We start from the raw sequence: 104,272 nt of genomic DNA, 5'->3' as shown, positions 1-104,272 counted from the left end.
AGGCCTCTCTCCCCTCACAGAGCTGATCCTTAAGTGGAGAGACCATTGCGGCCTCTAGCTCCCAAGTGCTGGCACAAGACAAGCAAATATTTTACGTGTGTGTGTGTGTGTGTATGTGTGTGTGTTCTGAGGGGCAGCAAAAGTGATGCTCAGGGACTGAGTTGTCTTTGCCAGCAATTTACTTAGTACAAGTTCGCTGTGGGAATTATAATAATTTCATAAACCAATAGCATACAGGATAATCTCTCCCAATAAGACAAATGCAGAAATAACATACTACAAACAAATAACAAATTAATCACACTGTTATTCCAGGCAAGGAGAGGTGAAGGACTATAGTCCAAATTTAATATTAGGTGTACTTTTTTACACCATAGGGGTAGACCAACCAATGAACTGATTTCTAGTTGTCAGCGCAAAAGTTAAAAGTCATCTGTTGCTAGAGCACGTTGCTAGGGAACCAAGAAGCCAGTGTTGGTAGGCGGGCTGATCTCCTTCGCTGGGCGGGCGGTTTATCACCACTGTCTGTCTACGTATAAGAAGTGCCTGGCCAGGACTGGAGCGAATGTCCCAAAGGTCTTCGGAGAGTTTTTAGGTTAGCAAGAGCAGCCTCGCCCAAGATGAAACTCTCAAATAGTTCCCCCAAACTGTCAGCATTTGTAGCGTAAATGTCCCCTTGCCATAGTTGTTTCTACCCTCTCATGGATAGAGAGCAGGCTGCTGGCTGCTTATCAATAACAACAGGCACAGAATGACGACATCCTGGCATGACTCACTTCATACGTATATCAAAGCAACATTTTTTTCCTCATTGTCATAAACAAGTGAATTAAAACAACTCCACTTAACTCATGAACAAGTAGATTTGAAATCCTATTAAACCTATACACAACTGTGTGTGTGTATCTTTTTCCTTTTGTTAGAAAGGGACTAGCATAATTCATAGCAAGTGATTCCAGTGGCATCTTTGGGTAAATGAATTGTGGCTATTTCCCCCCTTGTTTGTATTTTAAATTTTCTTTGTAACGAACAAACACTATTAATAAAAACAAGAAATAAAAGTTGTTTTAAAATTCCCTTAAGAAAAAGGCCAACAATCATAAAGAAAAATGAGCTAGAGATAAGAACAGATTGTTCTCAGAAAAAAAGAAAATGAAAATAGTTCTTAAACATAGAAAAAGATAACCAACTTTGCTTGTAATGATAGAAATGCAAATTAAAATTACACTGAGTTCCCATTCCTTACCTATCAGATTGGCAAATATTCATCTTCAACAACACGTCCTCTTGGGAAGACTGTGGGGAAACCAGCACTCTCATGCATTGCTGATGGGAGTGCAAAATAGTTCAGACTGCGTAGAGGGGATTTGGCAATAGCTAGCAAAATCACATGTGCATTTACCCTTTGACCCAGAAATCCACTTCTAAGAATAGATCCTATAGTTACACTGGTACTCGTTATAAATCTATTGTAATAGCAAAAGACTGGAAATAGGGCAAAAGTCCATTGGCAAGAACTGGGTGAATAAGCCACACAATGAAAGATTCTGAGGCCGCAAAAGGAATGAGAAGAGCACAACCTACTACTGTGGAGAGATGGCGGGGGTGGGTTGTTCCGAGAATAAAGCAAGGTGGGTGTCCAGAACAGGCAACTCTGTTAGAGGCAGAAAGTACATCAGTGGTTACCCAGGGCTGTGAGGAGAAGGCTGTGTATGGGGTTTCTTTTTTTGGTGTGATGAAAATTTAGTGGTGATTACACAACTCTAAACAATACTAAAAACCATGGAACTATACACTTAAATGAATGAATTGTATGGTATGTGACTTATATCTCAACAAAGCTGTTACCAAAAAAAGGCAAGGTAAGAACAAAATATGTATAGTATGCTACTATAGAAAAGGGAGAAAAAATATACATATTATATTATATTGTATTATATATGTATATGAAGGTCTCACAATTAAGTTTGAAAACTTACTGCAACAACGTTGCTAATCGTTTTTGATATCAAAGGGATTATACATTATGAATTTGTACCAACTGGACAAACAATTACCCAAGTTTACTATTTGGAAGTGCTGAAAAGGCTGCGCGAAACAGTTAGACGACCTGAACTTGTCACCAACAATTCATGACTCTTGCATCACGACAATGCACCAGCTCACACAACACTGTCTGTGAGGGAGTTTTTAGCCAGTAAACAAATAACTGTATTGGAACACTCTCCCTACTCACCTGATCTGGCCCCCAATGACTTCTTTCTTTACCCAAAGATAAAGGAAATATTGAAAGAAAGACAGTTTGATGACATTCAGGACTTCAAGGTAATATGACGATAGCTCTGATGGCCATTCCAGAAAAAGAGTTCCAAAATTGCTTTGAAGAATGGACTAGGTGCTGGCGTCAGTGCATAATTTCCCAAGGGGAGTACTTCGAAGGTGACCATAGTGATATTCAGCAATGACGCATGTAGCACTTTTTCTAGGATGAGTTCGCAAACTTAATTGTTAGACCTCATATGATATTGAATTAAATGATATTAGGGTAAGCAACAACAAAAGAGGTTAGTATGTCAGTCAGGATTCAGTCAGGGACAGAATTGCTTGAGGTGGTGGGATGGAAGCTTTACTGTAATAATTCGCTTGGCACAATTGTGTAAGGAGCTGGGGAAGACAGTGACCAGAGGGCAGTTAGAGAAGCAGAGTAGTCACTGGTCAGTCAATCTGAGAAACCAAGTGTGTGCAGCTGCCCAAGTGGAACCACAGGGGGAACTGCAGGAGGTCTAGGGGAAGCTGTTTCATCTGTGCCGACAATGCCTCTGGGTTGGCCATGAGCTCTTTGGCAGTCTGGGGCCGCTGTTGGTCAGCTGGATCACCAGTTGGGAATAAAAGCTGGACATGGAGCGAAGTAGAGTGAGAACAAGGTGGAAGCTGCTGTCTATGACAACTGACCATGACAACCTACAGAGACTTGACTTTGAAACTTGTAAATATTTTACATAATTATAAAATAAAATTAACATTAAAAAATATCTAAAAAGCAAAATGAAACAAATAAACCTATGCATGTTGAGTTGGAGAGAAACTATTCCAAGTGACTTTAGAACAGTAATGTGGCTATATGCCCCTAATGGGATATATCCAAATGACAAGACAAACTTAAAAATACTTAAACAGTTTTCAGGAATCATGTTGTTGGTTGTTACGTTGAAATTATTACTCCAACACTGTCGAGAGTATATTATAGGGTAAAATGAATGAGGAATTATGTTGGAGTCACTGAGAAGTGAAATTTCCAATGTGGGAGAAAAAAGATACAAATGTAATTTTGATAACATTACATAAAACCCTGTTGTTTTGAATTTCAGTTGATACTCGATCATGAGTTTGAACTCATGATGCATTTTATCAGAAAACAAACAAATGAAAAAACATGTCCTAGCTCTATCCACTGAAATGTCCTAGAAATAAGACCAACACAGTAGCGAGAACCAGATGGAAGAGATACATAGGGCAAGTTACGGGGAAATGGTGCATAGTTTCCATGCCTTCTCTGGAGTGCTGCTCTCTCCTTGAATCGCCATATGTTCACTAACCAGGAAGCTCTCCAAACCCCATCCTCCCTTTTTGTACAAAGAGAGGTAAGACATTATGTACTTTCTGATGGAAATACACACATCACTTTTATGAAAGGAGCTTCTCCAAAACTCTGTCTAAGCCTTTTGATCAATCTACTGATTTATAGGAAACACAGGAGGCAGAAGAACGTGTTAAATGACACTAGGGGAAAGTCATCGGCAAACTCTAGACTGTGGGAATCTCTACAAGATAAATGACCCAGTATATCAATAAATAAATTGTGTGTGTGTGTGTGTGTGTGTGAGTGTGTGTGTGTGTGTGTGTGTGTGAGAGAGAGAGAGAGAGAGAGAGAGAGAGAGAGAGAGAGAGAGAGAGAGAGAGAGAGAGAGAGAGACACTGCTTGGAGGGAGAAGAGAGGCAGAGGAGACTTGGGTGGACAGGTGGGGGATCCAGACTAGTGTTTCTTTTGAGTATGATATGACAGGGCGATGGGCTCTGAGTGGGAACAGATGGATCCAGTGTTGTCTGTCACAGAATTATACATGTGACTGTGCTTTGGAGGAAAAGCTGGCTGTGAGCGGGACAATGAGGGTAGGGGTGGCACCCTTAACACTGGGAAGCTGACATTTAGGCTGATCGTGAAACGTGACAAGGAGCCAGCATGGAAAAAGAGTGGGGAAGAGCTGTTCCAAGCAAAAGGAAATAGCAAGTGCAAAGGCCCTGAGGCAGGACAGAGGAAATTTCATTCTGCTGGAGGAACTTTTACAGGTTTAATTTTATTGTTTTTTCCCTCTCTGAGGATAAAAAAGGACAATTTTATTTTTTTAAATTTATTTTTAAATTTTATTTTTGTATATTAGTTTCAGGTGTATAAAACAACATAATGATTAGACATTTACACCATACAAAGTGACAACCTGCTCAATCTACTACCCCTTTGACATCAAATATAGCTGTTAAAATACCATTGACTATATTCCCTATGCTGTACTTTACATCCCGTGACTATATACAGCAGGTGCCAAAAAATGTATACACATTTTAAGAAAGGAAAAACGGTATTAAAATTGTAATACTCAATATATACCGATAACAAAAGATGAATACAAATCATATGTATACATTTTTTTGGCACCTCGATATAATTTAATTATAGTTGAAATTCAATATTATTCTACTTGAGCTTCAGGTGTACAGCGCAGTGGTCAGGCATCTACACAATCTATGAAGTGATCCCCTCAATAAGTCCAGTACCCATCTGACACCCTACATGATCTTTACAACACTATTGATTATATCCCCCATACTGTATTTCACATCCTCGTGACTATTTTGTGACTACCAATTTGTTAAAAAAGGATGTTTTAAATGATACACATTGCTAAGTTACAAAGTTAATAGGCTAAAATGATACGTAGAGCTCATAAAGGACAATAATTGGCATTTTTCCACTATCAAACTAAGTTTGTCACTTTCATATTTCATCATTATTTCTAATCAGTGCTAAGGTCAATCACTTCCTTATATCACCTGCACTCACACAGGTCCTGAAGCCACCCGCTGTCTCCCACCCCGAACCCCAGCACTGTGCTCTTAGGCCCTCTGTCCATCCCGGTCAACCCTGGTGGTCTCTGAATTACACGTCCTTCTTGTCCTTCAATCACACAGTCCCTGATGCCAAAAGGATGGAGGCAGAAAGTATGTGAGGCTGGATACTGTCTGCTTTAAGAATGACGTGGAGACGACGTGTGTGTCTGTGTGTGTGTGTAAGGTGAGGGCTGGAGATGCAGGGTGAAAAGGGCTCTAAATCCCGGCAGGGACAGGAAAATGGCAGAGCCAGGGCTTGACAACCCCAGATATCTTCTTCTAAATATCCCCAAAGCTCTTGGGGCCTTGTCCAAAGTGACCCACTGGATTTTGCATCTATACTTTTACTCACAAAACCATAGTTTTAATAAAGTGCAACTTTTCCACCCCCTTCCAGGCATCATGTAAAACTGAGGTTCTGCCTGTGGTTTCCTGTGTCCCTTATCCACTACCGTGTACCCCAGAGTATGGTTACCCCATTTTGAGATGCTCAGAACGAGGGCATCTCAGAAGGAGGAACAGGCAGAATACACTGCAGACATGGGCTTCTCTGAGGACTGAATGCCAGCAGAGACCCCTAGATTCCCAGTGAGTGGTCATAGGAACTCTGAGGGGAAGGTGCCCGTTTCTGTGAGTGACAAGGTCCATCATGGACTGTGTCCTGACACTGGCATGTGCCCATCCCCCTGCAAGGGATGCACAGAAGCAGGCATCACAGCCTTGCTCAATGAAAGCATCTGTGTAGCTTAGGACTCAAGGACACTGGCTTTGGGGACACATGCTGTGTTTGAACCAGCCACTGTGGTCCCTCAGATCTTGTGACTCACTATCTGTGCATCACTATCCGTTTTCTTCCTGTACAAGAGGTTGATAACAGCATTTACTTCACAGGGCGGGTAAGAAGAGTACATGAGATAATGCTGAGATAGGACTGACACCGTCGCTGGCACACAGCTGGTGCTCAGTAAATGAAGACAACACAAGGAGGGCCGGCCCGGTGTCTCAGGTGGTTAGTGCTCCATGCTCCTAACTCCGAAGGCTGCTGGTTCGATTCCCACATGGGCCAGTGGGCTCTCAACCACAAGGTTGCTGGTTGGACTCCCACAAGGGATGGTGGGCTGAGCCCTCTGCAACTAGCAAAGGCAACTGGACCTGGAGCTGAACTGCACCCTCCACAAGTAAGACTGAAAGGACAACAACTTGAAGCAGAACAGCACCCTCCACAACTACGATTGAAAGGACAACAACTTGACTTGGAAAAAAAGTCCTGGAAGTACACACTGTTCCCCCAATAAAGTGCTGTTCTCCTTCCCCAATAAAATCTTTTTTTTTTTTAAAGACAACACAAGGAGATTATATATGCTTGTGGAAAATAGTGAATAAAAACCTGAAAAAAAATGGATTGGGATGATGTGCCGTGGACAACTTAGAGCAGTGCGTCTCATACTTGAATGTGCACATCACCAGAGATCGTGTTGAAATGCAGGTTCTGATTCAACAAGTCTGGGCTGGGGCCTGGGATTCCGCCTTTCTGAAAGAATAATAAAGAAGCATGAAATCAACTAGGTAGATTGCAAAACACAAGTCACCGATCTATTTGTTAAAAACAAAAACAAACCTCCTCTAATTTCTCAAGATATGAAGTAAGAACCAAGAAAAGCCAGGAGGGCCATCTTGTGGAGAAACCTGTCACCAGCACTGGGGAGCCCTCAACTCCTCTTGAGTGACCTGGAGAAAGATCGCTGTGTTGCATCCAACCGTGGACTATCAGGGCGGACCAATCACAAACCCTCCCTCCAATCCATTGGTTTTACAGATAAGGAGAAAGGAATGGAGCTGGATTTTAGGATCACAATGCGCTGTGTATCCTTTCCCCCATTACTGCCAGACTGTTTGCCACAATGGCTGCTCCGGGCTACTCCCACCAGCAGTGACCTGGCGGTGACAGCTCCTCATTCCCCACCAACATGCGGCATTATCCAGCTTTCTAATTTCCGCCAGTCTAATTGGTGTAAGTGAGATCTGATTGTCATTTTAACATGCATTTTTCTGATCATGAATAAATCTGACCATCTCTTCATATGCTTGTGGGCTTGCTGGGGATTCTGTTTCTTAAAGTCTGCCCAAGTCCTTGGTGTCTGAGTTTCGGCGCCTGGGGACAGGCTCCTGAGCCCCGAGGATGGGGCCTGCCGTTGGCCTTGCACACACCTATGGGCGCCAGAGGCTGGGACAGCTCCCGGGTTGCGGGGAGAGGGAGACACACCCAGGGAGATTTGTGGAGCCCAGAGGGGCCTCAGCCTACCGGACTGGGACCCGGAGGAGAGATCTGCAGCCTGGTTCTGCATGGGCGGGGGGTGAGGGGAGGCCGCAGAACTGCGTGGGCATCATACCCAAGGGGCGAGGCGGAGTCAAGGGGTCCGGAGGAGCCGCTGCCGCACACACTTCAACGCTCCTCCGCCCCAGCTCCGCGCCGGGTCCTCTCCGCTCCCCAGGCCCCGCCAGGGAGGACGCGCGCTGGCGGGCTGGCCTCCGAGCACTGCGCCCGCAGGGGCTGCGGAGCCGCGGCATGGAGGAGCAGCTACCTTGGGAGACCGATGGCCGTGAGTCTGCAGGGCCCCGGTGGGGTGGGGTGGGGGGGTCCGGTGCGGGCAGAGGCCCAGAGCATACCCCGCACCCTTGGGGCCCAAAGCTACTATTGGCTAAGTCCACGTGGCCACCTTCGTCTCGGGCTTCTTTGTGGCGCCGAAAGAAACGCGCACCGGGCCGAGGGGACATTGGCCGCGCGCTTGGGACTCGGGGGCGCCAGCCGCTGGGAGAGCAGTGAGCTGCCGCGGTGGAGACATTAGCTAGAAATAAGATGATAACGCGGTCCTTTATCGAGTACTTACTTTGTGTGTCAGGCTGAGCCAAGACAGACTCTATTATTCCCAACGGCCCTATGGGTAGGACCTATTGCTACCTCCATTTTTGCAGAACAGAAAGCTGAAGCACAGGGTGGTTAATTAAGTTACCCAAGGTCACACAGCCATTAAGTGGTAGAAATGCTGAAGGCCCCAGCTCCTTCAGCATGTTGGGGCTGGAGGGAGAGTGGAGACCATATCAGATGGGGAAACTGAAAGCCAGAGGAGAGAGTTATGGTGTGCTGCAGATGGGAATGAGAGCCCCTCAGAGCCTTGCTCAGGGAGTGTGCCTGGTGCCAGGGCCTCCCAGCCAGGCAGCGGCATCCATGTGGACATCAGCTGACCTTCGGGGGCTTTGGCTGGGAGAGGGGAGAGAAGGATGGCGTGGGGAGGGTGCAAACTATGTTAAAGGGTACAGGGTTCTGCCTGCAGCAGAGAATCACTGTGATCAGGCCCTTAAGGAACTGTGCAGCAAGGAGCATTGGGGTGTGTGGGAGGGAATTCTGGGCAGAGGACCCAGCCTGGGCAAAGGCTCAGAGGCCAGAGTACAGGATATAATATTTGATGTGGCCAGAAAGAGGATGCATGGGTTGAGGTGGATGGAAGAGATGAGACTGGACTTGATTTCATTGGCACTATGCAGGGTGGGGTCTGCTTGCACCCATTAGGACTCTTAGCTGTTTGCCAACACAAAGGAGACCACTCCCCATAGGTGTCTGCTAAGAGAAAGGGAGTCAGAGCTGGAAGGGATCTTTTCAGGTCACTTTATTCACCCTCCCCCAATTCCACAACTGAAGAAACCGACAACCCAAGGGGGGACATGGCTAGCCCAGGATCCTGCTGCTAGAAAGTGGCAGAGTGGGTACTAGAACCCCAGCTTCTCTAAGCTCACACCTGAAGTGCCAGCTTTTTCCCCAAACCTGGATCCTGGTGGTTTTTAGCTAAGAGGTTAAGGAAAGAAAAGCTTGGGACACAGTGCTTCTTGGAGATGTTTGAGATCTGAGAGGGGCTTTTCCAGAAGAGCTCTTTCCTCACCTACAGGACAGGCAGACCCTTTTGGAGGTGGGGAAGGATGGAGCTATCACGGAGGACCACACTTGGAAGGTGGTGTTTCACTGGCTCAGAAGGCACTGAATGAAGGAGGCCCCAGCACTTCCCGGTATTTGGCCACTAGGAATTATTCTCTGATTCTTTGTCTTGGAGGAATAATAGTGATGACGATGATGGCTTATTTGCCAGACAATATGCTAGAAGCTTTTCATATATATAATCTTTACAATAACCCTGCAGGGCAGCCGACATCCCCTTTTGGCAGATGAGGAAACTGAAGCACAGGATAATTAAGTAACTAATTCATATAGCCAGGAAGTGGCTCATCCAGAGCTGATTGCCCTGGGGCAGCAGCTCTGAGGTCCACAGGTTGTCTCTGTGAAGCCCCAGAAAGCCCAAGACCCTCTCCCACATCTGGAAAACTATGTGGAATTTATCAGGAAAAACAAACTGATGGCAGGCCTATCACCTCAGTGAATCCTAGCCTTCCCTGCCCAGATGCTGGCCACCTGTCCCTGGATACACAGAGGGACTGGGGCTGGACATTCACACTGGACCAAACACACAGGATGTGGGTTTGGCAGCAATAAAACCACAAGATTACCTGCTCTGTAATGACTGTGCAAAGGGCCAGGAAATATTTGTCCCTTATGTTAGTGTGTCTAAGACTTTCTGGAGGACAGGCATCCATTAGTCTGAGGATGGTTAGTGTCACTCATGGAAGAAGAGTTTTGTGGGTTCCGCCCTGTGCCCAGCCATGGGCCTGCTGTGAGCTGTTTGGATGAATTGAGAAAGGTCAGGTGTGGCAATGACCCTCAAGGGACTTGAGCTCCAGGCAAGGAAACCAGACATCCTTACAAGCCAAGAGCTGTCAGGATGATGACAGCATGAGGGTCACCAGGCCTTAGTCCTCTGGATTTGGCCACTAACCCTCTGAGCCCACCGCTGCCCATGGCAGGAAGCTGGCAGGTGAGCTTTGACATTCTCATTAGTCTTGAGACTGTCTGAGATAAAGTGCAGTGATGAGGGCGAGAGCAGTACAGACAAATCACAGAGAAGGCAAGTCAGAGTGGGCCCCATAACTGGGAGAGGAGAAAAGAAGTGATGGAGGGATGAGGACAAAAAAGCTGAGTGAAGGGCCGGCCCGGTGGCTCAGGCGGTTAGAGCTCCGTGCTCCTAACTCTGAAGGCTGCCAGTACAATTCCCACATGGGCCAGTGGGCTGTCAACTACAAGAGTTGCCAGTTCAATTCCTCGAGTCCCGCAAGGGATGGTGGGCTCCGCCCCCTGCAACTAAGATTGAACATGGAACCTTGAGATGAGCTGCCGCTGAGCTCCCGGATGGCTCAGTTGGTTGGAGCGTGTCCTCTCAACCACAAGGTTGCCGGTTCAACTCCCACAAGGGATGGTGGGCTGCGCCCCCTGCAACTAGCAACGGCAACTGGACCTGGAGCTGAGCTGCGCCCTCCACAACTAAGACTGAAAGGACAACAACTTGAAGCTGAATGGCACCCTCCACAACTAAGATTGAAAGGACAACAACTTGACTTGGAAAAAAGTCCTGGAAGTACACACTGTTCCCCACACTGTTCCCCAATAAAGTCCTGTTCCCCTTCTCCAAAAAAAAAAAAAAAGCTGAGTGAATGCAGTAGGTGACTCAGTAGATCCTGGCTGCTTTCTACACAGCACTGTGAAAAAGGTAGTTATCAACTCCAGTGGGAATGAATTGCATTCCCTTTCTAAGCGCAGACATGGGGAGCAGACACGAAACCTGGAGGCTGGGGCATCTCAGAGAGGTGAGGGGTACACTCCTGGCTCTGTAGGTCTTGCCCATGTTCTTCCATCTTCGGGTTTTGCCGAGTCCTGGCTGTGTGGATGTGTGGTGAGTTAGAAAGAAAAGCAGCCTGTCTGGGGAAGTTCCCACATTGAGAGGGAGGAGAGGCTTCCCCCCCCACCTGCCATTCCTCTGAAAGAACCCCACCCGGGAAACGTTCTGGGCCGTTCACTGCTCCTTGTTATGCAGTGTGGGGGACCCTTCCTTCATTCCGCATCCTCCTTCTCCCCACAGTGCTTCCTCTGGAGAGGCAGCTCCATGAGGCCACGCACCGGAACAACATCAGGAGCATGAAGGAGCTGATTGGGAGGAGAGTCAACGTCAGAGCCAGAAACCACGTGTGTACACGGGCTCCTCCACACAGGCCGAGATAGGGGCAGCACGGTGGGGACAGCTCCACCCAGGAGGGACAGTTCATGGAGCCTGCATTTACATGTGTTAACCTGCAGGAGGCTCAGTTTGTCCACACTGTCCCAAGGTCTCTGAGGCCTTGCCCAAGGTCAGGGGCAGGATTCTGAGCCAGGCTTGGGCAATTCCAAAGCTCACACGCTTGACCCCTGTGACTCATCTGAAAGGCATATCCAGGAAACAAAGGTTAGAGTCAGGAGGGCAGCGGGGTGAAGGTCAGGAGTAGAGGCTGGCAGACAGGTAGATAGGTGCAGACACCTGAAAAGACAAACATGGAGTGGTGCCTGTGGTCAGAAGTCCAGGGGTTTCAGACCAAGCAAGACCAGACCAAGAGAGGCTGAGCATACATGAGGCAGAAATTTAGTTCAGTTTTCTGAGGTCCAGCTGTGCCCACTGAATGTGTACAGCTGCTGTGGGTCTCCACCTGCCCTCAGGGGCTCAAAGTCCAGGCAGGGGGCCAGACCAAGCCCCACCGATCAGGTCTCAGGGAAGGAGGTGGGTGGGGTGGTCCACATCCCTGCTGGGGAAGGGGAGAGAGGGAAAGTCCATTCCTTTTGTTGTGGGACACTAAGGATAGGCTACTTAGGATGGCCTCTCCCCACCTGAGGGCTCTAGCTGTCAGGAGCATCTTAGAGGCAATGCCAGCCTGGGTGCCAGGTCAGCACAAGCTGAAAAGTTTGGATGTAGAATTCCTGACTGCAGCAGAGGCTGCTCTGTCTGGGGGACATGACAGGGGTATGACCCGGGTCTTCCAAGCTTTCCTAGGTCTCAGTAATAGTAACAGAAATTCTGGGGTGTGTCTGGTGTATTTCAGTTTTCACAACACTCATCTCCCTATTTCCTGGTGGGCCTCACTTTGGTATTAGTTATAGTTTGAGGCAGGTACAGAGGGGGCAGCAAGTCTCCTTAGCTCACGTGGCATCTTATTGGTGACGGAAGCCTCGATCTCAGTCCTGGACAAGCACGAGCGAGGAAGCATGGACGTGAGGATGACAGCATGCTAATGTCACACTCATTCATTCATTCATTTATCGATTCATTCAATCAATAAATATTAAGGGCTAGGTGCTAGGGACAGAGCAGATCCCATGGCAGTCATGATTCCTGCCTTCTTGGAGCCAATAGTATGGTAAGGGAGGACTGACATTACACAGAGTACATACATCACAAACAATTCATTCCCCTTGTGACAGATTGGAGGGGACCCACCCCACCTGAAGGGGTCAGGGAAGGCTTCATGAGGAAGCGGCTTTTTTGCAGGAGCCAGTGAAGAAGGGCAGTGCTCCAGGTAGAAGCTACACATGGGCAGAAGCCTTGAGGAAGGAACAGCAGTTAGTCCCCAGAGAGACCATATAGAAAATCAGTTTCCTTCCGTTGTCCCCTCACAAGCAGAAGACTACGGAGGGACCCTCGCTTCCCCCAGGCCTGCTTAGCTGTGCCAAGGGCCAGAGACCATGGTGAACTGCCAGGGGGGTCTGAGAAAGAGGTGTGGTGTCAGGACCCGTCAGCCCTTTTCTGAGGGAAGGAGGGGACAGAACCCAGGCCCTCAGGGGACCTCAAGGACTTGGAGAATAATCATTGGCCACAGGTGGCTGCCCAGCAGAGGGAGCAGCAGGAACAGACTTAGAGGGGGGAAGCTGGCATTTCTGAGAGGCAGTGGTGAGCAGGGCCAGGCCGTGCAGGGCCTCCTGGGCCCCAGGGTTAGGCGTTCGTCCCAAGAGCAGTGAGGGGCTGTGAAGAGTTTTAAGTGGGGGACAGATGGATATAGCCCTTGTGTTTTACTACGTTTGTTTCAGCTGCTGCCATATGAAGGAAGAGGAGGGGGCCAGAGTGGGGTTGGGGCCCCAGCTAGCAGGCACCAGAGCCAGCAAAGTCCGTTCCATTCTGCAGACCAGCTTCCCGGCCAGGTGGTGGGCCAGGCAGCCAGCCGGTACCTCACAGCATTTCTCTCACTCCTGGCAGGTGGGCAGGGTGGCCCTGCACTGGGCCGCAGGTGCAGGGCACGAGCAGGCTGTGCGGCTGCTCCTGGAGCACGGGGCTGCTGTGGACGATGAGGATGTGGTACGAGACCCCTATGAAGGCACGGCTATGTGTGCATGTCTGTCTGTCTGTCTGTCTCAGGGTGGGGGAGGGGCATTGGAGCTCACTGTGGGTCTCCGAGCCAGCTGTCATTGCTGAGGTTGCCACAGATGCACAGGGGCAGGGTGGGCAGGATGTCAAGGTTTTTAGGGGCCAGTGACAACACGCTGATCCCATTTTTCCCTTGCGCAGTCATAAACATCTTTCCATTTTCAAGGGCCCTTCAGTTCTCAGAGAGCCTTTCCAGCTCCTCGTGATACCATGTGAACAAGGAGAAATATGGGCTGCAGAGCAGATTGGGTGGATTAATAAAGGCCTTAATAGTAAAGTCATCAGAGGTGCTACGCCACAGGGCTCTGTCCTGGCTGACCCTGGAACCAAGATCGTGCATGAAGACTCACAGTCTTAGATTGGCAGGCAGCACACTGCTGAGATAGAGCACTGAAGAATAACAGCATCTACAAAATTAGCTGTATGTGTTTGAGAAAGGAGCTGAATCTGACGATGATATTTGACAGGGATACATTTAAGAGTCTAAATTTAAATTTTAAAAAATTGTAAACTTCCTGGTAAAGATTTAGCTTCCGTGGAAATACTTTTCTTTGTCCTGGCTTCTCTCTGCTCCCACGCCCCACCACTAGGCGTCGATTACAAGGCCGGGCAGCAACACCTAGCTCCCCACGCCTCCCTGCATCTGCTTAGGCTCATTTAATGACTCTGGAACGAGACTGGGATCGTAAGTCTGAGCTTCCCAATAAAACAATGCAACCCCTTTCGTCAGCCCCTTGCCCACAAAGACCACCACTATCACCAATGTGCTCTGAGATTCCTTCCTTGAGGGACTGACTGAGAAAAGTAGGCGAGAGTGCCTTTATAAACCTGTTTCCTTTGCAAATAGCAATGAATATATTTTGAAAAATAAGAAGGCTGGTGGGCATGCCTACTTAGTAACAGGAGGGTGATGGAGACCCTGGAGAAGGGAAATCCTCTTGTTGGGGGAAGATCTCTAGCAATATGTCACAGGGCTCTGTCCTGGACAGTTTCTGGAACTAGGACTGTGCAGTGTCTCTGGGGTTCCCACGGGCAGGAGGCTGTGGCTTCCATGACTCTCCTCCCCCAGCCCTGAGCCAGGACCCTTTCAATTCCCAAGCTCCTGTGGGCTTCTCCTCCCTTTCCTCTGCCCTGTATTTATTCATTCCTTTCCTCATCCAGACAGCCTACAGTTACTGATATTCTACCCAGGGCTGAGCTCTGAGTCACGGCTGGGTCTCCTGGCCTCCTTAGCTCTAGCTCAGACCAACTCCAATTCCCATTTGAGGAGCTGTAGCGGGTGCAGTATCTTCCCTAAGATTTCAGGAGGAAATTCTTGTGGTCACTGTTGGCTATTACTTTTAGCTTCTGCTTGATTTTTGCCACCCTCTTACATTTTTGCAAATAACCCTTTGTCTTCGCCCTGGCATCACCCCTAAGGTGGATCTCAGTCCTTTTCTCTGATTTCCATAGAGACCCCATATACCAGGCTTTGGGTGTGGCACAGGCTATCCAAAATAAGAGATGGAGGGCATTTACATCACGCATGAAAACAATGTAAAAATCCTGAAATTCTATCTTTGACATGCCTGTTCTTTAAAGTCCCTTGGCACTTTCCTTGTGTTGGACACTGCTTCTGTCCCCACTTCCCCTCAAAGCTGTTCTTGTCCCCCCCACCCTGCCTCCAAATTGTACCTGTTTCTTTTCTTTTTTTCATAAAGATTTTTTTTTTAATTTTATTTGGGAATATTGGGGAACAGTGTGTTTCTCCAGGGCCCATCAGCTCTAAGTCGTTGTCCTTCAATCTAGCCGTGGAGGACGCAGCTCAGCTCCAAGTCCAGTCGCCATTTTCAATCTTTAGTTCCAGGGGGCGCAGCCCACCATCTCATGCAGGAATTGAACCGGCAACCTTGTTGTTGAGCGCCCGTGCTCCAACCCACTGAGCCACCCGGCCGCCCCCAATGTGTGCCTGTTTCTAAAGCAGAACTGTGAAAACTCTCTGGATGCTCAGGTGCCTGCTGATCAGTCAGTTCCCTCCGGGTTTCCCCTTTCACCCCAACCACTTGTCAAAGCTTTTACCTAAACATAGTCCCTAAGAGGAATTCTGGTGCCAACTAGTAAGACTCCTTTGCCTGTCACCCCTCACAAAGGCTCCTTGTGGAGCCAGTGGGGAGGCAGCTGTGACCAGGATATTCCATGCCGGTGCTGGGATGGGGCGCCTCCCCTCTGCCAGAGGTGCAGACTGTGAAATTGAGCCTGCTTGAAGACTAAGAGCTAGCCCTGTCCCAGGGCAGGGTCCCTGTCCTCTGGCCTCTGCCCTAGGCCCTAGGGAGCTTGGAGCATGCTGGGGTGGGGGCAGAATAGCGGGACCCTGACCCCTTAGCTCTTGAGACAGGCTCTGTATTTTTGCTCCCAGCAGAACTGGAGAGCATTTGCCCACTACAGGCCTGCTCCTTATGCTGGTCGGGAGATTGTTTGGCCCTTCAGAATGAGGCTACACTGTGTATGACAGGCCTTTGGCCTTGCTGGGGGACCTAGAGCCACACAGACCCTGTTTCTGTGGGAAAATATGTTCTGGTCATCAATACCTACAGACACACTTTGAGGGTGCCCCAAACTGAGGGAGGACAGAACAGCCTCTAGGCCAAAGATGGTGATGGTCCCCCAGACCTGGCCTGATACCACCACCAGCCACGGAGACAAGGAAAACCATCGCCAGGGGTGGGGTGGGTGGCCAGCTGTTGATGTATCTTGGGAGGTGAGTTTGGAGGCCTGGGGGTGCTCTTTACAGAGAAGGGGCAATGCTGGGGAGATGGGGACGACGGCTGCCCTCAGACGCAGAACTCCACGAGAGCTGAAGTCAGGGAAGGGGCTCTGGGGACCCTGGAGTACTTCGCAGATGTTGAGGAAGAGCATCCTGCGAACAGGTGCTGGGCCATCCTCAGAAAAAGGCCCAGACGTATTCTCAGTTGCTCCCAAGGGCCCGTGGGGTGGAAAGTACAGGGATGCAGGTCTAGGTGCAGCGTAGGGAGGGGCTTGCACGTGGTGAGCAGGGTTTGACCGTGTAGTGGATGTCTCGTGTGGTGGCGAGGCACCGTCCCTGCACGTGTGCAGACTTCAGCCATCAGCCTGGACAATGTTCTGCCAGACATTCTCAAACAGTTGATTCTCAAACGCCAGTCCAGGAGGTCTTCACCATTCACAGCAAATCAGAAAAGAAGAACAATGTAGTGTGTTTTTCGTGAAGCTGAATTTGGAAAGAGTATATTTTGAGACTGGCTCCTTCCAATTTTTTTGTGTTAAAATGGTCCCTCTTTATGAAATGAAGATGAGAGTAGATGGCAGCTGCTTTATTTTTAAGTTTTATTTGGTACCCCACTGCCCTGCCCCAAAGCTTACAATAGTATATCAGCCTCTGTTTAAAAAAATTTCCTGGACTTTAAATTCCTAAAGCTTGGAGCTCCCTCACCTGGGTGGCATTTATGGTCCCTTATGATTGTATGATTTTACAATTCAGACATGGGCCCAAATGGCACAGCCACACCTCTTCACATTCTCCTCACCTCCTCACCTGTGTCCTTTCCCCTAGTTTGGGATGAACGCGCTTCTCCTGTCTGCCTGGTTCGGCCACTTGCGGATTCTTCAGCTCCTGGTTAACTCTGGAGCCAAGATCCACTGTGAGAACAAGGTAAGACCTCGCTGGCAGCCCCTTCCCTCCCTTCCCCTACCCCGCCCCCCCCCACCCCCGCTCCCCGCCTCCAGCTGTACAGGTCTGCCCCCATCACTGCCCACTCATGTCCCCACATGCCTCTACCTGCCCCAGCTTGCCCTCCTAGAACCCTCTCGAAACCCCGGCTGAGCTCAGCTCAGTGAAGCTGGGATCCTTGCAGCTCCCCTTGGCTGGGAAAAGGGCCTGGGGTGCCTCTTCCATCAACACTGAACACCTCTTTCTTCTCATCCCTCCACCCTTTTCCACTCTGGATGTAGGACAGTCCCCAGTCCTCTGACCAGCCTCCTTATTTACATAAGGATCAAAATAACACCTTCATAGGGTGGTTAGGAAGATTAAATGAGAGAGAGGTGGGGCCTCCTCCCCTCTTCCGATGGGCCCTGCCTCCCCTGTGCTCTGGGTGGGGGATAGGAGGAAAGCACCTTTCACCAAACTCTGAGACCTTAGTTAAGTTACTTTACCACCCTGAGCCTCAGTTTTCCCCTTTGGAAATGGGGATGCTAGTAGGAGAAGTAAGTGCAGTGCTGTGTGTAAGGGCCCTGACACAGCACGTGGCACATTAGGGAGCCTGGCAGTCCCTCGCTGCTCACTGGTGTGTGCTGTGGTTTGAGTGAGGAGGGCCCAGCCCATCAGAGTGCTTGGCATTCCTGCACAGTGGCCCTTAAGAAAATGCATACATTTCTGGGCCAAACGCTGTCAGCCAGGGGTTATCAAGCTGGGTCCTTAGAATTCAGGGATCCAGGGACTTAGATGGGAAAGAACGGACATATTTTTCACTAATCTCTGCTTGAAAATTGAGCATTTCTTTCAATGGTGACTGAATGCAGGGGTGGAAGTGGCATGGCCTCTAAGTCACAGACTACGTCCACTCCAGCCCATCACAGGGCCAGCCTAGATTCAGGGCGTGGAGAATATTGGATTCTCCTCTTGAAAGCAGCACAGGACTGCCCCTTAGGGTGCTGCCAAGGGTGGGAGAAACAGTTGCGGCCAACTTTGCAAACCATCTACCCTGTCTTCTCTCAATCTTGTGCACAGCCCTCCCCAAAGGTACTCATCTCGGGAGGCTGTGGGCTGGTCCCCGCACCATTACCTCTGTCTGGTTCCCATTACTGTCCCACAGTGCACTGAGTCGTTTTGTCTCTTCCAATCGTGTGATGATTTCTCAGTCTTTCCTTGTTTTTCACGACTTTTACATTTTTGAAGAGTACTGGTCACGTGTTTTATAGAATGTCTTTCAATTTGGATTTGTCTGATGTTTTTCTCTGGATTAGATTGGGGTTATAGAAATTTGGGAAGACCACAGAGGTCACGTGCTCTCCCATCACCTCCTATCAGGGGGCGTATGACACCAACATGATTTGTCGCTGTTGATGTTACTTTGATCCAATTCTGACACCAATTCCTACATATGTGTTTTTTCCACACCACCAAGCAGCTAACTCAGTTCTCCAATGGACACTGACTGGGTGTCCCACAAATTTAACTAAATTCTGACACTATGTACCTGGAGGTAGTGTCAGATTCCACAGGTTAAGGGCTCAGCCCTACAAGACTGCCCACTTCAGATGCCAATCCCAAGTGCAGGTTGTTATCTGGGCTTCTGACCAACTGGCTATAAATCAGAGGTTCCATGACCCCCTCCCCATGTTCAATTAATTTGCTAGAGCAGCTCTCAGAACTCAGGCAACCCATTTACTTACTAGATTACTGGTTTGTTACAAAGGATATTAAAGGGATATGAATCATCACTAGCCAGATGAAGAGATACATAGGGTCAGGTTCCAAACAAAGGAGCTTCTGTTCTTGTGGAGTTTGGGCCCAGCACATGGATGCATTTTGGTTCACCAACCTGGAAGCGCTCCAAACCTGCTTCTTTTGGGTTTTGGTGGAGGCTTCATTACCTAGACACAATTGACACAATCCTTGGCCATTGGCACTTGATTCAGCTTCCACCCCTCTCCTCTCCCAGGATGCTAGAGGGTGGGACTGAAAGATCCAGCCTCCTAATTGAGGGTGGTTCCCCAGACAACCAGCCCCCACCTTAGGTTTCCTAGGGGCTTTCCCAGTTACCTCATTAACATAACAAAAGATATTTATGGCTTTCACAGTTTAAGAAATTGAAATTCCAAAAGGTTTTAGGAGCTCTGTTCCAGGAAAGGGGACAAAGACTAAATACACATAGTATTTTTATTATAAATCACAATATCACACTTGATTACTTGGTTAAAGAGTGTTGGCGAGGTTTCCCCACTGTAATGTTAGCATGTTCCCCTTTTCATACTTCATCGTTAGAAACGGTTTGTGGTTTTAATTTGCATTTTAATAATAACTAATGATGTCAGATATCTTTTCCTGCGCTTATTTGTCTACTGTAAATCTTCTTTGATGTCCACATTATTTTTTAATTGGGTTGTGTTGATGCAAGAAACGTCCAGACCGACGGAGAATTTTAATGAATTTATTTGAGCCAAACTGATGACAATTGCTTGGAAGCAAAATCTCAACAGATGAAGATGCTCAACAGAGAATGGCAGTTTTGCAGTTTATTAGTTTATTTTATACATTAGAATCAAAGGAGAAGACGTAAGGAGGGTTACATACAGTCCATTGGGGATAGATTCAGGGGGTGGGAGAAAGCAAAGCAGGGAAATCTCTGGGATTGGGTAAAAAAGTAAAATGGAGAGACATATACTTCTTTTACGTTGATGAGTACATGATAGTTAATTAACATTTTATAGCACATAAAGATAGTATTGGGGGAACAAGATAGCAATGAGGGGTTCTGTGGTCTCATGCTCTGGTGTGGTGCGTTGTGCCCCAGGGATCCTGAAAAAGGGATTCCTCTAACATTCCAAGGGTATGTTATCTTAGATGCAAAAAGACAATAGACTGGCTTACTTGAGGTAAAGGTTGACTTTTGTCAAGAAAGCTACAGGCCCAGGATATGACTTCCCGCTCTGACTCGCTTTTAATTAGGAATTTTTATGCTCAGATCATCCTATGTGGCTAATTTTGGCGTGTCTCCCAGAGCTTGTCAGGTTTAGTATGCAGCCCCTTTTTCGTCCACAGTCGTTTAATTTCTTCTTGATGAGTTTTAGAGTTCTTCATAAATTTCTGATGCATTTAAAAATAAATTATAGACCACAGTGTACTTCCCTCTAAATTCTTCAGCATGCATATCACTAACTAGGGTTCAATTTCTTTACATACAATGAAGTACATGAATCTTAAATTTATGATGTCTGAGATTTGACAAATGCTACTTCTGTGTAATTCAAACCACTGTCAAGATGTAAAACATTGTTCTATTGATTTTTATGATCACTAATGGCTGCAATATATTCGAAAAGCAGTGCTCCAAACAATCTAGCTGTAATGTACAGCCAGAATGGAGGCTTTGGGCTGTATACATTGGATTTGCAAACCTCCCTCACCTAAATGTTGCTTCTGGGGCCACAAGACCTCCTTCGTCACCCTTTGGGAGACAACCAGTGTGGGAGAAGGGCCTCCATTGGCAGACTGCAAGGACCACCCTGGGCTTGTTTCCAGGATGGCCTGACCTTACTGCACTGCGCAGCCCAGAAAGGCCACGTGCTGATTCTGGCGTTCATAATGGAAGACCTGGAGGATGTGGCCTTGGACCGTGCTGACAAGGTAAGTGTGGCGTCAAGGCTGTTTTTCCTTTCTTTTGGGCCTGGAGCTCCTGGGACCACTCCTGCCCATTCCTTGAGTGCATCCTTTGAGCTTTGAGTAGTGCAGACTGGACCCCGCCTCAGGGAGCTTCTGGTCTAGAAGGGGCACTAGGATACAAATGAACGAGACAGAATGTGGCTAGTTCCCTCGAGAGGCTCTGAAAAGGACTAGACAGGTTAGAGAAGGGTGTCACTGCTTTCTGCTTCCTGGAAGAGGTGGCGTTTGGTGAATGGACTGGATTTGTCGGTAAGATTGGAAAGTAGGGGTGCATTCCAGATGGAGGAGAGAGCATCACTAGAGCTTTAGAGGTAGAAAAGGTCCATGGTGTATGTGTTCAGATGGATCAGACTCTTGGGAGTAAGGGCCAGAGGGATTGTTGGGGTCCCTCATGGCGATCTCGACTCTCAGCCTCAGGACTCTGTCCCTTATTCAGTAGGCACTAGGGAGCCCAGGAGGATTTCAATGGGGGAGAGCACCTCCCAAGTAGGGTCTTGTTGGGAAGTTGGGTCTGGACTTTCCAGACAGGGTGTGTGGGGTGAGGGGCGAAGAGAGTGTCTGGGGCAGGAGAGGCCACTGCAAGCCCCGCGTGGTTGGGGAAACAGAAGCCAGATGGGCAGGGCACAGAAGGTTCACTCTCTCCTCCCCTGTCAGCTGGGAAGGACGGCATTTCTCCGGGCAGCTGAGCATGGGCAGCTGGATGCTCTGGACTTCCTCGTGGGCTCGGGCTGTGACCACAGTGTCAAAGACAAGGTACTGTGATCGTGGGTCCCAGGGGAGGGCCAGGCTCCGGGCTCCTGACTGGGACGGGCACTGGCAGCTCACCTGTGCCTACTTCTGACTCCAACATGCTGGAGGGGCAGGCAGCCGAAGGACCGGAGTGTGGCTGATGTTCATGACGCAGGCAGTTTTGAGCACACACTATGAGTCAGTCCTGTGCTACAATGAGAAGCACAGTGATGCCCAAGACGTAGTTTCTTACCCAAGGAACTCAATGCCACCATCCTAGTAAACAATTATGATCGATGTGGGGAGTCAGGATGGCAAATCCGATTGGTTGGCCGTGCTGCCTGGAGTGGGTTTGAGCGGATTGTGAATTCCATTGGGGACCTCTGTTGTTGGGGCACAGGGTGGGAAGAGTTAGGGGGATGGTAGCCACACCCCTGTGGTTGTTGCTTTCTTTGTGATTTCGTAATCTACTATGGTTATAGCAAAAGTAGGGTAAGTGTGCTGAGGAGGAAGCACTTCGTTCAGGGTGGATTTCACCAATCTGAAAAGGGGTGAGGGGTGGGCACTGGAAGGGACTTCCCTGCACATGACTGACCACCCTGTAAGGGACCATTGCGAATCATTAGGCACGTATGTTGCAGCAAATTCTAAACAATGTGCTTCCAACAAAGGGACGAACTCCATTTTTAATCTTCTGCTTAAAATAGAAGTCCAGAATAGAAGGAGTCCTGTTTCTAAGCTAGGGGCAGGGAGCTCACAGACAAATGCACGGCAGGATATTAGAACTGGAGGGCATTTTCATCAAGGGCCAGTTCAACCTTCTCACTTTACAGATGTGGAAAGTGAGAACCGGAGAGGGGGATACTGGGATACTTTAGCCAAGGTCACAGAGAAAGCCAAAGGTCAATGGAACCAGCATCCTAATGTCTAGCCCTGAGCACCCCCCCCCTCCCCATCACCAGGCTGCCTCCTGGGGCGCTGAGCCTGTGGGTCTGCTATGAATCCGTCTGTCCATACTCATCCTTTAGGGATGAAAAGACTGAGTTGGATCCTGAGAATCAGATCAGGCTGATTTCCTTCATTTTGGAAACGTGGCTACCTGTGGAAATGGCCTTGCTCTGTGCCAGGAACTGAGAGTAAAGGGCAGCCTTTGCCAGGACACATCTACTCAGGAGGCAAAACATGATTGTACTCAGGGCCCCAGGAGAGCTAGAGTACCAAAAGCAGAAAACAAGAAAAGTCCAGCTTTGATTAACTTCCCCAGAATCTTGCAAACAGAAATTCTACAACGAAGTGGTTAAAATTGTATGCCCCTGTTCAGTTTTGTATTTTCAGATGAGGAGTATTTTCATTTTGAATTTCATCTGGGGAAGGGGCACAGTAAGCTTTTCAAGGCTTTGGGCCACTTCAGGTCTGACTCCTGTTTGGACCCCATGGCCTGCATAGGGGGAGAGACCTGTCAGAACCGATGAGAACACACGTCGTGCCATAGGTGCTGTAATGTTAAGAAGGCTTTGAGAGCCCAGAGAAAGTGATTCATTCCACTGGGAACATTGAGGAGAGGCTGACAGGGCCTCACAGAGGTGGAGAGCCTGGGCATCCCCATAGGTGGAGGGCAGAAGGCACTGGGCACAAGGCCAAGCCCTCCTACAGCCAGGCTGTCCTGTCTCTGAGCCCCCTGTCCTGTCCAGCCCTGTTTGGGGGCCTGTGCTATCTGAAGCTTCAAAGGGCAGGATGTGGGTATTTATAACCCAGAAAGAAGAAGAAAGCCCTGCCCTATCTTCACAGCCCTGCTAGCTGGGGCACTTGTCAGGCCCCCCTCCATTCACCCGCTTCCTTTGAGTCTCTGAACACAGAGACTTCACACTGTGACCACATTCCTGTAGCCTGATCCTTGCTTGCTGCAGTGAGCAGACTAGGCCCTAGGCCACTGTGTGTACATCTAAGAGGGTGGGAGAGGAGCGGAACAAAGCTGTTGAGGGGAGTTTTAAAACTTAACTTTTATTTATTGATATAATCATTATAAAGGAAATTTAAATGTTTCATCTTTGATCCCATAAGATAGTTATAGCTGTTTTATGTATGTGTGGATCTATCATGGAGGACGGTATGTTTTTAACTCTCTTAAGTACTGCTTTGGCAGATGTTCACATCCTCATCGGGCCCTTTAAAGATCTGTGCTTAAATGTGAATGTCCTGATTCCTTCCTCAGGAAGGTACTGCGAAAAGCCAGGGTGGGGAAAGAGCTTGAGCTGGGAGGTCCCCATGCCTGGTTCAGCTAAATGTGTCCCAGGGGTCTTCTGGGTGTGATGCATGGCCAAAGCTGGATCTTCTCTTCTTGATACTTCTGCAGGTTCCTCAGGGGTGCCTGCCCTGGTCCTGCATCTGTGGCTCTTCCTTAGGGACATACCTTTTCTCTAGCTGGCCCCTTCCAGCAGTCCTCCCCTTTGCTAAAGGGGCCCTTTACCCTTCAGGTGTTTTCTGCAGGAAGATCCCTTTAAGGACCACCCTTCAGCAAGGGCCATTTCTAATACAAAGAACATTGTGCCTTGTGCCCCGCCCCATGGAGCCACCTCTACTGCCACCTTTGGACTTCTCAAGTGTGAGGCAACTACCAGTCCTCTGGCTCTCGAGGTCCAGAAGACACACGTCAAGCTCTCCATCACATTATTTACTTATTGAACAAATATCAATTGAGTGTTAGCCATGTGCCCCAGGCCTTATTCTAGGCCCTTGGGGAAACTTCAGAGAACAAAATAGACTGACATCGCTGCCCTATAGTGTTTATGTTCTAACAATAGAGTCAGACAATAGACAATAAACACAGTATACAAGTAAATTATAAAGTGTGTTAGGCTAGTAGCATTATGGGGAAAAGGAAAAGTCGAGCAGGGTAAGGGGCATCAGGAGGTCAGGGGTGAGAGGTCCAGTTTTAATTATGTCAGGGCCAGCCACACTACTCAGTGGGAAGCCAACATCTTGAGCAAAGACAAGGAGGCAAGTGATGGTGCTGGATGGCTGCCTGAGCACAGCCTGGGCACGGGAAGAGTCCCTGGAGCAGGGGCCTTGAGCAGAGCCAAGGGATGCTGATGTGGGGTCCCCAGGAAGGGACCAGCTTTAACAGGAGCATAGAAAGTAGGGACTTTGTTTGTTTGTTTGTTTAAGTAATGTGTCTGCCTTGAAGTACAAGGAAAGAGAGTCCAGGACTTGGCCCTGGAAAATGTCCCCAGTTGTAGTTTTTGGCACAGTTCTCAGGGGGCAGGGTGGCAATGGCCCAACATGCAGGGCTGCCGCTTGCAAGGGCCACCTGGCTGTGTTACAGTGACTCGTGGACTTGCTCTGTGACCCTCAAGATGTCACTCCCCCTCTCTGGACCTCAGTTTCCATGTCTATAAAATAAGGGGCAGCTCCAGTCCGACCCCCCGTGTCTGGGAGGGTCTGTGATTCTACTAGCCCCATCTGCCTGCAGGAGGGGAACACAGCCCTTCATCTGGCAGCTGGCCGGGGCCACCTGGCTGTGTTACAGCGACTCATGGACATCAGGCTGGACTTAGAGGAGCGGAATGTGGTAAGTTACTGCCTGGAGGATACAGAGATGCATGACATTCCCTCCCTGCCTTCAGGAAACCCTCAGCCTGTTACATAGCCTAGTTTTCCGTGGTAGAGGCCCTGAAACCAGGAGCTGAGGACATGTTCTTGTACTAACAGCCACCAGGAAAACCTAAGCAGCAGCACAAAACTCCAAACTTAATGGGGCACTAGGCATGAGGGATTACCAAGAAGTCATACATAAGGGAGCGGCCAGATGGCCCAGTTGGTTAGAGCGCGAGCTCTGAACAACAGGGTTGCTGGTTCGATTCCCACACAGGCCAGCGAGCTGCGCCCTCCACAATTAGATTGAAGACAACGAGCTGCCGCTGAGCTGATGGAGGGGAGGCCAAATGGCTCAGTTGGTTAGAGCGTGAGCCCTCAACAACAAGGTTGCCTGATGCCGGTTCAATTCCCGCATGGGATGGTGCGTTGCGCCCCCTGCAACTAAAGATTGAGAACGGCAACTCGACTTGGAGCTGAGCTGTGCCCTCCACAACTAGATTGAAGTATAATGACTTGTAGCTGATGGGCCCTGGAGAAACACAATGTTCCCCAATATTCCCCAATAAAATTTATTAAAAAAAACGAAGTCATATATAAGGTGTGTGCTCAAAGAAGGTAGATGTCTCGGTGGCCAGAATGGTCAGGGATGGCTTCCTCAAGAAGGAGGGAAGGGACAGAGAACAGGGAGGGGTGAGGTGGCCTGAGGGCAAGGAGAATGTGAGCAGAGGTGTGGAGGAGGGGGTGAATGTACCACATGCTCCTCAAAGTGAGAAAACCTGGTGCGGGGCTCAGGCACCACAAGCAACCAGGCCGTCTCCTGCAGGGCAGCGGAGAGCTCAGAGAGCCCGGGTCCTCGCATGGGGCATCCTCTCGCCTCAGGTTCTGGCCCCAGCCTCCTCCATCCTCATACCTCTTCCGTGTGTTTCAGGAAGGTCTGACCGCCCTGCACGCGGCTGCTGAAGGGATCCACCCCAACTGTGTGCAGCTCCTCCTGGGGGCTGGGAGCAACGTGAATGCCCTCACCCAGGTAGCCAGGCCTCCCCACAACTGACGTCTGTCTGCCCTTGGCTACTGAGCTATAACCATGTCAACAGTAGCCGCCACAATGATGCCTGAACATTGTGTGAGCAGAGGCTATAGGGCAGTAGACTCAGGTTCTGGTCTTCGCGTCTCTATTGCTGAGCTGTGTGATCTGGGCAAGTTACTTAACCTCTCTGAGCCTCGTTTCTCAACTGTAAAATGGGGGTGAGATTTACTTACTTTTTTATATTACTGTGAGGATTAAATACCTAGCACAGTGCCTGGGACTTAATAAGAGCTCAATACCTGTTCGTGTCTTCTTATTGTTGAGCACTTCATAATTCACAAAATGCTATCATATCTGTTATTTCAGAAAAGTGTCCCCCATTTTACAGATGAGGAAACTGAAGCTTAGAGAGGTTCAATGACTTCCCCAGGTCACAAGCTAGTAAGAAGAAAAGCTGAGTCTGAAAAACGTATTCTCCTGACTCCAGAGCTCATGGAAGATTTGCCCCGCCCAGTGTGGGCTGGTTGCCCAGTATGAGGCCCACCTGTGCAGGGGACACACCATCCCTCGGAGCTGTGGCCTGGGTGTGACTCTGGGACAGCCCTCTTCTCTCCCTCATTATATTCCCACCAAATTCCTTAAATTGGCTGTTAGAAATTTTCCTGTGACCTACAAAGGAGGGTTGTGGTCTTTCTTTAAGTAGGGAGTTGGTACTTTTGTTTTGCTTTTTGTTTTTAGATCAATGCCAAAATAATCTTTCTTGGCTGGTTGAATGGTTACAGGGTCTGGAATTCTCTATTTGTTCTAAATTTCAATAGTAAGGCAAAAATAATATTGTTAATAATAAAATATAAATAGCAAAAATAGTTTTAAAACTGGAATTAAAATGGTGTGCCAAAATATATTTATTTGGCACAAAAGAAAAAAGTCAAGAAGAAAGAGTAGAACAAAAAAGATAGGAGATATACAGAAAATAAATAGCAAAATGGTAAATGTAAATTTAATAATAATATCAGTGTTAAACTCTCCTAAGTGTGAATAATGCTTTATAAGCCACAAAACACTTAATTTACAGAACTCTCTTAGCAGGTATAGGAGCTACTAGCCTAGGGGCATGGGGGTGGGAAGGGACACCAAGGCCCAGAGAAGGAAAGTAGCTGCCTCTGCAAACTGTGTCCTTCCAGTGTTGCTCTCTGGTCAGCAAGGTCCTTTCTCTATGTCCAGTGCAGTACTCAGCACTGGGAGGGCTTCTAACCGTAACAGCATCGGAGTTTATAGACTGGGGAGGGCGTGTCCAGCTGGTGGTCATGTGTGGGGCTGGGGCTGCCCACTGCACTGGGTCTTGTGCTCCAGTCTTGGCTTGAGGTTTCTGGCAGAGGCAACATTCCATTCTGCCACTCCCACCCCTCACGGTGTGGTGCAGCAGGGTCTCCGAGGAGGGGGCAAACCCAAAGTGAATGCATTTCTCATTGAGCGGTGGCCTGGTTCCCACCCACTCTGTGTACCCACTCAGACAGGACTTTGGGAAGGTGACCAACTTGTCCCAGGTTGCTCCATGATGTCCTAGTTTTAAAATGGAAAGTCCTGCATCCCAGGGAACCCTCAGTCCCGGGCCATCTGGGACAGTTGGTCACCTAGAGGGGCCTGCCTGGCAGAGTGGGAAGGTTTCTTATGTGAGATCCTTGTTGGGCCAGGGGTGGGTTCTAACTGAAGGAGAGCACTTAGAAGGCCCATCTGGGAGGAAGCCCCCACTCTGGCCCCTCCAGGTCCTGCTGGGACACCCTGAGACTGGTTCCAGCTGGGCGGTGTGTGCCGGGTAGGTTTGCTCTGTACTGGCAAATCTTATTTGTCCCCTTCTTTGAAAAGCATCTCCTCAGCGTCTATACTCTGTGTCTTTACCAGCTAAGGAATCACGCAGGCTCTGGCCTATGTTTTGGAGTTTGTGATGGGGGGTGAGGAAGAGCTGAGACCATAATGAGCTCCTGTTAATTCTCACCAGGCCTGGGCAAGTCATTGCTTTCTCCAGCCTCCAGTTTAATGGGGATAATAGTCCTGGGGGTTGGGGACTGGTACTTTTGTGTTGTGAGACAAAAATGGAATAACGAACCCAAATGTGCTTTGTAAACCCACGGTGAGGGAGCCTTAGGAATTGCTGTGATTCCTGTTTTTCCTCTAGAAGGAGCAGAGCTGCCTCCACTATGCAGCCCTTGGTGGCTCTGAGGACATGGCCCGGGCCCTCATCCATGCAGGAGGCTGCACCAACGTGGCTGATCATGTAAGTGGGGGCCTGAACTGAAGGGGGTCCCCACTGCAAAGTCTCCCATGACCTCATCGATTGGGGTTGGGGGCCAGGACCAGGGAAGCTGGCAGCACACAGCAGAGTCAAATACGGTTCGAAAGGGGCAGGATTAGAATCCGAGCTTGCATTTCCTCCCAAGTGAATTATCTGTTCGTGTTCTCCACTCATGTATCCATTGGGTCTTAGTAATTATCTCTTTACTACAGATCGAGGTTGTTCACTCTTTTCCTCTTATGTTGTGGTACACACAATATACCATAGGTGACAGTATAACCTTGTAGTTAAGACGTAGATGTTGGCGTTAGACAACCTGGGTTTGAGGCCTGGCTCTGCCACTCACAAACTGAATGACTCTGGGCAAGCAGCTTTGACCTCCCTGGGCCTCTGTCTCCTTATCAACAGGTACTATCATTATTCCCATTACATAAATGAGGAGCTGTCTGTTTAAATTAGAAAGAGGTCATTTCATATAGCTGAAATAAGTACTCTAGTTAAAATTATTGTAAAGACAGAGTAACACAATTCATTGGAATATAGAGGAAAAAAAAGGCACTGTAACCCCAACACCCTAGTAAAGTAATACTTTTCTTTATTGCCTCTCAGTGTCGCCTCATATGTACAGAAGCACCTCCAGCTGGAATGAATCCAGACTAAGACAGAATTCTAGAAAGGGGGATGCTTATTTGTTTTACCCCAAGACACCAGAATTTTGACTCCTGTCCAGTGGAGTCTACCCCTCCTGAGTAACCAGTGTTGCTGCATAGTTTTGCTAGTAGCCATTTTTAGGGGCTGACCATGCCAGATGTGGTCCGGTGTCCACATCACCTTTTACTTAACAGTTCTTCAACTGTTGGATATTTAAGTTGGCTCTGATTTTGCCACTATAAATAATGACTTCATGAACATATTTGTGGTATATAACTTTTTATTTCTTTTGCATTATGTGTGAATTCTCCAAACAGGATTTTTAGGTTAGGTAGTAAAAACATTTTTATGATTTTTCATGTAAGTTGTTAAATTGCTTTCCAGAAAGGTCACACCACATAGCACCCAGTCAGTTATGAGTGACTTTTTACCAATATTAGATATTACTTTAATCAATTTTATAGTTAAATGATTCTTTATTATTGTTTTACTTTGAGTCTCTTAAATTACTATTGACCCTGAACTTTTTCCTTTAATTCATTTTTCTAATTTAAGTTCTGCTGTGAGTTATCTCTTCAGGTCCTTTGTCTAAATTGGTGGGTTTCTTGTTTGTCTTTTTAAACAATTTTTAAGAGGTCATTACTCTTAGACCATCGCATATGTTGTTTGCTCTCACAATTTTTTGACATTCTGAAGATGTAAATTTTTATGTAATCAAAGGTATTCTTGACACAATTTTTAAATTTTAATTTAGTAAAAATTTTGAAAATTCTAGTTGTGATTTAATTTTTGATATTTCTCTTTAATCCTCCTAGAATATACTTTTGCATATTGTGTGATACATTATTCAATAGATCCCCCCAATTTTTGTATATCTATCTCAACTGCATTTATTAAATAATTCTAACATAAATAAAAAAATGCCTTAATGCTTTTTCATTCCTTCATCAATATTTACATTTCGATATATGATAGACTCTGTTTCTGGGTGAATGATTCTCTTTCAATAAGTTGTGTGTCTAATTCTGAGCCACCATACTATTTTATTGTTGCCTTATAATTTATTTTAAAGTCATAAAAAACTAGTCTCCCTTAATTACTCTTCTCTGTTAGTATAATCTTTTATCCTTTTAGATTCTCACCTGTTTATTTTCCAGTTGAAATTTAAAGTAATTTTGTCGATTAAAAAAAATCAATTTCAGATTTAGATTAATCCCTGTACTCACTGTACTACTGTAAACTAATTGGAGATAATTAACATGTTTTCAGTAATTAGTCTTCCCACATAGAAGACAGTATCTACATGTTCAAATAATTTAAATTCTGCCAACAAAGTTAAACTTTAAAATTGATTAAAAGGGAGTTTAGAAAACAGAATAAAACCATCCATATTCCTACTCCCACAGATATTCTTTTTTATTTACTGTATACCAATCTTTTAAAAATTACCTACCTTAGTACAGTTAGAATTATAATATGCATATCATATTGTGCCCAGATAATCACGAGCATTTCTGTGTTGCTGCATAGCTATTGATGATGACATTTAGTCTGATTATGGAGCTGTCATAATTTATTAACCTCTTTAACTATGGTATGGCATCAAGTTTCCTTGCCAATACACGCAACACATCTTAATTCATGCATGAACTTTTCTTTTGGAAAGATTCCTAGAAATGGGAATTTGAGGTCTAATATTGTGAACATCTTTCTAAGTCTTGATATATAAACCAAATCACTTCCTAAAAGTCTCATGCCGATATGCAGAGCCACTGCAGTGCACGGGCCACCTGTTTCTCACTCCTCTAACCAACATTGTATATTAGATTTTAAGTTCTCTCCCAATTAAAAAAAAAAGTCCATAATTTACATTAGGGTTCATTCACTGTTAGTGTTGTACATTTTATGGGTTTTAATAAATACAAAGGGTGACAAAAAATGTATACACATTTTAAGAAAGGAAAAAGCTATTAAAATTATAATACTCAATATATACCGATATCAAAAGATGAATACAAGTCACGTGTGACTTTGTAATTACAAGAGATGCTCAAAGTGGTTACCATCAGCGCCCAGACACTTCTGATTATGGCGAGCTACTGCTGAAGCAACGTTGACTGAAGTGTCCACTTGGGTACATTTTTTTGGTACCCCCAGTATGTAATGACATGTATCCACCATTATAGTATCATACAGAATATTTTCACTGCCCTAAAAATCCTGTTCTTTGACTATTCGTCTCTATCCATCCCCCACCAACCTCTGGCAATCACGATCTTTTTACTGTCTCCATAGTATTGCCTTTTCCAGAATGTCATACAGTTGGAATTATATAGTATGTAGCCTTTTTGAGATTGACTTCTTTTACTTAATAATATGCATTTACGGTTCCTCCATGTCTTTTCATGGCTTGACAGCTCATTTCTTTTTAGCGCTGAGTAATATTCCATTGTTTGGATGGACCACAGTTTATCCATTCATTTACTGAAGGACATCCTGGTTGCTTCCAAGTTTCGGCAATTATGAATAAAGCTGCTATAAACATCCATGTGTGGATTTTTGTGTGACATCAGTTTTCAACTCCTTTGGGTAAATACCAAGGAACATGATTGCTGGCTCACATGGTAATAGTATGTTTAGTTTTGTAAGAAACTGCCAAACTGTCTTCCTAAAGTGACTACCATTATATATTCCCAGCAGCAATGAATGAGAGGTCCTGTGGCGACACATCCTCACAAGCATTTGGTGCTGCCAGTGTCCTGGCTTTTAGCCATTCTAGTAGGTGTGTACATCACTGTGTTTTTATGGAGCACTTTTTTACTTTCTGTCACTACAAGATGCTCCAGATTTATACTATATATTTCCTGCCTCTGTGCTAGAATCAGCCATTTCTTCAAGAAGCACTGGTACCTTTTATTGGAGAATGTACCTACTGCTTTTTTCGCATAACTATATCTTTGAGCTCTTTCCATATAAGTATATGTACTTAAAAACATCCTCATTCTTTTAGCTGTCTAGTAGTCCATTACATGGATAGACCATAATTTATTGAATTGTCTCCTATATAAATGTAGGTTCTAATCTTTTGCTATTACAAAGAACACTGCAACAAAAATCTCTACTTATATCATTCCATATATGTGGAAGTATATCTGTAGAATAAATGTTTAGAAGTAGATTTGTTGGGTCAAAGGGAACATGCATTTGTACTTCTTATATATATTTCCAAATTGCTGTCTGTATGGACTATATCAATATACAAGTTTGGACAATTAAGTTCACGAACTTGTTGCCCTGATGTTGCTAAACCTTTCTGATATCAGAGGGATTATTCATTATGAATTTGTACCAACTGGACAGTTAACCAAGTTTACTATTTGGAAGTGCTGAAAAGGCTGCGTGAAAAAGTTAGACGACCTGAACTTTTCACCAACAGTTCATGGCTCTTGCATCATGACAATGCACCAGCTCACACGGCACTTGTCTGTGAGGGAGTTTATAGCCAGTAAACAAATAACTGAATTGGAACACCCTCCCTACTCACCTGATCTGGCCCCTATGACTTCTTTCTTTACCCAAAGATAAAGGAAGACATTTTGATGACATTCAGGACATCAAGGGTAATACGATGACAGCTCTGATGGCCATTCCAGAAAAAGAGTTCCAAAATTGCTCTGAAGGGTGGACTAGGTGCTGGTGTCAGTGCATAGCTTCCCAAAGGGAGTACTTCGAAGGTGACAGTAGTGATATTCAGCAATGAGGTCTGGAGCACTTTTTCTAGGATGAGTTCGTGAACTTAATTGTCAACCCGTATAGTCACTCCACGAGTATAAGATGCTGCCTATTTTCCCACAGCTTTGTCAAACATTTGGCCAAACTTTTGGATGTGTGCCAATCTGATGAGGGAAGAATTTTATCTCCATGTAATATGAATTTGCATTCCTCTTAAGGGTCTTCTCTATGCCCTTTTCTATCAAATGTCTGTTCATGTAGCCTTTGACCATTTTTCTCAAAAATACTGATTTTGTAATTATTTGTTGGAATCTGTTGAAGAACATCTGGATTGTTTCCAGATTGGGGTGACTATGAATAAAGCAGCTATGAACATTCATGGACAGGTTTTTGTATGAACATAAATTTTCATTTCTCTGGGATAAATGCCAAGAATGAAGTTGTTAGGTCCTATGGTAATTGCATATTTAGTTTTATAAAGAACTTCAAAACTGTTTTTCCAGAGTGGCTGCACCATTTTACATTCCCACCAGCAACATATGAGTAATCCAGTTTCTACATATTATTGTCAATATTTGGTGCTGTCGCTACTTTTCATTTTAATCATTCTGATAGGTGTGGAGTGTTACCTCATTGTGGTTTTAACTTGCACTTCCCTTGTGGGTAATGATGTTGAATATCTTTTCATGTGCTTATTTGCCATCTGTATATGCTCTTCGGTGAAATGTCTAGTCATGTCTTTTGCTCATTTTCTAAATTTTTATTTGTACTGTAGAGTTTTGAGAGGAGTTCTTTATATATTCTAGAACTAGCCTTTGTAAGATATGTGACTTGCAAATATTTTTTCTTGGTCTGTAGCTTGTCTTTACATGCTCTTTTTTTTTTTTAAAGACACCAAAGATTTTTTTTTTAATCTTTTTTTTTGTTTTACAGGACTTTTTTTATTGGGGAACAGTGTGTACTTCCAAGACTTTTTTCCAAGTCAAGTTGTTGTCCTTTCAATCTTAGTTGTGGAGGGTGCCGTTTAGTTTCAAGTTGTCCTTTCAGTCTTAGTTGTGGAGAGTGCAGCTCAGCTCCAGGTCCAGTTGCTGTGCTAGTTGCAGGGGGCGCAGCCCACCATCCCTTGCGGGACTCGAGAAATTGAACTGGCAACCTTGTGGTTGAGAGCCCACTGGCCCATTTGGGAATCGAACGGCAGCCTTCGGAGTTAGGAGCACGGACGGAGCTCCAACCGCCTGAGCCACCAGGCCGGCCCCTACATGCTCTTAACAGGATCTTTTGTAGAGCAAAACATTTTTAATTTGATGAGGTCCAATTTGTCAATATTTTTCTGCTATGGATCATAATTTTGGTGTCAAATTTAAGAACTCTGCCTAGTCCTCGATCCTGAAGTTTTCCTCCTATGTTTTTTCTAAAAGTTTTATAGTTTTATTTTAAGTCAGTGATCCATTTTGAGTTAATTTTGTATAAGGTGTGAGGTTTCAGTTGAGCCTCTCTCTCTCTCTCTCTCTCTCTCTCTGCCTTTCTGCTTGTGGAAGATCAATTGCTCTGACACCATTTATTGAAAAGGCTATCGAACATTTCTCCATTGAGTTGCTTTTACACTTTTGTCAAAAGTTAGTTGGACATAATTGCTTGGGTCTTTCCACCCGCCCCCCCTTTTAGCATACTATTCACACGGTTTTGCAGCATTTCATAAACTTTTTATTTTAGAATATATTTAGTTTCACATAAAAGTTGCAAAGGTAGTGCAGAGAGTTCTCATATCATACACCCACACCCAGTTCCCCATTAGTGTAGTCCATTTTACGTTAATATGGTATATTTGTTATAATCGATGACCAATGTCAATACATTATTACTAAAATCCATACTTTATTCAGATTCTTTAGTTTCTACCTAACGTTCTTTTTCTGTTCCAGATGAAGAGTAGTGGAGAAGGGAAATGACTTGCCCAAAGTCACATAGTGAGTTGCTGGCATAGCAAAGTCTCAAACTTGGGTCTTCAGGTTCCCACCTAAGGCTCAGTTTTGTACTGCAGGGATTCAGGCTTTGGGGCTGTAAATGCCTCAAGCCACCCTCCAAACCCAAAAGCACAATGTATACCCCTCCCTAGTCCCATCTCCTAGCACCCACCTGCAGCTGGGCAGCCCTGGGAGGGACCAATCAGTTGATCCGTGTCTCTCCCCTCAGCAGGGTGCCTCTCCAATTCACCTGGCTGTGAAACACAACTTCCCTGCCCTGGTCCAGCTCCTCATCGATGCCAACAGTGACCTGGATGCCATCGACAATGTAAGTGGCTGCAGGAACCACACGGGCCCCATGGAGCCTCTGAGCACCCTTCCCGTCTGGCGGGGCCTGGCTCCCATCTACTAGCACCGCCCAGAGCTGAGGAATTGCTGTTTTAGCTTGTAAAAAGCTCTTTGAATATGTGTTGAAGGTAACATCATTTTATTAACTCTTCCCCTATTTTGAACATGTTGGTTGTTTCCAAGTTTTTGCCATGATATACATATAACACTGCAGTAAACATCTTCTTACATTTAACCTTTTCCTTTCTTTTTTTTTTTTTTTTTTTTTTTTTGCCTTAGGAAAAAATTCCCAGGGCAGAGGGGACTGGGCAGTCTTGTGTAATAACAAGAGGCCTCCAAGTCCTGAAGGTGTGACCTGTTGGGAGCTTTTTAAAATCCTCCTCCCTACAACCCACCTCCCAACCATATAGTCCTCAGTGCTGGTACTCACAACCACTAGCGGTAGAAAGCAATTTGGCAGGATATATCCTATATCATTAAAATGCTCAGTATTTGTATGTCTGAGAATTGAGCTTCAAGAAATATATTAAGAGCTCATGTACAAAGATATTAATTGCAGTACTGTTTATCAGTCTTCAATTTGAAAATGATCCAAAAATTTAATAACAGTGAAGTGGTTAGGTACAGACAGACTATTGTGGAGCTATTAAAAATGGTGTTGATCAGCGTTTATACTATATGGAAAGTATTACGTTAGGTAGAAAAATAGATGCACAATGTATATACAGGATGATCTCAAATACGTAAAGCCATAAAACTAACACTCTGCATTAAAGAAAAGACTATAGAAGAGATATACTAGGATCATTACTGAGGTTGACTTAGGTGGGCTAGCAAGTGGTCGTGTTGCTTTGTTCTCTCCGCTTCTTTGTTCTCTGCTGAGTATTATGTTCATGATTAAACCCAGTTTATCTTCCCTTATAACTTCTTAGAGAAACTTTATTAAAGCCCAGCTGGGAATGTACCCACCTTGGTCCTGTCTTGACGCTGAGCCTGAGGCCACCCCTCCATGCTTTTCTGCTACCCTGTCCCCTTGGCTTCTTCTGCAGAGGCAGCAGACACCGCTCCACCTTGCTGCAGAGCACGCCTGGCAGGACATAGCAGAGATGCTCCTGGTCGTGGGGGTTAACTTAAAGCTGAGAGATAAGGTACCTCTGCTCACAAGCAGCCTTCCTTTCAAGCTCCCTCTTTTCCAGAGACCCTGATGCAAATGCCTCCTGCTCTCAGGGTGTCAAAGCCTCCCATCCCTTACATATCAGCTCAAAGGCAGCCTCCTCCAGGAAGCCTTCCTGCCCCTCCTCCACCTTCCCTGTCTCCTCGGAGGGCCCTCAGCACTTGGCATGCCTGTCATGCAGGGACTCTAGTCCCGCTCCCCGTACAAGAATGCAGGTTATGGTGAGGCCAAAAAGGAACACCAACGGAGCCATGGATAGGGGGTTCATACCACTATACTCTCGCTGGCGGCTGGGTTGGAGACACAGGAACCAGGAGCCACATGATCCACAACCTGCCGTCTGCTTCTCTGCCAACCAACCCACCAACTAGCCACGGCAATTATATTAGTGGCTAATGGCTAACCGGTAATGGCTGATGGGCAACGAGTCACAGCTGATGGCCATCTTCTACCCGAGCCAGCACCTTTCCACGTGAGGCCGAGAGCCTGGAAACTGCTCTCCTGGCTCTGTCCCCACAATGCCCCCTCTCCTCGTCTAGGCCTGTGATATGGTTGTCTTCTGTTTTATGGCCCTCATCAGACTCTAAGCACCTTGAGGTACCCGGTGGGCAAGGGGCGGGGGAGTGAAGAGAGGAGCAGCCATCACCATGCGACAACCCCTCCCTGTAGGATAGGGCTGAGGGAAGGCTCCCAGCCCATCATACCTCGGAGGCAGCTAACCTCCTCAGGTGGCTGGACGTCCAGGATGAGTGAAGACTTGACAGGAGGCTGAGGAGGTCTCAGGCTCATGAGGGAAAGGGTGTTCGTACACGTGGCCCAGTAAGGCCAGCCCTTGGGATGTTGTGAGAAGGGTTGGGGGCACGACCAGGCCCTGAAGCTCGGCCTGGAAAGGCTCCCCTGCTTTGAGCTGGGCCCCAGGGCAGCAAACTCGGAGAGGAGCTTCCCATCTCCCCACAGGTCCTTGGGGGTGATGGAGGCGAGCACTGTACAGGACGCTGGGAGCCAAGGGCTGGGAGCCCGAGGGAAGGCGGGCGAACGCTTCACAATCAGCCCAAGCCTCATCTCTGGGCCTTGCTTACATCTGAGAAATGGAGCTGGTAACAAGTTATGCAGGCTGCGATTCATAAACTCTTAAAGGCTTTCTAAGTTCTAAGGAAACACAGGAGGTGGTGGCTGGCATTATTATTATTACCATATTCGTTCTGTGATTTTTCCATCTCTCTCGTCATGCCCAGAAAGCCTTTCTGTTCTCCAGTGTAGACTGCTGGAAACTGCTTTCTTTGGGCAGCAGGGTTTGTAGTCAGTGCCAGAGGCCACCCTACACCCCTCCTGTAGACAGTCTAGCTGCCCTTTTCGCTTCTTACTTGCAGCAAGGAAAAACCGCCCTGGCAGTGGCCGCCCGCAGCAACCACACCAGCCTGGTGGACATGATCATAAAAGCGGATCGTTTCTACAGATGGGAGAAGGTACTGAGACCCTGTGCTTGGTCTTTCCACGTTGGAAAGGGAGCGGCTTTGGCTTCAGGTGGAGCTGGCTTTGACCAATTCAGGTGCCCCTCAGTTTCCAAGGGGGTGATAATCTCTGCCTTACCTACCAACAGAGTTGTTTGTAAGGGTCTGCGGGGGGAGGGGCACCCAAACCACAGTGAAACGAGGCTGACAGAGGTCCATGCCAGTGTGGAGAGACTACTGGACATTACTGCCACTTTTGGTTGATGGATGAATGCATGCATGCATGGACAAAGAGATGGCCAGTTGGTTCCAGCTCACTGCCATCTCCAGGTGATTGGAACTGCTGCTTGGGGTGTTGTGTTCAGGGAACTTTCTGAGCCCAGAAGGAAAGTGTGTTGGGATTGATTAGTGATGTCTTCTGTGGAATTGGGAAAGAGTGGCTTATGGAAGGCTAAGCATTTACTATGCTTGTTGTCAGCAATGGGGGGTGGGGAATTTTTTTGGTGTCTGAGGGTTTTTGTTTGTTTGTTTGTTTGTTTTCTAAGTAGGGCGCAGCTCACCATAGAACCAGCAACCTTGGTGTTATTAGCACCACGCTCTAACCAACTGAGCTAACTGGCCACCCCAAGGGTTGTTTTTATACACAGAAAATAATTTTTACATTTACTTCAGTTTTAAAAATTAATACTCAATATACTACAAATTTAAAAGCTAACTTTCCTTAAACTTTTAAATTCATTTTATAAATCTTATTATTCTATTTATATAACCGCATTTCCCCAAAAATGAGACCTAGCTGGACAATCAGCTCTAATGTGTCTTTTGGAGCAAAAATTTATATAAGACCCGGTCTTATAGTAAAATAAGACCGGGTCTTATATAATATAATATAATATAATATAATATAATATAATATAATATAATATAATATAATATAATATAATATAATACAATACAATACAATGTAATATAATGTAATATAATGTAGTGTAATGTAATGTAATGTAATATAATATAATACAGGATCTTATATTAATTTTTGCTCCAAAAGATGCATTAAAACTGATTGTCCGGCTATGTCTTGTTTTCGGGGAAACACGGAACCTAGTAAATTTTAACAGTCACTTTCAAGAAGCCTTTGGATTAGTGTTTGGTCCCAATGTTTAAACTTAATTAAACTACAATAAACATTTTAAACTGAATGAATAAATTTAATATGCTAGATTTTCATTTTAAGCATTTCAAATGCTTCCTAAATCTTAAATTCTCCTAGCAAATCCAATAAATTAAATCAACAAATAAAGCGAATTTCAAACATCTTAGACATTCTAATATTGTTTACAAACTTAGCAAACTTCTCTTACACCTCTCAAGTAAAAAAAATCACTATTCCAAAATCAGTTGATGGATAACAAATTTCAGTAGGAATCATAAGATGTTCTCTTTCACTGACAGGTTAGATCCTCACAAACATTACAGCCCTTTTGCAACAGATGACTCCTAAATGTAACCCCAAGATATGAATATCAAGCATTTGATGAAATGATTCATCTCTGAGATTAATTTTAAACCACCTCACTCTTTAAAAGTTCTGAACAGTAAGGCAGAGGTGCAGTTAGAATCACAAATTCCCCCTCCTTACCCTCAGGCCAATTCAATCGGAATCTCTGGCCTGGGGACCAAGCGTCAGTAGTTCTTAAAGCTCCCAGATGATCGCAATGTACAGACGCAGCTGAGAACAGTGCTCTAAGGAACTGGTTTTTAACACTCCAGGTGACAGCCAAGCTCCCAGTTCATCACCTCACAGGTGACTGGCCACTGTTGACCAGGATGGAACTTGCAGACATCAGGGTGATTTTTCTCACCATGAGCTTTTAACAACTGTAACTCTGCCTTTACTCCTTTATTTAGGCTTTTGTGGGTTTCATTTATGCTATTACATAATTCTTTTGTAACCTCTCATTTTATCCCCTGCGTTGCATAGAAAGAATTCTGTAACCCCACCCATAACCAGTTGGAATTCAGCAAGTCCAGTGCCTGGTTCTTGGTTTGCTTGGTGTCAGCCACAACTGCTGAGTCATTCTGCTGAAAGCTGTAATATAGAAACACAGAAAAAAGAGAGGAATTGGGAAGCCTCCCTGGAAGAGGTGTCATTTGGGTGGTCTTTTGACTGTGGCAATGGAGTTGAGGGGCAGGGAGGCAAAGCAAGGAATTCTGGATGGAGGAACAGTGTGAGTAGCTCGGGTTCCTGAGGTTAAGACAAAGAATAGAGGCAGACACCAGAGCAGTGGACAGTAAGCCCCAGGTCCCAGTCCAGCATCACAAGGGAGAGCCTGGCAGGGATTTCCCTGAGACGGCTGCTGCACTTTTGGGATCTGCCCCACAGGACCACCTCACCTGCAGGGACCCTAGTGACCCATCTGCGAAAAACTTGACCTTTAAGCAGGACCATCAGCAGGAAACACAGCAGCTGCGCTCTGTGCTGTGGCGACTGGCTTCCAAATACCTACGGCCCCACGAGTGGAAGAAGCTTGCATATTGCTGGGAGTTCACTGAGGCCCACATCCAGGCCATCGAGCAACAGTGGACAGGTACCACCTGGGCTTGGCACCCTAGAGCAACCAGCGGGCGGAGGGGTTGGCGCCCTTGAGGTGTGTTCAGTTTTCTGTGCTTCTGGTGGAAAAGCCTGTGGCACCCACAGCCCAGCCACATGAAGCCACATGTCATTTCCAGCACACCGAGTGCTTTTTCATTCCTCCCGGCCTTTGCACAGGCTGTGTGCCCTCTGCCTTTCCCTCCCGATTGACCTATAAACTTCACGTTCTTCATGAATCAGCTGGAGCTGATATGCATCATTCATACATGAAACTAAAGGCACTCCCAGTAAAAAGCAAGGAGCTGCTGTCGCCACTATTATTTAACATCTGTTTGGAAAATTTGGCTCTGGTACTAGGGCATGAAACAGAAACAGAAATAAGGAGTACAAATATTGGAAAGGAAGAGAGAGATTATCAGATGCTATAATTATATACACAGGAAGTCCAGAAGAATCAATTGAAAAACTCTTAGAATAAAATAATGCAATGAAATGGCTAAATATATGATAAAATGCACAAACACCATGGTATTTGTATTATTCGTTAACCTATAAAAGAAGATTTGGGTACGTGGAATGACATTTTGTATTCCCAGCTAGAAAAAAAGTGTCATGTAGATATTGATTTTTCCCAAAGTAGATTAAAACTTTGGTCCAATTTTAAATGAGTATAAGAGGTTTCTAAAACTTGACTAAGGATTTCTACAGTTCACCTGAAAGAATAAACGGGGTATATATAAATGAATATGCTGAGAAAAAAAGTAAAGAGAGTCTAACCCAACCAGACTCAACCATTTATAAAGTTAAAATAATTGACATAGAGAGATACCTGACACAAAAATATGCAGACCAATTAGTGGAATAGAACAGGGAGTACAAAAGTGAACTCTATTACAGATGAGAACTTCCGTAGATGGTAAAGGAGCTCCAGTAAATTATGGGGCTGGAGGCAAGGGCTAGTGAATAAATGGGTCAAACGGAACTGCCCCACGAAAGGCAGCACCATGAGGAAGCACCTGCTGAGGGCCAGAAAGTCAGAGGACACAGTGAAAGACTGGCGTGGACCTGTTGGCTGTGCCTGAGTGTGTGCGTGTGTGCGTGTGTCTTCAGCTGGGAGAGTGGACCTAGTCACAGAATTTAATACCAGGTCAACTCTACTACCTGCCCTGAAGAGAGCAGGCACTTATTTTCCAAACATGCTTGTATGTTGAAATCACTTGAGAAGCTTCAACACCACTCAGTGCCCAGGCTGCACCCAGACCCAAGTATGTTGGAATCTCGGGGGGTCAGGGGAACCCAGGTATCAGTGTAACCTAAAACTTTCGAGGTGTTCCCAATGAGCACTTAGCGTTGAGAACCCCTGATGCAGGGAAAGAACATGGCCAGCTCTGTCTGACTGAGCCAGCTCATCTGTAGAATGGGCCAGCATGCAAGGCACAGACCACTGTGAGCAGCTAGGGATGAAACATACAGTCGAGGGCATCGTGGTATCACAACAATGAGTGCCAATTATTGCTCTCTTAGGAGTGACACCAACAGCATGCATGGTGGGTGCTCAGGAGAAAGCCTGGGGCTGGGGAGGTTCAAGAGTCCCCAACACAAAATCCCGGCCCCCACCTCATCTGAGGCCGCTCCTCCCCTCCCCTCTCGATTTCTGGGCTGAGCTCCGCGGGAGCATGGGAGAAGGTCCTGGTGTTCAACAGGCGGCACAGGGCGGCATAGGCATGCTCAAGCCTGGCGCATGCTAAGTGGGCTCCTTCTCCCTCTCTGTTTCTCCTTCATGGTCCTCAGGCACCAAGAGCTACCAGGAGCATGGCCACCGGATGCTGCTCATCTGGCTGCACGGTGTGGTCACGAAGGGTGAGAACCCCAGCAAAGCGCTCTTCGAGGGCCTCGTAGCCATTGGCAGGAGGGACCTGGCTGGTAAGAGTGTCCCCTGCCCAGCTCCAGCTCAGGGCAGCCCGGGGCCCCAGGGTCAGAGCTCCATGGCCCCACTGGAATGTGGTAGGGCCTTCCAAGGGCTGCTCAAACTACAAGGTCAAGAGCTGACTGTGAACCTTGCAGATCCCTTGTCCTAGCTCTGCTTCCTTCTGGAACTCAGGTGGAGCCTGGGGCAAATCACTGTGCCTCCTGGCGCTGGGTTCTCCATTTGCGCAATGAGGACATGGCCCAAATGATTCCGACGAACTCACAGTCCTAAAACCACTGACACTACAGTCTCTTCCCCTCCAGCCCTCTGTACTTTGATTTTTTTTTCTTTCCAGTTTGGAATGAGGCTGGAACAGACTGCAGAGGTCTTTTCACAAACATTAAGACATGTGGGCCAGAACTGGCTTAATAGGAGTTGAACCAGTCAGATCTGGTCAAATAAAATTTCCGAGGCCACACCAGTCTTTGAATCCTAGCTATTAAATGGGTTTAATAAATGGGTTTTCTAAATAAATTAAAAAAAAAGTGTTACTCCCAAAATCCTGGTTTGGAATTCAGGGAACCATCAGGCAAGTGGGATAAAAGGTTCTAGTACTAATCCCTCATTAAAAACAAGGTCAGCCCATGATGACAAAGCCTTAATGTCCATTAAAACACATAATGTCCACTGGCGTGGTGCTTTCTGAAATGCCACAGGATGTGGCATCCGGCAGTCTCCAATGGTAATGAAGTCTATGTTGGTGCCATGGCAACAAGGAAGAACATTGATAGCATCTTCTTGAGGGCAAACAGGAAAGCTCGTGGCACAGCTACAGGCAAGGTAGGGAGAGTCATTTCAGAGTAAAGGAATTGGGTGTGACTTTTTAATTTTTCCAAAATATTCTTAAATATTATTGTTGCTGCTTCTTTTAGCACAAATTCTGGCAGCCAATTAAAACCTAAAACCAGCCCTGTGACACAAAGCTTAGGCAACATGAGGCAATAGGAATCTTGTCTTTTGCAGAAAGCATCAGGAAGAAAGCAAATGCCGACCTGAGTGCCCCCAGGAGGTGCACAGCCATGTAACCGGAGGCGCTGGACCTTCAGGAGCGTGGGACCTTAGAGCGCGGGCACCAAACAAAAGATGACCACCATTAAGGGCTTTAAAAAAAAAAATCACTGTTAACAGACCTCCAGCTGCTTCTACTGAAACACATAGTCATGCAGGCCTAGAAAGGCAAATGCAGGAGCCTGTCTCAGGTTTTATAGGGAATCCCTTCCCACAGATGTGGTCCTTCACATCTCTCAGCTCACTTTCATCTCCGTCATCTCAGAGCCTCACCACAGTTCTCTGAGGTACAAGGGGCATCTTTTCAGAGAGGACATGGGCTCAGGGTGGATAAGAAGCTAATTAAGTGGTGAGATCAGGTGCCAAAGCCAGCATCCGTCTCCCCTACCTGGTGAAGGGCTCCATCCATCACTTACAAAATGGACCGTCCTTAACTCAGTCACTGGCTTTTAGGAATGCTACTTACACCACAGCTGTGACTGCTCCCAGGTTGATTTGTACACTTGGACAGTTCCAGGAGGCACACACTCTGATTTTTCCCTCCTGTTTTATCGTTGTTTGAAGTTTTAAAACTTTTTATTTTGAAATCATTTCAGACTGACAAAAAAGTTGCAGAAATAATACAAAGAATTTCCAAACAGTTCTCACAATACAGCTTCCCCAAAGATTCACATCTTACATAACCATAGTATACTTTCCAACACCAGGAAATGAACATTGATACAATACTATTAGCTTATCTTTAGATCTTATTCAATTTTTAAAATTTCAGCCATTCATGTCCTTTTTCCAGACAAGAATTCAGCCCAGGATCACACCTTGCATTTAGTTGTCATTCTTCTCCTTTTTAATAGCACCATACAAAGGCTTGGCACTAGCCCCCAGAACTTTCTGGGACGGTGGGGCTGATCTGGATCTGTGCTACAAATGTGTTTGCCACTAGCCACCTGTAGCTCCTGAATACCTGAAACGTGGCTAGTGGGACCAAGAAACTGAGTTTTACATTTTATTTAATTTTAATGATTGGAAATTTAAACAGGCACCTGTGGCAAGTGGCAACCGCATTGGACAGCACAGCTGATCGGGAGTTTTGCCTTTAATTCAGGTGCCAGGCAAGCACAGAGCACTGCATGGTTCAGCCAAACCAGTAGGAGAGTGTGGTTCCAGAGAAATGTGACTCTGCAAGTTTCACAGTATCACAGCGTGTAGAGAATTATCTGTGCAAGAAGCCTAGAAGTTCTGTCTGAAAGCTGTTTCTGTCTAATTTGAGCTCTCTTGCATGTGGCACAGTTGGCTGTGGCCCGTTGAGGAGCCCACATCTTAGAAAATCTCCCACAAAGTTACCCATTGGGCGTGAGCCCTGGGAAGGAGATAGAATAAAAATCATTTGAGCTGAAAGAGGATTCAGCGATCACACCTGGATGATGGCAGTTCAAATGGTACAATCCTCCGAAAGGCAATTTCACGGTATCTACCAAAATTACAAATACATTTTTACCCACTGAGCCAACACTCCCCCATCTAGGAATTTATCCTACAGATCAACCTGTAAACATTATACCAACGCTAATGCAAGTCAATACAGGGAAACTGTGCCGTGGAGAGGAGTATATAGGAACTCTGTGCTATATGTTGTATTTTTAAACTAAAAAAAAAAAAAGTCTTAATAAAAAGAACCCTAAAATTTATGAAAAGAAAGAAAAAGAGGCTTTGAAACCAGCCCATTTTATCGTCAGGTGGTCTGGGAGGTGGGCCTTGCCGGGGGTCTCACAGGCTTTGGATTCAGACGCCAGCACAGCACGCAGCCTCCATACCGCGTGGCGCCCTCCCTCTGCATGTGCTGTGTGGAGGTGGAAAACGCCTCTTCCATTTGTGAAAGTTTTTTTTTTTTTCCACACAGGACTTAGATCATTCCTCTGGATGAATTTTGCACAATGAATTTTGTATGTTTTTTCAAGACAAAGCAAGTTCTTAAAATAAAATTGAAATGTTGAAATAGCTGTCAAATTCAATACCCGTTTCTTTCGTTTGGGAGATTTATGGCAATCTTTCAAATCAGACAAGCTGTTGTGGATTGGTTCTGTGGAACCACAATCGCTCAACTCACCACCAGCAATCCATATTTACTGAGTGTCTTCCGTGCCAGGCAGTCTGCTGGGAGCCGCGACGCAGAGCTGAGTAGCCCACAGTTCCTGCCCTCTGGAAGCTTGAGGCCTTGGGGGTGGGGGGTCGGGGGAGCGTGGGGAGGGGGCTCGGATACCAATAACGGAATATAACGCAGTTGGTGCTATAACTGGTGTACGCAGAGAACGATGGGATTTATTCTTCCTTGGAGAAGGTAAGGGGTAAGAAGGTGAGAAACTCAAAGACTGAGTAGGCAAAGCACATTCCAGGCAAAAAGCACAGTCTGCAATGTCACGGGGGTGGGGGGGTGGGGGGGGAGGTGTATGTTTGGGGAATGGTGTGGCTGGAACACAGGAAGCACGGAGGGAGGAGGGAGGAACTGGAGGGGCAGGGGGCTGTGAGGAGCCTGGTGTGCAGAAGGCCTGGCCATTTCGCCCTCTGTGAGACTATTCCAGCAGGTACGATTATACCAGCTCCAGAGCTCCCCACCCAGTCGGCCGGTGCTTGGTTGGGCCTGGATCACAGCTCAACTTCTCCCTCTGCCCAGTCCATCTTCCTTACACAACTGTTCTTCCTTTGATCCTTACTAAACATCCTGCACCCGAAGTTTCATCTCAGCATCTGCTTCAGCCTGAGACATGGGGGTGGAGAGATGGGGGTGGGGTCTAAGATGGCTGAATCTAGCTGGGGAATCTGAGTAACAATGACACTGGGAACTGAGATGATGGGGTTTGGGAGAGAAGGGGCAGGTTTGGGCAGGGGGGGACATGGTTGTGGCTTTTGCCAGTAGAGTCTGAGGTGCCTTTAGAAGACTGGCCTAATAGGTCTGAATAGACAGTCAAGGCCAGCACTCAAAATCATCAGGGCTGGAAATGGCAGTAATCAGGGTATAGAGCCTGGGAGCAGTTAAAGCTGTCAGGGGGCATGGCTCACACTGGGAGAATTTGAAAAGAAAGTCGAGGGCAGTCCCCCGCAGTTCATTACTATACCAGGTGAGGTGGGGGCTGCTGACCATGTGTGGCATGGACCTGCCCAAAGGAGGCCCCTGCTTGCTGGGAAGTCAAAACACACACAGTGAAACTATGGCAGCCTCCAAGAAGCCTCAATGCTAATAGTTAAAAACAGCAAGCCCTGCCTTCACGGTTTACCAAGTGCTTCCGTAACTCAGGACACTTGTCAAGTCACAGGAAGAGAAGACACTGTGGCCCTCATGGAAAGATCCCTGGCCTTAGGGACAGTCCGACCCAATTTGGCATTCCAGCGCCTCTCCTTACTGAGTGATGCCAAGCAAGTCTCTGGACCTCTCCCAGTCTCCGTGACTTGACCTGTAAAGTTTAAATCAGGGTTGTGGTGGGGATGAAATCTGTAAAGTACAGCCAACTCAATATACTGAAAACTTAAAAGGGAATAATGCTGATTTTATCTAAATTGTACCTAAGAAAAACCAAATAGTTGGGGAGGGAGTGTATGTGTATTAATCAGCAAACTCCAGGTAATAGATGCAGAATGATAAAAATTAGAGTACTGTCACTGTTCTGTAACCTGATGACGTGATGCTTCTCTGCAATGATCAGCCGTGGCAGAGAAACTTTCAGGGGACTTTTCCAATGACTAGATCGGACCAAAAATACCTGAACCCACTGAGCAGTCTCAACAACTTAGAGACAAACAGACGCTATGTGCCTCGTAAGGTGTCCCAATGGGAAGCACACACCTCCGCCTATGAAGCATTTCTGCCAGAAAGATCAAGATCAAACCTAATCAAGCCTCTAGATATACCTGCCAGTTTATGGGAAATATCAGGGACAGAGAAACAAAGAACACCACAAGGCCGCAATCAGCCAAATCCAGACTGGTGAAATCTGTTGGGCAAATGAGCCTGTTTCGACAAATGGCAAGAAAAAAAAAAAAAAAGGGAGGAGGAACTTATACTTTAAGAGATTTAAGAGACATTTCAATCAAATGCAAAGTATGAACTTTGTATGAAAACTGATTAGAACAAGTCAATTGTAAAAAGACATTTATGAAATAGTTAAGAATGGGAACATTAATTGGATATTAGATGATATGAAGGAATTTTTGGTGAATTTTTAAGTGTGATTATGAAGTTATGGGTATTTTCTCTCTTGAAAGTCCATATTGAAATATTTACAGATGAAATGATACAGTATCAGAAATTGCTATAAAGTAATCCAGTGATGGAAGTATGTGTCGAAGAAGTGAATGTAGGGTGAGAGATAACACAAGACTATAATTTTTGAAGTTGGGTGATGGGAACATAGTTTTCTCTATGTGTATTTAAAATTTTGCACTGAGGGGGCAAAAAAAAAAGGTATTAAAAGTACCTGGCACACAGAAGCAGCTCAATAAAAGATAACTGCTATTGTTTTACAATGATCAAACTGAGTTTTAGAGAGATTAAGTCATTTATCTAAAGTCATACCAAATTGGCACAAAACCATGGTCTGCTTCTCAGAAAGTCCTATCTGTGCAGCGCAGTCAGACAGCTACAGTAACCACAAAAGCCATTCACTGAAACTGAATTTTTATTCCAAATGACTGTAATGAAACAGAAAGACTGTACTGAAACTAGAAAGACAACAGCTAAAATTGAAAACAATTTGTTTATCTGGAAATTAGAAGTAGTTGATTTACAGGAGAACAAACTGTAGGAAGACCGTCTTGGCACTGGTAATGGTTATAATCAAGAAAGCATAAAAATAACCAATGTCCTTCTGATACACAATCTGGGTATGCAGCATTTACAGCAAGTAACATAAAAAGAAAGAAAGGAAGAAAGGAAAGAAAAAAAAAAAAAGGGAAAAAAACCCCCCCACAAAATCCCAAACCTTAAAAATGAACATTCACATAAGAACATAGTGAGGAAGACTTTTGGTAGCAAAATGTTCACAATTCGTAAAATGGAGTCTTCAAAAGTACCTCTTCAAATTCAAAAGCTAAAAAAACGGACAGGGAGCAGTTACACTGGCTGAGAAGAGCTGCCGCCTGTCATGAAGATGACAGTTCTATTCCAAACACAGTGATAACCGGTGAGCCTGACGAACCGAACCGAGAAACCAACGGGCGGGCACTGACGTCACTGACGGTACAGGGATCACTCATCATTGCCAGCCAAAGCCCTGGCTACTGCTCCTCCTGACTGATGCCAAGGTTGCCTTTCTGTACCTCGAGCTCCTCGGCACTGACCATAGATGGGTCTATGGCCGCGTATTTGGTTCCGTGGAATTGCAGCAAATGTATCTGTAGAAATGCAGATCATTATTTTAAACGTCACCATAGTATATGTTTTGTGCTTCTAAAATTACAGGGTTAAATATACTAATTAGAGAAAAGCTGGAAAACACAGAAAAGTCCAACGTGTGTTTTTTAAAAACCTTCATTTAGGATCTTTGCTCTTCGTTTAATATGTAACCAGTCTCTCCAAGTTCCTACCAACTCTTCATAAACATCTTACGTGGCAGCATGCTGCTGCGCGAGTCAGTGTTCACCCTCGCCCCTTACTGCCAGTCAGGTGCTTTCGGTCCTCTGCAGTTCTGCCGAGCACCACGATGAACATCTCTGGGCATCAAGGTTTTCTCCTTTCTTTTCTTTCTTTTCTTTCCTTCCCTTCCCTTCTCTTTTTAAACTTTTATTTATTTAAGTGCGTCTTTCCAGGGCCCATCAGCTCCAAGTCCAGTAGTTGTTTCAATCTAGTTGTGGAAGGCGCAGCTCACAGTGGCCTATGCGGGGATCGAACCGGCAACCTTGTTGTTAAGAGCACCACACTCTAACCAACTGAGCCAACCAGCTGCTTAACATCAAGGTTTCTGTATTTAGGATCCTCTCCTTAGGATCCACTGCCACAAGTGGATGACAGGATCAAAGCAAGTGACCTTTTTTAAGGCTGCTGACACTTCCTGCCAAATTGCCAAAGCAATCATTTCTCAAACTATTCTAATATCCATTTAGGTAGAGGATGAAGAGATGGTGTGTGTGTGCACGTGTGTGTGTTTGCTTTGCTTTTACTTTTATTAGCATTTATTTGATGCTGAATTTACTCCCTGGTCATAAGTTTTTGTTCCTTCAGTTTTTTCTGTGGTATCTTTTTCTTCTGTGCAGCCTCCTCTTCTTAGGAACAATCTGCTTTTCCCTTAGGATCCTCTCAGGGTGGCAGGGAGAGTTCGTGTGTGGGTTAACCCGCTCATGAGCTCTGTAAGTTCTGCGCTGCATCTTGGGAGCTTTGTTCCCCTGACTGTGCTCAGTGACCAGAGAGTCTACATGGAAACCCTTAAGTTCAGCATCACTCTCTGCATTTTTAAGCAGGTGCAGCAAAAATTCCACGCTGTTTGGACCAGCAACCCCGCGTCCAGCTCCACTGTTTGGCCTGGGCACATCTACCAACTCTACCTTTGTAATGACGGAGTGGCACACATTGCTTCTGCAAAGTGACATCCTTCAGATACTTGGTGGCTTTTTGGATATGCATACCCTTGATGGTCTAGGCAATTTCACCAGTGTTCTTAAAGTGAACACAAAGATTTGAACCTCTCGATTTGCATGATTTTATGGAGTTCTCTAGGTGAAGAGAATAGTGAACCATTTTCAGAGGTCACCTTAGGCCGCTTATGAGAAGAGCTGGTTGTTTTTTTAATGTATTAAAAATACTCGTAGATCAAGAAGTCTCTTCATGGGACTCTGATTCACCCCACTGAGGTTTGGTGTCCTGCTCTGACTGAATTCACTGTGTACCCAGGAGGCAAAGTCACATCATACCAAATGGCTACTTCAGTGTGTAGAGATAAGCCTATTTTTCTTGGAAAAGGGATGGTAGGCAGAGAGTTACCCAGGTGTCTCTAATATACCTGCTTAAATTCTCCTATAAATTATTAATGTAAACCACCTTTAGTAAGTCAATGCCTCATTCCTACGGAGAATTCTATAGTTCTCTTACTCTCTTACTCCACCATCCCAAAAAAAAAAAAAAAAGCTCTGTATTTCAAACCATACACTTTGGGTTCAAAGTGCTCTGGGTTCCACGCTGGGACTTACCTGTACGTAAAGATTCACTTCTGCGCTTCTGCACAGGTATGGGAAATTGCCTCCTGTTTTAAGGTGAGCCCTCCGGGCATTGGGATACAGTTTGTACATTTCTTCTTTAGCTTCAGTTGAAAGTGCACTCTGGTCAAATACCTTTAAAAAAAAAAAAAAGATAAGGCTGAAACCTACTAGTGTTTTAATATGTGCTTTTCACATTATGGAAAGTGCCACCCCAAGCATTTCTTTCTCATAAAGAAGTACCACTGAACCCCTGTGCAGCCTGGGCCACCTATTCCTGCTGATCCCTGGTGACTCTAACTCCAATGTAAGATGTGAGCTACACATTTTACTGCCAAATGTCTCTTGTTATCTTTGGGGGAAAATTCTGCCATGCATTTCCTTTTTCCTCAAACCTAGGTAACTAAATTAACAGAATATTAATAGTGAACAATCATTATTAAAAATGACAATTAATTCCGAAAAGATCATGAAACTCCAAAAGAACTTTCTAATTTTATTATTAATTAAATACAGCTACATAAATACTATATGCTCAGTAAACAAAAATCCCAAAAATTTAAAGAGTATGAGAAAAAGTCCAGATACTTTCCTAGTGGAGCCACTGATAGCAGTTTGGGGCATATGATTCTAGACCTTTTTCAATGCCCATAAAAACTTACGTTTATACACATACACAAACACGTTTTTCAAAAAAGTAATATAAAAAGCAGCAAAAAAAAAAAAAAAAGCTCGTCCAACTCGCTAAAGCTTATAGACAGTTTTCCGTGATCACGTATCCAAGTAGTGGGCAGTTTTGAAAGATGAGCAAACAGATCAAATGCACTGTGGAGCAAACGTTTCACTGAGAGTCCTGAAAAGCTTGTTCTGTGTCATGGTAAATGTCAGAATGTAGGGATTATATTGCAGAATGATAAGAAGTTATTGTTTACAGGCTTATAATAGATAATTTCCCGACAAAAATTAATTTTTTAAAATACCACATTATTTGAATTTAGGAATGAATCCATTTATAAGGCAAAATAGTTACCTGATTCTTTTAAAAATAAGCCAAAACCACAATGAAATACCACCTCACATCCATTAGGATGGCCATTACCAAAAACCAGAAAATAACAAGTGCTTGTGAGGATATGGAACAACTGGAGCCCTTGTGCACTGTTGGTGGGAATGTAAAATGGTGCACCTACCTGGGACATGGTATCATGGTTCCTCAAAAAGTTAAACACAGAATTACCACATGACCCAGCAACTCCACTTCTAGGTATGTACCCAAAAAAATTGAAAGTGGGGACTCAAACAGATACTTGTACACCAATGCTCACTGCAGCATCATTCACAATAGCCAGAAGGTGGAAACAACCCAAATGTCTATTAACAGATGGATAAATATAATGTGGTATATCCATACAATGGAATATTATTCAGCCTTAAAAAGGAAGGGCATTCTAATACACGCTACATCATGGTTATCAGGGGCTGGGAGGGGGTGGGATGGAGAGTTATTATTTGATGGGTATGGAGTTTTAGTTTGGGATGATGAAAAGTTCTGGAAATGGATAAGGGTTGTACAACATTGTAAATGTACTTAATGCCAATGAACTGTACATTTAAAAATGGTTAAAACAATAAATTTTGTTATTTATATTTTATCACAACTGAAAAATATAAGAAGCAAACTTTTGTACTAGTTAGACTTTATGGAATTCTTGATTCCCTGCCCTTTTGAGGCACCTTCTCTTTCCTGCCCAGATGTGTAATAGCTAAAGTACAATATCAGTTGATAACAATAGCAAAAATACACCAAAATGGGTAAGAACTACCATGTTTGTTTAAATTTATCCTGATATCAATGGTGTTCTTCCTATCAGGAAAAATATAAGATAAACAATAAACAGATTGTTTTGGAATTTAAAAAGGTGGGGGATTAAAAAAAAAAATCTAAGGCAGCATTTGAAGAACACTGAAAAATTGTAAAATAATTCTGAGGAGGCTCTTGACACATACATTTAGAAAGGTAAAGCATCTATTTTACTTAAAAGGAAGCTTACATCCATAATGGTTACAGGGATATCCCGAATTTTATGAGGTTCCACATAAGAATTTTGACAATTCAGGGTAAGTCTTGAAGCCAGTTCACTCTGACACAAACTTTCTAGCTGCAGAAAGAAACACAGGTAAAGTTTTTGAATTAATTTTGTTTTTCACATTTCCATTAAATCCACAGGTAATATTTGTGCTTATAAAGATGGAATCGTGTGGTGGGGCCAGAAAGGTCACCAATGAGGAAACACAATGTATCTGAGAGACTATGAACTGGGCCTCTTGGGTGGTAGCATTTTTCTATTCTGGAAACCTGGCCTTCCATAGCCTTCAACCTGAACTGCCACTTCCACCAGGTGCCTGTGGGTGGCAAGCCAATTCCTGCTGCTCAAAGATGACAGATACATTTTTAAGAGACCTTAGAGCTAGATGTGTCCTGAGAAAAATCATCTAGCTCAATAGTTCCAAAATGCGCACCTATAGACCTGCTACATCAGATTGACCTGGGGGAAGTGGAGGAGGAAGAGTGGGAAAAAAAACACAGCGATCCTAGATCTGCATGCCCAGGAATTCCAGTACAATGGTCAGGTGTGAGGCCTTGGAACCTGCATTTCTGAAAATTCCCCCAAGTGAATCTGATGGATTACCAGCAATAATATCTGTTTAGATGCATTAAAGTTAATATGGAAGACTGCTAAACGAGCGCCTCTATTACCCACTCAACGAGACAGAGGTATCTTCAGGAACCAAGCAGACAAGGAAATTGAAAGCACGTGTCCCCACCCAGCGCTCCCATCCTTACCCTGTCCACCATGAAGTCAATGGCGTCGGCCATCACAGAGTCCACTGGGCCAGAGGAAAAGTTGCCAAGAACTATTTTTTTGAGCATAAATGATGGCATCAGCCAAAAGCTGTAAAACAAAGACCTGATAATTTAAACTTCCAAGACTATACGTGAATGGCAAATATTCATTCCACCCTGAAGTGTTATATTAGGTAGGTACTTGGATCTGGAGATAAAAAGACCTAGGCCCTTCTTTCAAAGAGCTCAGCATCTTGTTTTTATACACACTTTCCCGAGCTCCCAAAGAGTTATGGTTTAATACAATACAACTTCTATTTGAGATTTGAAATAATCATAAGCAATATTCAAAAGACATTCTGTTGATTCCAAGATTTTTTTTTCTAATTGGCCTTATATCCAAAGGCTATACTATTTCCTTTAGAAAACTGAAAACTTAAGATATGAACCTTCAGTTTTATGTCACCTTTGGATTGACTGATATTTCAAAATAGCAAAATGAAAGAGTTATCGTTTTTTCCCAGTTTGCTACTATTATATTCAACTGGGCTAATTCAAGGTAATTCAATCTTTATGTATTTCTATGTGACTTTTGGTTCATATTTATTCCACAAATGTTTATAATTTATAACATTTATAATTTATAATAAATTTATAATTACAAATGTTGAGAGTTATTATATAGGGTAAACACTAAGTTTTCTAAGACTAATCTGAAAATGACTTATCAAAGGTGGAGACCATCTTCTGATGTCTATTCTCAGTGAAACAGCCTTGTTGGAAGTTGAGCTTCCCTTACAAGGACAGTCAGCCATCTTTCCGTTACCTTTCTAAGTTCTCCACTCAACTCTTACAGCTTTCTTATCTTCTAATGGCCTGATGCTGACGTATGCTCTGTGAGGGGGGCACTCTGTTGGCTATGCTCACCCCTGCAGCCTCCGTGTATGACACACAGTATGCTCTCGGACATTTGATAAAAAGTAGCTGATATACAAGAGCACAAAGTGTGTGGAGTCTTGGCTTCTGACGATCATAACATTAAAAATAATCAATGAGTTTTAACTCATCATCTGGACATGAAGCATTTGTACCTATTGCATACAAGAAATTGCTGTGTGAATGCTGAGTGAACTCCTGAGATGATACTGGAAAAAGTTTTAAAAAAATGAGTACAATCTTAAATAGATGTGAAAATCATGAAAACGTTTACCTACAACATTATGTGAAAATCAACCTGATTAGACAGGTATGTTTAGTCACTGGGTTTTTTTTTTTTTTTTAAGGGTAGAGCCTAGCCTTGCTAGCAATGAAAGAAACGCACATTTAAGTCAGCTTAAAGGTACCATTAGATACCTATCAGACTAATTAAAATGACAAAATCAATGAAAGGATAGCAGGTATCCCACTGGTTGCTCCACAAAACACTCCACCATTTCTGTCTTTCTGAAAAGTAGACTAACATTAAGTGTCATGACGTGCAGAAAATCTGCTGACAGACTAAATGCTCTAGTCCCTCCATTTTGGGGAATATATCTCATGGAAATAACCCAGAAAGAGAAGGAAAAAAAGTAATTTGTACAAAGATTTACAACAGAACATGATGAGAAACTGAGAGAAGCCAAATGCCTAAAGAAACTGTGTTAGTCAACAGAACTGTTTACACAAAATAATAAGTGGAACAAGCAGAACACAAGATTAGTTGCATATGCATGGAAGAAAAACTGTAAGAGCATATGAGTGTACGTTAAACAAATGTAAACAATAATTTAGAGTTGAATTCAGAGTTCAATCAATTATTTTCTTTTGCAAATGTGACTGTTTCTAATTTTAAAAGGCAGGGTGGTTTCAGAAGACAGAAGTAGATATGACCCTTCTTTCCTGGTACACCAAAACAAAAACAAAAATACCAAAAGCCAACATTTTCGAAATTCCACTGAACAAAAATAGTAAGAATTTAAGCCAAACGTTTACGTTCTTACCTGTTTGCAGTCCAAGTTTGATTAAAGATAGAGGTGTCACTGAAGGAATTGCACAGGATGAGGGAATGGACTCTGGGAGACTTGTGAGTATATTCAGCAAATTTCTGGGCCAAAAAACCTCCCAAAGAAGCTCCAAAAAGATGAACCTAATTGTAAACAAACACAAGGAGGATCCTAAAACAATGATCAATCCTGAACATAAATATAAAAAAAAATGTTTCAACAGTCACCAACCACAGAATAGGATGCCACTACTAGTCAATAGACTAAAATACCTACAGTAGTTAGAAATTAGGAAGTATTGTATTTAAATAGAATTTATACATCCCATCAAGAAAATAATACAACTGTGCACACAAATTATACAAGTTAAAAAACATTGTTCACAGATTACATTAGAAAACAAAACCACTTAGCAGTTTATGTTTGAGAAAACTATGATTCAGTAATTCCACTCCATACCCAAGAGAACTGAAAACATATGTCCACACCAAAACTTGTACATGAAAACTTGGTCATTGCAGTGCTATTCATAATGGCCTAACATTTTGGAAACAACCCAAATGTGTACCAACTGATGAATAGATAAACAAAATATGCTGTAGCCAGACAATGAGATGTTATTTGACAATAAAAAGGAATGAAGTACTGATACATGCTACAACACGGATGGACCTCGAACACTTTATGCTAAAGTAAAGAAGCCAGTCAGAAAGACCACATATTGTATGATTCCATTTATATAAAATATCCAGAATAGGCACATCCATAGAGGCAGAAAGTACAGCAGGTTGCCAGGGCTAGGGAGATGGGGAGGGAGGGGGAAGAGTGACTGCTGAATATGAGTGTCTTTTTGGAGTGAAAAAAATTGACTGTGGTGGTAGCTGCACATATCTGTAAATATATTAAAAACTATTGAATTATATACTTTAAAAGAATATATTGCATGATATGTGAATTATAGCTCAAAAGAGCTGTTATTAAAACATAAAAGACAACAGGCTTTACAATATAAATGTTGCATTAAAATCATGTGTAAGTAATTAGTTTCAGGGTACTCACTTTATCCAACTGTAAATGGTCTAAAAGTTTTCTGAATCCATCACAGAATTCAAGATGGTCCCAATAAACTGGATATTGCAACTGAAATAATAAAATTTAAAATTTATTTTAAAAGATCTAAAGATGAAATGTAACTCATATCGAGGTATGATCAAACAATATGGTCAACGTTTAAATTAAAAAAATTTATTACAGAAAAAGACACATTGCCGTTAATTCCCCTCAAACAACTCCCCCTCGCTTTGAACACACTTATTCCATTGTTCTTGCCACTTTCTGAAGCAGTTCTAGAAGTCCTCTTTCATGTCTTTAGTGGCGCTGTTGTGGCTGCCTCAATGTCTTGAATCATTTTGACTTTGGGGAGGAGCCGGAAGTCTCACAGTGCCAGATCTGGTGAATAAGGTGGATGTGGATATACCATAACGTTTTTATTTGACAGAAATTGCTGTACCAGAAGTGATGTGTGACATGGAGCCTTTCTGTTGTGATCACAAATTATGGTGAATGCTGCTGCCGAATGCCATCCAACGGAAAGGCAGGGATCTTCAATATGGAAAGCAGTTGCACTGAACCTTAGTAACAGTGTGTGACAAGTTTCAACTTGTTTGGTTCAGTCAGTCGGGCTACAGTTGAGAGAGGTGTGTTTTAAAATGTGTGGTAAATCAACCTCCATCATGACAATACTCCATGATTCAGGACATTGAGGCAGCCACAACAGCACAACTAAAGACACTCACAAAAGAGGACTTCCAGAACTGCTTCAGAAAGTGGCATGAACGATGGGATAAGTGTGTTCAGAGTGAGGGGAAGTATTCTGAGGGGGATTAATGGCAATGTGTCTTTTACTGTAATAAATTTGTTTTTTACTTAAACATTCACTGCATTGTTTGATCACACCTTTATATGTGAAAAATTTAGCACTCTCATAATAGCATTTCTCATTTGCTCAAGCTTTGCTCCTTATTTAAAATACATGAAAATAAGCTCTCCTCTTCTCCTAAACTTCAAAATTCACATTTTACTTAACAGGCAAATTTTAAGAATAAAAAGTAAGCACATTCTAGTGATATCATGTGAATAACAATTTCAATTCACATCAACTTCCTTTCCAAATTGCCGAGAAACTCTGAGGTTTGGGGTGCATAGAGCAGAACTCCCCCAAATAAAGAAATACAGTTTTCCCTTAAATCCAATTTGAATTATGGCCCAGGAGAACTAGAAATAAAATCTGTTCTAAAGAGAATTCCCTCTTTTTGGTAGCATTTCTTTAAGGGAGTATTCAATAAAATTGCTTTTTTTTCAATTGACTTAGTCAGTCTGATTTCTTGAACTTTTATTTGTGACCAAAAAAGTGTGGTGCTTGACCCTACGTAGCCTGTCTATTTATGCTGATGATGAGGAAGAAAAAGAAATACAAATCACTAAGTCCTTTCTAGAGAGCTCAGACTTGTCATCTAAGAATTCCTTTCCCTTTATTTACATGTAAAACCCATTTGACAGGCTTGTTTTAATACTTAAGATTCATTTTGTCATTGACAAATCATTAGAATAAATGCTGCCATGTAAATTATGGAATAATTTCAGACTTGATGTAATATGTGACTTTTACTATTAGGTTAGTGCAAAAGTAATTGCAGTTTAAAAGGTTAAAAATGATTGTAAAAACCGCAATTATTTTTGTACCAACGTAATATTAAAATCCCATTTATGGACAAGATTCTCTTATTTTGAGACAGGATGGAGAACAGACTCTCCCTAGCAGAAAATTTGAGAATCTGAGTCCAATGATAGCCTAAAAGAAGGGAAATGATATTTTTTCCAGGTCCAGTTGCCGTTGCTAGCTGCAGGGGGCGCAGCCCATCATCCCTTGCGGGAGTCAACCGGCAACCTTGTGGTTGAGAGGATGCACTCCAAGCAACTGAGCCATCCGGGAGCTCAGCGGCAGCTCAGCTCAAGGTGCTGTGTTCAATCTTAGTTGCAGGGGGCGCTGCCCACCATCCCTTGCGGGACTCGAGGAACTGAACTGGCAGCCTTGTGGTTGAGAGCCCACTGGCCCATGTGGGAATCGAACCGGCAGCCTTAGGAGTTAGGAGCACCTGGAGCTCCAACCGCCTGAGTCACCAGGCGGCACCGGAAATGATATTTTTATAAAACCTTTAATTAAAAAATATCTGTGCTCTGGACAGGTGATAAAATTGTATACAACTTACCACACACACACACACACACACACACACACAACTAAGTACAAGTAAAACTGGGAAATCTAAATTAGAACGGTGGATTATATTATATTAATATCAAAATCCTGGATTGTGATGTTGTACTATAGTTTTGCAAAATGTTACCATTGTGAGAAACTGGGCAAAGTGTAAAAGGAATATCTCTCTGTATTATTTCTTAGAACTGCATGTGAATTGTAGATTCACATTTTAAATGAAAATTTTCATTTAAATTTAAATGTAAAAAGAATTCATGCATTTTAATTGCTTGATACTAACAAATATCTAATCAGTTTCAAAACCTCATGGGGTTGGGCATTGTGATCAAATCTTAAGGACAAAGTGATTTTGAAGATACTGTTGTCTTTTTCTTGATTCCTTATCTAGCTAATGAAATAGGGAAAGCCCACATCAAGAAGCTTGAGGGCAAGAAGAAACATCCAGCCAGAAGGCAAGGCGAGCGGGACCAGCCAGTTTGGAGTGATAAACAGTCAGCTTCCGACAGCGCTCTACAGGACGACAGCCCCCTGGTGGCGGCTCGTCTCCCCTCCCTGGCTAACCAACAGTGACCACCAGGAAAGGTGCTGTCATGTGTTAGGCTGCAGAGGGCTGGGATCAGGGCAGTTACCGCCCTGTTCTCATGGAATGCTGTCCACAAAGAGGGATTACTGAAAACCCAGAACGAGAGAGGATTATGTTGCAGAGACTCAAACATGAACCTATGAGGGATGGTTCAAGAATCTGGAGACATTCAGCCAAAGAAGAAAAGACCTGGGAGGAAGGCAGCGGGCAGTGCTGATGATAATAAGTAGTTTTCTCAAGAAAGAGAAGGGCTGTCAGGAGGAAGAGGAATTGGATTTGTTTGTGTGGCCTCAGCTGGTGGTGATCTCAGGAAAATTTTTGGTTACCTTCCCAGAGAAGCGATCTGGCCCACATTTTCTCTCCTTTAGAGAGTAAATAAATGTATAATAATAGCAGTAGCCCCACAGGAAGTACTATTTATAGGCTAACATTCCAGGTCCCAGAAACTTCCAGTTCCAAAGCAAAAGTGTCTCTCCTTCCTCAGAAGTTAGGAGGCCAACCTCCGTTGTCAACAGTCAAGGTGTGCCTTTCAGTCGAGGTGAAAAACATCATTCACCAGCAACAGTGCCTTCTCCACCCACATCTTTCTCCCAGAGGAGACTCACGAGTGACCAATAGGAAACGATTTAGACTCAATTCGGTAATAAAAAAACCAATTAGAAACCAAAATGTTCTTAACCAAATGCTAAGGATATGAACTAATTAAGGAACCTCACTTCAACTGTCAAAGATTTACACTAAAGCAAGGCTTTAGTCACCTGGATGTTAGCAGATCCCTCTGCTAACATTCCATGCTCAGCTCTTCGGGAAGCAGTGGTGTAATAAACGAGGAATGGAAATGGAGTCAGAACACTGAGCCTGGTTCTCCTTCCACCACCTATTGGCTGTGTGATCTTCAGCCATCACTAAAATGGCCTGGACCTCAGTTTCGTCAAATATGAACAACGGTAATGCTTCCTACTGACCAGACTTGTGAGAACTTTACAAGAGGGAATGCACTTAAAAGCTGGGAGTAGAGCAGGCTTCCAGGAGAGGTTTATCCCCTCTGCATCGCTGTACTTGTATGTCTGTGTACCATACTACCTTCCTTCAAAAGGCTTTATTTACATTTTAAAAAAGGAAAACAATATCTTACCTCAATGAAGAATGTGCCCATTGCTATTGTTGATTAGAAACCGATGCACAAAAAACCCCACAAAATATGAACCTGAATTATAATACTGAATCAATAATACTTACAGCTATAACCCGGTAACCCCATCCAGTCAAAGCCAAAATCTGCCGGAAAAATACATCTGCAGTCCCACTGACAGGGGGAAGAAATATGAGAGGACACCTGACATTTCTGGGACCTGCATCATAGAGCGACCATATCTTACTGTCATCATCATCCACGATAATCTGGAGGCAAAATTGTAAGAAAAAATGGAGAGGCTTATGAATTTGGTTTTTGTATTGTTAACTTCACACTATAATTTTGTTGACAACTTTAATATCTCTGCCTTGTTTGTTAAAAGGTAACCTGGGGATCACACAAGACTAGCACATATAATAAAACTGCTTTGGTCTCCTTTTCCTCCCTCGGTGCTACGGAAATATTCCACAGAACTGCTTCTTATTCTTCCAAAGAGCTGCTTTTTCTATCAATTTTTAATTTTCCTTTCCATCTATGATTACATGAAGTCGATTTTGTTTACCATGCAACAATGAACTCTGTACCTGGCATCTTACTCATATTTCTCCTTATGTGTGTGTGTGATGCGTGTGCGTGCAGGTGTGTAAGAGGAGGAAGGCAATTTGCAGAGTCATTCTCCAGTGCTGGCCCAGAGGACTGGCTGGGATCAGCAGGGTCAGAGTGTGAATAGAGCAGGCGAGGGGGAGACAAGATTCCAGGCTCTAGGGAGAAACTGGGTGGAGATGGTACCACTCAAGAGACACTTCAGGAATCTCATCTTTTAGGACCAAGCCTCGGAAGGGGAGATGTCTGCTAGAGAGGAGGGATGAGGCAGGTGTAGGTGTCACTGTCCCAGGAAATATTTCAAACTATTCAGTCTGATGCAGGGAGTGCACACAGGAAAAACTGGCTTTTTTGGGGGGAAAGTGGGTGGCAAGGAAGTAGGTCATCAGAAACCTTCTTGATTTAATGGTTCTTGACCCAACGGGGGAAACAATGAGCATTAAATGAGCCGAGACAAGTCAAATGTTCAGCACAGAATTTGGCAGATACTGAGTGTTCAGTAAGTGTTAGCTATTATTGTGACATATTAATTTCTGATTTCTTTGACTTTTGGTGATACTTGGAAAAGTACATTAACTGTTTGAACTTTTGCCAATGCAAATTAGCATCTATCCTAATTTTACATGAAAAAGTTCAAGGCCTCCAGGTTCTATTTTCTGAGATCTCCCAGCTGGCAGTGCAGTGGGGCTCTGTGGTGTCATTCTGGGTGGTGGCACACTAACCGGGGTCACTGGTGTCATAAGGAGCAGACCACAAGGGCAAGGCAAAGTACAGAGGGCCCTGACAATGCCCTTTTGTATTTCCCCAGGTCACGGATCACACTCTTGTGTTTTTGCCCTCTGTATTTTGCCACTCACATTTTTGCTCTTCATGTTTCTTTTTGCTGGGATTGTGGTAAAAAAACTCTCAATGACCTTTGAGAGTGCACACAGTAAATCTCAATCTTGTAATAAAATCCAAGAGAAAAGATGGTCAGATTGTTAAAATGTTCTAGAAAATTATTTCAATAATCCAATTTGGAAGAAAAGTAACAAAATGGAATGTTCTTTTCTTCTTCCCTGTTCTCCCAGTTTTATTAATTGACATAGTATGTTCTAAATACAAGCCATAAATACAGGTTGTTTATCACGTCAATTTTCTCAGAGTTCTCTGAATGGTAACTTGATCAGAATTCCTTCAGAAAACACAGTATCTGTTAAACAATTTAAAATCTAGCACCACGAAATTTCAAGCAAAATTATCATGACTTGTGGACCAAACTGACCTAACAACTGGAGAAAATCACATCAACAAATCAACTTCCTATAACTGCTTCTAAGAGTATTTAGATAAGCTTGTATTGTTTGGAGTGTGGTGATCCCTTTGCTGAGTGAGTCCATCAAGAGGAGCTCACACAAGTTAACTTGAGGGTATGGAACAAGGTAGAGGGACTCCAGGAGCCAATTCTCCTTTTAGCATGGGCAGTATTTTCCCAGGTTGAAAGAAGGGAGGAGGCTCCCTTTGGTAAAGAGCCAAGTACTTCTGGCTTTGAAGCCAGATTAATTTGATTTTAATCCAGATTCTACTAGGCTGTGTGACCTTTAACATGTTAACCTCTGCGAACCTCAGTTTTCTCATCTGTAAAATGGGCACACCACTACTCACTTTGTTAAACTGTTGAAAGCATTAAAGAAGATATCTGGGGACTTCCTACAACAGTGCCAGGTATATAGCAGGTATTCTGTCTATACTTGGAAAATTGTATCTCAAATTTCTATATGGAGAGTAGTTTTGTTATCAATCCAAATTTGCATGATACTTCCAACAGCTGTCTACCCTGACAATATAATAACAGAGACACAGATGATCTTCAGATCAGAGTACCTCTAATACTTTTGCGAGGCGATCAGCAAAGACTTTACTCTGTGGCTTGAACAGCCTTTGTCTAGTGTGATCCCCAAACATTCAGGATTAATTTGGGACTCAGAATCAATAGTCAAATTTCCATATAAGTGTTTGGAGTTTTTGGACATCCCATGCAAATAAAGTTTCCAGAAGATGCCCACGGCAGAGTGAATGTATCGTTGCAAACAGAGGATCTATAATGTGACCCACATTATAGATGTAATCTTAAATATATGTAATCTTAAATATATGTAAATCTTAAATCTGAGGAACAGGAAAATGCTTTATAATAGTCTGACTGGCTTTCCACTAAACTATACAGAGGAGTACACATATTCTTGCTTGCTTGACTATGTAAAGACAATTATAAAATGAGTATTGTTATACTCGCTTTTACTCTTGAATGAGTCTCAAAAGTTGACTGTACTTGACAGAGAAGGGGCGAACTTTATACTCTGCAACTGAGTCATGATACTTGGCAATAACCTTTACTCTCAAACACTAAGACATAACATCTAAATCACACACAAAAACAATACAAGATTTTGCAAATAAGGGGTATAATAAAACCATACATACCTTTTTAAGGGGAACTGTACTTCTAAACCAGTTATAATCAGGAGAGACTTTAATCTCTCCCATGATTAGCTGAAATGGAGGTTACCCCTGAAATAAAAGCATGTGATGTTTCATGTCAAGAATTCATGTTTACATCAGAACTACATGTACGTAGAGTCTGGTCTAGTTATACCAACAATACATACTTTAAAGGGTAAAACTGAGGAAATGGCTACTTTACCTTGTCAGTGTATACTTAAACTACAGAAAATAATGTGATGAAATGGTATAATTGTAGAGAAGGAAGGGGCCCTGAGAGAGAATTATTCAAACCTCCTTAGTTCTTCCAGAAGAAGGATCTGGTCTAGAAAATGTAAATGACTTACTGGAGAGCCCATGGCTATTGCAAACCTAGGACCAGATACACGGCAGTCTCTTCTGAAATCAGACCGCCTGTTCTAGGTAAGTGATTCAAAACTGCAGTACCATCATCATTGTGATATCTTTTCACAATATCTTATTAACCCATTTTAATAAAGATGTTCCTGTCTGACAGAATTATAGGGCACAGCATACACTCACACTAAAGAGTTCATGTAAGCCTGCTTCCTGATCAATTAGCAAAGGGCCATAAGTCTAACTCTAGCAGAACATAATTTCAGAACTTCACAAGTAGTTCTTAATGCAAAATACAGGAAAACTTGTTCACATTTATGTGATTAAAAGTGATACCATGTCCTCTAAAAGATCTGTAAGATACCAGGGTAGGCTTGAAGGCACTATAGCAACAAAACATGTGCCTTTTGAAAAAAATGTGTGGTCTTTTGTTGTGAAATTACTAATTTCCAGCTTTTAGAGTTCTGTGACCTTAGAATAGTCACTGACCTTTGGGCTTGTGGTCTCATCTACGACTGTTTCATCACTGTATCTCCAAGGCCTAGAAAGTGCTTGTCACCAGCAGGCATCATCTGTTGACTAAATGAGTGACGCTGTCCTAATGAGATTGAACTAGGCAATTCCAGAGTCCCTTCTAACCCGGGCAACGAACGGTGTTAAACTGGCTGAGTATTATCAATTTAAAGGCTGCCCCTCTTTGCTTAGGTATCTATGTAATGTCATAACAGGAACCTGAAATTATAGTTCCCTGTTGCAGATTCTTATTGCCAAATGAGGAACTTCCACCCATCGGTTTTGGAAGGATTCAAATACTTGCATCGTACCCTGTTCTCTACCCCAGGGCATTTCCTAGCAGGGACAGGATAAATTCAAGACCCTAGAACTGAACTCATGGGCTGAACTCGGAACTGTCATTTTAGAGGGGCTTCTCTGGAGTGGCCAGGGGCAGGGGATTCTAAACGCAACGCAACTCTCCCTCCTTGGCCCTCCACTTCTCCCTCAGGAGCACAGGGCACTCAGTCTCAAATGTTACCTCTGACTTGGGGGTTACTAAATTGAACCCCAAGGAGGTAGTATATGTAGACATCCAATATTAAATTTGATTTACAATCTTGCCCTTGTAATAGTGGTCTCTTCTCTCAAGGCTAGGATGGTATTTTCAGAAAAATTTGTTAAAATCGTAAGTTGCTCTAAAATATTAAGCAAATCATTAGCCAGTCTTACACTGAAAATCAGTTGTGCACATAGTTATTATTCATACCGAAATAAGGAAAATCATTCTTTGTATATTCATTTTCTCTTAACAAATACTAACACGTTAAAAAATCTTAGTCATCTGAACTATAGCCTTTCTCTAAGCTGGTTATTACTTTTAATTAAAAGCAACTAGCACATATTCTGGAATATTTTTCACCTGGATAGACTTGAAATATTCCTATATCACCTAAAAAATTCCTAATGGAGACATTTTCTAGTATTGCATTATTATAAACAATTACATTTTACAGGAAGAAATATCAAAAACATGTTTAGAGAAAAAACAAAAAATCTACTCAATAGATTTATAAAAATCCCTTAGCTAATTAAAGCTGGAAAGTTTCCTTCTAGATTTACCAAACTTGGCATAAAATATTCGTAATTTGGAATCAACTGCAATGTACAAACAAAACTACTATACAAATATACATCACACACAGGTACACATTGACTGTCATCCACTTCTTCCTACAGCAAGAAATAGAAATACGTTCCTTACCTCAGTCCTCAGTACTATTCACAACTACCCCAGTATCATAACATTTTATAACTAATCTTACTGGATGGAGAGATTCCACCCAACTGTGACTACATTTTTGTAGAGGCAAGTGATTTTAACACTTGTGCTAATTTGGCAGTACATGAAAGGTAAGATCGATACCAAATGTTGCTTATGACCAACTGCCATCTGAGTGAAAAAAAAAAAAAGCTCACTGCTGCAAAGGGAGAACAGCTGGGGGCGATATGAGAAGGAAGTTGTTCTCCTAGCTCTTTCATCCACTAAAGGGGTATACTTTTCCAAGTCACAAGAGGAACATTCTGTATATGGCAAAAAAAGGTTAACTGAGATCGTGACCAAACTGGTTGGTATGAAATAAGAAAGAATGTGAGCCAAGAGTTCAGCACTGATTTGATCTCTCACAATTCAATTCTTCACAAAAACAAAAGCACCTGTTCATGCTGGTAGGGAAAGAGCTGCAGAGATTAGCCTTAATCTTGCCTAAGGAAAGCCCTCCTCAGGGATGCTTTGGACACCCCATCCTCTCTGGCCCATGTGATGCTTGACAACAAAACTGCCAGTTGTGAGTGTGCATGAAGAATTACCAGCACTTATCTCTCTGCGTCTCAACAGAAGCTGCCAGTTTACAGTCAATGGAATCACCTTGACAAATGTGTCACATAACCAGCTTAACTAGTGTCTCATAACCAGCTTAACTAGTCAGAGGTTTTCTGATCCTTTATCTCTATCTGTAGTTGATCTACATATGGACAATCTGTGATTATTATTAATACCAGCAATAATAAAATATTGAACCTGAGAGTCTCTGGGTGATGCATTTGGCTTTTTAATACAAGTCTCCAGTACCTTACCATACCACGACATAACCATCCTTTTAGATCTCTTTAGGGGAAGATTTATCCTTCTTTTCTTCATGAACCTTTTCCATTATCTTCTAAATCTCATGGGAGGAAAAGCTGCCTACTTGACATTTCTTCTGTGACACCTCATTTTGTGTTCTGTCTTGGTATAAAAGCTTTTAGAAATTTGCATACAGCTATTAAGTTACTCCTCAGTCTCTTGAATCTTTGTGCTAACAGGAGCTGGAACACCGTAGGTGGAGAAGCAGCACAAATGCAGAACTCATACCTCCCCAGGAAAACGAAAAGAGGAAAAGTGAGACATTCTAGCCCTGCTACTTTTCTCATCCCCCTGGCCCTACTCAGCAATGACAAAGACATTTGTCACTTTCAAACTGAGGCACAATCTCCAAAATAACTGGCCTCTGCTCAGAGTTCTTAAGTTTACTGGAAAACATGTTCCTGGGCTGCAGCAGTGTAGCCCCAGAATAGGATTACAGGAGTATGCCTAGGTCAAGCGCCCCCCACCCTCTCCCAGTCCCATCGGTGACACAAAGGCAGAGTCACAGGCACACCGACCACCCCCATGAACTCAAGACTAGAGCGCGCGCGCGCGCGCGCGCACACACACACACACACACACACACACACGTGATCACGTGCATGGTCACGTGGACTGGCCCACTCACAAAGTCACACTAACAGAGGCAGCAGCGCATATTATATACACACCCACTTGCAACCCCATACACATTACACACCACACCCCCGCTTTCCAGGGCCTCACCCATCCCTCACCTGCCGTGGCCGCCCCCACGTCCCTTTCCTTTCTCCCCAGGGCGGCTCTTCCCTCCTGTACAGGAGCGGGCCGCGAAGACGGCAGAGCCCCTTTCGGGGCCGGTGTCCGCAGCGCTCAGGAGCAGCAGGCAAAGCAGGCAGTGGGGGCGAACCGGAGGGCCGGCCTCCGAGGGGCGGGGCGCGCGGCGGAGCAAGCCTGGGCCGCCGCGCTCCCTCCTCCCAAACCTTCCGCGTAGCGGGCGCGACTCTCACACTTCCGGGTTTGGAGGGGGTGGAGCCGCGTCGCGAGGAAGGGGCGGGGCTGCGGGGGCTCAGGCGGTCACTATGACGACGGGGAGGGTTGGTGACTAGGCTGAGATGTTCCCGGGGCTCTTGCTTATTCCTGCGGCTTGGGAAACCGTCGTCCGTCTCGGTGGTGTTTGGGGGCGCGGGGAGGAGAAGGAGGTCCGAGTGGCCTATGGGTCAGCTCTGGGTCACCCAGCTCTATCAGACGTGGGTACGGAGGGAGAGATTATGGGAGTGGAAGGAGGGGGCATTTGGTTCCTTGGGACCTACCTTTGCCTTCAGTTTGTTCCCAGTTGGGAGAAAGCAGGTTCCCTCTTTGGCGTGTAAAGCAGGCTTGGGTGAGCAGGGTTATGTATACTCTCTTGGTAAGTTTTTTGTCTTTGGCACAGCTACAGACACCCTCCATAGTCCACCCGTGGAACGCCCCCACTTCCCTTTACAGACTTGTGCTGACGTTCTGGAAGCTTTCCGGGGAACAGTTCCCAAGGCTTCTCCATCTCCATCATTTTCCATCATTTTCCATCTCCATCATTTTCCCTTTAAGTAATAGAGAATATTAATAAACGAGATGTGATCAAAACATACAGTGAAAGTTTAAATTAAAAAAATGTATTACAGTAAAAGACACATTGCCATTAATCCCCCTCAAAATACTCCCCCTTGCTTCGAACACACTTATTCCATAGGTCTTGCCACTTTCTGAAGCAGTTCTGGAAGTCCTCGTTTGTGAATGTGTTTAATTGTGCTGCCAAGGCTGCCTCGATGTCCTGAATCGATTCAAAACGTTTAGTTTTTATGGTCATTTTGACTTTGGAGAAGAGCCAGAAGTCACTTGGGGCCTGATCTGGTGAATAAGGTGGATGAGGACACACCCGTAATGTTTTTATTTGAAAATTGCCCTACCAGAAGTGATGTGTGATATGGAGCATTGTCATAATGGAGGATGAAGTAAAGACACGAAACAGGACTTATAGAACTGCTTCAGAATGTGGCAAGAATGATGGGATAAGTGTTTTTGAGGGGGGAGTAATAGCAATGTATCTTTTAGTGTAATAAATTTTTAAAATGTAAACATTCACTATATTTTTCAATCACACCTTGTATTTATAATCATTTTTAAGCAAGATGTTGCAAATGTCACGACTCTTGTATTTCCAGATTTGCTGAAAGAGTGTATACAACTGAATATAACATTTAAGTCTTATTGTTTGAATTTTTTAGTAATCCTGCAACAAGGTCCTGTTGAAAGTGCTTCTCCCTAATCTGTTTTAGGAAAAGCTTGCTCCCTAATCTGTTTTAGGAAAAGCTTGAATCCTGTTTAAATGCCTTTGAATTAGCCCTAACCCAGGCAACTGTGTATTGGATTAAGGTCAGGGGAAATCCAAGTAAATTGCATCCTTAGTTATGACCTATGCCCTCCTGTTCAGGAGCCTTGGGTCCCAGTCTAGGACTTGAACAAATCCCAAACATTTCTCAAGAACACAATAAAACATTTGCAAACCCCACCCCCCATTACCTCTTTCGGAATTTCAAGTCCCAGGAAGTGGCCTTATTATAGGTGTATAGGGCATGTTCCCATGGAAGATTTTTAACCTTTTGGCTTTTCCTCAGGACTTTGGAATAGTTTAAAGAGTGGAATAACTGGAAGAGCACTGGTTGTATGTAAAATACATTATAGGTAGTTGTTACATTATGTATCTGTCCAAGAGGGCTGGGAACTTTAATTTAAAGAGTAAAGGGCACAGAGTGATTCAACCAGTGCCTTAGAAATGATCAGGCCCATAACAGGTACTAAATGTGTACTGAATGAATGAATGAGAGAATAAATCTATCCACATGTATTCCTGAAAACAACATTCCTTGGATCCCACACCCCCAAACCTCACTTTAGTAACAGTCCTAATAAGAGGTAAGCTATGCGTATGCCCAAATATATTAGAAGTCTTTATTCTGTTAATTTGGTAATAATAATGTTTAACTTGAGTATTGATCATGAAAAACCACTTCAATATATAGATATGTTTTGTTACATATATGCTTTTATTAAAAATGTAAAAGATCAGGGGTCGGTCCGGTAGCTCAGGCGGTTAGAGCTCCATGCTCCTAACTCTGAAGGCTGCCGGTTCGATTCCCACATGGGCCAGTGGGCTCTCAACCACAAGGCTGCCGGTTCGACTCCCGCAAGGGATGGTGGGCTGCGCCCCCTGCAACTAGTAACCGCAACTGGACCTGGAGCTGAGTTGCGCCCTCCACAACTAAGACTGAAAGAACAACAACTTGAAGCTGAATGGCACCCTCCACCCCTAAGATTGAAAGGACAACAACTTGACTTGGAAAAAAGGTCTGGAAGTACACACTGTTCCCCAATAAAGTCCTGTTCCCCTTCCCCAATAAAATCTTTAAAAAAAAAAATGTAAAAGATCAAACCCCAAATAATGTTTTGTTTCCCTTAGAAAAGGACCCCATGGTTATGTTTGAATCCTCACTTGTTCCATAACAAATGGCAAACACATTGTCCATTCCCTCATATGAACAAGGAACATTTAATATGAGGATTCCAGCTGTCCCATAATTGCACAACTGCAGGAAGCAAACTTTTGACCCAGAGTAGGCCGTAGTACAGACAGACCTTGCAGATATGGCTGTGAGGGTTTGCAGCTGTCGTGGTTGGGGTCTACCAGATGGTTCCCACAGCACCAATCCCTGGGTGAGAATCTTACTTTAAAACTGGAATGTTCACAAAATACTCTGTGAACACCAAGCAAAGTAAACAGATGGCCAGCTGGCTCTCAATATTGCCCCAACCCAAGCTCTACCTCTCAAATTGTTCTCTTGACAGGGTAATATTTGTTTTAAAACACACATATAAAATAATCCTAGATATATCTCTTATGCATGTATGTACACCAAACACAACAGTGGTTACCTCTGAGAATAAACGGGATGGAAGGGTTGGTAAAGGAGAACTTTGGCTTTAGATTTAGTGTTGTAATTAATGTAAGAATATATTCATATGTTATTGTGTGATTTTACAAAAATATTCAAAGCAACTAACTATATTCATGCTTTAAATCCTGCCCTAAATCCTGCTCTAAATCCTTCAATGGCTCCCCACTGTCTTCAAGCTAAAGTCCAAGGTGCACAGGCTCGAGCAGGCCTGGTTCTCTCAAAGGACCCCGAACCCACTATAAGTCTCAAACCTTTAGGCCTTTGTATGTGTTCTTCCCACCATTTACAATGCCTCCCTCCCTTGACCACCAGAGTGAATTACCCCTCTTTTACCCCCCACCCCGGAACTGTGGATGTGTGAAAAAGTGAAAGAGAAACAAAACACTTAGTTTTTCACACTAATACCAATTCTTGGAATACCATCCTTTTAAAGCTTCTCAGGGTACAATTGACTACAGTGATATAATATATCAAATTACGCTGAGACCCAAGATTGAAATTGAATATTGTTTTCTCATTGCCAGACCAAGTCTGTGTCAAATACATACCACACTGGATTATAGGGATCAGATATGGAGTGGGGATTCTGGAACTGCCCAAGAAAGATATGACTCTTCTATAGCTTGCTACATAAAGGTACTATCAAACAATTATTACAAACAGTTATTTATAATTAATGACTATCATCTGGGAGTTAAGAAACCTGAGTTCTATCCTTGGGCAAGACATTTCCTCTCTCTGGGTAGTTTCTTTCTCAATAAAGTGAGTCCAAGTTTAGACTAAATGATCTCTAAGTTCTTTCCAATTCTAAGGTTTTAGATTTCCTATGTTTCTGAGAGCTATATTACAAACTCTTTACAATAGCCTTTCCTCAAAGTTGCGTCTCTCTGATAATCCCCCCACTGCCTCTCCCTTCCTATCAAACTTTTAAAAAGCATACACACAAAATGCCTCTTTAATGGAAACAGTATTTTAAATTTTTGGGTAAGTTAATGTTTGTCCATTATTAACTTTTTAAAATAAAAGTTCCTGAGTGAAGGTACCATCTGCCAACCTAGCATCTCACTCATGTATCTTCTGTAAACAATGCGATAATCTACCTTCAAAGAAGAGCAGTAGTAAAGAATCCTGCAACATAAGAGCTGCATTAATATACTACAAAATAAGTAAAACAAATCTGTAGGGTTCTAGAAAACTTTATGAATTCTTAGAGGTAATAAAGACAATGTTTACCTAGTAACTAAGACAATTGTTTTGAAATAGTCCAGCACAGTACCTGCATTTAATGTGTGCTCGGTTAAAATGTGCTCCCATTTCTTCCTTTCTGAATACTAAAGCCTACCACATTAAATTTCCTGATCAAGGGTAAAAACATTTGCAAACAGAGGCAGGGTAGTCCAGGGTTAGGACCCCAGACTGACGTCAGACTACTGGAGTGTGAATTCCAACTCCACCATTTATGAGCTATTTAATGTCCTGGAAAGATGAAGATCAATAACAGTACCTGGCTCAGAGGATTATTTTAAGGATAAAATGAGATAGTTCAGGTCACTCCTTAGAAATGTAGCTAGCATTCAACAAACGTTAGCTAATAATAGTATTGAGAACCTCCTGTGTTCCAGGCATCATGCTAGATTCATTACCTTTGTTATTTCTATTCCTCGTGACAACCCTTGCAAAGTAGGTACAATTTTTTTTTTTTTTAGGCGGGCGCAGCTCACAGTGGCCCATGCGGGGATGGAATCGGCAACCTTGGTGTTATTAGCACCACGCTCTAACCAACTGAACTAACCAGCCACCCCATACAATTTTAATTTCACAGATAAAGAAACAGGTTCAGAGAGAGTGAGTAGCCAGCCTAGGCTTATGGTCAGTGGCAGGGCCGAGGCTCACACCATGTTTATTGAATCTAAGACTCTGCCTCTCAAAATTGTATATTTTCACCTTGAAATTGTTCGATAAGTATAAAGAAAAATGGTGAAAATAGGCTATACTGCCTTAAATACAAAATATAAAAACAATAAGCATCCTTTTCGGCAGTCATTCTCAAGAGCTCTTTTTTATGCTCAGAAACATTTCTTTTGTCCCTCAAACCAAACCAAGAGTAAAATCATTTTAAACAAAATCTACTGCAGTCTTCAGGTTCTAATCTTCGTATTGTCACTAGCTAACTGTTTCCAGGCCCCTGTTTCATCACCTCTAAAATGAAATGTTGAGTTACTAAATCATAGATTCTTTCCCACTCTAAAATTCTTTTCCTGCTGTTGCTCTAAAAGCATCTCCACAAGCTGTTGCTGCCACCCAGAGGAGAAATATTATTGCAGGCCCAAAGAGGGTGCTATGGCAGTTTTAGACTGTGGTGACAATACTAACTACCATTTATTGAGTGTCTACTATGTGCCAGACACTTTTCCGGGCATGTTCCATATGTATTACCCATGTTTTTAAACTGAGAAATCAGAGTTTAAAAAAATTTAACTTGTCCTGGGTCACCCGACTAGTAACGAGTACCTGAATTCTGTTTTGAGTCTGATGTTTTTCAGCAGTGACAATAACCAAAATAGAAGTATCTTGCAAAGGAGAGAATATGTTTACAAATCCATCCTTTTAGCTAGAGCACAGAATAGACTGTGTTCAACCTTCCCTGAGAAGACCCTGGACCTAGGGGCCAGCTGATGCCTCAAATCCACGTGGACCTCCTAAGCTAGTTAAAGCTGGTACTGCTGTAGCATAAAAATTATTGGCTGAGTGTGATAAAATGCAGAGTCTCATATCCAGAGATTCTGGCTCATAGTCTGAAGTAGGGCCCAGGAATCTACATTTTAAACAAGTACTACAGGTGATTCTTTCAGATGAGAAATCCTGCTCAGTCACACTGGTTTGTGGTTTCTATAGGGGCCTGAAGAGAGTGAGTCATATAGTTTCCCGAGGCCTGTCTGGAATGTGACCATTTACTTGTTCAGAGAATGGGCTGCCAAATTGAAGATGGCCTTTCTGAATCTGGTATTTATCCTCCAGTCCCAGGATGGGCTCAACGCTCTCTAGATGGGAAACTGCCCTCTATGGGTTGGGCCTTGCACTCTTGCCTCAAGATTTCATGTGTATGAAAGGTATTTCATAGAGTCCTAAGTATACCAACAATGCCAATCACGAAGACCAACTTCTCTTTCCAGCTCACACTGTCTCACCCGTAGCTCCTACTCAGCATTAGGCTGATTTTTGTGCGTGTGAAATCATTGAACTGGGGTGGGCCTTGACTCACAGTCTGAACAAACACTAGAGCAGGGTGTCAAAACTGCAGCCCGCGGGCCAACTGCGGTCTGCAATCCATTGTTAATTGGCCCGCAGCAAATTCCAAAAATATATTTAGTTTACTTAAATAAACCAGGTGAGGCAATACGTACTTCACCTTGAGTGAGTGGTCCGGCTATTTGTGTATTTTACCGCAATGGCCCTTGGTAAAAAACGTTGAAAAAAGTTTGGACACCCCTGCACTAGAGGTAGTCTGACATGAGAGATTCTGCCTGGTAATCGGCTAAACAACCAGATAGGCTCCACCCAAAATGTGGGGTGGCAGACCTGAGACCTTTAACCACCAGGTATTAAGAGATCAGAACTAACAAGCAGAGAGTGGTGCCCTCAGTAAGGTTCCCCACTCTCTCTGGCAGTGTCTGCAAGGGCACTTCCTTAGATCCCCTGCAGAAATCACTGCTACCTACCGTACACCCATAAGCTCCCAGAGGGCACTAATTCTCATTCTCTCTGAATTTCATGAGTTTAGTGCCCAGAGTGGGGAGTAAGTGCTCAATACATATTAACTGAAAATAACACAAAAGCACTTTCACAGTCTTTGATTCTCCAAACTATTTTGGTAGTTTTTTTTTTTCTCTTTTTAATCTTCAGCCCCATTTTACAAATGAGGAAACTAAAGTTCAGTGATGTTAAGTTAGTTAATCAGTGGTGGAGTCAAAACTCTCCATAAGAATATAATACCCAAGTGAAAACCAAGTTCTTCCAGTTCCACAGCAAAAATCTTTTAAATCCTTTTTCTCCATCCCCATAATTGCAACTGTAGCTTCACATTTCCAACCTCCCAACAGATCTTCCTGCCCCAGGTTTACCTCCAGTCTACATCCCACCCCACTACCAAAGTTACCTTTCTGAAATGCAAAGCAGTTATGTCACTTCCTTCCTTAAGTTTCTTGCATACAAGACACAGGTCCCAATTCTCGTGGTTTTCAAAGCCCTCCATGATGTGCCCTTCTAGTCTTACTCTTCCATTCTCATCTCCATCATGCTCCATTCATATCAATTCTTCCAGTTTCTTCCAAACACTGTGCTTTCTCCCGTTTAACATGCCATTTATTTCTCTTCCATGGTCCTTTGTTAGCTTTTCTCCAGCCAGCTGTACATGTCATTAGATAATTAGGTTATACATTGAAGAGAATGCATAGCAAACTTATGGTTTAAAGAATGGTAATAAAAGGCTATCAGGCTCCCACCACCGTTTAAGAACCACATTACCAAACCCCCCTGTGAGACAGTGTTCTTTTGTGCCTCTGTGCCTATGCACATGCTATTAATAGAATGCCCTCCTAGGCCTTGGTCTGCATAGTGAACTCAGCATTTGGAACCTCAGATTTAGCTTTACCTCCCCTGGAAAGCCTCCATGACTCCCTTGAGGGAGATTTAATGCTTCCATTATACTTCCATTATGGAATTTACAACAGTATTATATCTGCTTACATGTTTGCCTCCCCAGCATGAAGCTGCCAGCTACCAGCAAAAGGCTACTCAGCAAGTGCTCAAAAAGTAGGATGTCCATACAACCTGGTGTGCCTGGCGAGTCCTGGTTTGTACCTGTTGTCCAGGATGTACTAAGAGCTTCCTTACTCATGCATGTGTCCTAATTAGGATGACCAGTTAGCTGATTGCCCTATCAATAAATGTTGTTGAAGGGATGAATGAATGGTGAGATTTTAACTGATATGTAAATATCTTCAAATAAAAATCCAGCAGCTAGACCCTGTACTTCTTTCCTCCTCAAAAAGTGCTGACTCTCTTGGAAAGATGAGTTTGCACAGACCAGATGCTAAGTAACCTTTATTGCATAAATTAAGTTTTTTTAATTTATTTTTTTTAAGGAGGGCGCAGCTCACAGTGGCCCATGTGGGGATCAAACCGGCAACCTTGGTGTTATTAGCACCACACTCTAACCAACTGAGCTAACCGTCTACCCCCTGCATAAATAAGTTGAAAAATGTTAGCATATTCCTACTTCAAGAAAACCCAGATGGAAAAATGTGAATTTATGGTAAAGATCAATGTGACAGAGATTATTAAGTATTATCTATCTTTACTACTTGATGGGAATGAGATGGTAGAGAAATTTAAAGAGCTGACTTTACTACTTTACTACTTTATTTACTAGAGCAAATATCCATTGAAAATTAGAAATTCAGATGAAATACTCCTAAAATCATAGTCAATGGGGACATAGATTTTAAAAATTCAATAGAAGTACTTTCTAAAGAACCTCTCTTCAGTATACATATGTATACCAGTCAGTTGCACTTGCTCTTAGGGGAAGATACAGTCTCCTTGAGTTTGATATTATAAATAAAAATTTTATTTAAAGTGTCTTTTGTTATTCAAGTAGAAAAGTTTTTTTAATTACTGTTAAACAAGAAGAGGGAAGTGAGGTAATTCATCTTTTTGACAATAATCTTCTCTTCCTCCAACAGTGTCATCTTCTTTGAAAATTAAGGTAATTCCTTGTAAATAAGGCTTTTAATAAATTACGAATATGTAATTGGTCTTGTCCATCTTCTTCCTAACTACTTAATGCACTGTTGCATAGCAACAATTTTTTTTTCCTTTCTGCTGCTGCTTTGTTGGAAGTCTGAGAGTCTGAAATCTGCATTGGCTTGGATGAGCTTGGGGATTTTTCTGGTGCCAGGGGTGCAAATATCCATTGTAGAAATCGGTAGCTGTTAGTGTTTTCTTGAGCATCACTGATTGAACACCAATCCAGCCATCCTAAAGGGCAAAAGACAATTAGTGAATAGGAAGTGCTGCAAAACTTCTATCATGAAAATAAACCAATGAACCTCATTAAATGCCTAACTACAAAGAGCACTGTAACATATGTAGCATATACGATTCTTTGACTCTCAAAGTTTATTACCAAAGTATGATAACAAATGTACAGACCTGCATAAACCTATTTAAGCAGAGGAAGCAGAATAAAAAGATATGTTCTATTTGCATGGTGCTTTACAGCCTTCAGAGTATGTCCATGCATCGTATCGTGATGTTTATAACCGCTCTAAAAGGTAGACAGATCCATATCATCCCCACAGAAAACTGATTTTAGAAGAGAAAACTGATGTCCAGAGAGAATGAGTGATTTGTCCGAGGTGACACAACTGGTGGGACTCAAACTCACATGTTTGGACAATTCCAGCTTCTTCTATGAGAGCAAACTGCGTATTTGCAATACAGATATTCACAGACCCAGACAAGGAGAACACATATGCACCCAATTGTATTCCAGAGTAAGGTGAAGACAGATGAAGAGAGGTTGATGTAGGAGTTCTGTATCTACAGTCTGCATAGGTCAGATCAATCTATCCCACATTTTAAACACCCCATGAAATATCTCACACAAATACCACACGAAAGAAAATACCCAGGAAATAGAAGGAATGTGGAACACTTCTCTGGACAACGCCATTGTCTTATAAAAGAATGGTTCCAAAGTCATTTTAAATAGTTAAGAACACTGCTGAATAGTAAAAGCAAGTAGGACTCACGCACTATAGTTCAGCTAGATACTTCGCCATGACTCACTTTTATGATAGTCATTTTAACAAGATGATTTGTTAATAAAATTGGATTACTGAGAATATACAAGTTTCTTTTAAGGAAGCACTCAAGTTATTGAGTCTTCTTTCATTCTTTGAGGGAAAAAAGCCTTGGCAAAACCATCACTTTCAAAATATTCCAGAGATTCTACTTCTTAAGAAAATTAAACTGTCCATTGGTTCAATCTGATAGATAAGCAATTGAGTGAAGTACTAATTAAAAATGATACATCATACAAACTATAAACTCAGTAAAACAAGTATGATAAATTAAAACTAAAGGAGATGTACCTTGCAACAAACCAGCAGTATTTGTGACTGTTTGTGGTATATTATGGATCCTGGAATAACAGCCTGCCCTGTTGATTTTGGATCTAGAGAATGGAGGGCGGAGGGGGGCGCGGAAGGAGGGAGGGATATGAGAGAGAGAATAATTATACAACTTTATCATGCTTCTTAATGATCAAAAAACATCTTGGGTGGCAGTACTAATACTGGAGAGGACACATCTACTGATGACCTGACTGCAATCCAAAATTTAGGATGGAGCCATGGTGCTCTGTATATCTCAAACCCAAAGGAAGCTTTCATACCCACGAGTCTTTTACCCAGTCTCCCAGAAATCATCCTAAAATGTTGAACTAGAAGTTTTGACCATTTGGGGGGAAAAAACTAGCTACCAGTGAAAAGACATACAGGAGGCTTAGGATCTAAGCTGCCCATTTCATCCATACCAAACAAATCCTAATTCCCAGATTCCTGGGGAACTCCGACTCCCTCTGAACTACACCAGCTCCTGCTGTGGTTCACACTCATTCAGTGCACCATGTTGGGAGGCACTGATAGGTTTTAAAACGGACCTGTGTTGTGAAATGCTATATCCTGGCCTAGAGTCTCACTGAACCGCCCAGAGATTTTCGTATGATATTCACCAGAATGAAATTAACCAAGTCATTTTGCATTCCCTGAAAACTTCAGTGTAGGAAATCACAGAGTTTAAAATGGGATAGCAACACTGCTCTGCCTACTTCCCAGGTCCCTATGAGGATTAAATGAGAAAATGCATGTGAATGGACACTGCAAAGAGTAAGATATTAAATGAATGTAAAGTATGATCATTATTGAACTGAAACAAACTAAAGGAAACCTCATTTTTAGTAAATGTGACCTATGGTAAAGCAGATACATTTTCAAATAGACTATAGTGAAAACATTTTCTATGTCAGCTACTCAAAAGTTAGTACCAGTGAGGACTGAACTATTAACTTCTACCAAATCCAGAAGTTTGATGGTATTCTCCATCCAGAGCGTCTGCAATGGAATCTGCAAAAATTAAAGAAGGTATGATTAAAGAAATACACTCAACCCCCACACCCTTTCAACTACCATTTTGTATTAATTGGGTCTGATTTCTCTCTCAGTTATAGAGGAATTGGGAACTCAGTCTCTAAATCTCACAGAACACAACATAGATATGCTCTCCTGTATTAGTCACTAGGATTTATAAGATCTTAACAGTAAACACTATTTTCAAATCAATGTTTGTATTAATATTTCTAATTAAAATGTATGCACATTTAAAAATACAAGCATTACAGCAATTTTGTTTAAAAATTTAGAAAATGAAAGTATTCTGTACTCCCATCCCGAGGTAACCACTATTAACAGTTTGATATGTACAATATCTTTGTATTTTTTTCTACAAATATTATTGCAAAAATCTAGAACATACAGTTTTTCAAGGAACTTTTTTAACTTTAACCATAATCCCTGGTCAACTTTTCATCAGTATACACTTATATATTTCATTCTTTTTATCTGCTGTATAGTATGTCGTTTTATGAATGTACCATAATTTATGCAACTAATACCTTCAAAAAATTATACCAGAGATTCTACTATTTCTAAAGAAAATTAAACTGTCCATTGGCTCAATCTGATAGATAAGCACTTGAGTGAAGTACTAACTAAAAATGATAAATCATACAAACTACAAGCTCAGTAAAACAATTATGATAATTTAAAACTAAAAGAAATGTACCTTACAATAAACCAGCAGTATTTGTGACTGTTTGTAGTTTGTTATTAATATATTTTGCTTTCAATTTTTTGCTGTTATAAAATTATATAAAATGTGGTAATAAACAGCCTGTAGGTAGATATATTTTTTGAGGACTTTTATATTTCTGGAGGATAGTTAATGTTTTTAATAGACTACTTGGATTAAAGAGTATCAACATTTTATTGTTAAACTGTCTCAATAAAAAAAAATGACTTTATTATCATTGAGGCTGAGGAACATTGATATATTTACTTGCTCGTTTTATTTCTCTGAAAACTATCGATTTATGCTTTGTCCATTTTTAAAAATAACTGAATTGTTTATCTCTTGCCTATTAGTTTGTGAAAGCCTTTTACGTTTTTAGAAAATTAGCCCTTTAGCTCTTGAATGTGTTATGAATATTTTTCCCAGTTTGTTGGTTTTTAGTCTTAGGTATACTATTTTTTTTCCATTTTTAACTTTTTTTACTTTTATGGAGTAATATTTATCTCTTTTCTCTCATGACTTCAATGTTTCACATCAGGCTTAAAAAGGCTTACTCACACTTCAAGATTACTAAACATTATAAAATTATTCAATTGTGTTTTTCCCAGTCCTTTGTGGTTTCACTTTGTAATTTAAATCCTTAATCCATCTAGATTATTTTGATTTTAAAAGGTAACTCTCTAATGGCTAACCAGTTGACCCTGTGCTATTTATTGGATAATCCATCTCACCCTTCCCTACAATGTGAAATGCCACCTTTATCACATAACACATTTCCAATATACTTGACACCCTAGAACTTGATTTAAAGATATTAACAAAATTAACACACACTAGGAAATAAGTTCTTTCAAATTTCCGAACAAATTTATTTTTAGGGGGCGGCCAGTTAGCTCAGATGGTTAGAGCGGGTAACACCAGGGTTGCCGATTCAATCCCCATAGGGGCCGACGTGAGCTAGATCCACAACTAGATTGAAACAACTACTTGACTTGGAGCTGATGGGTCCTGGAAAAACACACTTAAAATAAATAAGAGTTTTTAAAAAAGAAAAATTTATTTTCAGACTGTAGTTGAATCTTCTATTTAATGGATGCAGGTGAGGCCCAGAGAAATGCTGCTATTTTTCCCAAGTTTAGACACAGCTAGTTAGCAGCAGAACCAAGGATCAGAATCTATGATTTTTCATTCTCAACTCAGTGCTCTTTTTATGAGATCCCTTAAAGAAGACATTTAATTTTTAGAAGTTAGGCAGTTGGCAAAGACTTGAACATTAAATTTAAACTTAAGTAAATTTGAAGAAAAGTTCATAGGCGTTCATAACTTTACATATGATATATTTTAGTACAATATCCTCTTTTATAACTTGCTGACTCATTTTGCTTTACCAGGTCCCAATAAAAGTTATGAAATGATTTTCATATGTGTAACTTTTGTCTTCCAAAGAACTCAAGATACTTCTGAAACATGCTTACTGACTAAAAAGAGATTTATATTTACTGAGTTATAAATATGCTAGGAATAGAATCAGAATTTACAGTTCTTATTCTTGGGGAGGTAAAGCTCATCTTCACCTATGATCCGAGCATTGCAGAAAGGAAAGGGATGGTAAGAATAGAGTAATTTCAATGTCCACCATCGTTACTGTCAAAATCATGTTTGCATGGATTTAAATTCAGAGTTTATCTCCTTTGATCTTGACAGTTGTGAACAGTATTGAACCCCGTTTTAGAGGTAAAAAAGCAGACACTCAGAGAAGATAAGGGTCTTGCTCTTGGTTAGTAAATGCCAGCCCTAGGAATCAAATCTCACCTTCTGGTTCCATGATAAGTACTCCTTCTGTTATAGCACAAGCTTTTCTCAGTGGAGAAGAAAGGTGAATTGCAGAAGATAAGGATTATTATATAGTAATATATATCTGTGTTTAACTTTTTGAAGAAATATCAAATTGTTTTCCATAGCAGCTGCAACATTTTACATTCCCACCAACAACGTATGAGGGTTCCAAATTTTTCCATATCCTTGTCAACCCATGCTATTGGCTATTTTTTAATGATGATCCTAGTAGGTGTTAAGTGGTATCTCAGTATAGTTTTGATTTGCATTTTCCTAATGACTAAAGAAGTTGATCATTTTTTTCATGTGCTTATTGGCCATTTATATATCTTCTTGGGAGAAATGTCCATTCAGATCTTTTGTGCATTTCCTAATCAGGTTGTCTTTTTGTTGTAGTTTTAAGAGTTCTTCATATATTCTTGATCCTAGATGTTAATCATATATGTGATTTGCAAATATTTTCTTCTATTCTGTAGGCTGTCTTTTCATTTTCTTGAGAGTGTTCTTTGAAACCCAACAGTTTTTAATTTTGAAGTCCAATTTCTCTATTTTTAGTTCGGTTGCTTATCCTTTGGGCATCATATCTAAGAATCTTTGCCTAATTCAAGATCATTAAGATTTCCTCCTATGTTTTCTTTCAGGAGTTTTACAATTTTAGCTCCTACATTTAGGTATCTGACCCATTTTGAATTCATTTTTATATATGGTGTGAGGTAGGGATCCAAATTCATTCTTTCGATTGTACATATCCAGTAGTCCAAGCTCCATGTGGTAAACAGACCATTCTTTTCCAATCAAATTTTCTTGGCACCTTTATCAAAAATTAATTGATCATAAATGTATGGGTTTATTTTTGGACCCTAAGTTCTATCCCATTGAGCTATATGTCTATCTTTATGTCAGTACCACAGTTCTTGATTACTGTAGCTTTGTAGTAAGTTTTGAAAACAGGAAGTGTGAGTCCTCCAACTGTTCTTCTATTTCAAGATTTTTTGGGCTATTCTGGGCCTCTTGGGATTCCATATAAATTTTAGGATCAGCCTATCAATTTCTGCAAAGAAGTCAACTGGGATTTTTATAGGAATTGTGTTGAGTCTATAGATCAATTTGGAGAATAGTGCCATCTTAACAACATTAAGTCTTCCAATCCACGAAAAGAGGTCTTTCCATTTACTTAGGACTTCTTTACTATTTATTAGCTCTAATAGTTTTTTGGAGATTCATTATGATTTTATCCATATAAGATCATGTCATCTGCAAATAGAGATAGTTTTACTTCTTCCTTTCTGATCTGGTTACCTTTTTTTTCTTGGCTATTATCTCCGGTACAATGTTGAACAGAAGTGGTGAGAACAGACATCCTTCTCTTGCTTCTGAACTTAGGGGGAAAGCTTTCAGTCTTTCACTATTTTAGTATATGTGCTGCTGAAGTGAGCACAGTCTTTCACTATTAAATATGATGTTAACTGTGGGATTTTACAGATGTTCTTTATCAGGCTGAGGAAGTTCCCTTCTATTTTCAATTTGTTGAGCATTTTAATCATAAAAGGGTATTGGATTTTGTCAAATGCTTTTTCTGCATTTATTGAGACAAATTATGCATCTCTTGTCCTTTATTCTACTAATATAGTATATTGCATTGATTGATTTTTTTGTATGTTGAACCAACCTTGCATTCCTCAGATAAATCCCACTTAGTCATAGGATATAATCCTTTTCTATATGTTGTTTGATTCAGTTTGCTAATCCTGTTGAGGGTTTTTACCTATATTCATAAAGGATATTGATTTGTAGTTTTTCTTGTAATGTCTTATCTGGTTTAGCCTACCTTGGGTTTTGTACTACTTGCTCCCTCTGCCTGGAATGCTGTTTTCCTGATCTTGACATCGCTGGCTCCTTATTGTCTTCAGATTTCAGCTTAAGTGTTAGTTCAGAGAGGCCTTCCCCATCTATCCAATCTAAAATAACCTCCCGTTAGTCTGTCACATTATCCTATTTTAATTTTTTTTTATCCTATTTTAATTTTCATCAAAGAACTTATAACACTATCTGAGATTTTTATTTATTTGCTTATTTGTTGTCTGTCTTCCCACATCATCCTTATCTCAAGTACCTAGAACAATGCATGACACATAATAGGCCTTCAATAAATAATTTGTTAATGAATGAATATCTTTTAAAGGTGTATCTTTTAAAGAGCACCTACTCTGTGTCAGACACAGTACTAGATGCTTTATATACATTATATCAGCCCTAATTTTCCAGTGAACAAACTAAAACTCACAAGTTACTTAATGCCACTGAACTATGCACGTAAAAATGGTAAATTTTTTGTTATGTATATTTTACCACAATGAAAAAGAATTAAAAAAAACCCCAAATGTCAGGATTTTTATTTATACTATATTAGATTCATTCCTAAATAAAAATAGTTTGAAAGTGAATAACATATTTACACACAAACACACACACACACACACACACACACACACACACACACAAGTAAAACTGCAATCTGACTTCCAACTTACTATATCTCCAATGGCACGATAAAGTCTGAATATTTCCTCTGAAGTTTGTTCTTCCCATTTTATACAGCTGGTACTAGCAGAAATCTTAGGGGCTATAAGATAAAGCCAATAGCAAGATTGAATATAAGGTTCACTGCCCATGAATTGATAACAATTGATGTTGAATGAGATATACAAGAGAATTCATTACATTATTTTCTCAACTTGTGTATGTTTGGAATTTTCTATAATATAAAATAAAAATAAATAAATCATACAAGTACTAGAAGAAAACATGGGTTAATTTCTTTATAACCTAGGTATGGAAAATAAACCCTTCTAATTATGATTCAAATTCCAGAAGCAATTAAAGAATGACTATATAAAAATAAACTTTTGCAAAACAAAAAGAAATGCCATAAATCAAGTAAAAAAAAACACAAATGAAAAGTATTTGCAATTTATATCACAGTACTTTATATCTATGAACTGCGATCAGAAAATATGGTGAATGTTTAAATCTAAATAATATATTACAGTAAAAGACACATTGCCATTAATCCCTCTCAAAATACTCCCCCTTGCTTCGAACACACTTATCCCATCATTCTTGCCACTTTCTGAAGCAGTTCTCGAAGTCCTCTTTTGTGAGTGTCTTTAGTTGCTCTATCATGGCTGCCTCAATATCCTGAATCAATTTAAAACATTTACCTTTCATGGTCATTTTGATTCTGGGGAAGAGCCAGAAGTCTCATGGTACCAGATCCAGTGAATAGGTGGAAGAGAACCAGATCCAGTGAATAGGTGGATGAGGACACACCATAATGTTTTTATTTGACAGAAATTGCTGTATACCAGAAGCGATGTGTGACACGGAGTATTGTCATGATGGAGGATGATTTATGGCACAGAAATTGCTGTATACCAGAAGCAATGTGTGACACGGAGTATTGTCATGATGGAGGATGATTTATGGCACACTTTAAAACACACCTTCTCTCAACCGTAGTTCACACCCGACTGACTGTACCAAACAAGTTGAAACTTATCACACACTGTTACTAAGGTTCGATGCAACTGCTTCCCATATTGAAGATCCCTGCCTTTCTGTTGGATGGCACTCAGCAGCAGCATTCATTGTATTTTTTTATCGCACCTCGTATTTATATAGATATATAAGACATAACTATATAACAAATATAATTTATGTATAATTACATATTATATTTATATTATATTTAGAATACTTTATAACTATTATGTAAATTTATTAATCTCTATTACATAAAGTACTCCTAAAAACTAAGAAGAAAAAGATCAAAAACATGACAGAAAAATTGGCAAAAGATTTAATAGACCCTTCCGAGACAAAAAAAAAGTGCAAACAGTCGTTAAACATATGCCTAGCTTTGTCCACTGACACCTTATTTTAGAATGTATTGTACCAGATGGTTTCTAAGTACCACCCCCCACTAAAATGAATAAGGGAGAGATGGCTGATTCCAGTGTGGGACAGAGAATTTACAAAGTGAGCTTGGGACATCTTGTGCTAGAAAGCCAGGAAGCACTCAAAAGCTAGTTGGGGGTTGGGGGGATGTTGAAAGGATACAGGAGCCAATGTTAAGGGGCTCCCACTGGCCAATCTGGGACAATTTGAGCATTATGAATTATGAATGTAATTAACTGTAAAACACAATAAATGAAAATCCATGAAGTCAAATGATAATTTTAAAAATCCTCCTTTGCCACCATAACTGAAGGTGATTATGGCATAACTCCCTACTCTAAAAATTGATAATTAAAAAAAAATTAAGCATTTATCCTGCTACTTTAGGATGAACTAAAATTCACCCCCAATTAATGAGGAAGAGCTCTTCTTCACAGAACAATGCCAACTACTAAATGTAAAAGGAGTTGTAAAATCACTACTTGCAACCCCTAATGAAATAATCCATTCAAAAAAGGAGCATCAATCTGCTAAAATTATTATGTGAAAGATTGTTAGAGAACAGGATTTTTGCATGGTGCCAAAGTATTACCCTGCATATTACCTGCTAATTGCAAACTGAGAAACACATCTTTACACTGGAAAGACCTGGTGGTCACCACCTCAACCAAATGATCAAACTTAACTTCACTAGCCTTGATGCACCCTGGTATTGTGGCTTATTGATGTGACTGTCCTAAGATTGGAGGGGATAGAAGCAAGACTATTCTGAGCATATCCTTTTAAATAGTTTAACTTTTGAATCATTTGAATGTTTTACACATTAAAAAAATAAAATTAAATCATAATTTAAAAAGCAATCCTTAAAATTAAAAACAAACAAAACCAAATATCACTAGAACATAATATCATCTATGAGATACTCTTTCCAAAAACTTTAAGCCTCACTCTAATTAAGCCTTTAGAACTTCCAGTTTATAGGAAATATAAGGGCTAGAAGAACAAGTTAAATAGCACTGGAAGGAAACAGACAACTGGCATGGCTTCTTCAAAAAGTCAGTAACATGGAAATTAAAAAAATAGTGGAGGAATCACTCTAGATTATAGGGACTAAACAGACATAACAACTAATTACAATTTGATCCTAGTCTGAAAAATATACAGCTATAAAATATGTTTTTAGACAATTAGGGAAATATTTAAATATGAACTGGATATTAGATGCTATTATGGAACAGGTCATTTTTCTTAGGGATGCATGCTGAAGTGCTTAGGGATGAAAGGTCATGATGCATACTTCCAAATGGCTACAGAGAAATTAAAATGCATATACTAAATAAACACACATTTAGAGAGAGCAAAATAAAATATGGCCAAACATTAATAATTGCTGACTCTGGATTAAACAGGTATTCACTGCCTTTCAACTTATCTCTGTGTTTAATACTTTTCAACATAAAGAGTAGGGTAAAAATTTCCAATCTTTCATGAGGCTGCATGTTAAGAGGCAGAGGGAGACCTTATCAACCATTCTTTAGAAAAGGACATAGAAGTGGACACTCAATCTTTAGTTGAAATTAAAGGACATATGCAAGTGAGGAAGTCAGAGTGTTCAGATGCCACCACGAAAATCAAAACCTACGAAAGAGGTAAGAGTCTCTGCAGGCTTCACTCACCGTATGTCAACCCCTCAGGTGGCTGCTGCCTTCCATTGTTCAAACTTTCAGGCAAATTTTTCAAAACTGAAATAAGCTAAGAAAGGAGAGCAATATATTTAGGATGAAAAGAACAAAAGCTGAAATACATTACAATTCATATTATCTATAGCTTTAAAAGAGCTGTGTGGCAGGTAAGGTAGTAAATTGGCTTAAGCTGTGAGGACACGTATCTACTGGGTGGAGATTCAGTAGAGATGCTGCTCTCTGTAGAACGCAGGTTACTGATATGCTTCCAGAGAATGCTGAGCTTTGCCTGGCTGTGCAAGCTTTTGGTATCAGGACAGGCTATGCTCAGTTATCCACATTCTCACCCTTCAGGAGGGAAGGCAGTGAAGCCTCACAGAAGTAGAGTGTGTTCTGGAAGTTACGTAGTTCTGGGTTCAAATCCCAGTTCCACCATCTACTAGCTGTGTCATTGTGGAAAAGTTATTTTACTTGTCTGCAGTCATCATGTGTAAAACAGTGAACAGCAATAGCTACCTCAAAGGTTTGCTGGGAAGGTAAAAAATAAGTCTATAGAGTATTTAGAATAGTCCTGGAACACAAGCCAGTGCTGTTATAATAGCACTTCTGAGGTGAGTGCCTACAATCTATATAGTTGGGGGGAAAGTTTTCCTCTACAGAAAATTGATGAGTTCATATGGAAATCATTAATTTGAAAATCATTAATTTAATTTTGAAAATCATTAATTTACCTACTGTATGCAGATTCAATGAGCTCTACAAAGCTGTGGAGTTCATTTATAGTTACATACAGATGCAAATGACGAAGCCAGGCAAAGAAGGGGAGGAGAGCGAAAAGCCACTCAGGAAATGCTGTTGGTTCAGTCTGACAGGGATGAAAGGTACGTCTATGAGACTGAGAGTGAAATTGGGAAGAATAGTCTAAAGGCCTCACTGTGAAACAGTGGCCCATATAAGACCATGTGTTTCATTTGAAAGCCTTTATTAGGTACCCACTCTGTGTAAATCCTCAAAGACGTACACGAGAGCACAAATGCCCAGCTAATTTTTAGGAAGCCAGGGATAGAAATCATTCTTTAAAAAAACAATGACTTAAAATTACATGTCATAAAATTGTTTTCTCAACATAACCACTTAGGAAATCTACTAAATGAGTAAAAAGCAGTGGGATGTCAGAGAACTGTACCATGTTGGCACCCAGTCGAGACAGCACTTCTTCCAATTCCTTTGCGGTGCTTTTGGGTGGCACAGGAATGGTTTCCTGTTTGAGAATCGGACCTACATCAAATCTACCAAAACAATTGGAAACAATAACATGATTACTGACAATTTCTTACAATCAAAATGTTTGTCTACATGAGCGTTTACATACCACAAGAATAGTTTAAGCTTGGCCAAGAATTTGAATGTTAGCCATTAGCAAGGGAGAAATGCCAGTTTGAAAGAAGGGAGAGTAAGACCTGGCCTGTATATAGATTTTAAATTTATTTTTTCCTAAAGGAAAAAAGCACAAGGCTGCATATCAGGAATTTAATTGCAATTATAGATAATTCCACTATTAGTAATAAATAGCATTAAAGGAAATCTCTATTTGTATAATGAAAGCATAGAGCAAATAATTTCTTTTCCAGGGAAGTACAATTAGGAAATTCCTAATTATTTCTTTCCATATTTCCTTTCTCAAAGGACAAGAGTTTTGCCTGGATTATAATCACTGTTGATTATAAGCAGATACAAGTGTATTTGCAATCCCACAAGTCTTACATTTCACATCAAGCTCCGTAAATACTGGCTATTAGCTTTTATTAGAAATATGGTTTATTTTGAATATTTAACTTTATGATTCTGTTAATTCTATTTTTAACCTATGAGCTTTACTAAAATGTTTATTACGAAAAATTACAAACATTCACAAAAACAGAATAACTAGTCTACAGAATCACCCTATATACATCACCCAGATTTTAGAATTATCAAAGTTCTGCCACTCTTGTTTCATCTACCCCCTCCCTCTTTTTTTTCTGAAGTAAATTAAGGCAAATCCCAGACATTGAGTTGTTCTTGTGAACTTGTGAATTATTCTTTTCTAGGAGGACATTAGGTGACAATAGGCAGAGGCTTAATACACTCCTAAAGAAATTTTAAATAGTTTCTTAGATTGTAGGTATAATAAAAAAAAAATCAAATGTTTAAGGCAACTATTGGTATATATTATTTCAGGTTCCAAAATTTTTTTGACCATAGTTTGACTATAGAAACCAAGGCTAGCAGAACTGAGATTCATTAACAACTGATATACAAAAATCCATCTCTTATGTATACAATGTCCAGTTGTTAATGACATAATTTATTTGCATTAACAAGTTAAAAATTTCACAAAGCCTTTAAAGAGACACTGCATAAATACCAAAACACATATGGCTTCTGTCAGAAACCATAAGCAAAGGGAGGACTCTGGAGTTGGAGAAATTAGTGAGCACCATCCATTCATCCACTTCCCCCCCCGAACAAACTGATATCAACATTTAAAATCACAAAAAAATCTCAAGAAAATAAGCTGTACCTTTTCGGTCTTATTTGCATAATTGTCACTCCAGTAACTGTGTCTCCGTGAAGCACGGTATGGATGATAGGGGCTGGACCACGCCACCTCGGGAGGCAACTGGGATGGACATTCAATATGCCACTGAGTTAGAAAAGGCAGAAGTTAGTATGTAAGTGAACTGTACCATGTAGTTACTGCTACCTAAACTAATATGCTACTTTTCATCATTCAACTTTCACAGAAATTCTGAAATACTAACAGTTAAATCTAGTCTTGTACCACCTGAAAAGGGAGCCAGAGCTAAGTTCACTGTCTTGCCGTAAGAGACCAATGAAACTCAATTAAAAACAGAGCAAGAACAACTGGTTTATTTTTCCAAAGATGTTCCATAACAGCTCACGATGTCTGGGAATTTTTAAATAAACACAAAAAAATGCATTTTTTGCTGTATGAGTAGAACCACTCAGACCCTGTGGTGCATCTCATGGATGATGTGAGTTATGTTTATAGTTTAGTTATATAATCACCCTCACTTCACTTAGTTTGCATATAGAATGCCTAAGACAGCTTCTTGAATCCCCATCAAACGATCTATTCACCTTTCCTGTTTATCCCAATACACCTATCACCCATTAATGAGCAGTTGAAATAATTTACTGATGTCATTAGTGATGTTTCCATCAGCATGATTATACACTTGAGAGTGTAATATATATATATATATATATATATATATATATATATATATATATATATATATATATATATATATGAGAGAGTCTTAGATAGTCTAAGTTCCACTCTTCAGCCCAGTCTGATTCATCCAACAAATATTTACTGAACACAATCCATGTGCTGGCAATGTTCTAAGTATTAGGGGTACAAGCAACAGTGAAATAAACATAAAAATTTATTTTTTGCCCTCAGGGAGCTTATATACAAAGAGTGGGAGATAAGCAATGAAAAACAAAATATGTAAAAAGTTTGTCAGCTGGTGCTAAGGACTATGAAGAAAACTAAAGCAGAGACGGGGACAGGCATATTGGGTGGGAGATTATAATTTTAATAGTGGTCAAAGAAGGTTTTACCAATAAGAAGACACTTGGGCAAAAACATGAGGAGGTAAAGGAATAGCCATGCAGATAGATAGATGGGAAAACAGCTTTCCAGCCCGAGGAAACAGGAAGTACAAAGGTTTTTGAGGAAGGTAAACGCTGGCAAGTTTAAGGCACAGCAGAGAGGCCAGTGCACCTGGAGAGGAGTGAACCTGAGGAATAGTACTAGGAGATGAAGCCAGAGAGCCAGCAGGAGACCAAACCAAGTAGACATGTACTCATAGGCCAAAACAAGGCCTTTGTCTTTTATTCTGAGTGAGATGGAAAACCACCAGAGAATTTTGAGCAGAATGACATGATCCCACTTATGCTTTTAAAAGGATCACTTTGGCTGATGGGTTGGTAAAAGACTGAGGGCCACAGACAAAACCAGAGACCAGTTGGGAAGCTACTGCAGTACGACAGGTGAGCATGGCAGCAGTTGGAAGTGATGAGTCAGATTCTAGGCAGATTTCAAAGGCAGGGCCAATAGGATTTCCTGATGGATTGGATGCATTACATGTGATAATGAATCAAGAAGGACTCTAAGATTTGGGGGCTGGGCAACAGGATGGCTGGAGGTGCTATCTGCTGAGATGAAGATTTTGGGAGGAGCAGGTTTTGGGCGAAAGTTTAGGAATATAGTTTTGAACATCTTAAATACAAGGTGCTTATCCAAGCATCCAAGCAGAGGAGGCACTGAGTATCAGGTTTGGAGTTCAGAGATCTGAACTGGAGGGACAAATTTGGAAGTTGTCAGCATATATATGGAATTTAAATGAGAGTAGGTGAAAGCCCATAAACAGTGATAAAGAGTACCACACATTTTAACAATTCATGCCACTAATAACATTTTTTATTTTAAGAGAAAATACTAAAGAAAGCAGAATTAGAGTTCAAGTTATTGCATTTTATAATACCAAGTCCAAGATCTCTATACTATATTTCCTTATAAATAAAACTTACTAGGGAAATTTAAGAATAAGAGCCTCACTCAAAAGTCGGCCAAATGAAGCAACCACTCCAACATCATATTCTGCAGATCCCACATCTGGCCACTCATACACTGGAAGCTGAGATTGGAGAGCATATTGCTTCACGGGTAGTCCTTTTGGTGATGGGGAACGTACTGTAACCACCTCCAATTTTTCGATTAATTCTTCCTCTTTGTTTTCCCTAAGTTGGAAAGATTGGAAGGAAATGTGAGTGTTAAGACAATGGCTCAAAGCTAATCTACTTCACACACATCTACAGTATTTTTATGACTAAATTCATGAAGCACTAAAGGGTAAATGATTAAAACTGGTACAACTGAGAGACTGCATTTTTATTTTTTATTTAATTTTAATTATTTTAAATTTAAAGAGCCACATGTAGCTAGTGGCTACTGTTTGGTGAACATAGTTCTAGAAATTTCCTGTGCAAACAGAAACATATACTGTACAGACAATTTATATAATTGGGATATTATATATACTACTCCGTATTTTGGTTTTTTTCTCTTAACACTATATATGCTATTATGTGAGTCTTAAAAAAATAGGTTAATTATACATTTGCTTATATATGCACCGAACATCTCTAAAATAAGAAACTAAAAACAGTGGCTGTCTCTGAAGAGAGGAACTTGGACCTGGGACACAGGTGGAAGGAAAAGACTCTTCACTGTATATCCTTTGAGTCTTTTGAATTTTGTACCATAACCATGTGTTAGTCAAACAATAAACACTTAAAAAATATATACCATAGGCATCATTCCATGAGAGTACATATAGCACTACCCCATTCTTTTTACTTGCTGCATAGTATTCCAGTGCTGGGAGGGGCTGTTCATTTATTTATGTCGCAGGTATTGTATCACACGTTGAGAAGTTATGAGAAAAGGAATAGACAGGAGGGCCCTAACAGTGCTAGAGTAGTGGAGATGCCAAGTGAAGCAACAGCAGAAGGGTCAGGATACACGCAGTGAGAGATATGGAAGGCAATATGGAGAAAGCAGCCTGTGGGGAGTGCATTATGGAGGGTGTGAAAAGGGAGCATGTGAAGGGAGTGTGTACAGAGGGTAGTGTGTGGAGGGAGGATTATGATACAAGATTGATGAGGGAGTCAACAGGAAAGGCTACTGTGAAGTATTTGTAGGGGAGACTTGGAGTGAGATGACAGAAATAAGTGCAGGGGATGCATCAGGAAAAAACGGCGTGGGGAAATAACAAATGGAGGTAGGGGGACAGGAGGCAGAGAGTATGTATGGGTATCCTCACCAGATACCATGGACTTTCAGGACAAGCTGGATTGCAAATAATTTTTTCCAGTAAACAAGAATGGTTAAATTTTAGAAATATTAAATGTATACCTAACAGTTCTGACATAAATTTATTCAATTGAAAATTTGGTTTTTGGACTATGTCCTCATTTCAACCCCAGAAAACTAGGTCTGGATGTATACAAAGAGATGGGGTGCAAAGGAATAAGGCATGGGTGTGCAGGGGGATGCATCTCCCTGGTAAGAAGAAGTCCAAAGAATTGGAGGGTACAAATCAGAGGCAGTAGGAGGAAATGGAAAGGGGAAGGTTTTGAAGTCAGACCCCGTTTTAGTCCCAGTCAGCTTAGCTGATGACCCTAGGCAATCATTTAACGTCTGGAGCTCCGGTTTCCTTACGCGAAAAAGGGGCAGGAAGGTGGTGGGACTGGACGGAGGTGATGTATGCAAAGCGGTGAGCACCGGCTTGGCACAGCCGGGAGCCTGGTAGCCCTTGGAGAACAGATAGACAGGGCTTGGAGTGTGGGGTGTAGACCGGACGGGACAGGGCGAGTGCGGTGCACCTTCCGGTCGCCCGGAGACGCCGAGATCTGGGCCCACACCCCTCGGGCGCCGCTGCTTTCCCCAGAGCGAGTGCAAACCGTCGGGGACGGCCGCAGAGGCTGGACACTAGAGCCCTCAGCAGCCGGGCCCCCCAAGCCCCGGCCTCGGTACCTGGCGGCGTGCAGCGCCCGCAGCGTCTCGCGGGCGAATTGGTCCGTGCCGAAGAAGAGCACCCGCCAGGGCGGCTTCTCGCGGACTCGGGTGCCCCCGCCATCCTCCCCGCCAGGGGACCCGCCGAGCCCAGACAGCGCTCGCCACTGGGGTCCCGATCTCCCGCCCGCGCCGCCACCAGCTGGCAGGTGTCCCCAGCAGCGCCGCACGAGAACCCTCATCACCTCCGCCGGCGGCCTACCTTGCGCAGGCGCGTCCGGGGAAGGGTGAAAGAGCTAGGCCCGAGGGGCGGGGCCCGGGAGGAAACCCGATGGGCGGGGTCTGTCTGGTTAAAGGCGTGACCGCCTGTATTGGAGCTGATGAAGCAACGTGCGGGTTCAAGAGTCTCGTGACTTTTGTTGCATTTATTGGCACGATGGAGCCCATCTCCCAAAAGAACTCTTTTGGGAACAAATCTTATGTGTTTTCAGACAATGAAATCCCATTTATGTACGTAATTCTGTGTCATTTTCTCAGCTATTATGATAACTAATATTAATTGAGTATTTACTATATGCCATGCTTTGGCTAAGCATTTTTGATTAATTCAGGTAATCCTCATGTCAATTATACCAGGTGGATATTATTACAACCATTTTACTGAAGAGAATCTAAGGCTCAGTAAAGTTGAGTAATTACCTAGCTGAGGTCCTCACAGCTAGACCATGTAGCTCCAAAGTGTGATTCTAACCTTTTGACCTTCACAGCAATCCTATGTACTACAAAAGTCAATGTCCTCATTTTGCACCTTAGGAAACAGGCTCAATTACTTGCTCATCACTATGGGGAATCAAAGGCCCTACTCTATCCCCTACCCTCTGGGCTCCCTCTTGCACAGAGGGATACCATAGAGGAGATTCTTATGGAAAATGGGCAGGGGAAACTGTCCTTAGAAGACCCCTAAGGACCTTTAGTGCTTAGATTTTGTATTCCTGAGGCCCATGCAGTGGCTTTCTCCTTGAATGTGGTCACATATCCTGGCTATAGAGAGGAGACCAGATTCCTTTCTAGTCTTGCTCTCACCACATTTCCCCATCATGTAGTCTTAGACCCAGCAACCCTAGACCAGTCCTTTTTCCTAAATTATGAGCTCTGCACATCCCTGCTTCTGTTCCTTTGTTCATGCTATCTATCCTTCCTAGGCTGTCCTCCCCATGTCTCTTTCTCTCTAAGCTACCTTTTCTTCAATACCAAGTTCAGACATCCTCCCTGAAGCCTTGAGCTTTCACCTGTATGGATTTATTGTATTTCTTCATGTGCCCCCTTAGTGCTCTGTGGGGACCTCTGCTTCTCACACAGTTTGCAGTTATTGAGGCAAGTTGTATAATGTATGCCTAGACATTGACAATTCACCTGTGTGTTGAATAGAAAAAAGAGAAGCAAAGAGGGAGAGACTGTATTTCTAGTGTTTCTGTTCATCTGATCATGTACAAAAAGGAGAATGAGATGTGACCCCAAACCTTCTATTCCTTCAATCGAGTTCTCTGTCAGTATCCTCTATTAGAGTAAGTGGAATATGATCCTAACATTTTTAAAAGTGATCTTTTTCCATACAACATGATCTATAAATGAAAGTCATTTGGGTTTTCACCTTTGAATCTAGGTCTTGTCTGAAATGTGACTCTTTACATTTGTGTTTACATCATTTCTCTCCTTGAGTTAGAGAGCCTTGCATCACACTACATTTAATTTTCAGCAGCCCGTAATTCTTCACAGGTAGTCCTGCTTTGAGCCACTCACAGCGCTCTCTGCCGACCACACAGCGACTGCTCAGTCTGAGGGGCCGACGCCAATGTTTTCCTTCTTCCAGAGATGCTGCCGGCCATTGACATCTAATTGTCTAATGGATGGTCTTTTGATTTGCAGCAAACGTCTTTTATTATTTATTCATTATTTATTTATGTATTTAGGCGGGTGCAGTTCATAGTGGCCCACGTGGGGGTTGAACTGGCAACCTTGGTGTTATTAGCACCACGCTCTAACCAACTGAGTTAACCAGCCACCCCAGCAAACAGCTTTTTAAAAAAACTGAAAAATGAGATTGTAATGACTGAAGTTTTCCCGGAATGCTAAAATGGAAATCTTTCTGAAACGCTAGGTACTAAGTTAGGGATGTATGGGGTGAGGGAGCAGGGGGTGTCCATTTCCAAGCTTAGACAAATCCACTGCTGGAGCTACTATAAAGCACACAGAGAAGATGAGGATGCCAGCCTCTAGTGGCAAGGAGTTTTAGGTAATACATTTAAATGTCCAGAAATCACATTCAAGATAATGCTAATTAGGCTGCTGCTTCAGTTTCCAAAAATTTCTCTTCTCTAATGAATGGAGTATATGTACATGTTGAATCAATGAAATTACCCCAAGTTCTGAATCTGGGTGACAAGACAAGAGCAATGTCATTGACAGAGAGGAAGCCTTGCTTGGTGGTAACCATGATGGCATTTCAGTTTTGTATGCTTTGAAACAAAGTGATGAGACAAGCAAGCAGAGATATTTGGTAGAAATCTAGAACATGGGATTGGCATCCATGACTGGGGGATGAGAGAGCTGATCCTGGAGTGGGAGGAAGTGGGAAACCTCTCCTCTCCCTGTTCCCTTTCATCCCACATTGACCCTAACTATGTGTGTCTGATTTCTGACGAGGGGCAGACCTATCACAGATTAAATGCGTGTGTGTGTGAGTGTGTGCGTGTGTGTGTGAAATCTTGACCTTTGAAGGTCAAGAAAGAGAAGCAGGCAGAGCCTTGGGAAAGATGGAGCAGGGTCACGAGGAGGAAAATGGTCAGAGCTCTAAATTGATACGGTGGTGGCCAATGCCTGAGTCCATAAGAACTCCTGTATGTGGCCTGGGAAGCAACGTCACATGTGACCAGGAGAAGGTCTGCCATACACAGGCATCGGGCCAGTGCGAGGGGCAGGAACTGAACCGAAGGGTGCAGCCCAACGAAGCCGTCAGGGATGCAGCCTTCGGTGAGAAGCTCCCTTACAAGCAGTACCGCCATCTCTTGCCTGTGGTTGCAGCAGAATTCCACGAGGGGAGCGCTGCTCACCAACCTTTCCAGTCATTGAACGTAAGGGGCAACTCACAAAGTTGCAGCGCTTCTGACTCGGATTACATGAGTCTGTGTTTTCTTACCGTCCTTTGTGGTCTCAGTAGATGTCACTCCCAAATCTGTCCAGCCACTCTGTAACCCAGGGCTGGGGCTCTGTAACCCAAGGCTACCCGCTGGGGACAGACCGGGACTCGCTGGCCACTCTCCTCCACCCCCCACAGCTCTTACAGATGATAGACAAATACTGTACTAAGGAGAGTGTGCTATGCAACAGACTCTCCCTCGCCAGGAGACTGGGATGTCTTTCCATCCCAGGGGAGAGCTAAAGAGGCAGAGAGACCACCTGATTGGGTGTCCTTGAGGCGAGAGACTGGAGTGGTCACAGTACATTTGAGGAGGGTCAAGAGTCCCAGGAAGGAGAAGCCAGATGTGAGACTACAGGGAGGAGAAGCAGCTCAAGGTTAAGGAAATTTCTCTTTGCTGCTGATAGTCAACCTAGTAAACTAAGGGAAATATAAACATAGATTTAAAGAGACCGAATCTTAAAATCTTTGGTTTGTTACCCAATCACTTCCCCCAGGCAAGAGAGCTGCACAATATTAACAAAGGATAGGAGTATTTTTTTTTTATTAACTTTTTTTTTTTTTAAAGATTTTATTGGGGAAGGGGAACAGAACTTTATTGGGGAACAGTGTGCACTTCCAGGACCCCTCTCCAAGTCAGGTTGTTGTCCCCTCAGTCCTAGCTGTGGAGGGCGCAGCTCAGCTCCAGGTCCACCTGTCGTTGCTAGTTGCAGGGGTCACAACCCACCATTCCCTGCGGGAGTTGAACCGGCAACCTTGTGGTTGAGAGGACACACTCCAACCAACTGAACCATCCAGGAGCTCAGTGGCAGCTCAGCTCAAGGTGCCGTGTTCAATCCCAGTTGCAGGGAGTGCTGCCCACCATCCCTTGCGGGGCTCGAGGAATTGAACTGGCAACCTTGTGGTTGAGAGCCGGTGCTCCAACCAACAACTGGGCCATCCAGGAGGCAGCTCAGCTCAAGGTGCCCTGTTCAATCTTAGTTGCAGGGGGCGGAGCCCACCATCCCTTGCGGGACTCAAGGAATTGAACTGGCAACCTTGTGGTTGAGAGCCCACTGGCCCATGTGGGAATCGAACCGGCAGCCTGCAGAGTTAGGAGCATGGAGCTCCAACCGCCTGAGCCACCGGGCCGGCCCGGATAGGAGTATTTTAATTTTAATTTTTTTATTGGGGAATAGTGTGTTTCTCCAGGAACCATCAGCTCCAGGTTGTTGTCCTTAGATCTAGTTGTGGAGGTGCAGCTCACTGGCCCATGTGGGAATCAAACCGGCAAACCTGTTGTTCAGAGCTCTAACCACCTGAGCTATCCGGCGGCTCCATAAGAGTATTTTTTTATGAAGTGCCTTTGCCTATCTTCACAAGGAAATTGACAAGATAGTAAAACCTCTCACATTTAATGGAGCTCATAATTTTATCCCAAAGCCTGGTAGGCACATACATAAATTTAGAATAAGTGTCTCAAGAACTCCTGGAAAATAAAGGGAGTAAAAAAGAAACATGACACAGAATAGCAATTACAGAATTCAGGCTCATAAATTGCATGAAATAGTTACCAACAGACTGACTCACCATAGGATACTCATCTGGAAATTCCTCCCAAACGTAGGAAGCTGGTTTAAAGGCGATAAGAGAAAAATTCTGAGATGTCCTAAATTAGATTACAGCAGGTCCAAGGGTGAGAGGAAGAAGTAAGAAGTTAATCAGTTAACAGAGCTGTTTGGAAACCAACAATAAACTGCTCACATTCCTGAATGTATGTTAAAACTTTGAATCAACTTCCATGTGGCTATCTAAAAAAAAAATAGTCGACCACTGTCAGAAGCCACTGGATCCTGTTTATGCATGAACTTTCCAGACAGTTTCCCACAACCAATCCAAAAACAATAAATATTTCTTCCTTATGGATTATGTACGTGTTACACAAAAAACCTTTGAAGGCTGAAAGCTTTTTAAAAAGAAAGGGTTTATTAAACCAAATCCTAGCCAAAAAAGGACCAGGTCCTGAGGCATGAAATCTAAACCATGAGAAGCAGGGCTAGTGGAAACAGACAGCAATCCCATGGTCCTGGAGTTGATGGCCTTTTTTGTACATCAAGGAATGGAAGAAAGCTATAAGTTGTTTTGAAAGAATTTACATTGGCTATAACTTACGTGGGTGGCAGGTGAAGTGGGCTAGTTCTGGGATAGGCACAGAGTCCATAAGGAAGAAGTGTTTGTTCCTTTGGATGGGTTGTGGGCGACAGTCTGGAAAGTACCTGTGTAAGCAAGAAGCGCAGGCACCTAGGCATCAGTGACTCCAGGCTATTCTCCTTAGATAATTGCAGAAATGGCTACCTGGACGTTAATTTTGAAGTTTCTATATTCAGGAATGGAAGCAGTCTTTTGTTGGTTTTGCCCTGAAGTTGATGAACCTCTCCTCTCTCTCTCTTCTACTCTGCTGCCTCCTGTAATTTAATTCAAGACATCTCAGAATTTTCTCCTTATCATTCCTATCCTAGAACTGCCCCCACTTCAACTTTTACCTGCCCCCCTTATCTATAGCCAGAATCAAAACAACTTACCTCTTTCTTACCCATTGTATAAAGAGCCCTGTCTGCTCTGTGAAGGAAAACATATTTGTTTTCTCCCTCTAGCTCTGTTGCTGGTGGTTTAGACTGTATCTCCCTGGACCTGGTCCCTTTCCATGGTCCAATAAACCCTTTCTTTTAGAAAAGCTTTCTGCCATGAGAGGTTTTGTTTAACAAAGAAATAATATCAAGGGGTGGCCAGTTAGCTCAGTTGGTTAGAGCACGGTGCTCTTAACAACAAGGTTGCCAGTTCGATCCCCACATGGGCCACTGTGAGCTGCACCCTCCACAACTAGATTGAAACCACTGCTTGACTTGGAGTTGATGGGTCCTGGAAAAACACACTTAAAATAAATAAAAGGTTTTGTTATTTTTAAAAAAGATTTTTTATTGGGGAAGGGGAACAGGACTTTATTGGGGAACAGTGTGTACTTCCAGGCCTTTTTTTTTTTTTTTTCCAAGTCAAGTTGTTGTCCTTTGAATCTTAGTTATGGAGAGCGCAGCTCAGCTCCAGGTCCAGTTGCTGTTTTCTAGTTGCAGGGGGCGCAGCCCACCATCCCTTGCGGGTGAGAGGACGCGCTCCAACCAACTGAGCCATCCAGGAGCTCAGTGGCATCTCAGCTCAAGGTGCGGTGTTCAATCTTAGCTGCAGGGGCGGGTGTTCAATCTTAGCTGCAGGGGCGGAGCCCACCATCCCTTGCGGGACTCGAGGAGTTGAACTGGCAACCTTGTGGTTGAGAGCCCACTGGCCCATGTGGGAATCGAGAACCGGCAGCCTTTGGAGTTAGGAGCATGGGGCTCTAACCGCCTGAGCCACCGGGCCGGCCCATATAAAAGTTTTTTTAAAAAAGGAATAATACCAATGTGGATTAAAAATTTTATGGCAACAATGACTGTGTATGTTTTACATGCCTACTTGCTTCCACTTGTTAAAAAATGTAAAAAGTGATCAACTAGGCAGGAAATTTAATTAACGTAGAGACAGTCTTTTTTTGACCAAGAGAGATCTTTTAAAATGATCTGAGCCAAAAGGAAGGGCTTTAAAAGAAATTGTCCCGAATCTGATCCAGAACAGAATGTTTTTTCTTTTTGAATGATTTAATTCACAAATTCCTTCTGGAAAGAAGTGATTCCTGGTAAAAATGCTTAGAAAAATTTCTGATAAACTTTAAGTGGATTAAGACTTGTTCTGGAAAACTAATCATCCACCCACCCAGCTGAAATCAGTCCAGAGTCTTAGTGACCTTATAATGGAACATTCTTCTTTTTGTTGTTTATCTAGTCTAATAGTGATTATCTAATCATTCACAAAAAGTGAATTTCTAAACTGGGACTACCAGAGGTTTTTCCCCTCGTAGCAAGATTATACTAAAACTTTAACTAACGAAATAGTCCTAATTAAATTATCTGAAATGTTTTCTTTAACACTGGGACCTGCTGTATGCCACCTCCATTCCCTCAATGAATGCTTATTGGCTTGTGAAAGGTGGAAGCAACAAAATTCAGAAAAATTAACACACAAGGTTGACTTACCAGGTTTGACACTCCTCAAACATTAAGCAATTCCTCTTCAAGACGAGGCTATTCAGAGTGCTGTGTATGAGAATGATTAAACAAGTACCTCATATAATTAAAGCAAAAGACTGATAGACTTTGATTTTATTCTGCTCTTGGACTTTGATTTATTCAGGGACTAAAGAAGATATTTGGTTATACTATAACCAGGAGCAAAGGGTCAAAGACATACAAAGAATTAAGTATTCTAAAGGGCCAATGACATAGAAAATCTCCAGTGCTATCGATAAAATGAAAGGTATGAAGGTGGTAACTACAGAATGAACTTTCTTTGAGAAAGCACATATTTTGTTTCATTGTTTCATACCAGTTTCTGCCCAAACTTCCAGTACTTTGCAAATGTTTCCAAAATGCTTCCAGGAAAATATATGTCTGTTGAAAAATCATTTAATTACTAAGGTCATTTTACCTCAATGTAAAGATGGTCCCGTTAGATACCCATCCTTCCTGTCAAGCACCCTATTGCAGATGGAGGCATCAAGTCAGCGCTTAAGCACCGATAATTTTTGAATTTAATTGTCCTACCTTTTTCAAATATGCCCTCACTAATTCTACTCTTATGATTTCCCCCTATGGGTCTTAATATAAAAATTGGCCTCTAGAAGAAATATGGAGTTCCATTGGTACCATAATCTAACCCCTCCCCTATTCTTGGACATTCAGTTTGTTTTTGTTTTTGTTTTTTCAACTATCTTAAAGTTGCAGTATCTCTGACGTTGTGTGTTATCTTTCCTTACATCACCACTTTTAGATTTCATTTTATTTTCCATGAAGTTTTCTCCACTGAGGTGAGAATGTGCTACCGGGGGCGTGACATAATTATTGTTCAAACTGAGTTATTAAATTGGCTTCTGAGTGCAAATGATGCTGGTGAAAATCAAGGTAAGCCCAAATAGCTAGCCAAGGGCGTGTCCACCCTCTTGGCATCAGCTGATGATGGGTGGCCCACCCCAAGGAGCAGAATAGGCTGACCTAGAAATACAGAGTAGCCTCTTCCACCTTGAAACCTTTGGGGCTGTCAGTCCTCGTCCATAGTAATCCCTGTTGTTTGGATTTACACTCTGGTACATTATTTGTCCATTATACCCTATGGCCACACCTATTTGTCCTTTTCTTTTTCCTTTTCTTCTTCTTGGAACTTGAACATAATGTCAGGGGCTGCACCAGCTACTTGGGACCATGATGGAATCTCAGAAATCTCAGCCGTGATGTCTTTGAGCTTTTGACATCAGGAACTGGCAATTTGGGGCATGGGGTTTGAGCTGGTACCTTCCTCTTGACCATAACAACTGACCAAAACATGGGTACATGACCCAGGCCAAGACAATTAAAGTAGTCGTTCCCCAGAAAGTGCCAAACTGTATAAGGGTGAAAATCGGTAAATCGATAACGTAATTAGACTTAGCTAGTCTGCAGTTTGACTCACTTCATAGCTCGCTATCTAGTCACTTGTAATTAGACTTAGCTAGTTTTACAGTTATTAGGTTGGTGCAAAAGTAATTGCAGTTTTTACAATTATTTTTAACTTTTAAACTGCAATTACTTTTGCACCAGCCTAATAGATCTACCCTGATATTCAGCTGTTTTCTTTTGTTTCTCCCCTCACTGATTGACTTAAGAACTCTGTTTTGTTCCCTTTCTCAAGGCTACACAGACCTCGTTAATCCATTTAATTAGCAGAATCTTAATCTGGAAAGAGCAATTTCTTAATCCTCAGACTCCCAGACATCGGAATCCATTTTGTAACTCCCTTGCAGTTTTTACTAGTGATGCATAAAGCTCCAGGCCATGGTGGCCCATCCTCAGTCAACATTATCTTAAAGCAGACCAGACCCCAGGAAGCGATGTCAGCCCTCGGACCTGCCTGACCGACTCCCCTTTTCCTTTGTTCTTCTTCCTATGTACCTATAAAACCTTCTAACCTGTCTAGGGACGGGGAGAAGGCCTTTGGACAGGAGTCCGCCATCCTCCCAGAATGCCGGCATTCTGAATAAACCTGCTTTTCTTTCCACTAACTTTGTCTCTCGATTTTTAACATTTTCACATGGCAGACAGCCGGACCCTTCGCACAGTATCAACTGGAGTTGATAAAAGGGATCCTTTCCCCTTCAGCTATAAGGGTGTGAGACTGAACTTTCTGCACCTTGGAGACGGCCAGCCTGTGGGAATGAGCCTGATACCCAGAGAGAAGCAGAGAGAGAGCTAGAGAGAGAAAGAGCTAAGGAACTTCAGGTTTCTGGTTCCAGCTATGCCTAAGGTTAGCTCCACCCTGCTCTTCCCAATTATATGAGCCAATAAATACCTTTTGAGTTCCTTTTGTGCTTCAGAGAGTTAGTGTTGAGTTCCTCTGTCTTGAAATCTATCAGCTGCCTTTCTCTCCAAAATGCACTCTGAATCTGACCACTTCCACAGCCTGGTCCAAACCACCACTATCTCTTGCCTGGATGAACGCAGCAGCCTCTCAGTAGGTCTCCCCACTCCTCCCTTTCCAGCAGGCCAAGTGATCTTAGATAATGTCAATCAGATCACGTCACTTCCCTGCCTAAAAACCTCCAGTGGCTTCTCATTATGTCCAAACTCCTTATCCTGGTTTACAAGGCCCTGCGAGATCTGCTTTTGTCTACCCTCCGACTTTATTTTATGCCACATCCCCTCACCACCTTGCTTTAGCTACAATGCCCTTTTTGTTTCTGAAACTCATGAAGCTCATTATTTCCACAGCGCTTTTGTGCCTGCTGTGCCAGGTCTTTGCATGGTTAACTCCTTGTCCTTCAGTTTTTAGTACAGGAATATTGTAATCATGGCTCCCCTACCCCATCTCTTTCTATATCATTTTGCTGTTTAAAGTATTCACAGAAATTGTTGCTAGCTGAAATTACCTTATTTATGTTTTTGCTTACTTCTGTGTTGCCTATTTGTCCCCGTTCCCTGGAGTATGAGCGCCTGGAGAGCAGGGTCCTTGCCTGTCTTATTTACGATGAATCTATGTAGTAGGTCCTACTCAAGTAATATTTATTGAATGAATGAATGAATGAGTTACAAAATAATGAGCTGCTGGAGCTCCATATAGGCCTCTAGGTTCCCTATTGGGTCTCCTTTCCTCTGCACTATGCTGTCATCCATACTGTTGGCCAGTGCTTAACAACTAGAGGAACTTGCACCTGTCACTTGACCCTACTCAACCTGTTACCTCATTTGTGAAATGGAAACCTCACTCCTTGCCGAGCCAACTCCAAGTCTGTTGGAGATGCAAGGAGCCAGTAGGTAGAAAAGGCCAGAGCCCACTGGTGATCAGAATGGAACACATGTGGCCCCGTGGGAGGAGCACATTGCTCCCACTTCCCTACCAAGCCCTTCCGTGTCAGTGCTGTTGGACCTGGCCTGCTTTTTCCTTTCTCGGGCACTCATACAGCCTCACTAGTCTTGCCTTCCCCCACTC

The 104,272-nt window shown here is 42.7% G+C and overlaps 3 protein-coding genes across 20 annotated transcripts; 1 reads left to right on the top strand and 2 right to left on the bottom strand.

The window, feature by feature from the left end:
* The first annotated feature begins 6,939 nt into the window (after positions 1-6,939).
* Positions 6,940-45,434, top strand: ANKDD1A (ankyrin repeat and death domain containing 1A). 16 transcript variants are annotated; one of them, XM_033109310.1, is made up of 15 exons: positions 6,947-7,177; positions 11,184-11,287; positions 13,320-13,418; positions 17,056-17,154; positions 20,746-20,850; positions 21,541-21,639; positions 25,085-25,183; positions 26,138-26,236; positions 28,416-28,511; positions 35,109-35,204; positions 36,274-36,372; positions 37,769-37,864; positions 40,236-40,440; positions 42,237-42,368; positions 43,378-45,434. In XM_033109310.1, exons 1-15 carry the CDS (start codon positions 6,997-6,999, stop codon positions 43,437-43,439), a joined length of 1,671 nt encoding a protein of 556 aa, XP_032965201.1. In that variant the 5' UTR covers positions 6,947-6,996; the 3' UTR covers positions 43,440-45,434. The 16 variants fall into 16 exon arrangements, with proteins under 16 accessions (XP_032965211.1, XP_032965214.1, XP_032965209.1 ...); XM_033109309.1 differs by having other exon boundaries at positions 6,949-7,177; positions 35,106-35,204; XM_033109308.1 differs by having other exon boundaries at positions 6,949-7,177; positions 28,413-28,511.
* Positions 45,435-48,059: 2,625 nt separating this feature from the next.
* SPG21 (SPG21 abhydrolase domain containing, maspardin) lies at positions 48,060-67,419 on the bottom strand. Of its 2 annotated transcripts, XM_033109137.1 has the most exons (9): positions 67,282-67,419; positions 63,493-63,579; positions 60,531-60,692; positions 56,488-56,568; positions 55,426-55,571; positions 53,447-53,555; positions 52,653-52,760; positions 50,596-50,736; positions 48,075-48,807 (listed from the first exon to the last, which is right to left on the bottom strand). In XM_033109137.1, exons 2-9 carry the CDS (start codon positions 63,553-63,555, stop codon positions 48,691-48,693), a joined length of 927 nt encoding a protein of 308 aa, XP_032965028.1. In that variant the 5' UTR covers positions 63,556-63,579; positions 67,282-67,419; the 3' UTR covers positions 48,075-48,690. The 2 variants fall into 2 exon arrangements, with proteins under 2 accessions (XP_032965029.1, XP_032965028.1); XM_033109138.1 differs by lacking the exon at positions 52,653-52,760 and having other exon boundaries at positions 48,060-48,807.
* Positions 67,420-75,914: 8,495 nt separating this feature from the next.
* On the bottom strand, positions 75,915-93,751 carry MTFMT (mitochondrial methionyl-tRNA formyltransferase). 2 transcript variants are annotated; one of them, XM_033109284.1, is made up of 9 exons: positions 93,517-93,751; positions 91,509-91,718; positions 89,467-89,589; positions 88,090-88,192; positions 86,898-86,973; positions 83,796-83,887; positions 78,626-78,704; positions 77,673-77,755; positions 75,915-76,554 (listed from the first exon to the last, which is right to left on the bottom strand). In XM_033109284.1, exons 1-9 carry the CDS (start codon positions 93,735-93,737, stop codon positions 76,357-76,359), a joined length of 1,185 nt encoding a protein of 394 aa, XP_032965175.1. In that variant the 5' UTR covers positions 93,738-93,751; the 3' UTR covers positions 75,915-76,356. The 2 variants fall into 2 exon arrangements, with proteins under 2 accessions (XP_032965175.1, XP_032965176.1); XM_033109285.1 differs by having other exon boundaries at positions 76,418-76,554; positions 78,654-78,704.
* Positions 93,752-104,272: the final 10,521 nt, after the last annotated feature.

The sequence above is a fragment of the Rhinolophus ferrumequinum genome, chromosome 6 (genome assembly GCF_004115265.2).
Source record: "Rhinolophus ferrumequinum isolate MPI-CBG mRhiFer1 chromosome 6, mRhiFer1_v1.p, whole genome shotgun sequence".
Classification (NCBI taxonomy): Eukaryota; Metazoa; Chordata; class Mammalia; order Chiroptera; family Rhinolophidae; genus Rhinolophus; species Rhinolophus ferrumequinum.
The sequence above is the reverse complement of the archived record's forward strand: the minus strand, read 5'-3'. Positions and strand labels throughout refer to the sequence as shown.

Coding starts and splice junctions, on each gene's coding strand:
- ANKDD1A (XM_033109307.1), top strand. CDS start 6,997: ATGGAGCTGGATTTTAGGATCACAATGCGCTGTGTATCCTTTCCCCCA. Junction 40,441..42,236: donor CATCGAGCAACAGTGGACAG/GTACCACCTGGG, acceptor CATGGTCCTCAG/GCACCAAGAGCTACCAGGAG. Junction 42,369..43,377: donor TGGCAGGAGGGACCTGGCTG/GTAAGAGTGTCC, acceptor TGTCTTTTGCAG/AAAGCATCAGGAAGAAAGCA.
- MTFMT (XM_033109284.1), bottom strand. CDS start 93,737: ATGAGGGTTCTCGTGCGGCGCTGCTGGGGACACCTGCCAGCTGGTGGC. Junction 89,590..91,508: donor CTTATTCTTAAATTTCCCTA/GTAAGTTTTATT, acceptor TTTCTAACTCAG/TGGCATATTGAATGTCCATC. Junction 77,756..78,625: donor TAATAGTTCAGTCCTCACTG/GTACTAACTTTT, acceptor TCCATTCTCTAG/ATCCAAAATCAACAGGGCAG.
- SPG21 (XM_033109137.1), bottom strand. CDS start 63,555: ATGGGAGAGATTAAAGTCTCTCCTGATTATAACTGGTTTAGAAGTACA. Junction 60,693..63,492: donor GTACAGTTCCCCTTAAAAAG/GTATGTATGGTT, acceptor TTTTGCCTCCAG/ATTATCGTGGATGATGATGA. Junction 53,556..55,425: donor CAAACTTGGACTGCAAACAG/GTAAGAACGTAA, acceptor TTTGTTTTACAG/CTTTTGGCTGATGCCATCAT.